Source organism: Symphodus melops (genome assembly GCF_947650265.1).
Source record: "Symphodus melops genome assembly, chromosome: 15".
Taxonomy (NCBI): Eukaryota; Metazoa; Chordata; class Actinopteri; order Labriformes; family Labridae; genus Symphodus; species Symphodus melops.
Window position 1 is genome coordinate 2,623,007 of NC_136705.1, and position 115,453 is coordinate 2,738,459.

Here is a 115,453-nt window from a genome sequence, read left to right on the forward strand (position 1 = left end):
GAAGGTGATGTGGGCGTCACAATGATGATGATGGTGGTGATGATGATGATGATGGTGGTGGTGATGATGATGATGATGATGATGATGATGGTGATGGTAGTGATGGTGAACAACACCTGAGCTGCAGGTAGAAAGTTATCAAAGTACAGCCAATGAAACACTAAGACGCTGTGTGACATTGCCCTCTAGTGGTTGAACCTAGAAGTTAACATTAATATTAAATCCATTTCCTAAAAAGTTTTTTTTCAAAATGTAAATAAAAACAGGAAGTAATGTTGTTCAAAACAGCAAACGTCATGGTCAAACATCATACAGACATCTTCAAATGTTAAAGCAAAGATTTAGAAAAAGCTCATTTTTAATTTTAATATCTGATTTGAATTTAAAAAACTCTAGTATTTACAGAGCATCATCAAACACATGATTTCCTGTTTGGACACTGAGGAAGGAGACTGATTAATAGAGTATTCATTTGTGATAATGCTGAACCGTATAACCAGGTTTAGGGGCAAAATGATGCTGAGGAGGCCTTTTTATTTTAACACTGTGACTTCAACCTCATCCTACTCGTGTTATAGCAGCACGTCTCCGACTGGCTGATAACCTGACCTCCTGCAGTCAATAAGACAAAAGAGACCTGTTGACCAGCTGAAATGCTGGTAAAAGATTTCACTTTAAAATAACAAGTGCAGGTCTCCTCAGTTAGCAAACACTCACTTTAAGTGACAAGAGAAGAAGTGACGATACACGACTCACAGCTTTCACTTTATCTGTGTCGCTGGCTTCAAATTTAAAATGTGCAACAAGCTGGACAAAAAAAAAGTCTAATAAAATGTCTAAGTTTCATTATCAGACATGTTGTCTTTGTGCGCAGTTTCATTAAATATGGCCTTTTAATAAAAAAAATTTAAATCACTTGCTGTTTTGATTCACATTTAATACAACATCACAACTTTTTAGGACATGTGTTTGAACTTTTTACAGTCTATGCTTAGGTCATGTTGATAAGGGTTTATGCAGCTCTCGCTGGGACTCAACTGTACTGCTATTTATACACCAGCAGGAGGCGTCATTATCAAGCATATATACATATGTGACTGTCGAGCGTTAGAAGATTTACAAAAATACACAGAAATAAAAATAATAAACAATGTTAGAAACATCAGAAAAAAACATTACAATAATATCCAATCAAAAAATAAAGATATGTATAATTGCAAAAAATATAAACTCTACAATAACAATGAAGCCTGATAATCCCTATATGTCACAGATTCCCTTATTGTTTGTTTGAATCCTTGAGTAAATACGTTAAGATAGTGTTTAAGTAAAAAAAAAAAAAGGAAAAAGGTCAGAGCATGTCCAAGGCAGCTCCAGGGGGGAGGTTGCTGATTGGCCAGTAGGAAGATACGGACGCGATAAGTGGGAAGGGCTTCGTGTGTCCTGAGGTTTATTCTAACAGGTAATTTAAATCCTAACAGACTGCAGCATGCTGAGCATGGAGAGATCCTATGCGGGGTTCAATACTTCTGGACCAGGTCTGCACACTCCTGGACCGAATCAGAAGACTCCTGGACGGGGTCTCAACACTTGTGGACCGAGTATAACCCGTTCTAGACCGGGTTTCGTGTCTGTTCAGATGAGTTCTGGGGCCGGGGCGGAGAGCTGCAGGGTTCGGGAGCGTCTGCGGGCGACTCTGGCTGGTCTGACAGAGCTGGAGCTGCTGAAGGACCGGCAGAGAGAGCTGGTGAACCGGGCTCTAAGGGACCGGGATGAACCGGGACCCGATGTCCGCGAGGAACCGCAGGAACCTGAAAGAACTAGAAGAACCGAGACAGAGGAGCGTCTAGAGGCGATGCTGACGGCTCTGAAGCAACAACTGGTGAGACGAAAGGAAAAGTTTCAAACTAATAGAAAAAAAGTGTTAAAATTGGAAACACGTGTATGATATGATAGAGACGCACATTAACACACATGTGGTCTGTACACTAACACAGACTTTAACACACTCAGTGGGGGGCAGGAAGCAGCTCAGAGTTATAAATCAAAGTTCAGTTTGTGTGCGTGTGAGTTCAGTTTGTGTGTGTGTGTGTTTGTGTGTTCCTACTTTGTATGTGAAGCTGCAGGAGGGAAACTGAATCATTAACAGCTAATAAGTGGAAAGTTAAAAGATGTGTGTGTCACTGAGTCTCTGTTTGTCTCTGTGTTAGGACGAGGTCTCTGTTTTTTTTAAGTTGTCACTTTAAAGTTATTGGAAAACAGAAAACGTGTTTCTATGTGGTCAATTAAATCATCATCTGAAAAAATTAATTTAAATTAGTTAAGAACGACTTTTAAAGAGAAAGGGTAATAATTTGGTGGAGAGGCGCCACAGGCCGGAATCGAACCAGTGCCATACTGCCGAGTCCATTTCATTCATCTTTAAGGTTTTTTCATGTCATGAAAGGTTACTTCAAATGAAAGACAAACTGTAAGAAACAAGCTCGACTACGCCGCTCCCCATCCCCCCGAGGAGTTTACATAATACCCCCCCACCACCACCACTACCCTCCCCCTCATCCCCCCTGCTGGGGTCAATCATGAGCTGCAGCTGAGCGTCTTTGTTTTCCGTTGATGGAACATTACAGCTGCTTTCATCTGTCTACAGACTCTGTGTCTTTGTGTGTGTGTCTTTGTGTGTGTGTGCACGTCAAGTGTATGTCTGTGTGAGGGCGCACTTAATCCTCACTGTGCCCAGTCACCCCTAAAGTCCAGTTTGTTTGAACAGTGTGAGTGCTCCGATCCGTACTCAAGCTCTGTGCACTTCCTCTGCTCTGGCATGCCGGCACAGTTCATGCACCGAGCATGCGGTACACAAAGCTGACTGCCTTCATTATGGAGAAATCCTAAAGTGTCCGGGCTGTAGAGTAGAAAATAATTAATCTTTACTGTCCACCAGAGATATCTGCTCAAAAGAATAAGTCAGTAAAGTTGCTTTCATTCTCTGTGATATTCTGCGATGTGCGGATGCATACTTTCCCCCCCCAGCGTCGTCCTGTCTTGTAAACTGAGCAGACTTCACGGTCACATAAAGACATGCATGTGTTGTATTATGACATTATGTGCAAGAGTCAACCGTGCTAGTCCTGGATCAGTGTGAGTGCAGGCCATTGGGGGAATGGGGAGGAGCAGCAATTGTACTTAAGCATGGTGGGGGACAACTTTGCTAGTGTGGATGCACTCTGGGTGTAAGGAGCTATAAAGCTCCGTCATAAACTCATTACAAACACTTCAGTCTGAACATGTTCTGAAAGTGTTTTTGTGTCGAATGTCTTCATTGGTCTGATCGTGTTTTTGCGGTCCAGAGTCGTCTTCATAAAAAAGATGTGGGTCTGAAGTCTCACCTGCAGCAACTCGGTCAGCAGATTAGCGAGCTGACGCTGGACGTCAGAAAGGCATCGATGGAGCAGCAGGAGGGCGATAGCAGGCCCAGCTCAGGTAAGATTCTTCATACTGTATGTACCACCATCACGTGACTCTACAACTATATAGGAAACACTCACCTGTGTGACCCCCCCCCCGCAGGTTTCTACGAGCTCAGCGACGGCAGCTCGCTGTCAAACTCGTGTACATCAGTCTACAGCGAGTCTCTGACGTCCTCTCAGACTAGCCTCCTCCGTCCTCTTAGTCCTCCTTGTAAGCGTGAAGACCTTCGCAGACGCTCCGCTGATGAGAACTCCGTCAGGCCCCATCCACCAAGGGGCTCAGGACTCCACCTGGGCAGCAGCCGGATCAGAGCAAGTCCTACAGACCCTGCCCAAAGCAGGCGGTTATCAACAGGTGAGTCCGCTTAAAGTTCAGATGAAGAGGGAGCGATAATGACTGCTGATTCATTGGATCAGGGGTTTAAGGGCTTTAAAGTTTTAATCTGTTTTTCTGGTCTATAGGGGATCTGGAATGGGTCCTGGTGCAGGGACTTAGCTGCTACAAACCGTCTACCGAACTAAAGGCCTGCACAGTGGACCCAAAGTTCCAGAACGACCTGGTGTCCAGCAGCGGGATGGAGGTCTACCAGTACCCGAGTCCTCTGCACGCTGTGGCTCTGCAGAGTCCAGTCTTCTTTCAGGTGGGGGGCAGTGCTTCACCAGGTCCACTGGAAGGCCAGGGACCGCAAGGGTCCAGTTCTGATACCCTACGGAAGGAACTAACTGGACCTGAGACCGGAACTCTGGGTTGCATCGACAGGGTCCTACAAAGTCGCAGACTCCAGAGTGAAGCACAGATCATCAGAGACCAGAACAGGAAGTCCTCCGAGGATCTGACTGTGGTTCTGGAAGCCTACCAGACACAGTCCACAAACTTAGTCCCACCACAGAGGGAACAGAAGAGACCCTTCATGATGAAGTCCATACCAAACCCCCTGCCCTCAGTCCAACCTCCCATGGTCACTAACCGCTACTCGAGTCCTCCAGCAGTCCAGGAGACTGTGTATGATGAGGTCTGCTCTTCATCACAGAGGAGGGTCAAAGAAAGACCACTTCGAAGGGTTCAGAGACTTGAAGAACATGAGGAGCCCATGACACAGGAGCAAGTCCAGAGACAAAGATTTGAACTGAAAGGCCAAACCAGCTCAGAGCAGACCCCTTCAGCCTCCTCCCAATTTGTCCTGGCGAAGTTCGTCCCTGCTGGATCTCAAAGAGTCCGAGTCAGACCGGCAGACCGTAAAACTAGATCCCTGAAACTGAGGAAACCTCGAGCCCCAAGGACCAAAGACACCCGGTCCAAGGTGGATCAAAGAAGACCAGGAAAAGTGACGCAGAAAACCCATGAGGAGTTCAAACCAGGATCCAGCTCAGACACCAGTCCTTGCAGTCCTGGACTCCCCTACACCAACAAGATCCAAGTTAAATCACTTCCTGTCCCTGCTGTTTTGAGGTCTAGCAAAGTCCGCAGACCTCATAGTCCAGCACATGATTGGTCCGAAGACCAGTGGAGGCTGGAGGAGCTGATCCGGACTTCGCCAGGGTCCAGAGACTCCCAGGTTCAGATGCTCAAAGGGGCCAGACTGGGTCAGTGGACCGGACCTCCTGGGTCCTCTCAGTCTTCTGTGCCTTCTGTCCTTCACAGTCTGAACCCTAGGTACCCCCCCGCCCTGGTCTACAGGTCAAGCCTGAACCCGCCTAGCTGCATATCTGAGTACTCGGCAGAGTGCGACCATACTGCTAACCACTGTGGAGATTGTGAGTCCAGCTTTGGATCCTCCTCAAAGTCTGACAGCAGCCTGTCCATGGATCAGGACCAAGAGGACCAGCCCCAGCACCACAACGGTCTGATCTGGTCCCCCCAGCAGCATCCAGAACCGTTTGCCTGTCGGATCAAAGCCTCCAGGGCCCTGAAGAAAAAGATCAGACGTTTCCAGCCCTCCTCCCTGAAGGTCATGACCCTGGTCTAGAGAAGTTTCCCCTTCAGGATGAAAACACAAAGAACTCTGTGTATCAATGTGCCTGTTTGAAACACCTCCTGTGGTTCACCTTGAGGGTCTCCGTCCAGGGTGGTCGACCTATCGCTGTCTATCACGGTTGCGGACGTTCTTTCACCATGTTTCTCTTTCCTCGTAGTGACAGTTGAGTCTTGACATCAAAAGACGCTTTACGCCAGGAAACAGGTCAGTTTCTCCTCCACCATTGTTGCAGACAAAGTTGATATCAGTAGTCCCGCCCCTCTTTGACTCCTTGACACTGATTGGTCGGTGAGGGTAAGGACGAAAGTGTTCTTTTTCATGTTTCAGTCGTGTCGCTGAATTTGCCAACAGTTTCCAAGTTTGAGTCGCACTGAATAATTTAGAATCAATCTTTATATTTTTATCTTCAAATAAAGTTTATGTTCCTGTTTGTTTGTTTCTACGTTCGTAACATTGATTATACATATTGATTATTTTATCAGAATAAACTCAAGTGAGAGAAACAAAAGTGTGCTGTTATTATTTTACAGGTCCGACTCCGAGTCATCTCAGGGCTATGTCTGTCAGGTCCAAGTCGTTTCAGTCTCAAGTCCAAGTCCCCCCGTCGCCCTGCTGGCGGCATGACCTGCGCTCACACTGCTCCAGGACAAACCAGACCTGAGCATGTTTACCTCTTGTACATAACGTTGTTATTCAACTCATGCTTAGCTTTTTGTTATTATGCAACATGCTCAGTTTACAAAAAAAAAAGGGACATACAGTGGAGTCTGCGTCTGCACATCGCAGAACAACACGGGGAACTTGACAGCTATACTTTACTGACTTTGAGACTTATTTTGAGTCAATTTAATCAGATACAGCCGTAAAATAATCTGAAAAATACAATTTTGGTAACCCCGTCAAAAACCTATAAGTAATATTCTCGGACACGAAAGTTGATGCAGGTCATTTCTGCAGTCTGTACCCATAACATTTAATAAGAGTGTTTTAGTAAATATGTTACAAAGTTCCATCTTACCTTTTGTAGCGTGGGAGGGGCTCTAATTAATTATGCTCACTTGACATTTATGTAATAAAGCTTTTCATTTGCTGCAAGCTTCGTGTTCGTGAAGCCTGCGTGCAACCTTCTGGTGCAGATCCTGGTTCCTGTCCTTCCTTAACGTGAACAAGCAGCCATCTTTAGTCTGATACACATGTTCTAAGAATAATGAGTCTGATTTAAAAAAAAAAAAAAAAAATTGTGGTGACTAAAAAACAACTGTGCCTGACAGACAGAGGAGTGTGATGATGATGAAGACTGAAAGAGAACAAGACAAAGAAGAAAATAGGAATCAATCACAATTTTCCTCATGTGAGAATTTTCACCTTCTCTTCCTCTTCTTCCTCCTCCTCCTCCTCTTCTACTTCTCCCCCCTCGTCCTCTTCCACTTCTTCTTCCTCCTCCTCCTCCTTCCTCCCCCTCTTTAAGCACATCCTGTATTTAATAGCTAATCCCTTCTTTCTCTCCTCTGTTTACTGACCATTGTCTCAGCTGCTTCAAGCTGTGTCAGAGCTGGTTCAAAAGTTCGAGTGTGTGGAGGACACACACACAGACCACTCACTGAGTGTGTGTGTGTGTGTGTGTGTGTGTGTGTGTGTGTGTTTCCCTGCAGGAGATGGAGAGGAAGGACATCAGTTAGAGTTTAATCTCTCCAACAGTTGATAACTGTTTTCGCAGAGAGAATAACTTGAAATGATAAGATTCCTTGCGTATCGATGTCCCGATGAGATGATTTTGATGTTGATCCCTCTTGTGTGTTTTCACCATGAGGGAAACAAATGGCAGCCATCTTTAAATACTGTTAACACCTTAAGCTTCCTGCAAAAACACATTAACAGAGACACACCTGAATTTCTCTTCACAGCTGTGAAGGTAAACATTCACACCTGACAGAGAACGAGCTCTAGCACAAACAAAGTGTGGAGTTTTTATCTCTTCTTCTGGCAAACTGTGTCCCAGTGTATCTCAGTGTTTAACTCTGTTTCAATGATGATAAAAAGCATTTTTTTTTTATCATCACCGCGACTGAAACTGGACTTTTTGAATCCATGATTGATTAAAGTTGTAGTAAAGATGAGAAGTTTTTCAAAGTCGGATGATTTGGTTTGTGGTCGGCTTACTCTAACACGTTTACACATCAGTCTGACTCAAACTGGACTCTTCTGAGCATGCTCCACAGCTCCTGCGCTGACCTTTGACCTGGGAGTCGAACACCATCAATAGTGTGTGCATCTCAGCTGTACCATAAAGCATTCAAACAGTTTGCTGATTTTTAACTTGTTTGTCAATTGTTTGGTTTTATTATGTAGCAAGTGCACAAGAAGTAGGTCTAATAGTAACCAGCTGAGAGAGGACATATCGCCCCCTACTGGACAGGAGTCAGATGCACTTCAGTCAATTAATGGATTCTCCCTCAGAACTTGTTTACTGAAACAAGGACAGAACAATCAAACAGACTAATGAGATATTACTGCTGCAGTGTGTGTGTGTGTGTGTGTGTGTGTGTGTGTGTGTGTGTGTGTGTGTGTGTGTGTGTGTGTGTGTGTGTGTGTGTGTGTGTGTGTGTGTGTGTGTGTGTGTGTGTGTGTGTGTGTGTGTGTGTGTGTGTGTGTGTGTGTGTGTGTGTGCTCCTTAAAACAAGATCCTTTTCACACACAAACTCAACGTCTAGATAAGTAGAAGTGTGAGATTCTTTATTTTTATCACATCACACCTCCCAACAAATGTCAACTGACCCTACACACACACACACACACACACACATACACACACACACACACACACACACACACACACACACACGGTAAGTCTTGTGACCACCCCCTATGGCCATACCTCCTGCCCCCCCGAGGGTTAACTTCAGAGAGAGAGAGAGAGAGAGAGAGAGGGACAGATTGCCCCTCTAACGTCAGTGTGTGAATGTATCAGTGTGAAAGCACTTTGAGTGTTCAGAAGATTAAAAAAGAAGTCGACAAGCTCAAGTCCATCGACTATGATCACGGTGTAACAGTTTAAAGGCCCTTATGTCAGAGCTGGGAGATGTTCAGGTGTCAGTTATCTCTGGAAAACAAAACACTGTTTGCACAGAGTTTATGAGTTAAAGGTTGTAAAAAGAGACGAGTGTCTGACTGTTTCACACCCAGCTTCTTTAACAACATTGTTTGTTTCTCTGAAGTCATATTGTTGTTTTTATGCTGTTACACTGAAACCCACAGAATGTCAAAATGTGACCTCAGAGTTTCTTTCATTATTATTTATTCACATAAACAGTGTGGTGTCATCAGCTCACCTGAAAGGGTTCATGTTTGATCAGCAGCGTTTCACTGTGTCGTGTATTTAAAGTGATCCTTAATGAAGCGTACTCAGTGTTTAAAGTGACGACAACTTTCAGCAGCGAGGAGACTCCAAGTCTGATCGAGCCTGAAGGTTAAGACTCCACTAAACCCTGAAAACACTCATTAAGCCTGAGAACGACCAAGCTGTGTGTGTTTCACTGTGTGTGTGTGTCTTTGTGTCTGTGTGTGCCTCTGTGTGTATGTGAGTGTTTCACTGTGTCTGTGTGTGTTACACTGCGTCTGTGTGTGCCTCTGTGTGTATGTGAGTGTTTCACTGTGTCTGTGTGTGTTTCACTGTGTCTGTGTGTGTCTGTGTGTGTTTCACTCTGTGTGTGTGTCTTTGTGTCTGTGTGTGCCTCTGTGTGTATGTGAGTGTTACACTGTGTCTGTGTGTGTCTGTGTGTGTTTCACTGTGTGTGTTTATGTGTCTGTGTTTCACTGTCTGTGTGTGTTTGTGTGTCTGTGTTTCACTATGTGTGTGTCTTTGTCTCTCTGTCTCTGTGTTTGATTCACTGTGTGTCTTTGTGTCTCTCTGTGTATATATGTTTCACTGTGTGTGTGTCTTTGTGTCTCTCTGTCTGTGTGTGTGTGTGTGTGTGTGTGTGTGTGTGTTTCACTGTGTGTGTAAGCCTCTGTGTGTATACTGTATGTCTTTCACTGTGTCTTTGTGTCTCTCTGTCTCTGTGTGTTTCACTGTGTGTGTCTTTGTGTCTCTCTGTGTATGTGTATCACTGTGTGTGTGTCTTTGTGTCTCTCTGTCTCTGTGTGTTTCACTGTGTGTGTCTTTGTGTCTCTCTGTCTCTGTGTGTTTCACTGTGTGTGTCTTTGTGTCTCTCTGTCTCTGTGTTTGATTCACTGTGTGTGTCTTTGTGTCTCTCTGTGTATGTGTTTCACTGTGTGTGTGTGTGTGTGTGTGTGTGTGTGTGTGTGTGCCTCTGTGTGTGTATATGTGTTTCACTGTGTGTATGTCTTTGTGTCTCTCTGTCTGTGTTTGTTTGAATAGTTAAACTTCAGTCAAATAAATAATTCTGCTGTTCTCCTATTATAATTTTTATATCAAACAGTAAATATAAATATGATTGTTTTTAGATTGGTTGCTCTAAATTTCCCAAACTTACTCTAATAATAATTAGAAAATCACTCTCAGTCAAATCCACACTGTGTTATGTTCTTTATCAGGAAGGCTTAAAATGTATCTTTAAACTATTCAGCTGACAAAGACACACACAAACGCACACGCACGAACGCACGCACGCACGCACGCACACACACACACACACACACACACACACACACACACACACACACACACACACACACACACACACACACACACACACACACACACACACACACACACACACACACACACACACACACACACACACCTTATACACTACTGCCCTCTGCTGGACTGAACAGGAACAGCAGAAGGACAGCCTTCCTGCTGTTTTTTTCTGTTTTTACTCTTTAAACACCAGAGATGTGGAACAGTCTGATACACGTGATTACAGATGATTCACTTAATAATTAAACATCCTTAGACTTAATAGTAAACACAGTCAAAGACAAAGACACATGTGTCAGTGTGTTGAATAAAACCCAATGAGTCTGTGGAAGATGAGGGTCCTAATTTTAAATATATCTGCTTAATATAAACATTTACAGAGTATTATACTGTTAAATTGTAATACCAGACACTCATTTAAAACAGAGTAATAACACTCTACTCTCAAACAGACCTTGTCCACAGTGAGATTAAAATAAGTTATATTTATTTATAAAGCAGAAGTGTGTCAGCACTGTGTTATTGTATGACATCATTATATTTATATAGTAACAAGAATAGCAGCCGGTGGCGTCATTACTCATTCATATTTTCCATGCAGTCACAGTCTGAATGCTGGAGAGTTTAATGAAAAAAAACTGTGCACTAACTCTGAGTGGAAAAATCTCAGCTGGTGCTGAAATGTCCGATTGGCACTGAAGGCAGCTTCCCACCCTTGATTCTTTTCCCTAACATCCGGGTCCTTAGGCTGGGCAGAATTCGGGAGCAGGAGGGCAGAGGAGCCGGAGAGAGGCGGACCGATGACAGCTGTCACCGCGGACTAAAACACCTCCAGCCCCCGACAACAGGCCGGATGGCTCTCCGCTGATCCTCCGGGAGAGAGAGGGCAACGTTCCGGCAGTAACCCGGATTATTTCAAGGGTAAAAGTTTATATTTATTAGAGGAATATCTGAGGGGAGGCTCGATGCCAGTTTGCCCTATGTGAGAGTCAGGCTAGCCCGGGTTAGCTCAGGTTAGCCCGGTTAGCAGCTATCACAGCAAGCTGCCCAGCTAAAGGGGTCAGCTACGCATGATTTTATTCGTGCTTCACTCACCCATCTGTGGAGAGAAGACGAGGACAGCATAGTAAGGTTCGGAGACGCGACGTGAACTTTGAAAGAATCGAAATGTTTCTTAGTTCTTCCAGCTAGCTCAGGCTAACGTTAGCTAACGTCAACGTCAGAGCCGTTAACTAGCTAAGCTAGCAGGGCGGTTCAGAGGCTAACTTTAGCTCCCAGCTAGCTGAGTGAAAGACTGTGCCTGTAAGACAACCAGCAGACATGTAACATGTCAGTGTGTGTGTAACATGTTAGTATGTGTGTAACTTTTTAGTGTCTGTAACATGTAGTGTGTGTGTAACATGTTCAAGGTATGCGGTCAACTCTAAGCTTGACTCAGGGAAGAGGGCGTCCCATGAGCTGCACTTAATCAACTGGGCAATTCTCATGATTGGACATGGGACACAGGTTTGATCACCCTGTAATTGGCCACCTTTGATGAGGGTGTCTAGTGTTAAAAGGCCGACACACTCTGTGACTGATGTGTCCTGTGGTTCATGATTCATAGGAGTCCCTGACTCTTTTCTATGATGGGTCCCTGACCCGTTCTTGTGAGTCCCTGACTCTTTCTTATGGGTCCAAGTCCATGACCTATTCTGTCTATTTATAAGAATAGTTGTTTCTTTTCCCTTTTTATGACTTGTATCTACAAGAATGGTTGTTTCTTATCCTTTCGATAATTTGAGGCCTTGACTATTTATAGTCCAGATAAGTATTGGTTTGTGTGCAGCTGTTGTAAATGTGCTATATAAACTTGATTTGACTTGACTTTGGCTTGAATTCCCAAGATTTTTCCCACATATAAGATTCAGCTCTCAAGCCACTTTCAACATCAAGACAAACCTGTGTATTACCACCCATTGGCACAATGGACAGTTTTCCATCATGTCCCGTGTTTCATGATTCTTCGTCTGTGTGTAACATGTTATTAATTATTATGCATGTGTAACATATTATAATGCGTGTGTAATGTGTTATAGTGTGTGTGTAACGTGTGTTTTCGTCATGTTTCAGGTCTCTACAGTCAGCTGTGTCTTGTGGATATTTCGAGGATTAGTCGTCGCTGGAGGAGCAGCAGCAGTAGAGATGGGGACTCAGGGCTCAGGCAGGAAACGAGCTCCTGTGAAAGATCGATTCTCCGCTGAGGATGAAGCTCTGAGCAGCATTGCCCGAGAGGTCAGGTTATACCACACAAAACACACACTAACACACACAGCGTTTATGGTGTAATGTCACCTCAGAGTTAAAGATGATGTTTTTAATTATGATCTGATTAGAAGCTGAAGGCAAACTGGAATTCGTTTTTTCAGGGCTGTTGTGCTCTAAAAAAGATCAAATGATTTGTCTTTATTTCTTCCTGCGTTTGTCTCTGCAGCGGTTACTCTTCAGTCTCCTACCTCTGGTTTCACGTCTTCATTTTCTTTCTTTTTTTCTGACATCGAACTTCCCTAACAGCTTGTAAAAAATGGCGACTGGCTGACGGCATTTTTGTTCACGATCGTGATATGAACATGCTTCTTCTAAACTCTGAAGAGTTTACTGATGAGGTTGATAAGCGGCCTCTTTGTTTTAGCATGACCCCCCCCCCACTGTGTCAGGGTTGGTGGGGCCTCAGGAGCAGAGCGGACCATGTTACTCAGACAAGAAGGGTTGTTGCAGAGTGTTTTCATTCAGCCTGAAACAGTCTAACTGAACTCCATCAAAACATCACCTGCACCTCTCGTGTTCTCCTCTATTTACATTTTTCATTTTCGATGTTTTGTTATATGTACAAACACACTAAACCTGACTCACACCTGATTCTGTGATGTTCAAGTGTGCAGGTAAAGTTTCTACAGGGTGTGTGTGTGTGTGTGTGTGTGTGTGTGTGTGTGTGTGTGTGTGTGTGTGTGTGCAGGCAGAGTCCGCCAGCTATTTGGAGCAAAGACAGTCCTGTTAACCTGTACCAACACGTCTGGATTATTCTGTGTGTTCGTCAGCAAGCGGCTGTTCCACAGAACACTCGATCGAAAAACTAGTCGAGTGTTTCCTGTTTCACAGATTGAAGCTTTTATTGTGGCAGGAAAGTGTTTCCTGTTTGATAAATTAGAGGCTTTTTTTGTGCGAGGAAAGAGAAATGAGAGTCTTCACGAGGTGAAAGCTTCGTATGTTTGTTCGTATGTTTGTTTGAAGCAGCTCCTGGATGTCTGTAGAGTCACACAGGCCGACCATAGAAACATGACTCATCACGTTCCCCCTACACACACACACACACACACACACACACACCCGCCCACACACACCCAAAGTTCATACTGCTTTATGATCCTGTTTTAGATCTCTGATCATTAATGTGTGTGCGTGTGAATAACATGAAGATAACAGTGAACAGAGCAAGGTGTTAGCTGACACACACACACACACACACACACACACACACACACACACACACACAGAGCTATAGATAGAGCACAGACAGCACACCCTCTATCTCGCTGTCAGACATTTAACAGCTGCAGACGTCACTCAGCTCTCTCTCATTCTGCCTCACTCGATCACTTTCTCTCTCTCTCTCTCTCTCTCTCTCTCTCTCTCTCTGCAGTAACTCAGCTGAACCAAACCTCACACACACTTTTTAAACTTCACACTCACACATGGCCACACGCTGTGCAACATGGAAAAAATACATCACCGGTTATTTCACTTGCAGGATCTCAAAACGTTCTGGATTCTTCTTTTTCGCTTTAAAGTAAAGACGTTTGGGAATAAAGCACACGAAATAAAGAACCTTTTGCCGCAGGTTGCCAAGTGGTTAGTGTAACCGCCACATGTACGGCCCGGGTACAAACCTGACTTGTGGGTCCTCTCTCTCTCCTCTGACTCAGAAGAAAACGCGGAGCCTGCCAGCTCAAAGCACAGAGACACTATTGTCGACAAGAAAGGACGCCCAACTTTCGGAGTTTGGAGACATTTTGGATATTTACAGTCCAACAAAAAGTAACGTGATCTCTTCCTGCTGCACAGGAAGTTGATTCCACGCCGTTCAGCTAAGATCAAGAAACACTGTAGTGAAAACACCAGAGCACTTTGTCTGTGCACTACTTTACCTCACCACACCCGTGTCCCTCCGCCTGCAGCTCTACGATCAGCTGCACAGTAATACACAATCATTATTATAATTCCCTTTTCATGTTTTTATGTGTGTTTGTCAGGCTGAGGCGAGGCTGGCGGCGAAGAGGGCGGCTCGTGCAGAGGCGAGAGATATTCGAATGAGGGAACTGGAGCGACAGCAGAAAGAGGTAAAGAACATCTGCAGATTAAAAATGTCCCCTGCTGAGAGATCAGGCTGCAGGTGTCCGACCCGAGTGTGTGTGTTCACAATAAAAACACGCACACACACAATGCTGCTGCATGTCCACAGATCAAAACACAAACGTCCAGATGTTTCACAGGGTAAAGTGTGATGGTTTAAACCCTCAGTCCAGATGTTTCACAATTTAAAGTGTGATGGTTTAAACCCTCAGTCCAGATGTTTCACAATTTAAAGTGTGATGGTTTAAACCAGTGGTGTCCAAACTTTTTTTCTTGTGGGCCAAAATTGTCGCGTTAGAATCGCTCACGGGCCACAGGGGTTTTTTTGTTTGTTTTCTTTAAATATTGGAAGGAACTTTTTGTATTTTGACCTCTTCAAAAAATTATGTAAATACACAATAACTAATTGCAGTGGGGAAACTGTTGTGTTCTAATTTTTTGGAAAGAATAGTCAGGCTTTTATAGGTCTCCCTCGCTAACATGAAAAAGAAAAAGAACGAAATATGCCATCTGATGAGGCCTGGGGCCAAAATCTTCTGATTCTTTGATTTGAAGTCAAGGGCCACAAACAATCCACTCAAGGGCCACAAATGGCCCAAGGCCGCACTTTGGACACCCCTGGTTTAAACCCTCAGTCCAGATGTTTCACAGGGCAAAGTGTGATGGTTTAAACCCTCAGTCCAGATGTTTCACAGTTTAAAGTGTGATGGTTTAAACCCTCAGTCCAGATGTTTCACAGGGTAAAGTGTGATGGTTTAAACCCTCAGTCCAGATGTTTCACAGGGTAAAGTGTGATGGTTTAAACCCTCAGTCCAGATGTTTCACAGGGTAAAGTGTGATGGTTTAAACCCTCAGTAAGTAAGTACATTTTATTTATATAGCACATTTCACAGGCAGAGGCCACAAAGTGCTTCACAAACAAAAGTCCAGATGTTTCACAGGGTAAAATGTGGTGGTTTTAACCTTCAGTCCAGATGTGTTCCTGAAGTATTTTGTGTTGCTCGCCCTCCTGCAGCTCTCTCTCCACTCTTCCAGCAGCAGGAAGTGGGGTCAGATCCACCAGTGGATGGTAACGAGTCGCACCGCTTGTCACTAACTGTGTGTCACAGCATGGAAGTTAATCACAATGATTTCCGACTGTGTTCAGTCCGATGTACACTGTTCGACATGTTTACAAAATGCGGTTGCCATGGTGATTTCAGACGCTTTCTGTCAGCATGCGCAGTAGGGGTGCAAACGAGTACTCGTTCATGAAATAGCAATCGGTTACAAAGAAGTGCGTCTTCGATTGTTTTGTGGTCCACATTTTTTAAAATATGACGTGAAAAAAAGGACGACAGAAATAAAACTTTGGGTGCAAAAGATGACAAACAAAGCGCTTATGAAGGCTCTGTGCCGAAACGGGTCCGTTGTTATGCTGCTGCTCCGGTCATGCATTCTGAGTTCTAGCTCCCACTCCGGCCGCCGCAACGGGAGACTTTCATTAAGTCATTTCATTGTTTGTGCTCAGAAGCCGATTCCAACGTGCATCTCCACTGTGTTCGATCACAGGAAAAGAAGAACTACAGAACGATTAGTCGAGTACTTGCTTTAACAACGGAACTGCACAGACACAATCAGGAATAAAAGTCCAAAGTCAGGGAGCCACGGGATTTACTGTCACTGTGCAAGTGTGTCCAGTCCTGCATAAAAATGTGCGCTGGTGGCACAGTGGTTCTTTTTCCTGCATGCCCCCCCCCCCCCCCCCCCCCCCCCCCCCCCCCCACAATTCAGAGCCACTGCTTTAAGGGGCTGATGGTCCAATAGCTTGAAGGACGATCTGATGCTTTTAATGTGTGCCGCTCAGTTTACCAATAACAGTAGTGTGTGAAAAACAAGCTGTAGTCGTGTTATGGATTAAAGGCGTGACGATGGTTTGAGGGTTGTGATTGGTTAATGGCATGATGACATGATTAGTTGGCAACGTGTCAGAAGTCAAGCATGGTTTGACTTGTATGGAGGATGACTCAATCATCCTTCTCCTGCGTGTGAAGGATCCTCTACACTCTGTTACTCTCCTCCTGCTCCTCTCCCTCCCCTTAATCCTCCTCCTCCTCCTCCTCATCTTCCTCCTGCTCCTCCTCCTCCTCCTCCTCCTCCTCATCGCAGGCCGACACAGAGAAAGCTCGATCTACTGCTCCTGCTCGTCCCAGCAGTCGCCACCGCCGGGTCTGTACTCTGCCCACATACACAAAAACACGCCGACACTCTTCCCACATTGTGTCTCCTGCACGTTGTATTCTGACTACATGTTTCCATGACAACAGGGTCTGGATGACGATGTCGCGTCAGTCTGCAGTTACAGGGTGCGTTCATTGTGATTTAAACTTCTGCTGTGTCGGGGTTTTTTAAATCATGTTTTTATGATGAGAATGAGATTAGTACCGGTGAGATGTTGAGGATGTTTTCACACCTGGAGGCATCGACCCGCTCCCCACGCCTGACTCTCTTTTCGGTGGTACCCTGACCTGATGACTCACAGCCATGGACCCTCCATAATCCAGCAGTACCCTCGACACGACCCCCCCCCTTCTGAAATCTGCTCTGCTCCTCGCTCGGGTCTCAAAACTGGAAAGTAGGACCAGCTCACATGGCGTTTGTTTACCTTCGCATAAAATAGACGATGTGATGTTTCAGTCCCGCTTGAGGCGTTTCAGTGCAAACACAAAAAAAAACCCAGCAATGAATCACCTCAGTCAGAACAAAGCAAACGAGCTCCAGGTGTGAAAACATCCAAACAGTCTGTCAGAGACGCTTCTCTGCTTCTTCTTGGTTTTATGATTGTTTCTTTTGTTTTGTGTTTTGAAGTCGACCTCGTCAGGGATACGAGACCTCGGCTCCACGAAGAGTCGCTCCACCTCCCGTAGAAAAGACACCTTGGTGTGTTTGTGTGTGTGTGTGCGCGTTAATGTGGACTCGGGTGTTTCAGGTGTGACTGACCCAGTAGAATACCTGACCTTTTTTATTTTAAACTTCTGTTTATGACGAAAATTTATATTTAAAAGAGAATTACAAAAAGGACAAATTCAGAAAGTGGGATTGTGGCCTGATATCAGGTGAGACTTCAGGTGTTTCTTTAAAAACTGAAGTTTGTATCGACGGTTGCTGTGTTAGTGGCACTCACACCTGACAGGTGTTTGATGTTCTGATTCTGCTGACCTCCTGTTCTCTCTTCAGTCTGATGGACTCTCCTCTAGCTCCGCCCTCAAGACCTCGCGCTCCACCGTACGTACCTTTTAGATCACCTGTGTGTTCACCTGTATGTACCTGTGTGATCACCTCTGCATACCCACCCTCTCTTTCTCTCTGTGGTCAGAGCTCAGTTTATGGCGATCTTCACAGACACAAAAAGTCTTCATCATCATCGTCAAAGAAAGACCTGCTGGTCAGTTGATTAATATCAGAGCAATGAGAGACGTTCAGGTGTTTGTTCAGACTGACTGGAGGATCTGTTGTTCATATGGTGATGATGATGTCACGTCCTTCAGACCGGTCTGTACCACGATCAGAGGAACTACAGCAGCCTGACAAAGACCAAACCTCCTCCTCCCTCCACCTCCTCCTACCAGCCTCGGGTCTGTCCTCCTCCACTTCCTCCTTTTTTCTGCTCTGTGTGCGTGCGACGAGGCTTTAAGGAGCGAGCGCGTCACAACAGTTACACTCCTGATTATCTAAATCATTTTTAAGCTGTAAAATCTTCTCCTGCTGTCAAATACTCACAGTTTGCTCTCAGAATCCTTAACACACACACACACACACACACACACACACACACACACACACACACACACACACACACACACACATAACCCTGTCTCCACTTTTTCCACTCTCTCCTCGTTTTCTTGATATTTCCTCTTTTCTCTCTGACAGACTTCCTCCACCTCCTCGGCTGTAACAGGCCTGACTCGCAGCTACAGCACGGTCAGCGTGTGTGTGTGTGTGTGTGTGTGTTCGTGTGTCTGATAGACGCTCACTGTCGGAGTTAATATGAAGCTACTTCACAATCAGCGCTTCAGTCAGATTATCAGACACAATTAAGGACATACATATACAGTATATGTGTGCTGTATGTACCTTTAAATGGTCATGGTGCGTTTAAGGACCTTTAAACTGACGTGTTTTTCTGAGTTATCTCCATGTGTCTTCAGGCTTCTGTGTATGATGATGCCGCTGTGTGCGGCTCGGGCTACAGTTCCAAAGCTGTAAGTGTGTGTGTGTGTGTGTTTGAGTTGGACAGTTTTCAGCAGCCCAGTGTGTCTCCTGACATTTGTATATAACACCCCCCCCCCCCCCCCCCCCCCCCCAGCCCTCTGAATACAGCTGGTACTCCTCTGCAGCTAGCTCCACCCGCAGCAGCCCCGTGGTGAGCTCCACCCTGCAGCATGTCACACACAACCGAAAGGCTTCCTTCATTTTTTTACAACTATCATCCTCCTCCCTCCCTCCCTCAGCATCACCCTCCTCCCTCCCTCAGCATCACCCTCCTCCCTCCCTCAGCATCACCCTCCTCCCTCCCTCCCTCAGCATCACCCTCCTCCCTCCCTCAGCATCACCCTCCTCCCTCCCTCAGCATCACCCTCCTCGCTCAGCATCACCCTCCTCCCTCCCTCAGCATCACCCTCCTCCCTCCCTCCCTCAGCATCACCCTCCTCCCTCCCTCAGCATCACCCTCCTCCCTCCCTCCCTCAGCATCACCCTCCTCCCTACCTCCCTCGCTCAGCATCACCCTCCTCCCTCCCTCCCTCAGCATCACCCTCCTACCTCCCTCGCTCAGCATCACCCTCCTCCCTCCCTCCCTCAGCATCACCCTCCTCCCTCCCTCACACAGCATCACCCTCCTCCCTCCCTCAGCATCACCCTCCTCCCTACCTCCCTCCCTCAGCATCACCCTCCTCCCTACCTCCCTCCCTCAGCATCACCCTCCTCCCTCCCTCACACAGCATCACCCTCCTCCCTCCCTCCCTCCCTCCCTCAGCATCACCCTCCTCCCTCCCTCGCTCAGCATCACCCTCCTCCCTCCCTCAGCATCACCCTCCTCCCTCCCTCCCTCCCTCAGCATCACCCTCCTCCCTCCCTCCCTCCCTCAGCATCACCCTCCTCCCTCAGCACCAGTCCACTATACGATGCTTTAATTACAGTTTTTGCTTTCACTTCACTAATTTTTGTAGTTTGACTCTAAATCTATCAAATCTACTGATGTTTCACATCAGCTCACTGCAGCTTCACATGGAAGTTTAGCAAGAGGCTGGCTGGAAGAATCCTGAGTAAAATGGAAAAATCCTCTGCAGCTCACGCCAAGCAGCCCGGAAGTTAGAGGAGTTTTTAGTGTGACTTCATCACAAGACAATGTCCCATAATCTCATGCAAACTGTGTGTGTGTGTCCGTGTGTGTGTGTCCCCGTGTGTGTGTCCTTCAGTCCTCCTCTGACGACGACACAGTGAGCAGTGTGTCTCTGGAGCGAGGCAGCAGAGGTCGCAGAGACAGCGTGGTGAGCTGCAAACGTCAGATAATCACGTCATTACCCGTCAAACTGTGACATCATCACATCCATTCCTCGTTAATTATAACACTCTCACCCCTTCCTCCCCTCCTCCTCCCCCCTCCTCCTCCTCCTCCTCCAGTCGTCTGACTTCTCTGACATCAGTGAGTCAGCTGCTGATTATTTCAGTCGCTCTAACAGACGGGGCAGCGTCGTGTCGGACCTCGATGACCTGATGGTCCCTGACCTCGACGCAGTGAGTCAGGGATGAAGGTTTATTAACTGTGATGGTTTATTCACTGTGATGAAGGTTTATTAACTGGGATGAAGGTTTAATAACTGTGATAATTAAACATTAATACGAGGTGCATGGTTTGAAATAAACGGATCCCACAGTCTGTGTGTTGATTGGTTCTTTATTAACGAGCGTGTCAGCCTGGTGTGCAGCAGCATGGACTGATGCAGGTTTTTGATCTGTGAACATGCAGCATTGACCCCAAACTGAAATGACCTGAACGTGTGACTCACAGGAAGCGGCTCGCAGCATGACAGCACGGTCTGATACTTTCTAACATCTAACTTTGAGTGTGTTTTGTTTCTTTCAGCTGGACGACAAATGTGATAAACAGTATTCAGACTTCAGCCGGGTGAGCGCACTGACATGTACACCGTCACGTTCTTCATCTTTTAATAACACATTCAAAACAGTGATGATTTAACCACAGAGCAAACATGCTACATGTGACATCACTTCCTGCTGGAGGTTTAGTTTTTCTCTCTCTCTCTCTCTCCTCCAGCCGTCGTCTCGCTGTGCGACGCCTGGCCTCTCAGCAGCCACTCTGGCGTCTCTTGGCGGCACGTCGTCACGTCGCGGCAGCACGGACACGGGCAGCATCTACGACCCCGACACCAGCCTGAGTGAGCTGAGGGTGAGAACGCGCATTCATCCACGTTTATTTAATCTAATCGTATTACGATCAGTATCGGTACTCTGAAGAACACACTGATCTCCACAACGGTCCTGAAGTCCTGTTTGCACCTTTCCATCTAGTCGCTCTCCTGATCCAAACAGGTCCTGATGTCCGGTTCTTACCAACTCCCAGTAGTAGTTTCCCTCGAATGCACAAAGGTCCAGGAGTCCTGTTCTTACCCAGCCAGAAACGTTTTTTTTTTTAAAAATATCAGATGCAACCAAATGGCAAAAATAAAAATCTGAACCACATTTTCTGTCTGAACAGCTCAAGGTTACGATGCTTCCCTTTACATTTGAATGTCTGTTTCCTACTGCTTAAACCTTTTATGTTTTTTTTTTTTTGGGGGGGGAGGGGGGTGTCATGTGTCTATGATGGCAGCTCGGGTGCTCTGTAACTCTCCTTGATAACCCCCCCCCCCCCCCTCCCCCCCACTGTGCTCTGCAGGACATCTATGAGCTAAAGGACCAGATTCAGGATGTAGAGGGGCGCTACATGCAGGGGCTCAAAGAGCTGAAGGTAGAGGGGCTCCCAGCATGCTCTGCTTCTTCCTGTACTGTTTAGCGTCACTAACCCTGCGTTCGTCCTCATCCCCCACACTCTCACCTCTCCCGACTGTACCTGTCTCTGTCGCTGCCTGCTCCTGGTTCATGATCCCTCACGCTTCCTGATGTGATGCAGCTCAAAAAATACTCCCACAATGCAACCTGGGTTCAAAGTTATCATGAGCACATTGAGTGGCTCCCCCTGCTGGCGGATAACAAAGTGACTATTTAAAGGATACTGGGATTGATTGTAGTTTCAGTTTACTAACCTGAGTGGTTTTTCCCCACTAAACTGGTTAGTTTGTTACTAACTGACCAGTTAGTTTGTCACTAACTGACTGGGTTAGTGACCAACTAACCGACCGGTTTAGTGACCAACTAACCGACCGGTTAGTTTTTTCACTAACCGACCGGTTAGTCTCTCACCAACCCGGTCGGTTAGTTGGTCACTAACCCGGTCGGTTAGTTGGTCACCAAACCGGTCGGTTAGTTGGTCACTAACCCGGTTGGTTAGTTGGTCACTAAACCGGTCAGTTAGTTTGTGACTAAACCGGTTGTTTAGTTTGTCTCTAACCCAGTTGGTTAGTTTTTCCACTAACCTGGTGGGTTAGTTTGTGACTAACCTGGTCGGTTAGTTCGTCACTAACCCGGTCGGTTAGTTCGTCACTAACCCGGTTCGGTTTAAATAGACTGTCACACTCTGATCACTATCCCTGTCACCATGCCAACATGTCAGATGTTTGTCACTGTTTTGACCTCACTAATCTGGATTTTGCCTTTAAGAAGGGCATGGGTTTGGCCTAAAGCGTTAAAGTGTGAATAAGCAACTGGTGAGCTGAGCTGTGACTCCGCCCCCTCAGGAGTCCCTGGTGGAGGTGGAAGAGAAATATAAGAAAGCGATGGTGTCCAACGCTCAGCTGGACAACGACAAAGGAAACCTAATCTACCAGGTGGACACGTTAAAGGATGTCATCGAGGAGATGGAGGAGACGACGGCGGAGATGAAGAGAGAGCTGGAGGAAAAAACCAAGGTGAGGAACGCACCTGTTCATACAGGACAACTCCTTATGTGCATGTCAAACATGTACAGAGTTAACACCATCAGAGATACAGACACTCTTTATATAAATATACTCATTTAAAATGTGTTTCAGGAGCTGGAGCGGCAGAAGCACACCTGTTCAGTTCTGCAGCACAAACAGGAAGAACTGAAGGAGGGGATCAGACAGAGAGACGAGCTCATAGAGGTGATCACATGACCTCATCACACGTCTGTTCACATCTGTACAGGGGTCAGTGCTGTGCGCAGGCTGCAGGGGGCGCTCTGCTCCACAAGAACCTGCAGAGGATTGAGTGACAGCTGTAGGGCCCCTCCCCCTCCCTCGTTCTGTCTCTGACCTCGTCGAGTCCTTCACCTGCTTCACCTGTTGGTTTTTGCTTCATTTTCTCTTCTTCTGTCTGTGTGCTTTTCTTCCTCCTGTGTCTTCCTCTTCATGGTGTCACCTGTCTCCTCGTCTTCATGGTGTCACCTGCCTCCTCCTCTTCATGGTGTCACTTGACTCCTCCTCCTCTTCATCATGTCACCTGTGGCACCAGGAGAACCAGAGGCTGCAGGCTCAGGTAGACGCCCTCAGCAGGGAGACGTTCGACCTGCAGGAGACCATAAACTGGAAGGACAAAAAGATCGGGGTAACTCATGCTGTTTCTGCATGATGGACACCTATAGGCTTTAACACACCTGGACCTGTCCACACCTGGACCCGTCCCCGTGCAGTGTGTGTGTCTGCATGCTGTGTAAGCAGAGCTAACACTTAGTGCTAAGCCTGTAAAATAAGATAATTATATCAAATATCATGTATGTAAAGATGTGACAACATGCATGCTCACCTGGGAAGGAAGTCGTCGACGAGTGACGAACAAGTTGAGGCTAAACAGATGAATCAGCGTTCAATTAGAGGACAGTCAGTCCTCACTCATTAACCTTTCCTCATCACACCTGCTGTGCTGTCAGCATGTTCACCTGTGTGTGTGTGTGTGTGTGTGTGTGTGTGTGTGTGTGTGTGTGTGTGTGTGTGGAACTGTTGCATGCCTTTTTTTTTTTTTACTTGTGCTCCTCTTTTATCTGTCCTGTGTCCTTCTTTCCTCTCCTCCCTGTCTCGTCTCCTCTCCCTGTCCTTTCCTCTCTCCTCTTCCCTTGGTCACATGTTCTCATCCTGTTCCCCACATTGCCTCCTTCTACCCTGCTTCCTCGTCACCTTCTCCTCTCCCTTCCCGCTTCATCTCCCCTGGTCTCCTCCTTCTGTTCTCTCCTCGCCTCTTCCCTGGTCCCTTCGTCTCCTCCGTCTCTCCTCTCCTGTCCCCTCCTCCTCTCCCCTGGTCCCCTCCTTCTCTCCTCTTCCCTGGTCCCTTCGGTCCTTCTCTCCTCTCCTCTGGTCCCTTCGTTCCTTGTCTCCTCCTTCTCTCCTCTGGTCCCCCCCCCCAGGCTTTAGAGAGACAGAAAGAGTACTTTGATTGCATTAGGAGTGAGAGAGACGAGCTCCGAGACGAGCTCTCTGACATCAAAGTGAAGCTGAAGACGGAGGTGAGTCTTCGTCACGCTGAGAGGAGCTTCATTCAGATTACATTTTTTAAAATTTTCTATCACGTTGTAAGACCTTGCATACTGTTACCATGGCAACAGTGTTATAGGTATTATTAGTGGTAACCAGTCGAGTGTCGGGGAGACGTTTCCGTGGCAACTGGTGATGGTAAACGCAGGGTAACTGTTTCTATAACGAAGTCACACAACGTCCTCGTTCACTTCATGAGCGCCACGCTGAGGAGTCATGACCTCAGAGCGCTGAGTTTTATATCTGTAAAGACGAGAGAGAACGAATCATTCATCACTTCATTATCTATTCAAACGTCGTCCACCTGTCGAACAGGTGTGATGAGCAGCCAGCATCACACTAACTCTCCCCTCTCTCTCGCCCCTGTAGAAACACGGACTCGTCATTATCCCAGATGGGACTCCGAATGGAGACGTGGATCTGGAGTGTCCGTCCTCAGGTATAACGGTGGTCTCTCAGGAGGCCGCCCAGGTGCTCGAGTCTGCAGGCGAGGGTCCTTTAGGTGAGTCCAGGTGACAAAGACGAACCCGTCTGACCGGCTCTTTGTCAAGGATCGACTGCTCCTGTCTTTAATATTTATTTCCCATATAAACAACCTACATATATATAATATAAAATGTCGCGTTGTCTCAGACGTGCGGCTTCGTAAACTGGCGGAGGAGAAAGACGAGCTGCTGTCTCAGATCAGGAAGTTGAAGAATCAGCTGGAGGATGAGAGACAGAAACAGTCGAAGACAGACGGTGCGTTCACTGACGGGGAGAGAGTGGAGAACGGTACAGACCTGCACTACATCGAGATGCAAAGTGAGTTTTACGCTCGTCCGTCAGCGCACACGCACTCTGTGAAGGTGACACAGTTTGAATCTCACTCTCCTCTCGCCTGCAGGAGACGCTAACAGACAGATCAGCGAGTACAAATTCAAACTCTCTAAAGCAGAACAGGAAATGGGTACGATGGAACAAAACGTGAGTAACTAATTTACACGTTTACTTTTTTTTTCTTTTTCCTTCCACTGCAAAAAATGTGGAGGGGTCTCCTGAGTATGATTTCAGGGGCCGACGCGTTCAGTGGTTTTTATTTTATTTATTTATTTTTTCAGATTAACAGACTTGAAGGTCAGGTGAGTCGTTACAAAGCCGCTGCAGACAATTCGGAGCGAGTCGAGGACGAACTGAAGGTCGAGAAACGGAAACTACAGAGAGAGGTAAGTGTTTACATTCATACACAAACAAATGTGAAAAACTCCAAGTGTTTAATGACGTGTGTGTGTGTGTGTGCAGCTGCGTACGGCTCTGGACAAGGTGGAGGAAATGGAGATGACCAATAACCACCTGGTGAAGCGTTTGGAGAAGATGAAGGCGAACAGGAACGCTCTTCTGTCTCAGCAGTGAGCGGCGTCTTGGTCACCATGAAGCCTTTAAAAAAATCACCTCTGACTGCCAAACTGCGTCTGCAGCACACTTCCTCTGAGCGGAAACACTCGGACATTAGTAGCTAACCTCTAAAAGTAGCACAGAAGAAGAACACGCGCGTGTGTTCAGGACGTGTAAAGATCTTTTTCTTTGGGAGAAAGTGGCGAGGACATTTCACTACGTAATCTGTCATGTTTGATTCTCTGCTCGGGGGCGGGGCTTTGTTGTTTTATTTTGATAAGTTGCATGAATGAGTAAAAGCTTTTAAAGCGTGACGGCTGCTCCGCTCTTTTCCTGCGTCCTCACAGTGAAGTGCCTTTTCACACCACGAGATCTTTCACAGGTACAGAGGATCCGAAACACAGGCTGATGATTCTCTGAAAGGTTTCAAATATTTAAAAAGATTTCTCCTAAATAAAGTGTGATTTACAGACGACTCGCTTTTTTGACTTCCAGCACGTTTTATTGACTTCCTGTGAACGAGCAGGATAATCACAAAGACAACGTGATGATCGTTCCTTTTTTTACAGAGAAGTCTTTGAACGCATCAATTCTTGTTTTTATTTCAAAGTGAAAAAAACGACCACGAGCTGACGACAGAACGTTCAGCATCTCTCGAACACTTTGTAGAGATCCGGTAAGTTTGCGATCTGCAGCACGCTGCCGTCCTCGCTGAAACTCTTCGGAGGACTGAAGAGACTCCGAAGAGCTTTGAAGATGACGTGTTCGACTTTCCAACGCCACGAGTTCCCCTCCGACTCCTGAAACACACACACGCGCGCACACGCGCGCACACGTTAGCCCCGTTAGATAATCTTGAAGACGTGACGTTTGATCGTCTTCTCACCGACTCGTCGTGAAGGAGGAACCGTTTCCTGATGGAGTAAAACGAGCTGCACTCTTTGCTGAAGTCTCTGAAACACTCCTTCTCATCGTCCCAGTTCACCTGCACACACACAAACGCACACACGGGTCAGGGTCCGTTGGCGTGTTCGGACGGTTCACACGGGCGCTGCAGGAGGATCACCTCTGTGGCGAGTCTCAGGATGAACATGGGCAGACCCTCCATCAGCGGGGAGAAGTTATCGAGCAGCAACGGCAGACCGGTCAGATTCCCTTCCTGCACGGGAACAAACAAACACCACGGACTTGTGTTACGTCTCTAAATGCAGCACGCCGCCTGGCGACGACAAGCCGGAACCTGAGTCCAGATGAGAGACTGCTCACCTGGTCGATCTCCATGGAGAAATAGTCCTCGAGCATCTCGGTCTTTTTCCTCAGGAAGTCGACGATGTACTGAGCGAGGCCTTCTTTGGGACCGTCGTCCTCGGTCCAGCCGCTCTCCTCCGAGTCCAACGCCAACAAGGCCAGCTCGTAAAGGGGGGCGGGGCTCTGCGGCAGAACAGAAATCCATTTTTACGTATGGTTCTTTGAACGGCACCGGCGTGAGTCTGATTCTTTTCTTACCGACAGTCGGAGCACGCCGAAGTTCCCAAAGTCGTAGATGAGAATCTGATAGAACAGTTCCTGACTGAGACAGAACCACCACACGGGTGAGACACAGAACCAGAACCAGTCATCACAGGCAGGTGTTGTGGAGAGCTCACCTGAGTCTGGTGGTGTTCAGCAGGTACAGTTTGGTCTGATGTTGAATCAGAGTCCACTGAGGATCAACGCAGCCCACGAACGAGTGATTCTGCAGGACGTCCTGAAGACCTGCAAACGCAAACAACTCATCTGACGTCCCCGATACTGAAGGTCAGTTCAAGACCAGGTACACCAGGGACCCAGCCACGAACCAGGACCGGGGTCCAGCACCTGTGTGTGTGTGTGTACCTGTGTGTGTGTTCTCTTTGATCTCTTCTCGAAGGTCTTTGATGCTGTTCAGTTTGATGACTCGTCTCTTCAGGGAGGCGGCTGGAAGCTCCTCCTCTTCCTCCTCGTGCCGCTCCTTCCTGGATCGCTTCCTGTCCAACGTACGTACACACACACACAAACACACACACACACACACACACACACACACAGGACGTGTGGTTACAGAAACCTGCACACACTAATAGATTATCACAAATACACAGATATTTGTATCACCTGGGACCTTCGGTTTCTTCTGTCTCCTTCAGCTCCTCGTGTTCAGTCAGAGCCTCCATCAATGTGACATCATCATCCATCTCACCATCAGAGCCAGTCTGAGCCCGTTTAGAATCCGGTTTGGGATCAGGACGGAGGAAGGCATCGAGTTTCTGGGAGCGGCAGTCGGTCCGGATCATCTGATGAGCGTAAACTTTCTCGGAAGACTCGGAGCGGGAAGAAGGATTCACCTCAACACCTGAGGGACCAGGTAACAACGTCTATACACACACACACACACACACACACACACACACACACACACACACACACACACACACACACACACACACACACACACACACACACACACACACACACACACACACACACGAGCTGTGAAATGATTAAAATATAATCGCTTGTTTGAAATTCCATTATTTCACGTTTATAAATAAAACATGTTAGGCTTTTATTTTGAGTACTTCCCTTGCTTCATGCTTTTATTTTGAAATAAAGTAAGGCCCTTCTGGTAGATGATAGTTAAGCAGAGAGACTCTGAGGACGACTCTCTACGGTGAGCCTGAAGGGACAAAACAGCATGAACGCCACACGGCGTCTCACCTGTGTGAAAAAGGTGCGGGAGGCGTTGGAGCCGAGCAGTTTGCTCTCCACGTGTTTCTGGATGCACTCGATGACGGCGTCTTCGTGCAGGAAGTGGACCTCGTGTTTGGTGGGGTGAACGTTGACGTCGACGTTCTGAGGAGCGATGTCCAAACTGAGGAATGAAACGGTCGATCAGACAAACAGACGACGAATAGAAGATCGATGCTTCCACACGCCGAAGGTCACGAGCGAGCAAAACGATAAAAGAAGAAATACAATCAGCAACTGGGAGGCGGATTGAAGCGGCGGACGTCAAAAGGTTTGACTGCCTACTATTCATCTGTCCACAAGGGGGCGTCCTTGTGTGGGAAACAGCTGGCTCTGCTCAGCCTGCGACCCCGGGAAAACGCCACGGAGGATGTGAACAGGTGACCTCACCTGAGGTAAAGGAAGGGATGCGTGTTCTTTGGGAGGTAAGCGGCGTAAACCGTCTCCATAGATTTCTTTAAGGCACTCGACTCCACCAGACGATCTGAGGACGCACAGAAGAGTAAAGTCAGCTAAGACGACCCACGGACGCCGGCGAGGATCTCTGCGGGACTCACGGTTGATGAAGAGGATCAGGATGCATTTCTTCACCGAGTAGTTTGCGTTGGAGATGAATCCTTTTAACTCCACGTTCAGTTTTTGATCCCGAAAGCCGACCTCGATCAGCTCCCTGTGAGGAGCGAACACATCAGCTCATTCATTCATCCATCGTTGTCGTCGTCGTCGGGCTGATTTACCTGCTCACAGCGTTTCCGTAGACTGCTCGGATGTTGTCGACGACCGTGGCGTTCGGCTGAGTCCTCACATCGGCTGCCGTTTCTCCGTGCTGAAAAAAAAACAAAAACACGTTTTCTCTTAAAAACATCCTGAAGAGACGAAACGACACAAACTCCAGCGAAGCCTGTCTCACCTTTTTGACAGAAAAGCTCTTCCCTGAGTTGTGAATGGCGTACCTGAAATGATCAAAGTGAACATCATCAAAAAACAACAGAGACGGTCATCAAAAACAAACCAACAAACAAAGATGGCCGACCTGCTGACCACGTCGACGATCCTCGAGTATTCATCAGCAGCACTTTTTAAAGCTTTCCTCCTCGTCGACACGTTGAAGAACAAATCCTCCACCTGAGACGCAGACGCAGACTTCAAACTGAGGTAAATAAAGTCACGAGGACCTAACGAGGCCCGTGGCGTGCAGGCGATAACGTTTAAAGTTCCAATAGGATCTAAAACTCTTTAACGTCGTCCTTCGTTTTTATTAATTTTACTCGTACTTCATCATTGACTGCTGTTCTTATGGCGTTGTAACGATGCTTTGGCGATATCGTTTATTTAACATTCAGGGCAATAAAGCTTTGTAAATTAGAAAATAGGTAAATTGGGAGAGAGACTGTGTGTCCTTGAACTCACCAGTATCTGTGTTCCCTGGTTTCCTGCACAGGGTTTTGGCGCTCCTTTCAGTTTACCATCACTGTAGCTCGCTCTGCGTGGACACAGAAGTGTTATTGTTGTTGTTGTTGTTGTTGTTTCAACTTGTCTCAGAGGAGTAAATCATTAGCTCACCTGTAGGCGCACTTAGCCTCAGCTGTTTTGGTCGTTATGGTAACATGTGCAACATGGCTGATACTAGAGAGGGCCTGAAAAATTAAACCAGTTAGTGTGATAAAAACAAACAAAAAACCATGAACTGCACTGGGATCGTGGCGCTCACCTCTCCTCGGAATCCGTACGTGGAAATCTGTGACAGGTCGTCAAACGTCTGCAGTTTGCTCGTCGTAAATCTCTCACACACGATCTCCAGATCTTCTTTCTGCCCCCCCGAAACAAACAAATAACACTGTTAAAAACCAGCTCCCCCCCTCTCTGTGACCGGCAGGGGGCAGAGTGGAGCACTCCTCTGTGATCCTACCCTGATCCCGGTCCCGTTGTCCTGAATCTGGAGAAGCTTCAGTCCACCTTCCTTCACTGTCACCTGGATGTTCGTTGACTTTGCATCCAAGCTGAAAACATTAAAAACAGAAAAATCACCTTTATGTTGTTTAAAACAGAGGTCACTAATGAACAGACCACGGTCCTCTTCGACCAGTGGTGTCCAAACTTTTTTTCTTGTGGGCCAAAATTGTCACGTTAGAATCGCTCACGGGCCACAGGGTTTTTTTGTTTGTTTTTTTTAAATATTGGAAGGAACTTTTTGTATTTTGACCTCTTCAAAAAATTATGTAAATACAGAATAACTAATTGCAGTGGGAAACTGTTGTGTTCTAATTTTTTGGAAAGAATAGTCAGGCTTTTATATGTAACTGTAACCCTGCTAACATGAAAAAGAAAAAAAGAATGAAATATGCCATCTGATGAGGCCTGGGGCCAAAATCTTCTGATTCTTCGATTTGAAGTCAAGGGCCACAAAAAATTCACTCAAGGGCCACAAATGGCCCCCGGGCCACACTTTGGACACCCCTGTCTTAGAGGCTTCCTGAGATCCCAACTTGAATGCACCCAGATCAGTGTCAACATGAGGAGATGAAGTTCTGCAGAGGTTGGACCTGTTATCATCCTGTCAAAGCTGCTGCATGAGAGAAACCAGAGACCTGAGCTCTCCGTGTCTCTGAGGTCGTCAGCTGATGGACACATTTAGAAGAGATGGTGGTTTATAGAAGCTGCAGCCTTACAGTTTATGGTGGACGTCACTTTAAAACTCTTATTAACCTCTACTTTGGTCACGTGACTCACAGCTACGATATGCATGACTTCCTATCGCGCCTCTTCTATTTAAATCACCCTAACAGCAGGTTTAACTACATAAGGTGTGATTCTGTGGTCTTTGCAGTTTATTATTATATTTATATTTTTCTGTACCAGTTCTCGATCAGTTCTTTGACTCCATTGGCCGGACGCTGGATCACTTCTCCTGCAGCGATGCGGTTCACGACAGTCTCATCGAGCCTCCGGATAACTCCCGCCATGTCTCAGGTGTCTCAGGTGAAAGGTGTGCATACAGAAGGTGTGAAAGTTCTGCTGGGTCCGGGGCATCACTGCTCACCGAACAAGCATGGCGCCATGATATCACCAAAGCTGAGAAAACAAGAGGAGGTCTCACTCTCCTCTAAATATCGGATCAGGATATTCTTCACGTCATTGGCTGAACAACCAGTGAGCGCTGATGTTAAACTGCTTCCCGTTCGTCTAACTAACGAACTAACTAACATAACAATCCTCAACCAATAACTATCGAAGTTTACTGTAATTAAATGGCTGCTGATGAAACGACCTCACAGTATGGGTTATGATCCAGACCCATACGCCTCGCTCTTCATACACGATCTTTGATGTTTCAGCGCGGGACTGTTTCCGTCGTCTAGGAGACGTCATTAAAGTCTTCTTCTCTGGTCAATATTTTGGTAGCTTGTAGGTGACACGAAGCATTGTTTTAATTCATGATAATTATTGTGTGCAAACTAAAAATTCTCATTAAAGGACGACGAAAGAGTCCAGCTGGGACCTGTACATTTATACACACACATACATGTAAATAAACACAAATATACAAACTCGTAAAAACGTACACATTCACACATATACACTGTCATATAAACACAAACACACACATTCAAACATTCACACACTCATGAACATACACACACACAATCATATAAACACGCACACACTCATAAACACATAAACACACAGATACACACTTATATAATCACACATTCATATAAACACACATTCATATAAACACAAACACACACTCATAAACACACAGATACACATTTATATAAACACACATATACACTGTCATATAAACACACATACACACTCATTCAAACATTCACACACTCATAAACACAAACTCATATAAACACGCACACACTCATAAACACAAACTCATATAAACACGCACACACTCATAAACACAAACTTATATAAACACACACATACACACTCATAAATACACATTCAAATAAACACACATACATAATTATATAAACACACTTATACACACTCGTAATCACACAAATACACACTTATTTAAACACATGTACACACTTGTGTGTACGGAGAAGAGAAGGGGACCAAGCACAGACCCTTGAGTCCGTAGAATTCATAAAATGTGTATTTTTGACTACATTTTGTCGGAACAACTAAATTTTAAAATTCTTTGTTTTAATTTCCTCTTAACCCAACCGTCTTCAGAGACAGGCTGCGAGACTTCTAAAGAAAGACGTTCCTCGTTTATTTGTATGAATGAATTTTTTTTTTAAAGTGTTGCCTTAATTTGTTTTACGCTTGGAAAATTCATTTAACAAGGAACAGATTTGGAAAAGTCATGCACATGTATTTTAAATATCTTATATATTATAAATATCTTATTATTTTTCATATCAACCCAAAAATGAATGTACATCATAGTTAATGTTGGGGCGCTGGTGGTGCAGAGTGCATTTAAATCCCCTCTCTCTTTCTCCCTTATTTCCACCTCTATCCACTTTCATATCTCTCCTATAAAGGCACAACTAAAGCCTAAAAATAAAACATTAAAATCGTTAGTGTAAGAAAGGACCGTATGAAATATGTACTTAACTTTTCTTCAAATAACTCAATAAAAAAAAAAGATGGCGAACCAAAGCCACACTGCCTTTGGTCATTGTGGGCAGAACTGTACCGATGATGTATTGGAGGAAGGAACATCCTGACAAGGGGTCTTGTGGACTGCAGACAGATATTGATTAAACTTGCAGTGATACCACAGGCCCCACCTTCACATGTTTAAGTGACATCACGATGATGTCATCAAACTTGTTGTCCAGATGTTCCTGTTTCACTTTCCATTTCAAGAAGAGCCAGACCAGCTTCCCCAAGAAGTTCAAGGACGTTCAAGGTCATTCTGGACTGCTCAGACGTCGTTTCGGTCCTCGTCCCACGAAGTTCCAGGATGTACTGCAGGACACAAAACAATAGGCCTGGAAACACATCCTGTGAGCACATCAGGACATCCGCCATTAGCCCCACCACCAAACTCTAAACTGTGTGTCCTCCTCCTGCCCCCCCCCCCCCCCCCTGCCCCCCCCTCTCCTCCTCCGTGGAGTTCATTTTCTATTTTTGTTCTCAAAAATGAGTGAAGCAACCAAAAAAGGAAAACTTCTCTGTAATCTCTCTCTCTGTCCTTCAAAATGAAAACACACTGATTCTTGTCAGGCGCCTGTGGCAGCTGTGAGAAGGAGAAGTAGGAACAAGAGGAGAGAGGAGGGGGAACAGAGAAGTAATAGGAGAAGTATAACTATATATTTATATTCAGATTTTTCCCAATAAAGATCAACAATAGGTAACAAATTATGATTAATTAATAATTACTATAATTATCAACAGGAGCAGCCTAATGAGTCATTAATCATCTGATGACAGAAGTTGACTCAGATAACAGTCAGAGTCAAACAGAGACAAACCGCCTCTAATACACCATAACACTCTGCTCCTGTGTGTGTGTGTGTGTCTCTCTCTCTCTTCCTCTCTCTCTCTCTTCCCCTCTCTCTCTCTCTCTCTCTCTCTCTCTCTCTTCCCCTCTCTCTCTCTCTCTCTCTCTCCCTCCCCCTATCTATCTCTGTCTCTCCAACATGCCTGCAGCATGATGAAACAAACTGGTTTATCTGGTGACGAAAAGGTGAAGAAACACCTCGTTTTCGTCGAGTTTCCCACCTGGACGAGGAGGAGCGCGAGACAGCGAGTGTTAGAAAGTCGATGAAGATGTGGAGTCTGAACTTTGACCACCGGAGAAGAGTTTGACGAGTTAACGGGAGCCGGGTAAGCCCAATCCAGCGTCGCTTTCCGGGGTGAAGTTTACCTGTTTATAGAAAGGCTTCAGGTGTTGTCAGGGTCGGGGGGGGGGGGGGGGGGGGGGGGGGGTGTTTGGGGGTTTGGGGTTGATTCTGGGTTTTTACTCGTGAACAGTTTGACACTTTAAAATGTTCGGTTTGACCCATTTAAACGTGAACAAGTGAACGTCACGCCCTCGGTCTCGGTTTAACGGGACGAAGTTTCCGTTTCTGACGGTAATCTCGGTGTGTGCGCGCGTGCGCCCGTGCGCGCGTGTGTGTTTGTTTTATCAGCAGCTGTTTGATTTCAGACACGCACGCGCACACAGCGGATTGTTTATTGTTTGTGTTGGGTCAGTGAGCTGTTCAAAACAGTTTATAAAGTTATGAAGTTTATATAAGTGTGTCGAGTCGGTATAAATTAAACTAAGCTTCATATGAAGTTAGAAATGTTTGTACAGCGAGCCACACCCGTAAGTGTTCCTGAGGTTAGTTTCTCTGACGTCACCCTGCAACAGACAAAGAATTTAACCCTATAATGACTGAATTTAACCCACTGATGTTAACGTCTGTTATTTGTGTTTCAAATTGCCCAAGGATGAATTTGTGTGTTTGTTGTCTGTCTGAAACTCTGTCACTTGTGTTGCTGCTTGTTTTGTCCAGGACAGTCTTAAAGAAGTTTGTTTTTTATTCCTGGTTAAATCAAACAGGTAGTTTTAAACAAATAAAAGTTTAGCTTCGTGGTAGTCGGCCGTCCCTCAGTCAAGATCCGTCTCTGCCATCAGCTCTACTGATGGACTCGTTTCGCAGCAGCCTCTACCATCAGTGTGTGAATGTGAATGAATGGATGACTTTATGCTGTCCATAAAATATTTGTAGGTCTAATTTGTCTGTTTTTCAGAATCCCACAGCAGTACCAGATTATAATTATTATCACATTTTATTATTATTATTGTTATAATCATGTTATACGTGTTTCTGTTGACCCTGCCCCCCCCTGCAGGATGGCGCGGCGCTCTCAGTGCTCCTCTGCGGGGGACAATCCTCTGGACCCAAACTACCTCCCCCCTCATTACCGGGAGGAGTATCGGCTAGCAGTGGACGCGTTGGTGGAGGAAGACCTGGAAGGGTACTACGAGTTCCTTCTCAAAGCAGATGTGGTGGACTTCCTGTCATCGGCGGAGATTGAGTACATTCAGCGGTCGGTCAGAGGGCCGCAGTATGGCGAGCACCCCGAACAGCGTTTCCTGGAGGAGGTGAGAGACGGCTCCTCAGACACGTACTGGCCCCTGCACTCTGACCTGGATGCCCCGGGTCTGGACCTTGGATGGCCTCAGATTCATCCCTTCATCGGACCCACTGAGGTCACAACACTGGTCAACCCTCCCGAGCCTGATATGCCGAGCATCAAGGAGCAAGCGAGGCGACTCATCAAGAACGCCACACAGGTGAGAAATTAAATCTGACTGTTTGTTTTCATGTTTACTTTTTTTTTTAGCATCATGATTATAATTTATAACACTACTAAAGGTTGGGGGTTCAATCCCCAGCTCCTGCAGCTACATGTCTGACGTATCCTTGAGCAAGACACATAACTCTAAGATTGGTGAATGGTAATGGACTTGAGCTTGTATTGTGCTTTTCTAGACTTTTGACTATTCAAAGCAGGTCACACCTACACATTCACTCCTCCCTCAATGATCACCGCCCGTAGCACTCGTCCCCATCATGATGAAGTCCCTAACCCTAACCCAGACTTCCCCCCACATTTGGCCCGCACCAGTTTGCTTGCTGTCCTAGTCTGCAGTGCCTTCGACTGGAAGTCCCTGTCGAGAGTAGTGAGGACGGTGGGAAAATCATCAGGACTTCACTTCCTCCCATCCAAGAGATTGTGAAAACTGGCTGTCTGACCAGCAAAGACACCAACCTACAGTGTTCTCGCTGCTGGACTCAGGAAAGACGTTCAAAGCAGAACAGCTTCTTCATACAGGCCCTTTAGACTATTGAACACAAAAAATTGATCCCTCCATCCCCCAACAAGCCCTCTACCATCAGGGTGTGAATGTGTTGGTATGGCCTGTGGGGTAAAAGCACTTTGAATAGTCAGAAGACTAGAAACGAAATATAAAAGCTCAATTGTTGTTTTTTTCTGGTTCATTCTATAAAAAGAGAACGGACAAAGTGTCATTGAAATGTTGTTTGTTTGAACGAAGGTTGGATGCCTGAATGATTGACACGCTGTTGCTTCCATGTTTTTTTTTTATGGCGTTTCCGTTTCAGGTGGTTGCTATAGCGATGGACGTGTTTACCGACGTCGACATATTTGCGGACATTCTCACCGCTGCCATGAGGAATGTTGCCGTGTACGTTCTGTTAGACAAAGAGAACGTACACCACTTTGTCAACATGGTGTCAAACTGCAGGGTCGACCTGAGCAGCATCCAGGTGAGCTCATACACAGGTACACTCAGTTATCATTCGTCCAGGTGAGTTCATACACAGGTATTGATTTTGTATACTGTTTAAAGACTGGATTAAATGTTTGATTGATTGATCACCGTGTGATGAGCTTGCTCTAAATAAAATGTAAGTTCAGGTAATTTCATTGGCTCTGATGGAGGTTTCCTTCAGTTCAAAGTGACGTGAGGAAACATTTGTCTCTCATGTCGACGTTATTAAAGAGGAATCGGACAGTTTAAAGTTTTCCATTGATAAGAATCACTTTAGAAAGCAGCCATTTTCTGTCCCACGTGTATCCGTGCTGATGCTTGTAAAATTCTGCCACCTAGCTTCCAGCACAAACATAACAGGATGCTGAACATTTATCACACAGTATTTATAATATCGAATGTGTCTTTTTCAGTCCCTGCGTGTGAGAACCGTCTCTGGCATCACGTATCACTGCCGCTCAGGGAAATCCTTCAGTGGTCAGATGATTGATCGCTTCCTGCTGACGGACTGTCGGGCTGTGCTGAGTGGGAACTATAGGTGATTCTGAGAGAGTCGTCAGAAGAGACACACGTCACATATTGATTTTTTTATCAATAATAGATTGTTTTATACACGATTGGTTCTAAAAAATCTTTATATTATTGAACAGCTATTTTTCTCTTCCTAGCTACATGTGGTCGTTTGAGAAACTCCACCGCTGTATGGCGCACCTGTTCTTCGGACAGCTCGTCTCAACCTTCGATGAAGAGTTTCGCATTCTGTTCGCACAGTCTGAGCCGCTGATGATCGACAACATGCTGCCTCCAGTGGAAGACCTAAGTCATTTACAAAAGAGGAAGTTCTCATGTGAAAGACCTTTACTGTACAGAGAGCCAAAGAAATATCAGTCACTGGATACGGCTCACCCAGACGAATGGGCAAGACATTCCCATGATGACCGAACCGATTGGAGAATGATGCCTCATAAACGACAGGAAGTCCCATATGGCCCGCCTGATGCCTACGGCAGATTCTTGCCGCAGCAGTCAGGCATTGATCCGCCTTTTGATCAATGTCCCTCCAGGATAGCAATGATGGAAAATCCTGCCTTCAAACGTCACAGTTATGCCGAAGGCGTCCACGGTCGGTACTCGTCCCCAAACTTACAGCCACAGGGGGCGCCAGAACTTGAGGACCATGGCCACCAGTTTCACAGGGGGCAGCAGCCTCATCCAGATTACAGCAGCTATGATCGCTTCTGGAACCAAGACTTTAATTCAGCAGATCAATACTCTGAACTAGGTTTACCTCAAGAGGCAGAGAGACATGAAAACTTTGACCCTGTTCTAAACTACTTATCATCGACTAGAAATGCAGACTTTGAGCGGGGCTCAGAGAAAATACCCCCTGTAGATGATTTACAGTTTAGCTCATCACGACCCAGTAGGCTGAGTTTAGGCCAGCCGTATGCCTGCCAGACATCCCCTACCCCCTCAAACCAAAGTGATCAGAAGCATTTTTTCTTGGAGCCAAGCAGCAACCGAAAGGATCCTTCGGTGAAACGAGGGCTGAGAAACTGGAGGATCAGCTCGTTCCTCAGTGCTCATGATAATCCAGGAGATGATGGACTGCCATCGGCTCCATCTAATGCATCAGATCCTTTTGAGGGTCCCTCTGACTCAAGTCAACAAACAGCATCAGGAATAGATTTAGCTGTCCCTAAAATCCCTAATGTCAGAGAGTTCAAGATTCCCGCGTTACCCAGGACCAGTCAGATGCCAAGTTACGCTAAAACCACAGCAAGAGAGCAGCCAAAGATAGCACCTGACCAAGCAACTGCAGCAGAATACAAATCGACCCCAACTCCGTCAGAATCATCATCCACCACTGAAGGGGAGAAAATGGAGGAGGTGGAGCCAAAGTCAACCAGAACTATTCAAAGGGAGGAGTCGTTCCGGAGGAAGCACAATGCAGCCGTTCAAAGGAGCTCCAGGTTAAGATCTTCTCTGATATTCAGCTCTCTGGACCAACAGAATACAGCTCAAGATAAGGAAACGACTCCAGGCCAACAGGATGAGGACAACGACAAAAATGAGGCAGACCTGAAAAAACTACCATACATGTCTCAGGTTTTTGGACAAAGGAGGTCAACTGCGAGAGAGCCTTTTGAATGGAGCCGTTTCTTAAAGTCCTCCACCTTTGATAATTCTGCCACAGACACACCCAAAGCAGACAATGGAGATGGTAAAACAGATGATAAAGACTCTGAAAGAGACGAGCATTCAAAGGATCTTCCACAGAAGCCTGATGGTGAACAGTCATCTCAGCCAGCGTCTGTGGATCCAATGAACTCCGCCGAACTCCTCAGCACGCTTTCCAAGAGTTCAGAGCCTGAGGGGCCAAAAACTGATCAACCTGTTCAACCTCAGAAACCTCTGTTCACTGCTCCTGTTTATGTAGACATGAATGATCCTGATAAGAGGCTCATGTTTTTCAAAGAGTTGGCAGCAAAACGCAAAGCGGAGAAGGCTGCAGAAGCTAAGGTTTCCATAAGTAAACCCGCAAATGATATCGCTGTGAACAAGGAGCAAGATGCACCAAAAGAACGCTCAGAGGAGAAGTCTGAAACGTCATTATCTCAGTGTTTATTAGAAAATGCTGCTGCAAAGGATGCTGGGAAAACAGAATCCTCAAAGTTCATCAGTCAGGGTTCAGATCAGTCCAACGCGGAGGAAAGACCCCAAAGCCCCAGAAGTGAAGAATACAGAAATGTTACAGATCCAGAGAAGAATGAACCAAAGAACAGCCAATCAGAGTCCTCGCTGCATATTTCTGCAGAAACAGGAACACCTGAGGGAAAAGAAGGAAAGCTGTCCAATTCTGCCGAGTGTGAGAGGGGCCCCGTTCACCCCTCCACACCCGACATTCCTGTTCCTTCTGTAGCACATGGAAGTGATGAAACACACCTGGATTCTACCTCACAGGATTGCAGTCCCCTCACATGTTCACAGAAGATCCCATCATCCTGGGAAAACCATACCAGACCTGTACATAGCTGGACCTCAGAGTCTGGTTCTGGTTCTGGATCTGCTCCTCTTTCCACTCCAGCTAAAACTGAACCTCTTTACTTCCCTCCAGAAGACTCGCACTCCACTTCCAAGTTTTCGGCCCTGAATGGAAAAGAAGATGTCAACCCCTCAGCTTCTTCTATCAGCCAATCACAGACCGAGTTGACTGAAAATCGTTTACATCCTGTTTCCACGTTAACGTCGATGACCGTCGATAACGATGTCCCTGAATCACAAACTGAAAATTCACCAGAACAAGCAGCTCCTCCCTCTGAACTCCACCTGACACCTGCAACACCTGTACCTCAAACAGTGTCAGCTTCTCCTCCTCTGACTGACACTGTTTTAACCACTGAGGACGGACAGACACAAAGACCCTCCGATTATTTCTCTCTGCTTACGTCAGACTCCGACCAAACTCCAAGCAAAGAAACTTCTAGACCAACTGAGTCTGACCTGCTTTATAAAACACCTGAATCTGAACCTTCATCTACAGCCCCTATAGAGTCACCTGTACCTCCATCTACAGCCTCTTCAGAGTCACCTGTACCTCCATCTACAGCCTCTTCACCTGAGTCACCTGTACCTTCGTTTACAGCTGCTTCAGAGTCACCTGTACCTTCGTTTACAGCCCCTGCAGAGTCACCTGTACCTTCATCTACAGCCCCTTCACCTGAGTCACCTGTACCTTTGTCTACAGCCCCTGCAGAGTCACCTGTACCTTCGTTTACAGCCCCTTCACCTGAGTCACCTGTACCTCCATCTACAGCTTCTTCACCTGAGTCACCTGTACCTCCATCTACAGCTTCTTCACCTGAGTCACCTGTACCTTCGTTTACAGCCCCTTCACCTGAGTCACCTGTACCTTCATCTACAGCCTCTTCACCTGAGTCACCTGTACCTTCGTCTACAGCCCTTGAAGAGTCACCTGTACCTTCATCTACAGCCTCTTCACCTGAGTCACCTGTACCTTCGTCTACAGCCCCTGCAGAGTCACCTGTACCTGCTGTAAAGGGGTACACAAACAGTCAGAATGAAGTCAGCATCAAGTCTGAAGTGTCTGATTGTGATGAGAAGAAAACTGAATGTTCAGATGTCACAATCGACAGTCATAAAACCACCGATCAGGTCTGCAGCGGGACAACAAGTGAGGATGGAGAAGTGACATCACAGGAAGTGGTTCCTCTATCACATCAGTCCAAGCAGCAGAAATCGCCTCAGTCTCGATACCACTCGTCCACCGCCAACGTGCTCTCAAGCAGCAATCTGAGAGACGACACCAAGCTGCTTCTGGAGCAAATTTCTGCAAACAGCCAAAGCAGGAACGAGGCGACCAAAGAGTCTGCGGTCACCGATGACGACAAAGAAGACAAGGCCGACAAAAAAGTAAAAAGAGACCAAAGCAAAGGAATCCGGACCCTCAGCCGAGGACCGCCAAAGTCCAGCCAGGAACGTGATAAACTGTTGGAGAGGATTGAGAGCATGAGGAAGGAGAGGAAAGTTTACAGTCGTTTTGAGGTAAGAACGTATTCACTTCCTACAGTCTAAATAAATGTGTAATATGAACAGCATGATATGTTAGTGTACTCGTGTTTATAAAGTTAACTTTGTGTGTGATTTTTACAGATGGCACCTTGAAAGGATCTAAAGAGAAGAGGACAAAGAGTGCAGACGCTGCATTGAGACAAGTTGTGATTGGACGCAGTTTAATGGAAAGTGCTGGTTTCACTGTGAGACGCTTTTTTTACAGACTGCAGGGGAACGCCCGATGATCAACAGCCTGACGGTCAGGAAATAAAAGTCTCACCTACAGACTTTTGTATTTTGATATACACAAACTAATCCTAACTTCATACTTTGATGTGTTAGTGAGACAAATATTCATTTAGTGTGCTTATCAAACTTTCTTTCTTAGTTTTAATCAAACTGGAGACAAAGTGAGAATCATCTTTTTATTATTTTATTTTAGTATCACCATGTTGTCACAAAGTGAACGTTTGTTTGAATGTGTATGTTAAAAAGCTTTTATTTTGAAACATCACCAAATTGTCAATAAAATCTCTGACACAGGTAATGTATCCGTTTACTCAACAAGGGAACTTTCACTCATTCATATCACCCAGAAGTTTGAACCAGGCTGTAAGCATGTTCATTCCTGCTGTAAAAAAAACCGGCTTTTTGAATGGGTGTATATGTGACTTCCTGTGCATCTGCAGCCAGCCTCTAGTGGACACTCGACGAACTGCAGGATTTTACACTGTTTTTCCAACACTGGAGGTTGCTGCTTGCCTGAGACTCACAATCATACACACATCTGTCTTCTTGCACCACCTGCAGGTGAAAAGTGTTATTACCATTCAGCAAATTCTTTAAATGCCACTCAAATGAACACCTGCTAAAAATAAACAAAATAAAATAAAAATATGACTTAAATTAGTTCAGGCAGTACAAGTGAACTCCATAGAGAGACTGTCGGTCCCTCACCCTGCGACAAACTGGCCGGCTGGGCCGTAGGTCACAACCAGTCTCCTCTTCCAGTCTCTAACACAGTGGAGATAATCATATGTTGTATGTTGTTATGTTAGCTCTGAGACTCTAAAACAGAGGTGAAGTTGTTCCAGATATAAAGAGATGTCTTAGTTTTTATCCTCTGCTGACCATCGTTAATAAGCGAAGCAACATGGCAACATTTAGCAAAGTCACAGTGACACGACAAACGTCCTTTTAAGAGGCAGAAATCCTGGAAAAAAAACAGAATAATTATGAACAGCCAACTCCCAAAACTGTGCTTTATTTTAGAAATGAGCTCAGGAGCTCCCAGGAAAAGATGTGGTTATCTCTCTCCCCTTTTCTCTCTCTCTCTCTCTGCCTTCATGTCTTATTACTGCATGTCACTATCTTCTCTCCTCTCCTTTTTCTGAGAGCTCCTGAGCTCTCTGAGGTTCCTCGGGACTGTTGGTGAGGATGGCCTGCCCAAACAAAGCAGTATCGCTGTAATGAGGAGTTGCACTTATTTATCATAATGTAGTATCATTTAATATAGTCCAATATTATACAATATTTGCTCATCGGTGCGTCTGCTGGAAACTTTGATCCTCGTGGGATAATCTGACCGAGGGTCATGTGCTGCTGCATGTCGTTATGAAAGCGTAAAAATGTCCATTTCAAACAGTTGGCCTCTTGTCTGCACGCCACTTTGCCTCCACATTAAATTCTTCATAAGCTTGTTCTGCAATTCACTAATCTCTAAAGACCCGAGAGACCCGAGAGACTGAGGAAGGACTCCGAGAGACTCTGAGAGGGTTGGAGAGTTTTGAGTGGGAAACAATCAAAGTCAACGTTGGTGTAAGTTCACAATGTCTTTAAAAGTGAGGAAGCTGTTTCACGTCTCCATATTCGCGTGGTACGTCTTCGTGGTGAAGAGTCTGGCAGCAAAGGATGGAGAACAGTTGCCTCCAGGAATCTTTGTGTACGGGGGACCCTGGAAATACCTGACCTTCCTGAACCTGGTGAGAACACTTATTAGACCTGTATATTATCATTATAGATGTTAATAACTCATCAGTATATTATTATTATAGATATATGACATAAATTAATATATTTGATGTCTCAGTTGTTGCAGATGGTTTTTTTTGGACTCGCTGCTCTGAACGATTTTCAGCACGGTAAGAATCCGGGCCGTTTTCTGACCACGTGTAAAGATCTGCTCTTCTCCATCTTCGTGTTTCCTGTCGGCATGGTGAGAAACGTTTTAATCAGAGTTTAATCCAATCACAGCAGAAAGAGAGGTGAGTTCACGTCATCTGCTTATTTGTTTGTGTTTGCTTGTTCAGTTTGTCGTCCTTCTCTTCTGGACCATCTTTGCTTTTGACAGAGAGTTAGTTTACCCAGCGACCATCGACGCCTTCTTCCCCCCGTGGATTAACCACGCCATGGTCTGCGTTTCACACCAACATATCAACCAATATATTCATAATGATGTGATAAAAGACTGAACCTGATGAGATCGCTCTGTGTCCTCAGCACACGTTTGTCTTTCCGGTGTTACTTGGAGAAGTCCTGCTGCAGTCTCATGAATACCCACAGAGGAAACTCGCACTGACGGCGTTAACAGCTGTGGGCGTGGCTTATTTATTCTGGTGAGTGTGCAGTTAAAATATAACCTCATCAGGACCAATTAGGAGAAACATGATCAACAATTGCTTGCTGACATTGTTAATTATTGGTTGGTGGTGTGTTAGCGATTAGTTCAAAGCTCTTCTCCGACACTGTTGATTGGAGAGTTGACCTCCAAGCATCTGAAACTCCGCCCACATTGCCTGTTTTCTTTCTATCTGTCTGTTACAGTGTGTAAGAAAACTAGGAAGTGGAGCCATTTTTAGTCTAACTGAAACAAAAAAAAAAGGGCAAACAAAAGCTACGCCAGCTTCAGCTTCAAATCTAACTCTGATCTCTGAGTTGATTTACCCTCAGCTGGGAAACTCTCCATTTTTGGTCCCAGATCAGTAAGTTCATTTTGTGTTCAGCGCTCGCACCATGATAAGAAAAATCCAACATTAATGGAGCCCCAATACTACGATTCACCATGGCAACAGGTGACAAAAAGAGATACTTCTTGAAATATGATCTACTGCGGCTCAGTATGTAGATTTGTTGTCTCTCAACCGGAAGGTCGAGGGTTCGATGTGTCCTTGGGCAAGACACTTAACCCCGCCTTGCTCCCGCTGCTGCGTCGGCCGAGTGTGAATGAATTTGTTACTTATACTGCATGGCAACCACTGCCATCAGTGTGTGAATGTAGGTGTGACATGCAGTGTTAAAGCGCTTTGAGCAGTCGGAAAACTAGAAAAGCGATATTTAAACTCAAGTCCATTTACAGACACACAATGACAAAACACTGACATTGACATGCATACATATAGATACTGACAGTGTCTCTCCCTCTGAACTTGCCCTGCAGGATTGTGTGGGTGTACCTGTCGGTCGGGGTTTGGGTCTACCCCCTCCTTGGGCGTTTCAGCTCAGCCGGTCTGGTCTTCTTCTTCTTCTTCAACATGTCTGTGGTGGCGTCGCTTTACGAGCTCGGAGACAAACTGAACGTCCTCGTGTGGAGACAGAGACGTGGCGTTAAATCCAGAGAAGAGGAGTGATGTTTTTTTAACCCGGGTGTCTGTGACACGATGTCAACATACCGCTGTTTATTTAGCTCAACAGCTCATAAAATATTAAATCATTCATTCATAAGAACAACACCCTAAAAACAAGATTACCAACATCTAACACCATCCACTACCTCACCTGTGTCAGTTAAGATCCACTTCCTCAGTTAGGCATCTCTACAACCTCATTTTGAGCTACCACCATGTGTTTCTGTCTGCAGGGCCCTGCTCTCATGTCCTTTTATGGCCATCAGAGGGCGGTTACCTAACTGGGAACAACATGCACACGCTTTCAACTCACGAAGACAAGGAGACAAGAACACAGCTGTGAATAAGTTATTACAGAACACGTTAGTGAATCTGACGGAGAGTCTCCTTAGATCTTCTGAAGAACCTTAAATCTTCTGAAGAACAAGCTTGTCAGTGTGTGAAGAGTTAATTTATACCAAAACAATGACAATGTTTGAAAGACTTTTTAATATTAAGAGCATTTTGTGAACACATAGACATTTAAAAACATGTAAACATTGAGAGGCATCAAATCTCAAACAGTCAGTTTTTTTCAATAAAGTGCATTTGTCTCCATCCGTTCCGTCATCTTGTTCCTGTGTTAATCTTCATCAAGCCATCATTAGTTTAATTCATCCATCTGTCAGTAGGTCTCGGTAACCCTTCAGGTGCTGGAGATAATTAGGATCAGCGTCGACCAAACCGAGCGCGAGGATCCGAGCCAACAGCTGAATGTCTTCTTCACTCAGATCCTTCAAAAGAAGACCACACAGATATGTCATTTAACATTAACTGCTTGATCTTTAAAGGAGCTGTGACACCTAGTGTTTAAAATGGGTATTGCAGTATAACTTGAAAACATCGGAAAGCGTTGTCTCCCCCTTTATTAGAAACATGCAGAGGCTTTTTAGCTCGGGTACAATCACTTCTATCTGAAGCAGTTCCACTGCCCGCTTCCATCGCTGCAACACCTGTTCACCTGATAACTGCTCTCATATCTGGCAAACCCAGGGGCGTCCAAAACGGCCTTCAAAGCCCCGCCTACCTTCTCTGGTCCAAACAAATCCAGAGCATTCAGGAGCAGAATCTAAAGTTAGAAGGAGGACATACTGGCTGCTGCTTTGTTGTCAGAGAAGCTTCAACACAGCAGGTTTCCTTCATGTCTGATCACAGAGGAAGATCACTCTCTACACATATGAAAATACCACTTTTTGCTGTTTTTATATAATAAATATAACATTGATTATATTTGTTTTACAGTTTTGTTCACTGCTGGCTGTAAACCAGATTTTCTTTACTCACCTTGTAGGCAGAGAACTCTGTGAGCGCTGATCTTTGAGTTTTATTTCCCTTTAAAGAAATCATCAGAGAAAATCACGGTTTGTTTCTGTGCCTTTAGGGAGGATTTCAATCTTTAAAACACACAGAAGAGATATGCTGTCGACTTCTCTCACCTCTTTGAGTCCTTTTGAGAAACACATGATGATGAAGAGGAGGCCGACGATAATCTGAGTTTGAAAAAAAACAACAACCCAAATTTAACAAATATATTACAGGACGTGAAAAATGTGAAGAAACGTGATACTCACTCCCATGAGGTACAACATGTGTGTCTCTGATTCTGTCCCTCCAGCTCTGACGAATTGGTGAAGGAAGCGTTGAGTCTGTTTGCACGGGGGAATAAACGGGTAAGAAACAGGACAAGTGAATCATGAGGAGAAAGAGAAAAGAAGAACCAGCAGAACAGGAAACACAACATTTCGTCATAGACCATCATCAGGACAGAAAACACGTCTGCAGAGACAAGCATCGACATATCAAAGTATTCAGTGTTTATGACTGTATGAAGTGTTTCAAATGTAATCATGGAAAGATAAAAAAAAACAGTTTATATTCAACTTTACATAATCTGTTCACAAAAAAAATTCAAGTGAATAAAGAACAACTATAGACATGATTGAAAACTAATGTCTGATGTCCTCTGGTTCAGCTCCACTGAGTTAAAAAAGAAGCCAAAGTTATTTTTATTGTCCATTGTTTTAAACTTCTATAAGGGAATAAACTTAAAAAAATAGATCTACTAAAGTAGCCTACAGGATATTGTGCAAAAAGATGCACAAAAAAACAAAACCAGATACAACAAATATATGGACATTAAATCAGCATTTAAAGGAATATAAGGCACGTTAGTGGAAGACTTGCTTTTGTATTTTAAATTTCCTTTTTGGGTAAGTAGAAATGTGACAGCAGATTTGCGCATGCGCGGTGGCACCCCATCTAGAACCTTGTCGATGCGTCTCGACGTTTCTTCACGCTTACGTAAAGTTTTAATTTAAGCCTCAAAACACGGTTACACTTCCGGTTACATTAATGACATTTCAAATTAAGGTCAACACAGTTTCGATTTAACGCAACAAATTATGCCACGCACGTTTAAATAACGTCATTACGTCATTTATACTTTTATTTGCGTGTCGGTGACAGAAGGAAGCTTCTCAATGCGTTTTTTGGAAACACAAACACAAAAGAGAACTTTATTTCGAAAGGACAGAGCGGAAGTTGAGAGTGTCGTGATGCTAACTTCCTGCTGATGACAGTATGGAGGAGCTAAGTGTTTCTAAGTAGCTGCCGGTTGAATTTGGATTTAAAATAATGAAACAACGAGCCGTTTCTTCTTTTTTAAAGTGTGAACAGATAAACTGAAGACAGTTGGTAAGATTAATCTGAACCGATTCACGTTTCACACGTTTTAAACTTGTTTAAAGACTCACGGTTTATAAAGTTCAGAGATAGCGGTGCACTACATCATATTAAACAGCATTAAACACGATTAAATAAGACGAGCAATAACATTCACAGCTGAGATCTGTTTACCTTCATATTAGCTGTTAGCTTCTTTTCAATGTGAGCCTGCTAACTGCTCAAACTGGTAGCTTTAGTGCTCGTTAACATAACTAATATATATACACACACACGCACACAAACACACATCTATATATCTATATCTATATATATATATATATATATATATACATATATAGCACGTGTCCAACATTTAATCCCTCTGATACCTGGACAGATGTTATTAACCCTTCATATTTACCTGGACAGGTGTTATTGTATCACTACCATAACTGTGATCTACAAATGTTAATCCCTCTGATTTACCTGGACAGGTGTTATTAATCCCTCTGATTTACCTGGACAGATGTCCTGAATCCTTCTGATTTACCTCGACAGGTGTTATTAATCCCTCTGATTTACCTGGACAGATGTTATTAACCCTTCATATTTACCTGGACAGGTGTTATCACTACCATGACTATAAATGTGCTCTGTCAGTCGTGAGCAGGACGCTAAGATGCTGTGTTGGGGAAACGCTTCGTATGGTCAGCTCGGTTTGGGGGGAATCGATGAGGAGATCGTCGTCGAGCCTCGAAGGTGTGAATTCTTTCATGGAAAGTGTGTGCGGGATGTTGGGTGTGGCCACAGACACACAGCCTTCCTATTGGAGGATGGGACAGTTTACACCTGCGGCTGCAACGACTTGGGACAGCTGGGACACGACAAGACCAGAAAGAAACCAGGTGAGTAATTTAATGTACTGTGACTCAGATCATCTTCAGCTTCATTGTGTAAAGGTGTACCTTTGTCTTCCTCGGAGCAGGTATACACTCAGATCTTCATCGTGTAAAGGTGTACCTTTTGTCTTCCTCAGAACAGGTGGTGGCTCTGGATGCTCAGGTCATCGTGGTGTTGGCGTGCGGACAGTCGCACACACTCGCTGTGAACGATAAAGGTCAGGTGTTCTCGTGGGGTTTGGGCTCAGACGGACAGGTGGGCCTGAATAACTTTGAGGAATGTGTTCGCGTGCCTCGGTGAGTTTGCTGAAGAGGTTTATGATTTGAATTTTTAAATGTGATGATGTCACCACCTCACCTGTCTCTGTGAATCATCAGGAACGTTAGGAGTCTGTCAGACGTCCAGGTCGCTCAGGTAGCCTGCGGGTTCTGGCACTCGCTGGCTCTGTCGAGAGGTAGGTAAACCTTTCCTTCATTTATTCACTTATTCTTTCATCGTTCACTCGTTTATATATCGTTCACTTATTCGTACTAATGATTCACTCGTTTATCCCTGAGTCTCTCGTCCATGTCTTGTGTATCTACAGGGGGTCAGGTGTTCTCGTGGGGTCAAAACCGGTTTGGTCAGCTCGGTTTGGGATCAAATGGACAAAGTATTTCCACGCCTCAGGTCATCCAGTCTCTGCACGGCGTTCCTTTCGCTCAGATAGCAGCAGGGGGCGCTCACAGCTTCGCCCTTACTCTGTCGGGCGGCGTGTTCGGGTGGGGGCGCAACAAGTTTGGTCAGCTCGGATTAAACGATACTAACGGTGAGTGCTTAACCTTTGACCTCTATATTATAAATATGTATTCATATGATCATTATTAAAAGAAACAGATATTTATGGATTATTTTTGATTTACTGGTGTTTTTCTTTCAGATCGCTGTTTTCCGACTCAGTTGAAATCGCTTCGCTCTCAGAGAGTAATCTACGTCTCGTGTGGTGAGGATCACACGGGCGTGCTCACTAAGTTAAGTTTTCACTCTTACTCTGATTGGACGAGATCCATTCATGATTTAATTAAAACTTTATTTTTCTTTACTTTCGTACATTAACGATAACAAGAATAAAAACAAATGCTAACAGACTTCCCCGTGCTGCGTCATTCACAGGAAGGAGGCGTCTTTACGTTTGGAGCGGGAGGATACGGGCAGCTCGGACATAACTCCACCAACCATGAGATCAACCCCAGGAAGGTGTTTGAGCTGATGGGAAACGTGGTCACTCAGATTTCATGTGGAAGGTAGAGATGATCGTGACCTCTGATTTCACCCGGATCAAAGGTTGTAGGTCAAAGTAATAATAATCAGAGTCACAAGTTGAGATTTCTCTGACTTTATGTCTGTGCACTTGAAGGCAGCACACCTTGTCGTTCACGCCGTCTTTGGGAAAGATGGACTCATTTGGACTCGGGGGGAACGGGCAGCTTGGCACTCGCTCTACCTGCAACAGAAAAAGCCCCGCCCCCGTCAAAGGGCCCTGGGTGTCCTCGCTTGCTTATACAGATTCAGGTGAGTTTTGCATCAAGCTACATGATGAGAGCTTGAATGCATAAAAAAATCTGTTTCGAATTCCTTTCAACTTTAAAACACACAAATGAAACGGTAAAAACAAACAGCTTCAGTTTCTCACCTGGCATATCGTATATGTCTTAGTCCGGAGAGTGATTACCTGTAACCACATCAGCATGGCGTGAAGAGGATTATAGGATCTGAGCATGTAAATTCTATCTAAATTAATTCTACATTTACCCAAACTGATTCTATATCTATCCAAACTGATTCTATATATACTGATTCTATATCTATCCAAATTGATTCTATATCTACCCAAACTGATTCTATATATACTGATTTCTATATCTATCCAAACTGATTCTATATATACTGATTTCTATATCTATCCAAACTGATTCTATATATACTGATTTCTATATCTATCCAAACTGATTCTATATATACTGATTTCTATATCTATCCAAACTGATTCTATATCGACCCAAACTGATTCTATATATACTGATTTCTATATCTATCCAAACTGATTCTATATATACTGATTCTATATCTGCCCAAACTGATTCTATATCGACCCAAACTGATTCTATATATACTGATTTCTATATCTATCCAAACTGATTCTATATATACTGATTTCTATATCTATCCAAACTGATTCTATATCGACCCAAACTGATTCTATATATACTGATTTCTATATCTATCCAAACTGATTCTATATATACTGATTCTATATCTGCCCAAACTGATTCTATATCGACCCAAACTGATTCTATATATACTGATTCTATATCTACCCAAACTGATTCTATATCTATCCAAACTGATTCTATATCTATCCAAACTGATTCTATATATACTGATTTCTATATCTATCCAAACTGATTCTATATCTATCCAAACTGATTCTATATCTATCCAAACTGATTCTATATCTATCCAAACTGATTCTATATATACTGATTTCTATATCTCTCCAAACTGATTCTATATCTATCCAAACTGATTCTATATATACTGATTTCTATATCTATCCAAACTGATTCTATATATACTGATTTCTATATCTATCCAAACTGATTCTATATATACTGATTTCTATATCTATCCAAACTGATTCTATATATACTGATTCTATATCGACCCAAACTGATTCTATATATACTGATTCTATATCGACCCAAACTGATTCTATATATACTGATTCTATATCTGCCCAAACTCATTCTATATCTATCCAAACTGATTCTATATCTATCCAAACTGATTCTATATCTATCCAAACTGATTCTATATATACTGATTTCTATATCTCTCCAAACTGATTCTATATCTATCCAAACTGATTCTATATATACTGATTTCTATATCTATCCAAACTGATTCTATATATACTGATTTCTATATCTATCCAAACTGATTCTATATATACTGATTTCTATATCTATCCAAACTGATTCTATATATACTGATTCTATATCGACCCAAACTGATTCTATATATACTGATTCTATATCGACCCAAACTGATTCTATATATACTGATTCTATATCTGCCCAAACTCATTCTATATCTATCCAAACTGATTCTATATCTATCCAAACTGATTCTATATCTACCCAAACTGATTCTATATCTATCCATTTCCATCGTTGACTGGATAATCGGAATCTTACGAAGGCTCTTGTTGTCACTGAGCTAGTCTTTTGGCGTGATGCTGCGGCGCCTGTACGGCAGCCTGTAGTGTCCCGGGTTTCAAAGGCTGCGAGTGTATTTCAAACTGTCCCAGAAGAAAGATGCCCTTACTCTCTCCCAGCGGCCCCTGTGCTTCTTGATGCTTTCTGCTAACCCTAACTGTTGAAATGATCCCTGCCCTAAGAAGGATAGGGATCATTTGAAAATGTTAAAACAGCTGATCTGTTTAAAGTCATAACTGTATTTATTTACACGCAGTCTTTATTTCTCTGTTTTGTGCAGATTCAGAGTTGGGGTGTTATGTGAAGAGGATTTACGCTGGAGGAGACCAAAGCTTTGCTCATTATCGCACCGCCAATGTAAGCTAACGACTTTAATATCAGAGCTGGATCCTCTGTTTATCTCTTTGACCACTTAAATACAGTGTTGCCAACTCGTGAGGAAGGAAAGTAGCGATTGGCTGTTCTGAAATCCTATGAAGGACGTCATCGCCTAATTTGCATAGTTGACCTTTTGTAAGGTTATTGGAGAGAAAAAGAGTGAGTAACAAAATCAAAATAAATATGTTTAGAGCTACAAATGAATTTTCCCTTGTTGATTCTTTGTTTTTGTTTTTATTTTGCCATTGAAATAGGCTGTCACTTCTTAAAAAAAAAAAAAAAGTTTCTAGATTAGCTTTTTGCTGAAAAAAGTCGCCAAGAGGATTTTGAAAGTTGCCAGATTTTGCGAGACAATCGCCAGTTTGGCAACACTGCCTGAATATCAGAGACCTTTTGATCTCTATGAACACTTTGACATCAGAGATCTGTGTCCTCTGTTTGCTGTCTTTAAATCTCTCTTTGTGTTATTTGATATTTTGAACGCAGAACTTTGAAGACGTGATGATCAAAGATCCAAACAGGAACATCTGCTGCTTGAATGAAGAAATAATTCAAAGATGGTTGAGCCATTCATCGGGCCGGCTGCCTTCAGAAGTGTCAAAGTAAGCCGATCACATCATTGATCGTTCGTATTTGACGTTGATTGACGGATGTTATTCTGATTGTTGTTGCTGTTTTCTTTTCAGTGAGATCGACCTCATGTTCTCGTCAGCTAGCTGCCTGAACGGATCTTTTTTATCATCCAGGTAAAATGTTTCTGTCCTCAGTGTGTTCGTCTGTACAGCTAACAAACTCCAAGAGACGAGCTGTATTGTCAGGTTGAATAGGAAGCTTCAGTAAGATCTGGATCACGGTTACTCCAGCACTTTAAACTGGGCTGCTTCTTTTACCGTCAAATCAGCTTGTTGTTGCATAAAAGCTCGACATGCATTCGCTGCTTAAAGTTTTGTCCTCAGTGTTTGTGTCTGTACGTGAAGGTTTAAATCAGGGGGGTCCAAAGTGCAGCCTGGGGCCCATTTGAGGCCCTTGAGGGGATTTTTTTGGGACCCTCTGACCTCTACAATTTTTTTTATTAACTACGAAAATGAACCTTTTGCATATTTTTTACAAACAAGCAGACGTTTAATAACCTGAGCCAAATACAGAAAGCTTTAAAAAAAAAAAAAAAAAACACATTACAGGCTTAAATCTGAGGAAAACAGAAAAGATAAAAAATCAACCTAAAAATCCTTACTTTAAAAAAAAAAAAAAAAAAAAAAGAACAAAATAGTTTCTCACAGTAATTAGTTATTGTGTTTTTATGTTATTTTTGTAAAGGTCAAAACACAAAGTTTCTTTCAGTATTATTAAAAAAAAAAAAAACCTGTGGCCTGCCAGAAATTCTAACATGATAAGTTTGGCCCACAAGAAAAAAAAGTTTGGACACGAGTGATTTAAATAAAGCAAAGCGCCAATTACAGGGTGCTATCAACCTGGCAAAGACAGTTACATATGAGTGTACAAAGAGACGTTCTAGCTGTTTATCTTCAGCAGCTTTTTATATGAAATGAATGTTTGTGTTTTCTTCACAGTCATCCGGATCACTTCAGTACCAGCAGGAAGTGTTCTGGTGTGGACATGAACACCGCTCGCCTCCTGTTTCACAGATTGATCACACCTGATCACCCAGAGATCAGTCAGCAGGTAGACATCACCTCACCCACCCTGTTATCAGAGAATCACACGTTTTATTTCACCACTGTAGACCTGAAAATGAAACGTCTTTATGTTTACGCGTCAGATAGCTGCCAGTCTGGAGAAGAACCTGATTCCCAGATTGAGCAGTTCTCCTCCTGACATCGAAGCTCTGAGACTTTTCCTCACGCTGCCTGAATGTCCTCTCTTCAGCGACCGTAAAAATTACATCACCATCACCATCCCCTTCGCCAAATCGCTGCTGAGCCTGAAAGACGCTCCGCTAAAGGTGCTCGGTACGAAGAACGATGAATTTTTCTGCTTTCCATCAGGGTTCTTGTTTTCCTTTTATTCAAGTTCTCTGAATTACTTTTTGTACTCTTTATCGAATCTTATTAGTAATTTCTTCATCTCTTATTTATGTTTTTCACTCTGCTTTTTTTTTTTTTTTTTTTAAAGTGCGTCGTCTGTCGTCTCCTGACCCTCTGTTTGTGTCTGAACACAGGTCACTGGTGGTCGACGTTGGAGCCCCCCGTCTTCCAGCGGCTCGTGGAGTTATATAAGGAGGTGGTAGTTTATCTGCTTCAGATGCAAAGAGTCGGGATTCCTTCAGCAGAGCAAAGAATCTTCACCTGTTTCCTCGACACGTCGCTGCGCCTGCTCGAGATTCTGCACACCGTAAAAACTCAAAACATTTAGACAACAATCTGAAACATGACATTAAAAAGAAAAAAAAGTAAACATCAGTTTTTCATGTCGCTGCAGGTGAACGAGCGAGAGGGACACATCATCCAGTATGATAAATTTTACATCCACGAGTTGGACGAGCTGATGGACATTCGTAACGACTACGTCAGGTGGATTCAGAGGCAGATGTATCCCATGGTGCGTCTGCTCTTGAACTTCTTATTTTTTGGTTTGTTGGTGTGTAACTAAATGATTGATGAATCACGCTCTCTGGATCGTTTACTTCTGTCTCAGGGTCAGGACAGCGGGGTGACTCTGTGCAGGTTTCCGTTTGTGTTTGACGCTCAGGCGAAGACGACGCTGCTGCAGACGGACGCAGTGATCCAGATGCAGGTGATTGGTTTCAGACTCTTGACCGTCGTATCAGTAAAATCATTTCAGCGTCTCTTTTCATTGTATTAAATGTGTGTGGTTTTTCAAGATGGCGGTGGATCAGGCTCAGATGCAGAACTTCAGCTCCATGTTCCTGCCAGCCGTCGAGTCGGTGAACCCGTGTCTTATCCTGATTGTCCGGAGGGAGAACATCGTGGGAGACACAATGGAGGTCCTCGGGAAGTCCAAGAACGTGGACTACAAAAAACCCCTGAAGGTACAATCCTCTTTCCATAAAGTCCAGCGTATGATGGAAATGTTCAGATTGAGAAATTCTCTTTATACCTGATCACCATCACCTGATTTATATCTGATCACCATCACCTGATTTATATCTGATCACCATCACCTGATTTATACTTCATCTGTTAATCTGATGGCGGCAGGTGATCTGTTAATCTGACCTTGACAGGTGATATTTGTGGGGGAGGAGGCGGTCGATGCAGGCGGGGTGAGAAAGGAGTTTTTTCTGCTCATCATGAAGGAGCTGCTGGATCCTAAATATGGGATGTTTCGTTACCACGACGACTCCAGACTCATCTGGTTTTCAAACAAGGTACTGACAAATTCTTCTTTCTTCAAAATGACTTATATTGAATCATGTGGAGCCTCCAACTGGATCCAGACTGGGCTCACTTTAAAGTCCAACTGGATCCAGACTGGGCTCACTTTAAAGTCCAACTGGATCCAGACTGGGCTCACTTTAAAGTCAAACTGGATTCAGACTGGGCTCACTTTAAAGTCCAACTGGATCCAGACTGGGCTCACTTTAAAGTCCAACTGGATCCAGACTGGGCTCACTTTAAAGTCCGACTGGATCCAGACTGGGCTCACTTTAAAGTCCGACTGGATCCAGACTGGGCTCATTTTAAAGTCCAACTGGATCCAGACTGGGCTCATTTTTCTGGATCCTGTGCAGCTGGTTCAAAGGTTATAACTCCTACAGATGAAGAACCTGAAGTGTCATCTTAACGTGCTGCGATCGTCTAAACGTTCAGTATTTCTGTCTCTGTCTCTGTCCTGCAGACGTTTGAGGACATCGACCTGTTCAATCTGATCGGGGTCATCTGCGGTCTGGCCATCTATAATTTCACCATCGTGGAGCTGAACTTTCCCGTGGCCCTTTACAAGAAGCTGCTGAAGAAGAAGCCCACACTGGATGACCTGAAAGAGTTGCAGCCCGACGTGGGAAGGTCAGAGGACGCGTGTTTTATTCAGAGATGCAGATGAACAAACACAAACGGCGTTAATAAAAAAAAAAAAAATCTGTCTTCTATTTAACCAGGAGTCTGCAGCAGCTGTTGGACTACCCAGAAGACGACCTGGAGGAGACGTTCTGCCTGAACTTCACTGTAAGAAAAGTCGACATGAATACTAAAGAGGCATCGCAATGTTTGTCTCATTATTCAAACGTGAACTGTTTCTGCAGATCACAGAAGACAACTACGGCGCCACGGAGGTGCTGGAACTCGTCCCAAACGGCGAAAACATCAACGTGAATAAATCCAACAGGTCAAATCTGAACTTTTTATTTCTGTCCAATCAGCAGAATCATTCTTTGTGTAGCTTTACGTGTTGAACAGCTTTAATCAAACTCATGAACGCACCTTGAACCTCATCCAGCCTGAAGACGACAAGATGAGATTATTTCAACGTTTATGTTGACGCTCGCCGTTTTCCCTCCTGCAGGCAGGACTTTGTCGAGGCGTACATCGACTACGTGTTCAACACTTCAGTGGCTCCGCTGTTTGAATGTTTCTACGCCGGTTTCCATAAAGTCTGCGGCGGGAAAGTTCTTGAACTCTTCCAGCCAAACGAACTGCAGGCCATGGTGATCGGAAACACCAACTACGACTGGAAGGAGCTCCAAAAGGTCTCGTCTTAAAAAAACACACCCGTTTCTTCTTCATGGTGGACGGTGATTCGTCTGCGTTTCTGAATTCAAACGATCTCTCTCCTCAGAGCACCGAATACAAAGGCGAGTACTGGGCGGACCACCCCACCATCAGACTCTTCTGGGACGTCTTCCATGACCTTCCTTTAGAGAAGAAGAAACAGTTTCTGTGTAAGTGACGCCTCCCACTCTCACTTCCTTACTCAGACACCTTTTATGAAGATCTGTGTGTGTGTGTGTGTGTGTGCTCTCAGTGTTTCTCACAGGAAGTGACCGCATTCCCATCCTGGGCATGAAGAGCCTGAAGCTCGTGATCCAGCCCACAGGTGGAGGAGAGCAGTACCTACCTGTCGCTCACACCTGCTTCAACCTGCTCGACCTGCCAAAGTACACGAGCACACGAACTCTGAGGGAGAAACTTTTACACGCCATCGATCACAATCAGGGCTTCAATCTGGCCTGAGAATTTTTAAAACACACCACGAATGTTCAAGTTTAGGATGAAAGAGGAGGACGAGGAGACGCCACACTGAGGACGAGGGGACGCCACACAAGTTAAATACAGACTGAGGACGAGGGGAGACGACACAAAAGACAAGGAGCGGACATGACAGACAAATGACGTTGTTTTAAGAGTCGGAGGACAGACTGCCGTGTTTGCTTCTCTTCATGCGAGGAGATAAAATATGATGTATCAGGACCACAGCTGCACAGATCATGTCATAGCGAGACGTTTCTGTTGGATCTGTCCGTCAATAAGAATCTGAAACTTAAAAAAAAAAAAAAAAAAAGATTCTGACAGAAACATCCCGTTCATGACTTGTCTGATCAGAGTTTGTGCTTCATGATGACTCGACTGTTTGAGTGTGCGTGAGACGCGTGTGCTGGCTGTAAGCCTTAAAAAAAAAAAAGCGAAGTCAGAGTGCAGCCGCTGACATTAAATCTGGTTGAAACGGAGACTGATGTGTTTATTTTGAAATGATCAAACATGAAAAAGTACAGAGAGGAAGGTCAGGGAAAACTTTAATGAGAAGCTGTCAGACAGTACTCTGAGTGACCATCAGGGGGCGATATACACGTCTGTGAGTTTGTCTTTAATGAGGGAGCTCGTGATGGACGAGTTGATAATAAGACCCGCAGGAGGGACATCGCTCAGCGCCCCCTTCGTGCAGCCAGAACCAGACGATGGCCGTGTTGTCCTCCTCACCTGGACACAAAAATCAAAAAAAAAAGATTACTGAGTGGAATGGTCGTCCCCGCCTCGTCCATCCTGACACATCCGTTTGACACGCTCGCCACTCACACAGACAACCGACCAGCCGCTTGTTTCCGATGGACGGGACGATGTGCGGCTCGTCTCGGGTTCCTGCGTACTCTTTGGGCTTCAGCATGCTGTACGGGTCCTTTCACCAAGACAGAAATAGAACAAATCTTTAATACATGTTAAAGATCACATGATGTCCAATAATTAAAAATTGTAATAAATAGAAAAGCATATTTTATAAATTAATAAATTCTTTCACATGATTCAGTGAAAGATACCTTTCCGTGTTTGAGCGCCTGCAGAGCGCGGCGCTCCAGCCCGGTCGCCTGCTCCTCATCTGTAGGTACTCCTGAAACCAAAGAGCACAGGTGTCTTGTCTTCATCAGCTTTACAAATAAAGTTTCAATTTTGATTCATCAGGAGTGACGCAGATTGGAGTCATTAAGCCCCTCCCACAAACCACGACAGGACGCGTCCGTTAAAACCCAGGTGACCTTTCCATATTAAAGTCACATTTTTAATACAAACTAAGTTTTAATGAACATGAGTAAAAAAAATAAATCAAAAAACTGAATCATCTTCAGAGGCAAGCAGTGCGCTGACGTCACAGAGCTAAAAATAACCATCATAAAAAGTGCAGATTAAAAACTAAAAACACCGATTATAATGTTAAAAACAAGATCTGCTCTTTTTAATCAACATTTATATAAGTTCAATTTATTAATATACCTTGTTAAGTTGAATTTAATGTCAATATAAAGTTGATGTCCGACATAAACACACTGACCTTTCAGCGTCGACAGGAAACGCGGCAGCGCTCGCGCGGACACGTTGTTGCTCCTCAGCTGGAAGGTTGCACGAGCTGCTCTGACTGCTGCATAAGGTCGGAGAAGAAGCAGGGCGCGTGCAGCCATGGTGTCTAACTTTCAGGTGAAGTTTACCGAGAATGACCCCGAAATGATCAGCTGGCCTCGTGTGACCCGGACAGTGTCTGACTGACAGGCTGACGGACCAATCAGAGCGGACCTGAGGCTGAGTTCACCAATCACAGCGGGAGGGTCAGGTGATTAACTCAGTTTAAGAAAACGGACATAAAATTATTACAAACTGTAAATATGAAACAGATGTGATGTGTTATTAAATTCAAAGAGGGAACACAAAAAAGGCGAATTAAAATAAAATAACAGGATTCAAATGTTATTTCAATGTACATAAATAAAATATGACATATCTATAAATATAAGTAAATATTTTGAACGTTTCTTTATTAACCCTCTTCTGCCCACCCGACTGCTTCACGTTTTGTCCTCTGGGCTCAAAACTGTCCCCGTCTGGTTTGACTATAATATAAAGTAACTCATTGATGATAAGGTCAGCTGACTTCAGGTGGACCTTAAAATCAAAATAAATTTTTGAGAACATAATTAATAAACTAATTAACTTTTAATTTATTTACAAAATAAACAGTCAAAGAAAATAGTTTGAATATATCAAAAAGGTGTGAGGGTAGAGTAGTTTCTAAAGAAGCACTCCTATTTATTTATATCTGGGGGGGAAAAGTACACAAAAATAAAAATAGACGCCTTCAGCGTGTGGAGCTCTGTCAACATCTGGTGGACAATAAAAGGCAACTACATTTCAAATTTAACTACAGCCTGGTGAGACTCACTCGGCCTGCAGGAAACCAAACAAACTATTTAACAGACCCAGCTTGCACAGATTATTTCTAAACAAGAGGTCCTATAGGGTCCTAACAACTTCTTAGTTGTGTCTTTATTTGACATTTGGTGGCTTGTTGCAGTTCTTAAAAGAGAGAGAATCCAGACATTTTTGTTACAGATTGCATACAAGCTGTAAACTAACCACCCAATCCCAACTTCAAAACAGTATTAGCATTCTCCCAGCCTATTTCTAAATTGGCTGCATTTATTTCAACTGTTATATTCACTTTTTACCCCCTTACATTTCATTTGGGTGGGCAGGACTCACAATCTTGCCCCTGCTGCTGGCGACCTCGGCTGAAGTCACGATTACGTCAGCACTACTTCATGATCTTCACTTGAAGTGTTCATTGTTTAGTCAGAGACCATGTACAACAGATAAAGCTCATTTTATGAAAGAAGAGGCGTTAACTAGAATCCGTCTGTATATACATACACACAGAAACTTTAATTTAACAAACTCTTAAAGTCACTTTTTACAAACTCGAATGTCGACGCTTCCTTTAGATGTAAAGTGCTCGTTTGACCTTTCTGAGGACGTGTTGAGAGGCCAACAGCTGGTGTACATGCTGGTGAGAACATGTTGGTGTTCAGGGTGTAGCTGGGAGTGCTGGTTCATAAATAAATGTTCAACAAATGTTGACCAGAGATCTTAATGATGATCACTAAGCGTTTCTCTGTGTATTATCTACGTAGCATTGTTAGCCTGAGGATTTAAACTAATCCCACCAAACAGACACCTAGCAGCCACCTGTAATTTAGAACAGCCCCACCCTAAATTATGTTACTAATCCCATTTGGTGCACAGTGAAACTAGAATTAAAGCTAAAATTAACAATTAGAAAGTCATGGTTTACAATTACAAGTGTCGGCCAGCTCATAGTTCTGCTGCTATAGGATTAGACGACCGGGGGAACTGGCCCCTTGAGCTCTTATCTCTCCCTCTCTCTTTCTCAATCTATGTGAAACAATGTTATTGCATGTCACTATCTGTAAATCTCAGTTATTAACCATGTTTTCCTGGGAGCTCCTGAACTCTCTAAGGTTCCTCGGGATCGTTGGTGGACGGCCTGCCTGAACCGTCAAGTTACAGAAAGCTGTTTGAATAAACAATTCAAACACATCTCTTCTAAATATACTTGTATAGGATGCACTTTTCTTGTTGGTAAGAGTGAAACAAGTTGACATGTAATACCTATTTTAATCACAGAACTTCTATCAACCTTTCAAGTGACAGTAGGTGTGTCACGCTTCACTGGAAGAAGATTCACCCTTCAGAGTAAACATCCGTTTGAGAGGCGATGCCCCTGACCTGCTGTCAATCTGATAAGTCTTTATTAAGGGGCTATTATTGAACCATCTGCTGGACTAACGTGGTGAGATTGATGGGTAGATAATTCAGTGCATATAAGAGCAGATCTTCTTCAGCAGTTACATTCACCACAGGAAGACGAGAACTCGCTCCTCCAACAGGTTGGGTTTGCTTTCTGTCCTCCACCTCTTGTCTTTTTTAATCTCATTCTAACATCGATTACTCTGTTTTTTTCCCCAGGTTGGTTACCTACATCTGCATCAGTTCACGATGAAGACACTGACTGTGTCTGCACTTCTTTGTGCCTTGTTGGCTATGACCACAGCTGCGGGTAAGCAGTGTCAGCCGTAAAGTCACTATATAGGCACCTCAGTAGTTGACCTTTCAGTAGCTTTGTGGTGGCATTGCTGTTTTCTCAATCAAATAGTTGTTCAGCAGCTTAGTTGTTTAATTCATTGAGGAGTAGGGTAGCGTCTAAACAAGTTCGATTTTCCCCACAACGAAGTTGAAGCTCAGCAGAGTCCAAAATTAAGGATGAGTATGATGGTGACATCACCGTCTAATCCTTGAAGCCCACGTCCTGCTGCTGGTCATATGGCAGACAGGGGCGCATGAGTTCACCTTCTGAGGACTCACATTCAGGTGATTCCATAACAAGCTAACATAACAAACAGCTTTGCAGACAACCAGAAGGACAGTCTGCAAACACCAGCAAGCAATTTATCTGCAGCTGACCAGAACTTCAGCCACTTCCTGTTTGTTCTTTTAATGCATTCTTATTGGTATGATAATTATACCAGCTTGTCAGTTAGCTCTATAGTGGCCAGTGAGGTTTATTTCCAGTAGATGACCTATTTAATGAAACTGAAACGAAGTTAATAAGAGAACAAAGTTTAACTTTACAGCACCTGTGAGGACGATGTCACAATCAAAGTTTGAAACCAAGAATAAAGCAACAGAAAATAAAAAGAGGATTAAATCAATGCAATGCTTGTACTAGTTACTTGTTTATATTTTTACCTAGTTTTTATTATTTAATGTTTTCATTATACACAGAGAGCACAGTCTGCCAAGGTTGAATCCTTGTGTGTTAAACATACCTGTCCAGGGGCAGTGCGCGCGCGCGCTCCCATGTATCGAGGCTACAGTCCTCACGTCGGCGGCCCGGGTTCACGTCCCCACTCTCTATCCCTGATTTCCGCTCCTGTCCTTCCTCTCTAATAAAGCGAAAAATAAACATTCCCACTGAACTAAACTTCGACTGTGACAGACCACAGATTCAATAATGATGAACATGTAGTGTAGCTTTAAAGAAGTGAATATTTGAAGCGTCGCTCGCCACATGTTACAAGTAGCTTGTCTCACACTGCCCGGTAGCCTATGTAACAGAGATTGTACCTCCTGTGTTTCTCATGTTTATACTGATTGATTCAGTGATGATGAAGTGGACTAACTGCTGTGTCTAACTGTTCAGCTCTTTCAGACGCTGTGGCACCCATTCATGACGGTAAACACATTTTACACATTTAACATTTTTAAGACTTTGTCAAACAATTCAAACATTTCTGAGATTGACTGAACAAAGGACTCCATGTTGAGAGCGAGTAAATGGCTCTTCTCTCCCTTGTGGTTATTTCAGTAAAACCTGAAAGTGAAAGCATGATACCAGAGGTGTATAGAGACAAACATACAGATCGATATGTTCCTGTTTTAATGATCTGAGCTTTTGCAGAAAAAAACCCCCCAAAGGACTCATCTCAGACAGGATATGTGGATTTGTATTCATGCCCTCACAAAGTGCAATGAAAGTCCTGGTCATTGCACTTTGCACTTTTACTTTTCTTCTGGATCTCTGCTGGGCTTTCAGATTGATTTGTGAATGATTTAAGTACCTACAGTAGTGTTAATGTTAGTTGGATTGATTTTTTTAGTGTTGTCTACGTGTTTGTAAGTTTCCTGCTGCAAACTAATTTCCCTGTGGCGACTATAAAGATACCTTTTGACCTTTGACCTCTTCCAGCACAGTAGTTTTAGGGTTAAATGTCTGGCCGTCCCAAAAAGATCACCAAACAACTTGAGCTCAATCACGAACAAATTTCTAACAAGAATCCAGAAATCCGGGCTCATCCCTCTTGCTCTTAGTTACTGTGGCTTCAGTTAGTTTTTAAAGTGCTGATGCTTGTAAATAAATCAGTTATCGAATGAAACAAAAAGACTTCTGATCTCTCTGAAGAACACACACCCACAGGGCTCGAGGATCTTTAGGTCGAGTCCCCCCCCCCCCCAAAAAAAACAACACACCCTTTGTTGTTTTGGAGACTCAACCTTTGCCGTGTATATAACGTGTGTTTTCAGATGGACAAACACATTGCCCCGGTGGTTGGAATTTGATCAGTGATCGCTGTTTTCTCTACGTTCCTCGAACCATGAATTGGGCCAGTGCTGAGGTAACTCTGAGCTGCAGTTTGTGCTTTTATGTTTAGTTGATTGGACTTGGCTTCTGTTTTTATTAATATTGTGATCATGTTTTTTCCCCCCATTTGTAGAAGAACTGTCAGTCCTTGGGGGCAAACCTTGCATCTGTACACAAAGCAGAGGAGTACCACGCCATTAAGAAGATGATCAGTGACAGAACTCATGGGCATCCAGAGGCATGGCTCGGAGGCTCCGACAGTGAAGAGGTATTTCATTCTGATCCCTGACACAACTCTGAGCTGAGGCTGAATCCAACAGGAACATTCAAGCTGTCACAACTTGACATTGAAATAAAGAGAAAGCAGATGAGGTTTTCATTTTTAGAAGAAGAAGAAGAAGAAGAAGATTTACTTTAATGATCCCTGAAGAGAAATTAGGTGTTTATACTCAGAGTGTGGGAGCATCACATTTGTAATATTACATTTTTCCCTTTTGGGGACATTTACCCCAAAATGACAACAACCTCTCAACATTGACTTGTGTGTTTGGAAAGTAAAATGTGAATGTGTCAATGAGGACTGTACCTCTGCACATGGAGCGCCTGCTTTTCTTGAATTGCCCCCCGAGGACAAATATAAGTCTTTTGAATTGAATTGAATTGAAGTTAACAAACTTTCTTGGAGACTCTTGTTTGCGCAGCAATAAAAGAACTTCCTTTATATGCTTCCCGCTCTCTATCATCAGTGTTTTTTCTAATATTACATGTTCTGTGTTTCAGGAGGGAATGTGGTTCTGGAGTGATGGTTCCCCTTTCGGCTTTTCATACTGGTGCAGAGGAGAGCCAAACAATCGACTCAAGCAGCACTGTTTGCAAATGAACCATGGAGGTAAATGCCAGAACACTTTGCTTGAAGATAAAGAGAATATAGACAGGCGCACCCTAAAACCAGGCCCTACCAAAACCACCAGCTGGTCAGAACGTGCAGTGATTTAGGCAGAAATGGGAAAACAGGGGGTGCAAAAAAAAAATACAGGGGGTGCAAATTTTTTTCTGTGTCACTCACGGCGGCGCGGCGGTTATGTGCTCCTAACACACTAGTTTTGAAGAAAACTGAATAAGTCTCTAAATGGTGCATTCTGTTCAATAAGATGCATTGTTACACATTTTAGTTTTCCCAAGCTTGATAATGTTGATTTACTGTACAGCCCCGGCCCTGACACACCCCTTCATCATTTGACTGCAACTCACTTGGTTCATGTTGTCTAAGCCCTTTGTTAGCCCACTGCTTCTCTCTACACTTTCTTTAAAAAACAAACAAACACATAAATTCATAATATTACATGTGTCATCCAGTAATAATAGATCCCTAGACCTTGATAAGTCAATCATCTGGAGCTAAACCCTGCAGTCCGTTGATTGGTTGAAAGAGTCGTCACTTCCTGTGTTACGTTGGTAAACAAAACTCTGCCGTGTTTAAAGCATTGACTGTAACACAGCTGATTGTTTACGTGTGTATTTCTCCTCGCCGCTCACAGCCTTCTCTGAAACAAAGCTGGATTGAGTTCTTGTAATAAAGAGTCACATGACAGTGACAGAGGAGATGACCTGCTGGATGTCTCCAGCGTTGGTTTGGTTTGTGGAGCGTTTTTCTCCTTTGTTGAATTTATTAGTTAGCTGTTAGCTGTTAGCAGTTAGCTGCTATCATATGACGCTATTTACATAGCGGCTATAGTCATCCGGCTGACACGCCGTCTACCAAATAGGACACGGGTGGCTGTAGAAACGTTAACGGGATCGGGTTTAAGTTTTTCAGTACCGGTATTCGGCAAACATATTCTTAGCCAGAATTAGAATGTAGCCTAATCAGATATTTAGCGCTCCGTATAGAAACCCGTGTAGTAAACACGTCTATTAAATGTAGATATTTGCACGGCCTAGGTCAAGCCGTGCAATCATTTCAAGGCCGTGTTTTTTTAAAATAGGCCGTGCAAAAAGCGGTTTCGCGGTAGGCTACCTAAATCTATGAGAACGTGTGACCTGATGTTTCCCCCCCTTTTATGGGATGTGTAAATGTATACAGCATTATGTGTGACGGCATTTTGGTTTGTTTCCTTTTAAGAGTTCATCACTTGTTTGTCACACCTCAGAGTCACAGCAGGTCGGAGCTTCTCTTCCTCTTGCTCACCTTGAGGGGTTTCTGAGAGGTGTAATCGTCCTCTAAGAGACGTCAGATCATCCTGTCAGGGTGTATGATGGCTAGATGTACCATGTTTGAGTTTGTTTTTCTTGTAATAAGTTCAGTGAAAACTTCAGATGGCCAGAGACTCTCCGTCCAGCTCCTCTGCTCTCTTGTTGTCTCGACTGAAGGCGTCTTTCAAAGATGAACTGATCTCCGCGAGGTGCATTTACTAAACAGTACCAGCCTTTCCTTTAAATGTATTTTTTCACATAGTGAGGGAGATAAGTCTTTAAAAAGTGGTGCTGCCACATCCAGCATACAGGGATGATGAAGTGGGTCCACATCATCATGAGAGGGAGAGAGAGGTCGTACGAACACGTGAACTTCAGCTGTGAAGTTTGTTGCTTATTGAAGCTGAAGTTAGCTGGCATACATACTGTTAACAATACTGTTTGTGTTTTGATTCTTACAGATGATAAATGCTGGGATGATACCAAGTGTCACTATGACATCCCTTCTGTCTGTGCCAAGTTCCCTGCATGAGTCCTGTGCTGACTCAGTCATGTCTTATCTACAGCTACATTAAAACCATTAAGCATTGAAACAAGCTGGTCTGTGTTTTAAGATTTGTTAACAACTGTCCATATGTCAACTTAAATAACCAATGAAGACAAAGTAATCCCAGTGAAACTCCTGCTTGGAATATCATTTATCGAAGCTGCATGTATTTGGATTCAGTATCTAATGATAAATTAATAAAATGCAAATTTTAAAAATGTGATGAGACCATTACGTAAAATTACATTAAAATCTAAAAGAATGTTTAATTACCTTTAAAAAACATTAATAATGTAATAGCATATTATGATTAAGTACTTGTAATTCTAAAGGTAAATCTTTAAATTACTGCTAATCACTGTTAATTTACATTTATTTCATTGTCTAATGGAAAATGGTAATAAACCTGTAAAAAAAAAATGCTGGTAAAATTACAGTTAAAGACGTACAAATACAATAAAGTGCCATTAAAAAAACACACAATATTATGTAATCTTAGATAATGGTTATGTAACTGTAATTTTAAAAATCCTATAATTTATAAAACCCCAAATTGCTAAAAATGTCTGTAAATCCACTCGCATGTCATTGTTTTAAATTTGTTGAAAATGACAGTACATTTCTTGTAAAATTACATTTTATTTTTTATTTTTGAATGCATTCTTATCGGTCCTTTTGGGGTAGCGTGTGATGGTTTTCATCAGCTTCACGTGTCTTTCCCAGTCCTTCAGAAAGCTCTTTATATTAATCGTTGGCCTCGCGTTCTCCAGACGGTTCAGCAGCTTTAGATTGTTCTCCACCCTTCTATCTAAAGGCTGCACGTGAAATAAATATGAACATCTTAGTTTTACGAATACACAATAAATAAGTTTGTACTTTGTAAAAACAACTGGCACTTTTTACTTATTATATAAATGTCACTTGCAATAACCGTTGTATAAAAGCACACGGGAGAGTCCATTGTATGGTTTAAGCACAGAGACATCTGCTGCCAGCCTGAACATAATGTGACTTGAGTTGAACCTGTTTATTCTTCTTCTGTAAAACGCCACAGGTGTTTGGTGGGGTGTTGTCTATCTGCGGTTTTGCTGTTTTCACCTGAAAAAAAGACAGCTTTGAGAAATGGTGACACATTTGTTTCTAAAACACAGTCACTGTTTCTTTAAGACGTGCTATTTTATTTGAAGTTTGTGATTGGATATCAAGTGAGATAAAGAACAGCATGGTCCTAAACTATTAATTAATTATGTAAAATTAACATTTTATATAATTATTATACTTTATAATTTATTAATTTATATATTATTATAATTGTCAATGAAGACTGTTTCCAATCTATAAAGCATTTTACAAACTGACCTTTTCCCTGTGAGCCTCATAGTTAGCCTTGTCCCATTTGTGCTGCAGATATCTGTTTGCACATGGACGTGAAGACTGATACGTCAAATGGTCCATCACGGTCTTTTCAAAATCAAAAAAAACAAAAACAAAATGTAAAACAAGCCCTGACACTTAGCAAAAGGGAAATGAACATTCAAATAAAGCATCATTTGTTTCATATTTAATCATAACACACCAGTGAAGAGTAATTCAGCTAACCCAGTGTCTGGCTCACCTTAAATGCAGCTTTCTTCATGTTTCTTGATGTCATGTCTCAGCACTCGTCAAAACAATTATATAAATGCTCCAGCTGTTTTTGCAGCCATATGCACTCACACACGGTCGGCAGAGAGCGTGCAAGATGAACGGAAGGTTTTAAACGATTCGCTTTAGTAACAACTCAAAACATCACAACCAACTAAAAGACATCACAACCAATTCAACACTGAACCAGAGTTAGTTTGCTGCTGGTTTCTCGTAATCAAATCCTACACACATCTCAGCATACTCAAACAATACACAAATACATAAAGTATAAATCCATCAAATAATTGCTACAGGTTAACGTGTGTGTTTTAACGTGTTTTACCTGCGTTGAGAACTGTTATATGTTTTTAAATGTAAGTATGCTTCCCTTTTATTGGTATATTGTACTTGCTGTTAATTTGTGCATTGACCTCCTGTATATTCAGAGATTAGTCGCACTATGTTGATTTGGACACTAGATGGCACAGCAGACTAAATCTCCAACTGTATCTTCTTACTGAAATACAGAACATGAAATCGCAGGGTAGTTCCCTCTGGGATAATTTACTCCTTCAGATTTTTTAAAAACTTTCTGAAGTTTGAGAAAATCCCACTTAAAAGTCTTGATCTGCTGCGGCGACAGAGGACCCTCCAAACAGTCACACTGTGTTTGACAGGCAGCGAAGGAACGAGGGCGCTAACCTTAACCCCACATGCACTACACACCACATTATATCAGGACCTGTCATCTGATGAATGGAATCACTGGTTTAACTACTGTAATGTTAACTTCAGTCATCCCCCCTCTGATTATGTGAGCAGATGTTGGTTGTGTCTTATGTCTGATGTGATCTTTGACAGAACAGGAACCTGTTGCATTAACAGAGTTGGGCCCATTTAACTAAACCTCTTGTAATGTTACTTTTAATCTTCTGTATAATCAAATGAATGGAAATGTCTAGAGGATATTTTTGAGGTTTCATGTCAACATGAGCGTATTGTCTCTTTTCCATTTCATTTAGTCACTTTTGACCGCATGCATTTTCATGTGAACGTTGCAGAATCAGCACATAAACACACAAAAATATATGTATAATTGTTTCTCGGTGCCTCACACAAACTGATCTGTGACCATTTAATACCAAACAAAAACTTTCCACATGGCTTGCTAAATCAACAAAATTGGTTTGAGATTTGAGCTTGAAAACAAAAGCTGCGTTTCATGTGAGATTATAGAGGAGATTTAAAAAACAACAACACACGCATCATTTCGCAGCGTTCACTGCAGAGATTTGAGTCATATGGCGGCCGTATAGTGACCGCTCCACTTTCTGAGTAGTTAAACTTGTCTAATGAGGTTTATGTAATTTAGAAAAGCTGCCAGATCAGATCATTTTGGGGCTTTAATGGATCAGTTCGCATGCAAGGACTAAGCTGGTGGAATATTACCTCATAAGAGTGCCAGGGACCCGTCTTAACACAAACACAGCCTGCAGATGCTGCAAACGCTACTCTTAATAAGTCTCAATATAAAGTGAATATAAAGTCTCAGACATGTATGAAGCTGAAACGCATAACTGCACCCTGGTGGAAAGTTTGTGCACTTCATCGTGTAAACGGTTGTTATATCTCTGAGGGACAAGCTCATGTTGATGTTTTGTCTCTTCCTCAGGGTGGGAATCATTTCCCCTGAGACAAAACAAAGAGATAGTTAAGACTTTACTTTCCCTTTTTCCCTGTGACATTTGTACACAGATTTCTGTTTGGTGCAGAACAGCTCATAAATACATTGAGAGCTGTTGTCCTGCAGTGCAAGTTCACAGGTGGTTTTTCCACACAGAACTTATTTTTTTAGCACAAGCAACAGCGCTCATCTTCGAGCACACTCTAACGAGATGCCCAGACCAGAAATGAAACACACGGTCGATTTTGTATGAGGTTATGTGATTTAAGTTTTACGTACATGGCACGGATCAAATGTGCAAAATGCTTCTGCACATAGTGACTGTTTGAGAGTTTCTTCCTCTCAGAAACAGGTTTCATCAAATGTCTTTGGAGAGACTCCTCGATGGAGTCATCTTCACAGAGCATCACTGAATCATGACGTCTTTAAACATCCGCCCTCCTCCCACTTATTCTGTCTCCGACATAAAGCGGGATACAGCAGCCTGAAACTTCTGCACCTTGTTTGCTACCAATTTCATCTTTCCTTTACAGGCGCTAACGGTGCTACGTCGAGATTGACGACATCACACAAAGTTTACGCTGTGAGTAATGAAACGAAAGGGCATGAAAAGTCATCGACCTTCAGGTAGGTTCTCTTATAAGAGGGACGCTTGTATGAAGGTTTGTATATCTGCTTCTGGTTGATGATCACATTTATTCGTAATTTACACAAAATAATATTTTAATTGAATTGTTTTTTGAGTTTCTTTCTCAAACTAAGTTACTCAGTATAACTGGTTACTAAAAGTGCTTCTTATCATTGATTGCGGACCAATTGGTAGGTAATTGCACAGCAAGTCAACTTTGATTATTTAGCTTAACATTTTAATGTGGCTTGTCATCAGTTTTATATTAATAATGATAATAATGTGAAAGAGCAGTAGGACAACAATGGGCCCCTTTTCTTTCATATCACTAGCACTTAAAGTCTTTGCAAAACAAATAGCCTGCAGTTGTCCACAAAACCAAATATTTTCCTTCACGGCAGGTGATCACCTTGTGCTTAGATTTGGATATTTGCTCCTGTTAATTAATTTGTTTTGTTTTCCCAGCATATTAGCTCCGTGTGTGTGTGTGTGTGTGTGTGTGTGTGTGTGTGTGTCAGGGCTACCCCCAGTACTGAGTAGAGTGACCAGTCGACATGTGACATGTTTGGTGACCGTTTCTGACGGGCGCTAATGACCGGTTGGCACGCAAGCCGCTCGTTAGCCAGCAGAATGAATTAGCAGGTTGCATGCAAAGGACTTGGGATCAGGCCAGACCACAAAGCAGTTGAGTCGTTTTCATTCTTCCCCCCAACCCTGGGCCCTGAGAGGGAAGTGCAAATGCGGATAATCTCATTAGTAAAACATAACTTTTGTAAAAGAGCTTTAGAGAAACCCCTCTGTGAACATTTTCAGTGGCTGGAAACTGATTCACCTGCACAAAACTGCTTAATGCATGAAGAGAAAATGGACAATGTAATTGTTTTTTCTCACCCTTTTGTTGACCCTTTAAACGGACCTGAGGTTAGCTGATCCTGAGGAGCTGATTTAAGGGACGAAAGCTCAAAAATGTTGATCTGTGTTGTCATTCAAAGGCTTTGATCGCTGCAACACTTACACATAATTATCTGACTAAACTAAGGAGATCTTTGTCCCGGGACACTGATTGTGTTTGACATTCATAAGTGAGGAATGTTCCCGTTCAGACAGATGTGGGTGGTCTGCAGATCAGCTTCATGCAAACAAAGGAGAAATCCTCTTATAAAGGTTAAAGCTGTGATTATTCAAACTCAGCGTCTCTGCTGAAGCTCTCTGGACGATGACTTTGCTGATGTAACAGCAGAGGGCGCTGCTCACCACCTTCATATTCTCACAAGGCGACCACTTTGTGAAGTGAACTTTAAAGATTAGTCAATGCCTCCTCTGTGTCTCCTTGTAGCCTCTGTGATGTTAAAGAAGGACTCTGCTGCAGCTTTGAAACTCTCAGACACGAGGTCACATCGGGATCCCTAACCACTTCCTGTTTCTGTGCTTAAGTTCATGTTGTAACCTTTGAGGACTAGAAGGTCCTTACTTTATTTCAAAATAAAAGCACACAGCAAGTAAAGTACGCTAAGCTTAGGAAAATTCGAAAATAAAACCCTAAAAATGTTTTTTTAATTGGGAAATAATTCGAGAACTACCGTCAGACTTGGTGTGTCTGGTATGAACAGCATTAATTTTTGCCGTTGTGCAATTATTTGTCATTTTGACACATTTCCAAAAGAGGACATGAGCATGGGGGTCTTCAGAGGACATGAGCTCTGATCTCTGAGATGTGGTCTTTGGTCCGGTCCTGCAAACTCGCTGACAGAACTGAACCATTTTATCGCTGACAGAGAGGCCCTCTGACCTCTGACCCTGGGAAAGGTCAGCTATGGAACTGTTGTTTTGTTGGGATTAATGAGGCCGTGATGCCACTTCTTATTTCTAAACTTGTAAATCTTTAATTCCTTTTCCCCACCTCCTCACCGAGCATCTTGGTCGGAATATTCGAGAGCCTCTACAACATCATATAAAATGCCTAAAGATCCAACCATTGCATCCTTGATTGTAATTCCTCGAGGGAGACCGTGGATGTGTTACTGAACATGCTAAAACGCTCAAGCTGCACGGGCCAAAGAGGTCAGGAAGGCCCTTCGATGAATGCCTCAGATTAAAGAAACGAGTGGTATTTTCGATGGAACGTCAAATAAATAGAAAAAAAAAAAAGCACCACAAAGTTAGTGAGTGTTTCTTGTGTTTCTTGATCCATGGCGGTAAATGCGTACATTTCAAACAGGCATTTTGAATGGAGTGTGTATGTATGTGACTTCTGCAGCCAGCCTCAACCTGACCCCTCGAGGAACTGCAGGTTTTTTTCCGCTTCCACAATGGCTTCATTTTTCACCACCAGAGGTTGACGCTTGGTCAGGAGGATTTCGGGAGCAGTCATCCTGTGCATTAAGGGAAAAGGGCTTGTGTTGCGTTATACTGTCTGTTGCCTCCTTTTGTATTTTTCAACTCAAAACTCTTGGCAGCTGTTTATTATTGATCCTGATGCTTACCGGGACTGTGTCCAACATGTTCTTAATATCGACAGGGTTTGTGAAGACAGCCAAGGCTTCTCAGTCCTCACGGATGACTGACAGCCCAGTGAAAGTGGATGAGGTATAAGCTGTTATATTGCTTTACTCCCCATGGTGTCAAATGGAAATGAGATGAATTTCACAGACAGAGCTTGGTGTGTTTCAGGTGGAAGCACAATGCAGCTCTGTAGTGAAGGACAGAGGTCACCGCACTGTGAGATCATTCAGAGCTCTTCCTTCAGGTTATTTCCTAAACGACACATTTGGCGATCTTTCTCTCTCTCTCTCTCTCTCTCTGTCTGTCTGTGGTTCTCCGTGAGATGTGTGTTGTTCTGCTTTACAGGCCTGGCCGTAACTCAACTGTGCAAACGTGAAGTGTGAAAGCTCCTCCAAACAGAACGTAAAAAGGAGCGGCTGCCAGCTGCTGTTTTCTTTTTACGGCTGTAGAGAAAAGAGGGACCTCGCTTGGAAATGTCCTGCAGATGTGAGACGTGATCGCATGACTGGCTGGTGACAACTTATAAAAAGAGGCTGTGGGGCATTCGGTGAGCCCGGAGGGATCAAGCTAGCAGGAGGGGGGAGGGGGGGGGGGATCAGGAGAAACAGAGTGGGGTCTTACCTTAAAAGGCAGAATCCTTCAAGCTGCAGGAAGGTGGTCCTTTGACCTGAATGTCCCGTGGTTAACACTCTTCCTACACTGACGGATCTCACATAATATGCTTCAGAAACACAGTTGTTGATATAAAATATGAGTACTGGACTGACGATGTTGGATTGTCTTGTGCGGTTCAGTCCTGAGTCATCCCTCTTGTAGATGTAAGGCAGTGAGGAATTCAGCGTGTTATCAAGAGACCAGAAGCAACGCCATCGAAAACAAACAGGAGGCTCACGTTCTCCAGCCAAGGTGATTTTCTGACGGTGTGGGAACGTTTGCTTTCTGAGACTTGTAATCTTCACAAAGTCCTTATGAGAGTTGAAAGCACTAAATAACGCTCGTCAGAAGGTAACAACCCGTGAGTCAACGCCGTCAGCTGCATGTTCACAGAGGATGAAACGTTCGACATCCTGGAAAGGTCTCCTGCTTTCTGGGAGGTAGATGGAAAGATTGATATCACTCTCGTGTCAGAACGCCAACGATGAAGCTTGAGCTATATCATGAAGAGTGGAAAGAGAGAGGGAGAGCTGGCTCGGCTCTGTTCAAGGTTATTACATTCTGCCTACCATTGTTTAGACAGTTGTGTGCAGACAAAAGAGGAACCACGGGAGCATTTTTAAACATAAACCTGTGAATAATCGCTCCGCCAGATTTTTCAGAAAATCAAAGCGCTTCCTGTCCAGGTTAATAAAATCATTGTTGAGTGCCCAAAATGTGGCTAACTCGACCGACCTCTCCAGGAGTTGTGGAATAGTTTGGAATTGTTTTTGAAGCGGGATATCATGAGGAACCTGTCACTCACTCACAAGTGGACGAACCGCCGCTGTGGACAGAGCCTTTGTATTTATTTATCATTTTAATGTGCAACCTGTTGGATCCAGTGTGCTGCCTTTGAGCGCCAGAATGAAACTCCTGTGTGGCGACACCTTTGCTCTCCTACAGCGACACACCTCCAACCCCTTTCCCCTCGCCTTTGCACAAAAGAGTTATCAAATCAAAACACGCTTTAATTGAGCACCAAGCCATAAGAGTGAGCGACGGACAAAATTGCCCTTTCCTCGAGCTGCACTGTTGCGTTAGCAGGCAAGTTAAATGAACTTAAGTGCAGTCCTCGAGTAGATTTACTTTAACTGTCCACCACTGACGACTATCTCAGTTATCTTTAGAGGAGGAATGCATCCACCAATAATAAACAGCTCTCCCAGGTCGACTCGGTGACCTGACCCCATTATAAGATTCGGGAGGCGACAGAGTACAGTCATCTCATGTGGGTGAGAGAGATGTTGTTGACCTGCAAGACGACAAGATGGCAGTGATGTCACCCCTCGTCTATAAGTGGAAAGAGCCCCTTCCCTTCCCTCACACCCCCCTCTGCATGGCATTGAAGGAATCCTCCTGCAGGAAATGCAGCAAAGAGCAAATATATAAATACCTCCTATGGGTGAATATAGGTTGCTTGGAGCACCCGGATGGGTAGTTGCTACCCTGGTTTGGGGGGCATGCCATTTAGAAAGAGACAAAATATAGACGAGGTCGATCTTAGAAGCACTCACATGATCTCTGCTTTTGGTTTCATTCCCTTGTGCTTCCTTAGAAGGAGATCTCAGACACAGGGAGCGCACATTTCTGTCCCATCCTACAGGACTGCATCAGTCACACTGCCGTTCTGGCCCAGCTGGGATCAATATGAATAAACATGAATAATTCATGCATTGTTTTCTGTGTGGGGTGTCGTTGCAAATTAAGCCGGTTTACAGTGGAAAGCACCGAGCGATGTCTCAGAGCACATGTGCAGTATTCATCGTAAAAGCTGAGAGGAGGACAGTGAATGTGTTGACCTACAGATCACATGTTTAACTGGTGTTCAACACAAAACACTGATTTACATGACCAGTAACACACAGCCTTACAAGTCACCCGTGTGTCTTCCTTTGCGTGTCTGCAGTTTATCTTTGATGCACCTTATTGCCTTTGAGGCCTCAGTCATCAAGCTCTGTGTTCCAGGTGGAAGGTTGAATAAATTAATTTTGCTTGGTCAGCAATGTTAAAGGCAAAGCGGCGAAATCTGGTGGGACTATATCTCAAGGTAAAATAACACAAGCTGATGAGCTGACATGTTGCCAGACGAGAGGTTTGTTAGCATTAATGACCAAACTTTAATGAAGTGTCGGGTAAGCTGTTTGAAGGCCAATCAGCTCGTCTGTTCAGGCGATGCACAGGATGCAATCCCACAGTCCACCAACTGTCTGTGACCACTGGACTTTTATTTACACTTCAACAGAGAAGATCAAAATCAATCCGTCTGTTTCCTGTCTCGCGAGCTGTAAAAACATGGAGGAGGAAATCTTTGATCAGAACAGCAAACAAACACAGAAGGTATAAAACATGGACGTCGTCTCCGTGATGTCACCTACTATAGCTACTAAAGGTGAAGTTTAAGTCGAACGACAACAGTTGCCGTATAAAAAAGGGGTTAGTCTGCTTTTATATCAATGCTTTGTGTAGTTTAAGGAAATTCTAATATAAAAAAAAGTGGAGAAGGACATGCTGGCAAACAGGAAAGAAGAAGGCAGCAGTTTAATTATGTGCACAGAGATCTCAGGCAAACAGGCTCGGCACCGTGCAGCGGTGAATATAAACGTCACCAAACCCTCCGACTGGCTCGAGGTGAATTCTCCGGGGAATATCCTGTTAGGTTTTTTTTTTAGTTTTTTTTTTTTTACATCATTTCACTCAGACTTGCTGCGGAAAAAAATACCAGGTGACAGGCAGGAGAATCTCTGTGTGAAGTCAGAGTGAAAAATGTGGTTGTGAGCGTTCACACCTGCAGCTCGCTCTGCAAACATCCGGAGACTCAAGTGGAAACTTGAGAAACTGCTTCATTTTTTTCAACACTGTGGATGCTGCGAGATAAAGTTAATATTTAAAACGCTAAATTTACTCATCTGAACAAGGTTTGAAAAGCAAGATTTTAGCATGACACGATGATGTGGGGATTTCTGCCCCAGTGAATCATGATGCTAATTCTGGATAAATGAAGTGCTAGATTAAGAAGGCTGCAGACCTTGAATTGCTCGACATATCTTGGCACCATGGTTATAAACTGAGTCTGGGATTTATCTGGGAGTTATTTCTGAGGTGACACTGGACTGTTTACCTCCCTTCCTCTCTGCCCTCCTTTCTGCTCAGCCGTCACGTGCTGCAGATACAAACTCGCCTCACTATGGCAACTGTCAGCCAAACAACGGTCAACAGAGCCTCCGCTCTCCGTCGCCTGCCAGACCAATCTGCATGAGAGCCCTTTGTATCTGCACTGCATCAACCCCTGCACAGGCTCATTTTATTCCCCCCTGAGAACCAGCCTTCTCCCCTGTTGTTGTCTTTTGAAAAGGAGCTGCAGAAATCCCCTTTCTACATCAGCACATCTGCAGAGCACTTGATTCCTGACTCCACGCTCAGCATCCCAAAGAAAACTTTCCCCGAATACAAACTGAGGCCTGATAACCAGAAACATGCAGATATGAAATATGTGCATTGTGTAAGGACATTTACAGCAGGTGAAAACAAGAGCAGCTTTATCCTTCTCTGCTCATGTTTCCACTGTCTCTGTCCTGAGCCAGCATGCAGGGAAACGTCTTATTAAAGTTTCCCCTCTCCGCCGCCTGACTCAGCTCAGCTCAGGCTGTGAGGGGCTCCTTCACCAGCACCTCCATGTGAGAGACAGAGCGCACATTATCCTGCTCTGTTGTGGATGTTGGGTGGAAAATTTTGCTGGGTCTGAGCTGTGCTTTCTTTGGCACCGACGGTCCCCTCGGCCAAAGCTTATTCATCTGTGAACTGACAGCTTCACCTTAGCCTACAGGAAACACAGGAGTTTGATCCCGGGCTCGCTAATCTGCTGCAGGAGCGCGCAAGAAACGTCCGTGAATAATTGACTCTGTAATGTTAAAAGGAAACATCCTTTGTGTGAACATTTTTATTCTATGCAATAAATCCAGCCTCACGATATGTGTATTCAAATAAAACAGAAATAGTTTTGAAGATCAAACTCAAGGACAGAAATTCAGAAATGAGTTGTTTTTTAGTTTTGGTAAAGAATGCAGCTCGTTTGCAAATTACAGGGCAGCAGGTAGCGCCGACACCCGCCGCCTCCCTTCCTCAACTAACGCCACCAATTTAGCAAACAAATATTTAAAGCTACCCGTGTCCCTTCACAGTTAATGACATGGTTCATTTACTCCTCTACGTTGTCAATGGTTTGAGGTCCGCCCTGAACAACAACCTACAAAACTATCGCTAAATTTAGTAACACCATCACTTACAGCAGGTGATTTATACCCAATAAAAAGTAATTATCATGAAAATACATGACAAACTAGACGAGTGTTCTTTTATTTTCAACTGTGCCATGTCGAACAAAATGAAAAAAAGTGAAAAATTGCTTCAAAATTACAGAAAAATTAGGAATAAAAATAAATAACAAGGAAACATGACACTTTGTCTTTGGTTCGTCCAATCCTGGGACATTTGAGGCTTCCCTGCAGCTCTTCAGAAACCAATGGGTGACATCCCTGAGACGATAGGTCCTTGTTTACTACATATTGTCACCAAATAATTATCTGCATCTCGTCTTCAAAATAATGATTGCTTTGCAGTATTAAAGATTTTTTTTTTTGGGCATGAAAGTACAACTGATGTCAGGTAAACGTTTGGGAACAGGTTTAGTTTGAGGCGTCAGATCTGATTGGTTGTAAAGATGATACAGTATGAGTCTGTTTCTGTAATGAAAGACATTTGAACACTTCAAACATGAAGTTAGAGGACGACCTCCTGATATTATTTTACACTTCATTCCTTGTTGACTCTTATCTTGTTTTATCGCTGCACTGTCATTCATTTACTCCTCTGTGTGCCCTTGAATCGCCCCCCCCGGGGACTAATAAAGTTTTTTGAATTGAATCGTACGAACAGCATCATGTTGTTGAAAGCTGCAACCTAATGAGACTTTGACTCGAAGTTGTTTTTCAGTTTCTCTTCTGAAGAAGTCACTTGTGTTCACGTCTTTGTTGGAAACGAGAACTGTCCGGCTCAGCTGTGACGGTAAAACAAAAGCGCCTTGTTCTGTTTGTGAGTCTGTGGGTGTCACAATGAGTTGCCTGCATGTGTCACTCTAAGACATCTTTGTGGCGTTAACGCAGACTGTCACAGGCAGTCCAGTTCTCTTCAGGTCAGACTCGCACCTCTGCCCTGTTTTAATGAAAACACACCACAGCGACTCTCTGGTTGGTTCGTGTTCCCTCAGGCTGCTGGGAGAAACAAAGCACACGCTTCAAGTTGTGCAATATGATCGCACTGATTAGTTTCCCCTGCTTTAAATGAATATTAATATCTAATCTTCAACAAGACGCCCGTAAACTGAAGGCACACATCCAAGTGTTCGCTCAAACAAACAAAACGTCCGTCTGTCTTTCATGAAGAACATGCAGAGAGAGAACATGAAGGCGATGTTTCATCTTACATATGTCAAGTGTTTGTATTGGAGCTCATGAAATGCTGGTATTTCCTGGTATTATTTGAACAGAGAGCTTTGGAGTCTCTGCATTAACATGTTGCACAACATGCTGCAAAGAGTTTTCTTGGGGTCCGTGCCTGTCAAAACGAAGGCTGTCATCAAGTCAACGATGTGCTGTAGCAGGTAGAAGCCCAGTAATTATCTTAACGCAAAGGTTTTCATTACTCGTACTCGCAGGTTGTATGCGTCTGCTCAGCACAGGACAACTCCTCGGCGCTAACGTTGGGATTTTCCAGTCTTGGCTGGAGCGTCTGCCATGACACGGGTGTTCTCGTGTGGGGAAATGTTCATGTCTCCTCTGACATCTGGTTTCACGGCGGCTTCAGATGCCTCGGCTGAGCTGCTCGCGGTTGTTTACAGACATTCTGAGGCTTTTGAGGGATTCGGATCGGTTCACCACATCGGCCCGCTCAATGACAGGAGAGAAATCGAACTCAGAAGCAGATAATTATTTGCACGTGAAGCGATGTTGCTTACAGAGGTACAAATGTTTATGTGCCTCACTGTGCACGTCTGGATTATTATTGAGCATGCATGAGTGATAACACATTTACTTTATTACCAGGGTTCATCTCAAAAGTCTATTTTTAAAAACTCAAATAAGTGAAGCTAAGCTATGCTAAGCCAGCCCCATTAATCAAACACATCAGCTCGGTCAGTCGGCCTGGGCTTCAAATTTACGATGATCCACGTTCTTATCTTTGTAACATTCAAGACTCGTGTGCTTCAACAACAAGCCGAGTTCGAGGACCAGTGAAATGTAAAGTGTAGCGTCCTGGAGGCTTCAGAAGAACTGATGAGCTAGCTAAGGGGAAGACTTCTAAGCAGGGGTTTAAACATCTATGGTTTGGGCTTAAATTTCACTGTCTTATTTTGTTGAGTAATGTTTAAATGCAGATTTTTTTACTCTGCATTTTGTTTGAACGATGCTTTAGAACCAGTTTTTGCAGGTTGAGGTCGTTGCCGTCAAGCTTGCATTAAAAAAAATCTGCAACAAACTTAAACTTTAAGTTGAACTTTAGAAACGAGGCTGCAAAATCCGAAATATAAAACAAGCAAACAGCGAGACTTTTAAAGTACTCTTGCAGACAAACCAGTTTTGAACCAGGTTTATTTCTGCATGTGGGACTTAAATCGGATGCCTTCATTTTTCAACACTAGGAGGGGTTTATCCTAGAAATCAAGCTTTTGTCTCTTAGAAAGAAAATATTCATACTCTTCATACTGTGTCGGCTGACTTCACATCACTGAAGTGTTCCTACAGGAGCGTGCGTTTTATCTGATCTAGTGACCAGGCTGCAGTCGTCCGGAGTGAGGATGTGCTGTCGGGTCAAGAGCGTCGCTTGTTTATGACAAAGTGGCACGTGGATGCTTTGGGGGGAGCCTGCTCTAAGCCTCGAGTCTTGTTATGACTTTCCTTCATGTGTCTGCACTTAAGGGCCTCATGGGGGGGACGGGGGATCAGGGCCAGGAGCCACAGCCGAGGGGTGGTTGAGTTCAGGAGGCTGCATGTGTTGGTGTTCATTGCTCTTTTTCTCTTTCAGGTTTTAACACTGCTGGGTCAACATATCTTTCCTGTTCCTCGACAGATGGAGAGGACCCGGCCATCGTTCACAGGTTACCTGCGCTGCGTTTTATAACCTCTTGTCGCTGTACGATGGCGAGGCTCTAAGAGTAAAGGCCTCCCTGCGCGTTTCAAACAGCTGATTTATGTCTGGTCCTGGACACTTGTGGCTGGAATTCAGGGAATTCCAAAGACCCCTCCTCTGCCTGTCCAGTCCACACGCAAACAAATGGAGCAGGCGCCTGGTCGGGCAGATGAAGGCCCACCGGTGCTCCCACTGCCGGGCAGGGAGGCAGAATGTGAAGAATGTCAGAGGCGAGAAAATAAATCTGCTCTGTCCTTCTTTCTGTCTGTCAATCTGCAGCTCTCCTTCCTGCTCTGTTGTTTGTTTTGTTCCTGTTTTCCTGCCCCTTACTTTCTGGGAAGGAAAGCTGCCCTTTAACCGAACGACATTTCAAGTGAGTTCAAAGTCTTGCAAGAGTGATGTGCATTCCTCGGATGTCTTCGTTTGGTTAGGTCGTCCTGAAACTCGATCTGAGCGGCTTTAAGGCAGCCTTTCTGTCGTCTTGGTGTTTTGTGTAAAATAAAATGTGTCATTTTATCGCAGGTCTTTAGTCTTGTCTTGTGCAAATTATGATGTTCAACGATGTGACCGTTGTCAGCGACGAATAGAAGCGGTCTCGCCAACACCAAACAAAAAGCTGCAAACTAAATATTGGACTGGAGGTGAACAAACATGCAGTTTTGGAGAGAGCAATAATTCCTCCCCGACATGTATTTACTCTTTTTTTTTTTTACCACGATAGAGAGGTAAGAAAAACATGTGGACAGATAAAGCTGCAGACCTCACGATCCCCTGTGAGTCTGGTTCGGGTAGTTATTAGCTAGCTGTGGCGTGCTCACCGTTTTGATAGTCAGGTTTGTTCGTCTTCTCGTGGTGCAGAGGGGCGAGCACGTCATAAAGGCGTTCTTGCTCTCTCCACAACTCCACCAGCTTCTCTTTTCTATTTCAGTCAAAGTCGTAAACTTCCTCCGTGTGCATGATGTCAAATGTTAGCGAAAGGAATCGAGTTGCTCCTTGTGACCCTGCACGATCCCCGGTCTTTGCAAAATCCAAATCTAAAAACATAGAATCTTTTAAGTCTTTTGTAAAGATGTTTTGCTGGACGCTCCTCCGTCTGGTACATACACAAACGCTCTGCGAGACTTTTTCCAGAATAGGACAAAAATGAATTTATTTGTGTTGCAATTCTTAAAGACACAAATATGCATAGTGTTCTCTCGTTGGCAAGTGAATCATGTGACGAACAAAATAAGGGATTCTTGTTAAACACACTTATAGTCACAAAATGTTCAAGACTGTGTAAAAAATAAAAGAAAGAAGCAAAGGACCTCAAACATGGTGAATATAGCGTGGAAGTCAACGTTAGAACACCAAACTATCATTTCTACAGTCAAAGGCACGATGGCTGTGTTTAAGCTGTAACTCAAGAAGTCATGCATCTTAAACATGCGGCGAAAAGAGAAGAACACGCCATAGAGGCTTGTATAGTTACATGTTTGGACAGTAAAAAACAGAATAAGCAGCTCTGTCTATTGCAGCTCATTTTCATCTCAATGATATATCCAGACACCATTTTGATTGCTTTTTGAGTCTCTCTCCACTCATGGCTTTAGTTTAATAATTCCCTTTCTTCTCCCCTGGCTCTCGCTGCAGCTCAAGGCCTGCTCTTTGCTGCGGGTTTATCCATTATGTTGAGCACCTCGTCCAGGATGGACGGGCCCAGATCGAGTTCAAGGGAAAGGAACGACCCCGTGACCTGGGCGAGGGAATCCTGTGACGCGCTCTTCTCTTTGGAAAACTCAAACTCGTAATCACAGGTGCGGCCCTCCTCCACCCCACTGTCCCTGTCCACCCACTCTCCGTTGTACTTCGAGAGGCCCTGCTTGAATCCATCAGTAATGTCATTGTTAAAGCGTTCGTAGCCGTTGCAGTTTCCGTTGTCGTTGTAGATTTTGTTGGGGAAATCTTTGCCGTTGAGGCTGTCGAAGCTGTCGCTGCTCGTGTCGCTGGTCAGGCTCCCGTTCGCTTTGAAGGAGCCGTTGCTGTGATTGTTGATGTAGTAGGATGCCGGGTTGTCGAACCTCTTCTCGCTCTTGTTTATTTTGTTTGCTTTGGCGACTGCTTTAGAGGTGGACTCCCTGCTCTCCAGCAGGTCCAGGAGGACGTCGGGCTTGGACTGGATATCCGGGGCTGGAGAGGAAGGCTCGCTGCCAAAGACGTCCATGGAGCGCAGAAGAGCTTCCATCTGCAGGATCTCCACCTCCTCTGTGCTGCCGGGTTTCATGGGTGCTGCAGGCCTGATGATGTCCTCCAGGGGCTCAGAGGGCATCGAGAACACGGTGGAGGAGAGCATGGGAAGAGTGAGCGCCTGGCATCCTCCGATAGTCGGAAGGGAGATGGCGTTTTTCAGAACTGGAGAAGGTGTCTCAGCAAAAGACGCATCTCCAGTGCTGTTCGCTCTCATAAAGTCACTTTGGACGCCGTACTGAGGTTGGACGTCTCCCTTTCCTGGTAAGAGTTCATACTTCCCCTGCAGAAAGGACATATCTCCAAAGGCATCTTTCCCCCCGCCCTTCCCAATGTGGATGGTGTGGCGAAAGTCCCCTAGCGGCGGGCTGATCATGTCCGGGGACAACATATCTCTCAGGCGACATTTCTTCCCCTTCTTGTTATTGCTTGGTTTCAGGTAAATGGGCGCTTTTGCTGGCATGACTGCAGCTGGAGAAGAAGAGCTCAGACGTGGCGGGGGGGGGGGACGAAAAAGTCGGAAATGCTGTAAAAGCTCTGGATGTTACAGTTCCCCTGAGGAGGAGCTCCAGTTACATTCTCAGCCGGTCTGTCAGCGCTGCGAAAATAATCTCGGCATCGATCAGGAAATTAGAATCCAAGACCACAAATGGCGCCTGTCCTGAAATCAAACACAAACAAAGAATGTGTCAGCATATTTTAAAAACATGAACCCTGCGCCAGCAAATTTCCCCAAGTAGGAATGTAACGACACACTCGACTCACGGCAAGATATGTCAGGATACTGGGTTCAAGTTTAATCATGACGTTTTTCTAATTTATAAAATTACATGAGATTTACAAATAACTTTGGTTATTAGATTTCAATTGTCAATAAAATGCAACAGGTCACTTCTTCTTTGTAAATAAAAGTACATGTTTGGGTTAGGGCTAGGTTAGTTACAGTAGTGATAAACAAATTCACTTTTTTCTTCTTTCTGTTCACAGTGAAAACATTTTAGACCCAGAAACATTTTGAATAAAACAAAAATCTCAAGTCAAATTCATCAAGAGCACAGATGGGGAAATTATTGAAAACTATTGCAATACATTTCTGTCAAATTGATTTAACCTGTCCATATTGGTATCGGTTTTTGATCATAATGCGAGATATCATTGCCTCCCGATCCTCAAGGTAACTTTGTGCCACCAGCACTGAGCCGAAACTCCAAAAAGAGATCCGGTCACTCAAACAAGTCCTACCAATAAACTCTGGATCCTCCAAAAAAAAAAAAAAAAAAAAAGTCTATCCGGTTCTTACATCTGGCGAGCGTATAGAAGCCAGAGCAGGACACAGCCCGGCTCGAAAGCTTTTTTTTTTTTTTTTTTTTGCAGCTCTATTCACAATTCCACACATGAGCCTCCTTTGGCCTCCAAGACTGTGGATGTGCTAATGTGGAACAGCTGGAGCGCAGATTGGGAGCAGAGATGCAAAGCAGGACTTTGGTTGGATCAGAGCAGGGCGGCCTGTTTTAGGAGCGAGCAACTGCTCAGACACGCACGAGAGATAGAGAGAGGAGAATGAGGGGGGGGGGGGGATTATGCCGGGGGATCACCGAGCGAGAGGGTTTTAAGAAAGAAGGTGCTGCAGATTGAGGATTGATTTGGCTTCAATGGGAAGAGACTCAAACTCCGAGTTTTTTAAGTGCTGAAATTCCAGCTCGGTTGGTGGCACGTAATGAAGGCGAGATTGGATAAAAGGCGCCTGATTGGATGAAGCGTTCTCATTGAATGTCATCAAGTCGGCGGCCAGCTACACGTAGGATGAGCTCAGAATAGAAAGAAGAGGACGGTTAGAAATCAAGGAAGGAGGAAGGGAGTGACAGTGCCTTTTTCTGTGTGCGCCTGTGTGTGTGTGTGTGTGTGTGTGTGTGTGTGTGTGTGTGAGGGGTGGGTGGGAGAGCACCAGTGAGGAGAGAGCTTGCCCATTTATAGACATATTTACTTATGAGAGGTCTGTCAGCGGTGACCGTCTGACAGAGAGCGCCGCTGCGGTCAAGTCCAGGAGAGAAGGTTTCACTGAGAAAACATCCACATTCCTGCTGCGAGCGACCCCACAGAGACGCACGGCATCGGCCTTATCGCAGGCACTTAAAGTAGGCTCTGTTTATTCAGCAGGCACATTAGTGAGCAGACACAGAGACACGCTGCAGATTTCAATCCTTACAGCGCACTGGAAAGCATTCACTGACATCCATTTTCAACATGAACTCTTGTGCTGCCAACGTGTTTGAGCACTTTCTCAAAGCTCCTGGGAGACGTTATAAAACAGACTCGAGTTAACAGTGAGGCCTCTGCAGGAGCTACCGGAGCAAAGCAGACCATCAGAGGCAAGATTGGTTATTTCTATTGAATTCATTTTAATGGATGAAGTCAATGCTGCTGGAACAGCCTTCTGTATTTCCACAGCGGCGAGCGATTTGTTTGAAACACTTTCACTTACGATCAGGACAAAATCAGTCCAGAGATTAAAGCTCCGGCGTTGTCCACAGAGGTCGCCGAACCCGACCCAGACCCAGACTACAACTTCCTGTCAGGAGCTTTGATAAGATATCAGAACACGTACGTGAGCTTTTAGGAAGAAGACGCACATCAATAATTGAACGTCTTATCTCCTTCTCCGACAGCACAGACGTCCACTTGTGCACCGTATGAAAAGTGGAGAATACTTTATGGTAATTAAAGGAAGATATCGACATGAACACATTTCTTTGGGTATTAAATTTTCGACTCAATACAAAAATTTCAAACATTATTTTGGCTCTCGAAATAATCTTGAAAAAAAGTTTATCTGGACTTGTCTGATGAATTTGTCCAATATTCATTGTAATGAGATATTTTATAAAACCAGACAAATTTACTCGCTTATATTTGATTTTTTGCAGTTTTGAATCGTTTTTAACAAAGACTGTACTTTTTTTTAATCCCCCCCCCCCTGTTTTTAAATTAAAGCAGTAAAGTAACTTCAAGTTGAAATTTAGGCGCTGCCATTACAACACAAATAAACCTGTCACCCTTCGAGCGCTATGCAGCTATGAATAGAGATGCCAAACACAGAGGGATGCAGAACATGTGTGAGTGTGCTGAATGGCATCGCCGCTCTCGCTGCGCTGGTCCTCGTGTGTTCGAGTGTTGACGTGAGTGTCAGTGTAAGCACGAGGTGAGAGATAGCAGTTTTGAATGCAGGCCATGTGTGCAGAGGAGAGCGTGACTGTTTGCTAATAGAGAGGGAGAGAAAGGGAAGTGAGGAGGAGGAGGAGGAGGAGGGGGGGGAGAAGTGCTGCAGTGTTTGATGAAGGGGGGGAGGGAGGGGGGTTAGCATCAAATCCTTCACTTGTTTAGCTCAACCTTTTTTTTCCTCCCTCCTACTTCTGTCTCCTCAGTCCGCTCTGACCTTGACAGCTGATGCTGGCTGCAGAGGGAGATAGACTTTTGGATAGAGAGAGAGAGAGAGAGAGGGAGAGAGAGAGAGAGAGAGAGAGAGAGAGAGAGAGAGAGAGAGGGAGAGAGAGGGAGAGAGAGGGAGAGAAATGCACCAACAAGCCAGAAGCTGCTTCCTGTGGGCTCACTGTGCGTGTTTTTTAGGTCCGTATGAACATTTGTGATATTTCTCAAGAATCGACGCTCGCCCCTGCACTTCTGGCTCAGACACTTCCGATCAAACATTCCTCGTGATGAAGGGTTTCCCCTGATGAAATAAAAACATCTGCTTGGTCCTTGAGGAGCCTTTACTCTTCTTTGACATAAGAACACCTTCTCTCTCTCTCTCTCTCTCTCTCTCTCTCTCTCTGTCTTTTTAAACACTGGCTTTGATTTCAATGTTTTTATTTGCAGGCTCTACCCAATGTATGTTTACATGATGTCAGGAAAGTCGATAAAATGAGTTCATCTGACTAAAACTGGACTTTTAAAATATGTGTAAAAATGTAAGACTGAAGGAAATCGTACGAAGAATCGAATTTCTTTAAGTAGGAATAAAACATCCCAAGCTGGCCGAGGCGTTGTGCGAATGCTCCACAGTCCCCGCTCGTAACTTTGACAACAGCAAACATGTCAAGAAGAAGAAGAAGAAAGACAGGAAGAAAACGAGACGAAGGTATCAACACGGAGCGCGCTGCAGCGAGAACCGAGCAATTTCAGGAGTGACAGGGAGACACTGTTCATGTTTTCACGACTGAGGATTATAATCCTATAATCCCCTTATAAGGGGACGAATCAGGTCAACCAGAAGAAGGTCCAGTGGTCATGTCTCGGCCTCGGTCATATCGGACACACACCCATCAATAAGTAGATTTTACCCCAGAACAGGGGAACCAACTTCACTTACTGTATGTGCATGTAAACATGCTGACCGTCAACATCCTGTCGGCCATTAACTGACAGGAAGTAGATCAGTAGCCTCAGATATACAAACAGTATAAAACAAGTAATTTGAGTTGCAGTATGTAAGTTTGAACGAGGATGATGCTCTGTGATTCTGGTGCCAAAAAAACCCAACAAATAACTGAGCTGTCTTGATCGATCACCTGGATATCACACGTCACTTACTACAGCTGCCTCGACTACAAATACAAACAAGATTATAGACTCTTTTGTACAAACCTTAATGACTCAAATAATCGAAGGTTACTGCTGCAATTCTGGCGGGAAATCTCCCAAGCCAAGGTCGTTATTGGTTATCGGTCTGCCCTGATGAAACGATCATGTCTGCCTGTCAGCGTGGACCCTCTGCTCTCCTGTGGCATGAACACAACGCGAAGGTCGTGCATTATAAAAGACGGCTGAGCTCATTAGTATAGACAGAACTACGGGCAGGAGAGGAGCCTGAGTCTTGCAGCTCACGCGGTGGGACAACTGCTGTGCATCCCAGCCAAGGTCAACACTCGTGGCCCGTGAGAAGTCGGATGGTTGCTGAAAGCCTTGAGGTCTGACCTTCACGTCAGCCGTCCTGCTGGTGGCTCAGTTAAGCTTAAACGGCAAAAATGAGAGGAATCCAGAGCGCGACAACAAAGTAAGAGAAACACAATATCATCACAGGGATCTGCTGCTTCGTTTAATGAGAGCTCTGGGGACTCGCTGCTGGACCTTGTCAGGAATTTTTCAAGAGTCATTACAATGTGAGTTCAGCTTTCGTTGGCACAAGAGGAAATTAATCAATTACAAAAGCCTCCTGGCCTGCTGACCTGATCCGTCCATCCTGAGGCTCAGCAAGCTGTGAATATCTGAGCAGGTGTATTCTGGGACATATCAAAGCCAAGGCTGGATTTGCACCTTTTCTTTGGATCCGGTCCAAAAACACCCAGTGAGGCATGTGTTGAGACCTCAGGCCTTGTTGGCGTCAACTCCTCAGAACATGCTTCCAGGTTTGTTTTTTTTTACACCACGGGGTAAGAGGGTATCTGATGGCAGCACGCTCTCCAGATCTCCTCCCCGAGCAGCCTTGATGAGAGCTGCTGGATAAAGCCATTGTGTCATTGGGTCAGCAGCAGATATCTGTCTGGGCATGAAGGGACCTGGAGTGTCTCCAACCTCTTTAAAAATTGAGCTTCGCCTCGTCCGCTGGTGCTCGGAGAGTGGGAGCGAGGTGATGAAAGTTAAATTGGGGCGGCTGCAAAAGTCGCAATTAACGCAGCACCGAAACATCATTACACCAAATACATGTTATTTCCTTTTGGATTCCATGTGTGTGTAATTTATTATGATTACTTCAGATGTTTAAAGAGAGAGCTCTTTTTTCAAGAGGAGATGAATGACATACTTTTCAGTAGTGAGCGTATTAGACTAAAGGAGAAGCCGGTCAGCTCGTCGTCTTTACTGAGTAACAGCAATGAAGTCAGGCTGAACATGACGTCAGACAGTGAAGGGTTACATTTAATTTTAATTAATAATTAATTTAATTTCACTCAGTTTGACGAAAACACGCAGAAACCGATTGAGACATTTACTTTACTTTAGTTTTCTTGACTCTTAGGAGCTTTAATATATTGACCCAAAGCTGCTTTTTTTGTTGCCATAGTAACAGAGTTACCGTTTAAAAAAAGGGACCATGTCAACAACATCAATCATACTGTATCCTACATGTCTTTAACTACAACATCCAGAGAAGCGTTGTCACTTTTACAAACCGGTCGAGGTTTAACAGTAATGTCAACTTCAGTTCATTATTTACAGAATTCACTATTTAATTGAATGTTTCTGATTTTAGCGTTAACACTAGACTCCGCCCACCTCTGGTAAAGTAAACAAACCCAGATTCAAAAAGTCTAACAACACATTTTTATCACTTTTTCTGCCTCTGTTTTTTTCTGATGCTACTTTAGTTTAAACGCTTTTCACAGGAAGTCCTCGTGGTTATTTGCATCCCGGATCGACCCACATCAAGAACAAACACACAATCAGAGCAGCAAGAAATGAACCATCTGACTGGTGAACCCGAGGCCGTAAAGGTTATTTGATATGATCTCGGGATATTAGGTTGTTCAAGTTAACAATAATAATAATAATTTAAGCTAAATGTTCTATGAACGATGGCGTGATGATTACTTAGATTTGCTTAGAAACACATTTTGTTCAGTGGTATAATCAACTTTTCCACTGTTGGTAAAACAATATTTTCTTTTTTAACTAAACCATATAATTCGAGTCATCACTTCTACCTTTACCAGTGTCTTTATTTTTACCCCATGAGCTGCCTTTCTACTTTAGTGAAGAGCATGTGTGTGTGTGTGTGTGTGTGGGGGGGGGGGGGGGGGGGGGGGGGGCATAAATGTGGGTTTGGTATCTGCTAATTAAACTAACAGCTCGAGATTAGTCTGGGTATTTCTGGACTCCTAAAAGTCACGTGTGCTATAACTGGGTCAGAATTCTCTGAGACGCTGAGTGACTCTACTGTAGCCTAAATATACGCTACAGTGTGACCACGCTTTAGCACGCCGACCCGCGCCAAAGAGCAGCTGTCCAAGATACGACCCGCATCTGACTCCTTTTGAAACAGAAGCCGTGCATCACCTAAATATTCCTCGAGTGACGGGATTACTGCGATGACACTTCACATCAGTGCTGTTGAAGTCGAGCACGCTTTCACTCCTGCTGGTCGATGTGGTCAGTTGCACCTCGTATTCCTCCGTCTGAACCTTCAAAGGAACTTTTCCAAACGTCTAACCGTGGCCTTGACTTCTGACACGCCTTTGCATAGCAGGAAGACCCTCTCTTTTGGGGCTGTTATAAAAAGCACATACCACAGAGGGGTAATGGTAGCCTTTTGCAGAATAGACTGAGCTGTTTTGTTACATAAAAAACCCTCTAAATTATAGGCAAAGGCTTCTCTTTCGGGGGCCTGGTGGTGGATGGCAGGGTGGAGTATTTAGTTCTGTCTTCCTCTCTCGCTCCCCTCGTGCCACCCACAAGCATGGCGGGCACTTGCCAGAGTTATCCTTGGCACAGATGAGCAGGAAGCCGAGTCGAGGCATATGAAAGATGAAGGGAATGTCAACATATATCGGGTGTAAAAAAAAAAAGAAAAAAGAAAGACAAACTCCTTCCCTCTCAGTTTACCGGTGTAAACATCCCCTCAGGAGATAAAAGCGAAGCCAGCTCGGCATTTTAGAGAGACACGCTGAAAATGTCTGTTTTGGAAAGCAGAGAGGATATCATGTTGCCTTCGAACAGTTCAGCTCTTGTGTTTCACATCTGCTGGTTTCAACACCAAGCACGTTTAACTGTTACTAAGCAATTCTGTTATGCTGCAGGTTTTCAAAAAAGAACAACAAAAAAAAACCCTCCAGTGAAGCAAACTGTAGAATGAAAGCGTGAAATACAGAATAATCCTGCCACCACTCACCTCAGATATTCCAAATGAGAAGAGCCTGATCCTGTGCAGGTATACGGCTGCTGCTCTCCTGACCACTGCAGCTTCAGGTCGACCAGCGTGTGTGTGTGTGTCTCTGTGTGTGCGTTCAGTAGCTGCTGAGCTGCTCCTGTGGCATGTTGACACTGCCCTGCCTCCTCTCTGTGCCTCGGGGCTTCACTCCTGTCGACTGGGATGTCTGCCGGACAGCTGTTTTGGAATTGCACTCCGGCTCCTTTTCCCTCTGAAGCAAGTCTCCTCCTACACCTCCCCTATGTGCCCTCCCTCCTCCTTCCTCTCTCTCTCTCTCTCTCTCTCTGCGCTGTTTCTGCTGCCTCTCCAGCAGCACCTGTTAGTGTCTGTCCTCCCTCCTACCCAGACTTAGCTTGGATTTTTTTTTTTGGGGTGTTTTAGGATCCTCCTCGCTTCCTGTGCCGTGGTGGAGCTGCGGTGATGAGTGATCATCACAAGCTCAAAAAAAGCATGGCGCTGTGTGGAGAGCAGCACATTCCTCATGTGATATGTGGCTGTCTCTTCTCTCTATAACTGTCCTCTATGACATGTACACTGAGCAATAAATATATGTGTGTGTGTGTGTGTGCTTGTCTGTCTCAGCCTGTCTGACTCTGCGTCTGCCTCTATCTGATAAGAGCTGCTGTGTGAATGCAGCCAGCAGCCGGCAGCCACTTGACTGGACTCTTCCTGTCTCTCTATGTGATCCTCTCCTCTCTCTCCTTATCCGTCTGTCATGTTTGCACATATCCTCCTGTTTTGTTATTCTTTGCAAAATCCATTTCCATCCTCTTTAAATTCTGTTCATTTTTTTGTTGTTGTTCACAGCCTCTAAGCAGCAGTTGAGGTATCACAGTGTGGATGGACTGATTGCTGCAGAATACTGCAGCGCTGCAGCACGTGTAGGGGACGATCACAAAGACGGATAGCACATGGGCATGCAGCAAAAATAGACCTTTACTTCACTGTATTGACTCAGAATGCAAATAAAGGTACATACAGGGGCATGTAGAGGTTCTGACCTGATGCCCTTAAAGTCAAGGACACGTTGCCTCGTCTGTAAACCCCCATCCCCCTCCTTTTGGGTTCTATTCATTTATAGAAAGAAAATCCATCACCTTGGTAACCGGCCGGCTCAGAGGTGATGCTGCATTAAGCTGTTTTCCCCCCAAAGAAGCTTCAGGAGCTGTGTGTGTGTGTGTGTGTGTGTGTGCATGCACAGTATATCAAACAGGCAAAGAAGACACTGCATGAAGTGAAAAGAAGGTATGATCACGTCTTTCTCAGGAAGGCTTTTTCTTCTAACCAGGTTGTTTGTTCGTTTCAGAACTTCACTTTTCTAGGCTTTTGATGTGATATTCAAGGTTCAAGGTTTTCTTTATTATCCCTGTATGTAGTCAGCTAAAATAAATGCACACATACATACAGCCTGCAGTCCAGATATTAAAACTCTTTCTGACCAAAAACCTCTCTGTAACTCAGTGTCAGTTTAACCAGAAGTTACTGTAACGTTGTGCACACTGAGTAAATGCACCTCGATGAGACAAAGAGGCAGAGAGGGATGCGTGACAGCGGTGTGAACGTTGTCTTCTCGTATCGTAACAACGAGCTGACGCTGCCTGCTGGCATGGAGAGCTGTTTCCTCTCACGCATGCGCAGAAAAGCCGTGTTGGATGGCGGTCGGCCGTAGTCTTTGCGATGTGTTCAACAACTTTTTCGCCAATATGTGAGGCCACTAGTTCTTTGCTGTCTGCTTGGTTTTGCCTTTAAACTCCCCTAATGGTGTAAGTTCTCATCCTTTTTACCACTAGAGAAGAGGCTGTTAACACCACAACAGGTTTTTGTATATTTGGCCATTTATAAGCTTTTGCAGCCAGCCTCAAGTGGTCACTCCAGGACCTGCAGTGTTTCGCACTTTTTAACACAAGAGGCTGCCGCTGGTTTGACCTCTTTTTGGATCGTGTGCTCTATCCTTTCTTTTTTTTTTTTTTGGGTCAAATCTCTTATAATAGTTGTATAAAAGAATTTAGGAAACATATTGGTTTCTTGACTACATTTAACATCTTAATAAATATGGCTTCAACTCCAGGATCTACGACATCTGTGTTTACATCATTGTGCTTACCGTCATAAAGTTTGACTTCTAACAGAACTTCTATCTCTAGTCTGAATAAAATGAGCTTCGGGGGAGTAAATGTAATTGGTCACTTCTTCTCTGCAGTCTTGTTTACTCGACCTGAGCTTGTGTTTCGGTTGGAGGAAAGTCGCCTCAGTGGAACAGTTTAGACAGGACGCCTCCGACTCTGAAAGGTCTCCTTGTGTAAAGGGTAGAGACCTGAGCCAGAGCAGACCAGTCCTGATTGGACTGACTAATTCCTCCCAAAACACAACTCCTGATGGAAAAACACAAACAAGATGAGGAAAATGTTCTAGGGGAAAAAAACATCAGAACCAACCGTACAGCGATGTTCATCCTGCAGTTTGGGAGTTTGGTGAAAGAATACCAAAGAGAAGTTACGTTTCAGGAAAATGCTCAAAATCACAGAGCTGAGACTGAAAAAAAAAAAACGACAGCAAACTAATCGTTTGCAGGAACACATATTAGGTGGCAGAGCTGGTGAATGGAAACAAATGTGAAAAGTAATGGGAACTTGTCTTCTCTCACTTCGGCACGCGCCACCTCTGCAGGGAAACGCCAACAACAACCCCGGCTTGCACACATCGGAAGAGAAACAGCCAACGGACAAGCCAGCTGGTTAGTGCTCACAGAGATATCTACTGACTGGTCTCCATTGTCAAAAGATAAACAGACACATTTGACAACACCCTGTTCATTGCATTATGAATTATTATAATGCTTATTATAATTATTTTCACTGGGTAATACTCAGATGGGTGTGCGTACGCTTTTGAGCGTTTTTCTAAGAACGATCCATGATAAGAAAACATTGGTGAATGTCCAAATAAAAATTGTCTTAGCTGGTTTAAACATAAATATATGTACCAGGGAAAAGGTTAATAATTCAAATCCCAGTCGGACCCGTCTGTGTGGAGTTTGCATGTTCTTCCTGTGCATGCATGTGTGCTGTCCAGACACTCCAGCATCCTTCCCCCAGTCCAAAGACATGCTCGTAAGGTGATTACACATTGTCTGTAAGATAGTGCCTCCAACTATTCTACCTGTGCTGTGTACCGTACGGACGTACTGTTCAGTAGGCGTGTGCATAGCAGGCAGAGATTTGTTCCCACTTCTTACCTTACATTTAATTTTGCACAGCATTGTGGGTGTTAGAATACTGCAAGGATTCATCCACACCACACCGCACAAACCAGGAAGTTAGCATCCATGCTAATATGTTCAGTCTACTGAGGTGGAGCCAACAAATAGCTTTTCAGAAAAGGACCGGTGTGGCTGGTTGTCTGTCTCTTTATGTCAACAAAAAACGGTATTGATAATGGATGCATGATTCATTTGGGTAATTTTACCTGCATATTATAAAAAGATCGATACAGTTCAGAGGTGAACTTTTTCACACTGTCAACAATCTTTGTAGCTCTTTTCATACATCAAAAATATTCATTTTACATTTTTATTATAGTCATTTTGTCGTTCTTCTGTTTTCTTCGGTTCCTATTATTTGAATTGTTTCTTTTTTATCATAATGCACCAATATCACAGATACAAACATGTAAACCTAATTCAGATGCTCATTATAAGACAGATCAAACCCTATGAAATCAACTTTAACTGATTATGTGTCTCATAGTTTATTCATCTCAGCGAGGTGCGTTCAGGGTCACCTGAAGTCCAAGACATTTAGATAGATAGATACTTTATTGATCCCGAGGGAAATTTGATTGAATTAATTCTCCAAAGCGTTTTTGATCATCCTCACATGGAGAAAAAAGTTTATTTTAAGTTAATTAAAATAAGTGAATGGATCATTTCCTTATAAGGAAGTGCTGCTCTGCGGTCTGCGTCACGGTCTTAATTGCTCATCTAATTTATCTCTCAGTGAGATTACATCAAGTTCCCTTTTTCTGCTCTGGAGTTTCCAAGGTTTCACTTCCTGAATGAGACTTCTGTGTTGTGTGTTCTACTTACAGATCATGTGCCGGCCACATGGACGCCGCGATGACATCACCCTCAGACGACAGAACAAACAGCGTGCTAAAAAGAGCTTCATTCACAAGTGCTGTTTAACCGGTGCTAAATAACGCCTGTGTGAGTTAAATAGAGGCTGTCTCAGCATCGTCAGCTGTCCACAAACACACACAACACATTCATTTCAGTGTCAGGCTTTGCAGAGTGTCATACATCATACACAGTCAGTTATTATAGTATTGCATCCATCACATGAAAAAAAAGTCAGCAGGGATAAAGGCGGCTCGACGGCGAAGTAGAGGCGAGAGTGTTTGCAGAGGGATGTGTTGCTTTATGAGTCAGACAAGAGCAGGATTATTGTTCAATTACTACCAGGGCTTGTGAGGACATGCAGTCATCCCCTTTTCTTCACCGCACACACACACACACACACACACACACACACACACACACACACACACACACACACACACACTGATTGAGATTCAAGGACCCCTCCCCCCCAAGTGTACCGTAAGAATAATCCGTCATGAAGAAGAAAAGTGACACAAATAAAAACTACTTTACAAAATGTGACATTTCAGAATGAAAAACAGAAGAAATTCAAATGTTGAGACTTTAAAAGCACATTACAATATCTGAGAGCTTAAATATCTTTAACTTAAAGGGATACTTCACCCATTTACACAAAGCTGTGTATCATTAGAAACATGGTAGTAGTGTTGAATGGTCGTGAATCCAGCCCTCATTTTGCCCTGAGGCGAGAAAAATGTGTTTTTCTTTGCTTGAAAGTTTTCTTCATGTGATGCAAAAAGCGTCAAATTGCATCACATGAAGAAAATTTCCAGGCAAAGAAAAACATATTGAATTCACGACCATTCAACACTACTACCATGTTTCTAATGATACACAGCTTTATGTAAATGGGTGAAGTATCTCTTTAAGTGGAAGGACTTCACACAAGTCGGCTACGTTTGTCTGATATAAAGAAGCTGTTTGTCCCTTCTTCCCTCTCTGTTGTCTCCAGCGCAGGTGAAGCGATAATGACTCGACGAGGTGCTTCAGGCCTCGGAGCTTCAGGAAGGAGGATTTTTGAGGTGAGACTGCTGCGACTCTCAGTCAGGGAGCGTCTGCTGTGTTTTGTTACACCAGTTTATAAGTTAATCTTTGTTATCATTAAGTTTGAGTGATGATAATAAATCCCCATCGTGTTGACTTTGTAAGGTGTTTTAGTTGGATTATGGTTAGCCCCATACTGCCGCCTTTTAATGGGGCGTGACATGTTATTAATCATCATGCGATTACTCTTCATACTAAAGGTGTAAAGACTCACTTGTTCAGATCGGTTTCAGATTTGAATGTTTAATTTCTTCTTTAAGTCTTCGTCCAGGTTGTGGGAGGGGGCGCAGTGGGTGCACTGTATCTGTATTATACCTCAACACTCGTCCAAACGTGTGAAATAAATCATCGTGTTTACGTCTCTCTTGATTGGACTATCTGTCTGGGAAGCTTAAGGCTGATAAGAAGTGTCTGTATTTGATGAATTAGGGACGATAACAGGCTGGGAGGGGAAGTCTTACTCTCCAACATTAATGTAAGAACAAAACCAACACTGGGTCAGAATGCCCTGGTTCTGGTTCTGGGTCAAGTCAACCCAGTGATGGATTCATGCTGGATTTACCCCCACTGGTGAAAACTTTAATTATTTTTTTTTTACAATTGTGAACATTTAGCAAGTTTGTGCCTGTCGAGGTGAAAACAAGAATCTGCAGTTTGTCCTGCGTCACAGATTTAGATTAGTTCAGCTCACACACACACACACACACACACACACACACACACACACACACACACACACACACACACACTACTCTTCCTCCTCCAGCTGCTGCGACGCTTGTGTTCACACCCGTCACAGAGTTACCTCCGTCATTATCACCTGCAGACGGAGGAGGAAAAGGTGAGAGGGGGGAGGAATATAAATCACTACTGTAAATCTGCTACTGTAAATTGTCTCGTCTTGTTGCCTCTTCAAATGCTGGGAATCGATAAGATTCAGCGACGAGACACGACTTTGACCGACGAACATGGCAGATGAAGACGTAGAAACAAACACAGGCAGATGCCAAACAACTCGAATTAGCTTGTGCTAGCTTGCTCAATTATCTGCTTTTCCACAACGACAAATATAATATTCTCAGGTAGAGTTGCAGTGTAGTAAACATACATGCTAATTCCTGCAAGCGACGGGTGCTACAGGTGGTTACTGGGTTTGAATGGGTTCAGGGGGAGGGGCTTAATTTGAATGTTGCATTTACAAACGATGCTACTGACTGTAGTTAAGCAACTGAAGATGACAAATGCTTTTCTGTCCATATCTCACTTTGCAGTTAGTATGCACCGGTACGATGGATTTAGTGTTAGCTAGATAAGTGTAACAATCAAAACTCCCTCGACCTACATCAACACCTGCTTACCTGACTAAGCTGTCAATAACCAGCTGTCTACTACACTGATGCTGGATGGAAACAGCCAAACAGCTACCATGTGACTTTCACCTCAAACTCAATACCATGAAAGTATGTTTTTTTTTAGTAGCTGGAGACTCGATGTGAAACAACATAATTATGCTTATCACAGTTTTCTCTCTGGTTCTCTTTTTCCCTCCTGCAGCAGGTCGTTGTGTTCACAAGTATTTTTCATCTTGACAGTGAAAAACATTTCACCATGTTCTGGGTCTTGCAGGCAGCACACAGGGAGGGAGTGATCCTGAGGGTCAGTGTAGGAGTTCTCCGTGTAGGAGATGTGCAGGCTAGCAGAGGAGAGGAGGGGATTGTGGGAAGTCTAAACACTGTCTTTCTCTGTGGCCGAATCCAAGATGTTTTCTTCTGTGAATGAGTGGGCGCAGCGCCATCTTGAATAGCAGCAGACCACACACACCAGAGGCAGCACCTCAGCCTTTGTGCTTATTTTAGCATCAGAACAAACATGATGTGAGGTGAGAGAACGAGGACAGCCAGGGGTCAAGATTGAAAAAAAGTGCTTTAATTTAGGAATTCAACACTTAAGTCATCCCTGAGAGAGCGAGCCGACCAAGGCTTCTAGTCTCTGTAAATCACTGAGCTACACCATTAAATATACAGTTATTTAGCAACAATAATGAATCATTATTTTTTAGACTATCTGCCTTGTTTATGAGTTACATAACTCCTTTTGTTCTGCGTTACGTTCTTGACAGGCTTCATGCAAATCAGGCCGTAAGCTGTTACAATCCTCCTCCAGCTTGTGCTTGAGCCAATGCCGAAGGGGAAACACAATTGCAGTTCCTCATGTGTCCACCTGGGGCTGGCTGCAGCAGGAGAAGAAATTCCCATTAGGTCTTGTATAAAAATGTCATTTTATGACAGCAGAAATACCATTACTTGGGGCGCTGATGTATGGAGCCTGTGGCCCGGGTTCAAATCTGACCTGTGGCTCATTTCCCAAATGACATTCCCCACTCTCTCTCTCGCTCTCTGATTCATGACCTGGATGTAAGCTGATCTATCTACTATCCTATCTCTAAAGGCAAAAACAAGCCAAACCAAAAACCCCCCCCCAAAAAACAACCTTAAACTTGAGGTGAAGATGTTCTGAAAAAAGAAAAGTGAAAAGACAAATATGGATGGATATAGTCTTAATGGTCAAGAATGAACCTCCGCAGCACATTGGCCATCAATGTTCCCGATTTCCGACTGTATTCTCCATAATAATGCTGCTGAATTAACATTTTTTTTTTTTTGCATTTTAATTTATCGGCAGCTTTCGGATGACGACCTTCAGTTTACAGTTTCCATCCTATAAAAGCCGATGAGCGCCTGAGTTGAAAGGAGACACCTGCTCCACTTCTGACGTATCTAAACCCGGCCAAATGGCATCAGGTGGATATTCTGCTTCAATCAATGACCTGCATCCAGAAAGCAGTAAGAGCGTTTATTACTGGATACAAGAGAAAAGGTCAAACGTGTTGAACTTCAAGTTTATATTTTATAAACATCATTTACATCTTTCATTCTATCAGTGAACAGGAAACACACGCCCATGCTCTTTATTTATGTTATTTCTCGCCTTCGTTACTGTCGTAGCTCTCCGCACCAACCTGACGTCCGAGTGTAAACCACATAAAACTGAGGCTTTGTCTTCCTTGAACATGGAGAGAGAACAAACGTTGGGTGGAACGTACAGTACAAGTGAATGTAAGACTTTATTATAAAGTCCCTCCTGGAAAGCTTTCAGAGTAAAAAGTATCTGATGGGGATTTTTCCTCAACCTCGAAAGTTACAAACTTTTCCCTCCGCAGTCGACTTTTAGACCACATCCACGCTGGTGTGTCGACGTCTGGCTCACGTCCTGACAAAGAGATCCACCACTCAGTAAGGTCTTCACTCTGGAGCTGAACCACAGGCCTCCCTTTTGCAATCAGTCTGTGGTCATCCATTTCCACCCGCCTTCTTCCTGCTCCTTCTGTAACCATGGAGTTATTATGTCCATGAGAGCTGGCAGGACGCCCTCGCCCGTATCGTCCGGGGGTGAGCGGAGTGGGATGCCAGCTCGGGTCGTGCTGAGGGCAGCAGGAGGTCGGACCTGAGCTGTGTTCACATCATCCTTTTGGATGATATAAGCGTCAGCTCGGGTCATTAAAGCATCGCTTTGTGCTGTGGGATTCATTCACAGCTCACCGATGCATCTTAACCTCCAATCAGCTTATCAACTTTGCGATCTGCGCACACAGCAGTTTGGGGTCCAGAGAGGGAGGTAACTTCACCTCTGAGTCTGTTACTATGGTAACTAAATGTGTGGACCTAACCTGTCCGCGAGCAGGTTTTCTTCGATGAACCCCGAGTCTCTCCGTGTCTCCTCTTTCACTCGGTCCATATCACGCTCATATCAGTGCAGGTTGACTGTTTGTCTGAATAAAATCCAGGTTGAGTTTAATATGATAAAACATGGCATGTCTTTGCTTTTTTGTTTTTTTGAATACATTTCAGGACTTCTGATCTCTTAACATGAAGCAGCCAAGTTACCAAAATTAGAAATTAAAAGGAACAGCTGCTCTTTAATACCATTAATTTAAACTTTGATAGAAGTTAAATGCAAAGAAAAACAAAACAATAGATAAGAAGATCATTTTTTTGTAATAGCAACACAAATAAGTCCTAGGCAACCAATAATTGATCACTTTTTGTTATTTCAGGTAACTCCTGCAAGAATACGTTTTCAGTGCTGAAACTTTGACCTCTTACTTTTAAATCGTTAGAGACCTCAAATGACCGACCCATGCTTTCTTTCTTTCTTTCTCGCTAAAATAACGAATGAAGATCTGTGCAGCAGTTCATTTTAAAAATGTATGTGATTTACTTTACTGTCACTCACTTCTCAAAAATATGTGAGAAATGCCTGAAGTTAAGTTTAGTTTAGCAATCCAAACCTAAATATTAAACTGACTCTTCCAACAGAGGCACACGATTACTGTTCAGCTTTTATTCATGTGCAGATCTTTGCTTGTTTCATAACTGCAGCAGGTTACATTACAAAGGAGCCCTTATTAAAATACAATGACGACGTCAACACTGACTTTTTACCTTTTTTTTTTTACTCTGACTTCAGGCTGAAAGTCTTGTGTCTGTTTGACCTGTTCTTTGCCCCTAACATCCAACCCCAGCAGACATCCAGGCGCTCGGTTATAAGTCAGCTGACTGTATCGATATCAGAACAAGCTCGACGACAGATGCTTTTTTTCCCTGTAGTAACACCTGCAGGGTCAGATTCTCTCAACATGATGCTGTTGTTGTTTTTTGATGACGGCGGAGTGAAGGCGGGCTGACGGAGTCCACTGATTTATTCTTCGGCCGCCTGTCAGAGTTTGTTTCTTGTTACCAAACGTGTCTCGGGCTCTATGAACATGTTCCACCGTGCTGGTATTTGGAGAATGTACAGAGCAGCGCTTATATAATTGTTTTTCATGCAAGGACAGAGTGTGAGAAAAAAAAATTATGTTTGGACACAAACAACCCAGAGAGTTGAGAGCTGCGAACTTTACGGTGTCACATGGAGAAGAGAAGAAGAACATTCGGCATTCCTCGAGCGATAGGAGTGTGATACTGAGTGAATAGCTGCTCAGTGCTATTTTTGAACCTGGAGGATATTACATGGTCCTCGCATGACAGCGCTACGAGGGTAATGACCTTCACTAGAAACTGTTGTCGGGTTGCCTCCAATCTGATCGAATGATTGCTTCCTGTTTGCCTTCTTGGAAGTCCTCTGGGATCCGTGTGCTGCTCCACTTTGTCTTGTGACAGAAGTCCAATCTTGTTCGGTCAGTAAATAACATTCCAGGCTCGGAGAAAAATCAGTCTCTGTTTGGAGCAACACTTTCAATTTAGTTTTGTGAATCTAGAAAAAGACAGAAATGTGTTGCGTCTGGGAAGATCAGCAGAAGATAAGCGTCCCAGTAGTGGTCATGTGAGGCCTCTCGCAGTGTGGATACAAAACTAATACACTGGGATTCAAAAAAATGTCGTCAACATTTGGGAAATGTGTTTCAGACTCGAATGCTGCCTCTGCAGTAGCATCAATAAACAAAGACAAGAAGTTAATTTGAACGCCTCCAGCTACTGTCGCCCTCGTGATGCTGGGTCACACAGTACCATACTAAACCTGACTGTAAGACCAACATGACCGGATAAAGTTCCTTGTCCCCTCGTGTTCACTGGTCTGAGACTCGACTGCTGCACACACTGTACAGCGTCGATGAATAAAAAGAATAAAAACAGAAAACAATGCACATGTTACCAGAGCAGCATAAAAACAAAAATACACCAATAATACATACAGCCCTGTGCCTTTAGTACAGAAGCTCTGCATTATGTTGAGCTGCTCTGTTGAGTTATCAAAGTGAGTGTTTGTTTGGACAGAAATGTGTGTGGTTTCATTTCCAGCAAACTCAATGTGCCTTAAAACATCTGGTGAGATTATCTCCCGGAGCTCGGTTCATTAGAGGCGTTGGAGGTTTCCAGCTGTCGGCTTACAAAGACTCTTGATTAAGTCGAATGCATGCGTGCTTCTTATTGAGTTGTTTAATTGCGTTACTTGTAATAAGAGGCGCATTCTTCAGGACCTCTGTTGTTCACTTTACTGGCAACTCCATGTTTGGCTCTCACCCCACAGTAAAGTGCATGATTGGTTTCCAAACAAAGCCGAGCGTGGCACGGCACAGAGGCCCGGGAAGACTTGACCCACAATTTATAAAGATACCCAGACACCATCTGTGCTGAAATCCAGCTGCATTCCTCCGCCTTGCTACGCACAAATCGCCGCTCTCCACCCGGACACCACGCGCCCTCTGACTTAGTTTCTTGGGAATCCTTTACATGTTAAAAAAAAAACACTTGTATTTGTCCTGTTTTAAATCATCTTGCAGAGGAATCACTGGAGCGTTAATAGCGATGAGAAAAGAGATGATGATGTGCAACATTTCCATGCATCAGCAACATTTAAAGCACTGCACCATTAAGCTGTTATCATAAAAACACCAATAAAAGTACGATTAATTGTGTACGGCACAGCTCAACGCTTCATGACCTGGATATAAGCTGAGTGATAACCCTTTTTTAGTTCACAATTGTGGCTTTTTCATAATCTTAGGCGGGAAGTAATTTTAAAGATATATTGTAAAAAGAACAACATGCAAGTGGATGATGAAACAGCGTGTTTTACGATGCTATAATAAGAATAAATTGTATCGATGCTGTCTGGAGTTCGGCTGATTCACAAAATCAGCAAAACCGTGTCGAAGAACAAATTGAACTCTATGTCGGACTTTCTGAAGTCTGCTGACCCTGACTCTGCTCAGCTTCTCTTTATGTAACATCAGTACCTGCCACACACGGCCTACATTTCTCAAGTGGAACATAGAAGTGAAGTCAGAGGGGTTTGATGTGGCTGTAGTGACGCCGTGTTCCTCAGAAACTCTGGCATGTGTCGAAGGCAGAGGGAGCTGCTGCTGCAGCGGGGGCTCGACAAATACCACAGATACCTCAGGCTTTATTGTATTCAGAGCCAGTGAGCGTGCACGCAAGCAGTGAGACGCCGGGCGTGTGCGGTGAAACTGAGCGTGTGCAGAAAGACGTAGGCGCAGAGAGGCCTCGGAGGGAGCTGATCATGTGGAAGGGGGCGTTTGATAGCTTGGAAACAAAAGTGTGGCGTCAACACAGAGAGCGTCAAAGAGGATCAGATGCTTGTTTATTTAACAAATGAGTTAATGAGCGTCATTCAACTGAGGTTATGATCCAGTGTTGCCTGCGAGCGCTCAATAATCTGGATTAAAGGTTAAGATTATAGTCCTGGAGGTTCAGAGACTCCACGAGAAGATGTTAATGTTAGATCAAGGCAAAATAAAAGTATGTTGAACTCTGCAGGACGCCACGCTCCCAACATGTACGGGTCATGATGGAAAGTACTGAAGCAATATTACTACATGGCCAAACATCATAAAATAAACTCAGTAAAAAACAAGTATCACAAAACTGCAAACAAGCTTCACAACTCTGTCTCTCTTTTTTTTTCTTTTTCACACTTTTGTGAGCTCAATTTTTAAAGGTGCGACTTTTTGACCCATTAGATGAAACCAAAACAAACTGCTGGTCTCCCGCAGCGACGCACCTCCGACCCCTCCGTGTTTACACAAGGCAGTTATCAAATTGCATGGAGTAAGCATGATCTAAAAAAAAAGCTTACATGACATTTAAATAAACAGTCAGTTCAGCATGTTAATCTTCATTCCTGTTGTCCTTGACTAAAACTGCTAAACTCGACCTGACTGTCTTGATTTGGACTCGAAGGTATTTCATTCTCCTTCACTGAAATGAGCTTCAGCACTTCCAGGCTTAAATAACACATAAATCAGCGTGACCGAATATGAAATATAACACTCTTCACAAACTCCTTCGCTAGCTGAACGGTGCTGAAGGATTTCTTGTTTTTCATCTATTTTAAAGTAAGATTGGAGTGAAATAACAGACGTCTGCAGTCGGGCTTAATAATGTGTCTTATCTGTAATGTTTTAACTGAATGTGTGTGCTAGCCATGCAGGAGGCACACACTCTGTACAGTATGAAGACATAACTCTTTAACAACATGGTCTGTGGGTCCGAGAGGGGCGATAAGATCCGCCTCAGCTCCAGGCATGTTCTCCGTCTCCCAGTCCGCTCTGACACTGACATGTAATAATAAAAGAAGATATGAGCCGTCTGGGTCAGGCTGAAACACTTCTTTTTGTTGATAACATCTTCTTCCATCGCTCTTCTTTAAAATGATTTGCGGCTGTTTTCTGACCGTTTTTTTTTTAAACTTCAGCTCAAAGTGATGTAACGACTCAAGGCTCTCGAGCCGCGGTCTCCAACCGGGAGCTCGCTTACACGTTGAGCAACTGTGTATTTTTGTATTTTTTTAAATCAACAGTAATGCACCTCTTCCCATTATTCAATTTTTAGTAGAATAGTCGACGATGTGACACAATAAGAAGTGTCAAATATTCAGGGTTTTTTTCTTGGCCCTCGATGTGAACTGAAGATAATTGATCAACATTGACTGATGCTGAGTGAATAAATGCAAGAAGTGTCGTACCAGTAGCTCCACTTTAATGTTTTTCTGTCTCTCAGTTGAAGAAAGGTTGGAGACCCCTGCTCGAGAGCTACATGTAGTCATCGGGTCAGTTGATTTGCTCCTCACCATTTTTTTTTTGATCAGCAAGAAGTGAAGTTAAAATCCTCCTCATACACTTCTATACAATCACACTGCTTTTATACACTGTAACTCGTGGGGTAGCCCCAAGGAATGCAAGTTTAAGGCATTTCCACATTGACTTCACTCTTCCGACCTGATACTGCTCCCTCTTTTTATTCAGTCTACGGTGACAGAAACAGTTTACGACTGTAAAACTTGAGACCGAACTCCAAGATCAAACCATCCCGTTTTCATTCTGTGGCAAATAAACAGCCACATATTTCTTCCATTAGAGTTTACGGCCTGCTAACCTGCCCCGCCCTCCCCGTCCATGGTAGCTGGGTCACACAGAGGCTGTGGACACAGAAACACACACACGCCCCCGCCTAGATTTTCTGATTCCCCCACAGGGCAGATCAAATGCTGATCTACACCTCTCCCATGTGGTTTCTATTTGACATGTGGTCGGGGTGGGGGTGGTGGTGGTGGGGAGGGGGACACGCTCCACACTGGTCCCCGCCTCCACTGTCCCAGACTCATGCTTAAATCATGTGTGCAGACACATCCGACCTGCCCCATCTGGGGCTGCTTATCTGTCTCTGTCTGGAGCCGAGAGCGGCTGTCAATCACAGCCTTCAGCCTGTGATACTCTGATACTGCCTGAGAGAGATGTGAAGACAAGACGGGCGACAGATTTCTTTACATCTCTGAGTTCAAATGTGCTTCGTCTGACAGTGTTGCCAATTTAGGTCATATAACCAGAAACAGCGAACCCCATAATATGTCATGTAATGTATACAGTAGGAATAAAGCTGGCACGTTTCCAGACCACTAGAGGAGAGTGAAAGTGTAAGAGAGGAAGGGGGAGAAAGAGGGGAGGGAAAGTGTTTAAGTCGAAGGTACAGAAGCAGTTTACAGTAGTTTTTATTACACCCTTAAGTCAGCTCTCTTAAAAATACCACAAAAAAAACTTAAAATAGGAAAATGATCATTGTTGTTTGAAAAAAAGACAGTTAAGAGTGCGCTGATAGCTTAGTGATTAAGTCACACGTAACATGCACGGCGGGTTTGTCGGTTCAAATCCATCCGAAGCCGTTTGCTGCACGTCTTCTCTTGCTCCAGCTCTCAACATTTTCTGTCCCTCTTCAGCTGTTCTATCCAATAAGAGCAAAAAATGAGGAGGTGGGATTATAAGCTGTCAGGTTAACGTGGCTTCCATTGAGTGTAATGAGATATTAGAAACTACACACAAATACACCTGCTAAGATTCTGTTTTTTTGCAGTTCAGATGTCTGCCAGAGTTCAAAGCTCAGATTTACTTAAAAAGTGAAGTTATTTGAGGGAAGTGGCCCATGGCTCTGGATGAAGAGGCAGGGCCCCTGTTGGCCCCTAAAGGAGCAGTCCAGGTTGACACAGAGGGGCGTGATTCTGGGACACACTGTTGAAGCCTCCAGATGTTTTGGACTCGTGAAGGAAATGTTGAGGAAGGTGGCTGCCTGCTCGTTCTGTGTTACTGAAATCACAAAAAAACACCTGCTAAGATTTCAGTTTTGGCTTGTTGGAGTTTAAAGCTCAGAGGGACGCAGAAGTGGAAGTAGAAAAGGTTATTCTGTCCAAACAAAAAGTAAAGCTACAGAAACAATAAAATATATTGCCTTCATAGAGGATGTATTTCATTAAACCGAGAGTTGCCTTTGTGTGTTGGTTCTGCAGATGTCTGGAATGCACGCAGACAAACAGGCAGTATTTCACTCATATGGTCCTTTGTGTTGTTGGATTCTGCACGTCAGCCTGAACAGAGCGAATGTTAGTGTGCAGCAGTCTCTGAAACAAAGCCCCTCTCCGTGCGGCTGCAGAATCCCCAGCAGCCCGTCATTACATTGTTCTGAGCTGATCGTTCCCAGCGGTGCCGTTAGCACACACATTCACATCCCCAAACAAAACACACACAAAAAAAGGAACGCTTCACATTTCTCTCACTTTAAACTGCCAGGCCTCGAATTAGCCAAGCGTCCATTAGACACTGACCGATCAAATCAGCTCCGCATAATTGTGTGATCAGCTACAGTAACATGCAGGAATGTCAGTGTTATTGTTAAGAGTGCGTTTCTCTCTGATGACTGACGCTGTGATTAACAGCTCCACAGGGTGTGTTTATCCCTTTTTGAATCCAGAAATAGCCTCATGTATTTGACTCATTGTATTTCTCTTTCATTTCAGCAACGACTCATTTCACGGAGAAGTTTACGACACCGGAAGAAAATACCATGAATACTTTAGTGTCATCTGTATCGCATTACAGAAAGCCAGCTAAAAATGTGAATGTGGAGTAAATAAGTGCAATGCATTCAGCTAAATGTTCTCAAACACAAAATAAATAACACAATATGAAGGGATCGGGGAGGGAGGGAGGGCAGTATCTGTCATGTATTGTCGTCACTGTTACGCCACAGCACAGCGGTCATGTATATATGAAGACAGAACGTGTCGAATCCAAGAAGCGCACTGAGTCATTAAAATATTTGCACAACTCCTCCGCAGCTCTGAAATGTTTTCATATCACGTACAAGTTTTCAAAAGATGACTTACTTGTTTTATTGGGGGAAAAAAACCCAACAAACTTTAGTCACGCTAATTTCAAACGGAAAACTCGGACGAGCCCTCTCTCGTCACCTCTCAGGGTCACAGATCCAGTCTGTTCTGAGCTGCTGATATCTTTGATTTAGATTCACTCCTCACACTCAGCTTGGTCCTGAAGTCCTGCCGTTCTTCAGATTCCTATTATATTTACTACAGTGATGATTTTAACGTGCATGCTCATCTCTCACCTGTCACCTGTCTGCTCCACAGTATAAACGTGCATGTCAGATGCGTCTTCTTTGTCCACATGCAGTCTTTGTAACGTGCCGTAGCTTAGCTTCATGTGTGCTTTTCGTTGTCTTCCTCTCTTTTGTTCCAGCTGTTGCCTCGCTGCATTCGGCTGTGCTTCGCTGCAGACTCTGTTTGTACTGTGGAAGCTTGAAAAGAAGCGTGTCCTTGGTTGTTCGTTTTTTGTGCTTTTTGTAAAATAAAATCGGAGTAAATTCTCTTTTCCTTCCGGATCCAGTCTTATTATGAGTTACAAGTCTATTCTAAGTCTACTTCCTTCATACCTTCTGAAATACATCAGATAGATAAGGGCAGGAACTCATCGTCTACCAAAAGGTCAGATCTGAGCTGAGGACAAAAACAGACGTTTGTTTGGAAACTGTGTGAGCTGCTCCCATTGGACACTTTAAAGGATCTTTTAAAAGGCTTAGACACATCTGGCTGTGGACGCTGCTCTGTAGAGAATACACCTGCAGCAGTGAACAGATACGATCTGCTGCTCTGGACGAGTCGGATGAATGTGTGGCAGAGCCGGTTTGTGTCTGTGCAAACTGTCCGACAGCGTCTGACAGCGCCATGGCAACAGCAGGCATGCTAGTCTGATGAATCTCCCCAAAAGATCAAAAACAAGAGAAACAGAGGCAGGGAGTATGTGTCGACCTCCAGCTGATAGGGAATATCTACTTTAATTTAGCAACCAGCTAGCTTGTGTTTGCTGCTTGGTGACGCTGCGTGCGTGTGTGTGTCAGTGTGTGTGTGTGTGTCAGTGTGTGTGTGTGTGCAGGAGAGACAGAATGTTTCTCAGGGTGTTTGTTTTTGAGGTGTGCATACGAGACAACTGAAATACACTTAGATCTGACCTCAGCTCCCGTCTGACCGACAGGACGGTGAGCACATAAATCACCGGCTCTGGTTGTAAACGGTTGACTCGTACAGTATTTCTTCCTGATCATTATACATCCTGACAGCGTGTCATTGTAGTCCACCTTGACAAATATTTGTTCTTCTATTCGTGTCCTTCATGTGCTCATGAAGTGTTGACATGTATGGCTTCTCGTCCCTGTCAGGAAACAAGACAACACCGAGGACCTGAACTATGAAATGAATCAGGAAACACTGAAGACAAACAGAACTCACGAGAACCGAGAAACAAGGATAACAAATTACAAAATAAAACAGGAACACGAAAGACTGAAGTGGGAAGCATTTAAAGAAAGAAGAAACGCTGGGAAAGAATGAGAACTAGAAACAAGAAATGACAAACTAAAACAGATCAAATCAGGACAGTCTCCCACTTTTTAGCATGTTTTTTTTTTCCAGAGATTATTTTCGCTGTTTTAAACAATCATCAGAAGATTACGATAAGGTCAAGATTATGGGAGAGGGAAAAGTTTTTTTTACTTCCTGTTTGCTTCAGCTGCATTTCAAAATATTGAAGAGTGTAAAAGGCAGCTGCATGTGAATCACAGAGAGAGAGAGAGAGAGAGGGAGAGAGAGAGAGAGGGAGAGAGAGAGAGAGGAGAAAATGGAGGAGTAAGAGTAGAGGACAGAAATAGTGGAGGGTGTGTAGCCGCCTCTGACCACTGGCATGCATGAGGAAGCAGCCTCCATTCCTCAGGCCGCTCGATGGTTTAGAGACACTTCAGCTCAGCAGCCCACATGCAAGTCCCGCCCGGCCTTCCCCACCCACGGCTATTCTGGGCCTCGCTGCCACTGTGGTGGCTTTCACTCAGCAACCGCACGAATACGGCCCACGAGGGAGCGAGCGAGCGAGAGTGCAGCTTCAGGCGAGGAGCAGAGGAGAAGCATTGTTTACCGTTTCTCTTGATTTTGATCTTCTCTCACCATCAGATGTTTGTCCAGCTGATTTATGTGACTGTGGCGTCGCCCATAACAAACACATCCTGCCGAGATTTACTGTACGCTGGCCACAGAACTCATGTTTAGAGGCTAAATCTGTCTCATCGTAACCTGGGTCATAGTCTTGTTTTCCAGCCGTGTGTGAGATCAGGGAAAGGTGAAAGTCTGAAAACATACAGAGCCTCTTTGGTGGCATTAGTAAATTATTATTTAGAGATGACCAATCAAGTCAGACTCCACTGACCATCATTCTGGCTCGGCCCCGCTGCACACCAAGTGTAGGTGCAGGAGGTCAAACTTGAAGCAGATGCTCAGTTAAACGGTGACTGGCGTTAACAATGGCATCTCGGATGATAAACTTTCCATCTGTTTGTTTTTCTCTGCACCTGATGGTTTGTTTTAAACTGTGTCTGATCTTCTCAGTAACCCCCCCCGTGTGTTTCCACTGTGGGAGGCTTTTCACTTAATGTCCCCCACCATTCCCACATTTCAACATCCAGCCCCGTGATGAATGTTAAAGGAATGACGGTCACACCTCTGCAAAGATAAGAAACATGGCGTGGTCATCCAGAACGATCCAACAGATGAAGCTCCTCCCTCTTTAAATCCACATTAGGTACCGAAACCACGGCGAAAACCTTTGAGCTGATAACGTGACGGAAATTAGCACGAATTAGCGCGTGTGCTAAAACACTCAAACAATACATCTGTTTTTTCCAATTTAATTGCTATGTCCAAATAAAATAAACATAAAATAAATAAATAAAATTAAGTTATCTGCAAAGAAAGCCCTTCTCAACTTCCCCACAAACACAATGGGTGTGGCAATGATTCAGCTCTCCTTCGGTTTGAAAGTAGCTCGAGCAGAAGTCCAGTCAGGAAGTCTAGTCTTTGCAGTTTGTTGGCCTCTTCGTCCCCCCACAGTCTCAGACGACATCTTCAGGGCATTTTGATCGATCTGATTTTTGCACTTCGCTCAGCTTTTTAGGCGACGTTGTCACTTAACACCTCCACCACCGGAGTCTGGACTCATCGATGGGGGATAGATCCGGCTGCAGGCTCAGCGCAGACACCTTCGATCACCCCTGCAGAGTTCAAGCTCCAAAGCTTCTCTGAAGATAATTCAACATCACACAATATAAAATAAATGTATTTACTTGTCTCTCCTGATTGAATTAGACATCAGTGCTGGAAATAACAAAAAAATCATAACTATATGTTCATTTTTAAGTTGTCCCTTTGGTGTCATTTGTTGGAGAAAATCAAACAATAGCTGACTGAAACCGTCGCTGCCAGTGTACCGAGATGAGTTTCATAAAACATCGAAACCATGAGATTAACTTTCTGTAAATCAATGCCTGATAACTCCACGGCCGTATTAATGTAACTATCATCTGCTCCTGTTTTAGAAATAACACAAATGTTTCCTTTCCGTCTGCGTAAGCTTCACTGGCCTCAGACAATACAAGCCCTGTTGGGTTGGAGCGGCTCTTTGTGCCATGGACAATAAACCATTTTTCAACCTCCTCCTGAACTTTCCTCCTGAGCTGCACCTGAGTCTCCCATCAGGATGGAAAACACACGACTGCTCGTAGACCGCATCAATAATGATCTGACGTCTGAGTCGTATTCGCTCTAAGTGGTATCTTCTCCCTCAGAGTTCACTTCTTCATTCTGCGCACTCACTCTGCGTCTGTTGAGAAATCATGAAACATTGATCAAAAGAAAAGAGAGAGAGAGAACCAAATATCTCATTTCTCTTTGAAGCCGGTCTCCTGGGGATCCTGCAGGGTTTCTGTCTGTCGTTTATTTTATCTTTTTTTTTTTTTGTTACGAGGTGAGACAGCAACCGTTTCTGACAAGACAAAGACTTCAACGGCTCAGCACGGCTCTGCTGATCCGTCTGCCGAGAAATACAAGTTAAATGACCTCTGAACTTTGTGCAGAACATCTAAAATGTACATTTAACAAATCCTATAGAACGTAACAGCCGGCCTTACATGATGAAATAAGACTTGAACGTCGACCGTCCTTCGCTGTAGTCTGTATAAAACCTCCCTGACTTTATGCAGACGGTGACAAACAGACTGTCACTGTCACGTGCAAACAATAAAGATTAGAGGAAAATAAAATAATGACAAATATGCAGCGTCACTCCCATGATCCTCTGCTCTACTTCGTGTTCAGGACTAATGTGCAAATGTTAGCATGCTTACACACTTATCTATTTATTTTATTTTTTTACCTTGTTAGAGTCTGAAGAGATAAAAGCTGGAAGAGCAAAAAAAAAACACAGAAAAGTTCAGTATTGATCCTTTATTGGACAGCTGAACAGAGACAGACCGGGCACGTGGATGTTAACACATCACGTGGTTTTTAATAATGAAACGCTCAGTGATCACATTAAATCGAACACTTGAATCTGCAGTAAGCTATACTGTGATTGGCTGAATAGGAGGGAGAGATCACACGACTGATTGAACGCTTTATATTTAAAAGGTCCAAAGGTGTTTTTGATGAAAACTGCGAATACTTTTAAATATATATGTATTAATATATGTTTGTGACTCGTTCAGTCTCTCTCTACAGAACAGATGAAGTCACCTGCTCCTCTTCAGAGGATCTCAATACTAGTTCTCTTAGTGCCACCTGCTGGCCATGATCTCACCGACTCCCTCCTCCTCTCCTTTAAGTGCTCTGATCTCACTCCTCATGCTGAGTGTCACATAACACAGATGGATAATACTGCTTTCTTTTTTTATCATCTAATCTGTCCGTGTATTTGTTTTATTTAGTTTTCTCCCCTCTCTCATTTTCATCGACCAAAATGATATCTTCATTCCCCAGATTGGTCTTTCATCTCATCCAAACATTAGTGTAACCTTTCTGTTTGTATGTCTGATCATTGTCTTAATAATGTCTGAATTTAATTTCTTTATTTTTTTTATGCATCTACGTTTTAACCTTCACACCCCCAAACGAACATGTTCTCCCTCTAAAGACCTCCTGCCTCCTACTGTATCACCGTCTCTCCACACCTGCATGATACACATGGCACAGCATAAACACAGTAAATACAAGTATATAAACTGATACTGAGCACAGAGCCACCTCGTCTCATCTGTCAGCTGTCCTTTCAGAATATATTGCATATTCCTTCTTCCTCATAATCAAGAAACAGACTCCATACATGATAGGAGATTCACATTTTCCCTCTGGTGCAATATGTCTAATAACAGGTGGAATATGACCTTGTCCCTGTCTGAGACATAAAGATGAGCTTTCCCGTCACACGGTCAGCAGTTTCTTGATTGTGGCAGCTCTGGATTTGGATTCATGGCTTTCCTAACCAAAGGCATACTGGGTCCATCTTCAGATCCTCATTAAAAACCACATTCAACTTTGAAATTATCACGAAAAAATCCTGAATGCCGTCACATGTAGTATGTATAAAGCTTACCAACCTCCTTCTTCATATGGTAACCAGAGGCCATCTTGTTTCTAAGTTGAGGCGAGGGCTGAGCGGCAATGCAGCAGCATGGATTGTAAATCTTTTGCTCCTTTAAATCTTTGCCCCCCTGAGATGCTGCTCCATGTTTGCAAGAGTGCATCATTTACTTTACTGGACTTGTAAACAGCCTCTTAGTCAATAGGCGACTTTTGTAAATCAAATTTGTACCGAATTTGATCCTGGAAAAAGCTGCTTACTTTCTGGGACCTTAAAGAAAATCTGTTTGAAGCAGTTTATATCTTAGTGACTATGATGACCTCCGACGCTGTCATTTCATTATAACTCTGAGATTTTCTAATATTCATGCACATTTTTCAAATGTATATGTGTGTTGTGCTTTAAAGGTATTTGTCAGGTTATTCTTATGCCATTTTTTTTTCAATCACCAATTATTTGACCTACATCTCCATCTGCATGTGTTACGTAAAGAGTGAAATGACGTGTATCTGCTGTCAGAGGAATCCTGATGGTTTGACAGATTGCGTCTCTGCAGAGGGGGACAAACAGGAAGCAAGACGTCCACAGAAACCATTAGAGCAGTCCGTCACGGACAGTCCTCCGATGTGATCTCCGTGCCTCATTTCCAGAATGCATCAGTTGTCACGTCCGTGTTTATCTTTCATCTGATAGATTGATTTGATTTTATCACTTGTGTCATGACATTTGCCAAGATGAATAACAAGCTCAGAAGAAAACAGAAACCAAAGTCAAACATTTATAGTATTCATCTAATACTGAACAGATAAATCAGCCTGACACCGAGTGCTGTCAGATAGGGAGCAGTTTCCTGCCTTGCCTGTTGACAAGCAGCACTTCTCTATGTTTGAAGGTCTATATGTGGATCATCAGCATGCTGTAATGTGATCAAGTGTTTACAGTATTTTTATGACTTTCAGACTGAAAACAGGTGATTTTAGCTGAATACATTTTAAGGCAGGTGAATTGGGTGTTTGAGCTGTTTATCTCTTTTTGTTTTGTTTTTTCAGACGAGTAAAAGTAAACAGTGGAAACTTGTCTTGTCTCCAGTTTAACTGGAATCAGTGATGAATTAATGATGTTAACTCAAGACCTCTGTGATATCTGAGCTGCTGCAGAGAGAGAGGGAGGGAGAGAGAGAGAGAGAGAGGGAAAGAGAGAGAGAGAGAGAGAGAGAGAGAGAGAGAGAGGGAGGGAAAGAGAGAGAGAGAGAGAATCAGAGAGAGGGAGAGAGAGAGAGGGAGAGAGAGGGAGAGAGAGAGAGAGAGAGAGAGAGAGAGAGAGAGAGAGAGAGAGAGAGAGAGAGAGAGGATTGGTGCAGTGACAAATTCCACAAGAGGGCCATTGTTATGACTCTCAGTTGAGACACACTGTTGGCAGATATTTGTTCTCATTACAAGCCAGACAGGCGAAATTAGAAAAATACACTTTCTCATATTGTGGTTTTTGACAATGAACTGGATTTGATTAACTATTACTTAGACAATAGAAATATACGAGATACAGAAATGTCTTTATTATTTGTTTGATAAGTTCAGATCACTGTCTTCCATCTTTCTGAATAAATAGTGAATACTTCAGAAGCCCTGAGTTGACATATACTGTACATGCATACTTGTTTATTTTACTCTGTCTTACCTTAATAAGTATTTGCCACATGTTTTCTCAAAATCAATCTTTATTTGTACAGAAAGCAGGAAAACAACTTCCCTCTTTATTATTTTATCTACAAAGATCCGACATTAATCCATCAAGATCTCGACACATTTATTTGTGTGATCTCAAGAAAACACGTTAATTTCTTGAGATCTCCAAATGAAGTTGTTATGACAGGAAATCCAGTGTCCAGATAATGACATTCATAAAAGGTCATACCATCAACATCAATATACATTTTGTGAGCGGATGACTCGGGTTTGAGTCCGACCTGTGGCGTCTTACAGCCTGATTAATCCACATCGCTTTCTCTCAAAAATCTTGAAGCAAACATTTAACAAATGACTTTCAGCTGTTGGAGTAAAAAATTAAACATGTAATGGTTAAACTTTTTTCGGGTGTAGGTCAATGAGTTGGACTTTGCAGTCTCTCACCAAACGTTGGAGCTGAACGATATTGTTCCGTCCTGCTGAATCTTTCAGGCTGAATGACTCTTTAAAGTCTGTGTAAACACGCTCAGCTGATTCAGAAGTTTCCCCCTCCACACACGGGTAGAAAACACTCCATCAAACAGACAGGGAACAGCTCTGTGGTCTGCAGCCGAGTCCTGATAGTGATGCCTTGTTTCACCCTGATTCTTCTCCCATGAAATGTTTGACAGCTGTATCGGTCGTATTTATGTGTATAAGGCAAATCTGAGTCTGCTGTTCTTTCTCCTCCTGTGGCATAAAAGTTAGAGTTGATGTGAGGCCGCTGCATGAAACGACCGTGTTGACAATATCTGCTTATCTGTTGGCTTTGACCCGACAGGAGCAAGGCCATGGCTGGATGCGCCTCCCTTATCTCCATATCTGAGTCTACAGGGCCAACCGAGGACTGCTGCAGCCAAGCTTTTTTTTTCTTTTTTCATTTTTGCACCGCCATGCTTGTGGGATTCAGGTGGGCTTTTTGTTCCTTGTGCAGGCAGAATGCAGGCTGTGGGCTGAGGAACAATACTGCGTGCAGAGAGCAGGGAAGAAACTGCACGTAGCAATCTTCACACAAGGGAACTCTCTGAAACCTGTTTCCACGCAAGTACGGCTCTATACCTCTCTAAAGACTGAAAGGAAAAACTTAAAGAGAACTCATGTAGTTCTGCCAAGTCAAATAAACACGATCAATG

General features: G+C 43.9%; 10 protein-coding genes and 3 long non-coding RNA genes across 20 annotated transcripts; 8 read left to right on the top strand and 5 right to left on the bottom strand.

The window, feature by feature from the left end:
- The first annotated feature begins 1,424 nt into the window (after positions 1 to 1,424).
- Positions 1,425 to 5,962, top strand: dact2 (dishevelled-binding antagonist of beta-catenin 2). Its single transcript, XM_079362414.1, has 4 exons — positions 1,425 to 1,882; positions 3,345 to 3,477; positions 3,565 to 3,819; positions 3,927 to 5,962. Exons 1-4 carry the CDS (start codon positions 1,490 to 1,492, stop codon positions 5,429 to 5,431), a joined length of 2,286 nt encoding a protein of 761 aa, XP_079218540.1. The 5' UTR covers positions 1,425 to 1,489; the 3' UTR covers positions 5,432 to 5,962.
- Positions 5,963 to 10,828: 4,866 nt separating this feature from the next.
- lrrfip2 (leucine rich repeat (in FLII) interacting protein 2) lies at positions 10,829 to 25,827 on the top strand. 4 transcript variants are annotated; one of them, XM_079362415.1, is made up of 27 exons: positions 10,853 to 11,024; positions 12,216 to 12,377; positions 14,393 to 14,479; positions 15,508 to 15,561; positions 16,641 to 16,700; positions 16,799 to 16,837; positions 17,340 to 17,411; positions 17,709 to 17,756; positions 17,848 to 17,916; positions 18,020 to 18,106; positions 18,405 to 18,455; positions 18,683 to 18,736; positions 18,841 to 18,897; positions 19,952 to 20,023; positions 20,157 to 20,270; positions 20,620 to 20,661; positions 20,812 to 20,943; positions 21,433 to 21,504; positions 22,391 to 22,561; positions 22,685 to 22,777; positions 23,127 to 23,219; positions 24,013 to 24,111; positions 24,509 to 24,641; positions 24,773 to 24,943; positions 25,026 to 25,105; positions 25,240 to 25,344; positions 25,421 to 25,827. In XM_079362415.1, the coding sequence occupies exons 2-27, from the start codon at positions 12,288 to 12,290 to the stop codon at positions 25,529 to 25,531; spliced, it is 2,256 nt and encodes a 751-aa protein (XP_079218541.1). In that variant the 5' UTR covers positions 10,853 to 11,024; positions 12,216 to 12,287; the 3' UTR covers positions 25,532 to 25,827. The 4 variants fall into 4 exon arrangements, with proteins under 4 accessions (XP_079218542.1, XP_079218543.1, XP_079218544.1 ...); XM_079362416.1 differs by lacking the exons at positions 15,508 to 15,561; positions 16,641 to 16,700; positions 16,799 to 16,837; ... (7 more) ...; positions 19,952 to 20,023; positions 20,157 to 20,270 and having other exon boundaries at positions 10,829 to 11,024; XM_079362417.1 differs by lacking the exons at positions 15,508 to 15,561; positions 16,641 to 16,700; positions 16,799 to 16,837; ... (9 more) ...; positions 23,127 to 23,219; positions 24,013 to 24,111 and having other exon boundaries at positions 10,830 to 11,024.
- A 166-nt stretch (positions 25,828 to 25,993) lies between these two features.
- mlh1 (mutL homolog 1, colon cancer, nonpolyposis type 2 (E. coli)) lies at positions 25,994 to 31,351 on the bottom strand. Its single transcript, XM_079362419.1, has 19 exons — positions 31,136 to 31,351; positions 30,189 to 30,279; positions 29,991 to 30,089; positions 29,843 to 29,916; positions 29,690 to 29,762; positions 29,313 to 29,404; positions 29,190 to 29,232; positions 29,017 to 29,105; positions 28,837 to 28,949; positions 28,670 to 28,763; positions 28,250 to 28,403; positions 27,647 to 27,906; positions 27,389 to 27,519; positions 27,160 to 27,268; positions 27,020 to 27,083; positions 26,780 to 26,944; positions 26,580 to 26,672; positions 26,400 to 26,498; positions 25,994 to 26,313 (listed from the first exon to the last, which is right to left on the bottom strand). The coding sequence occupies exons 1-19, from the start codon at positions 31,240 to 31,242 to the stop codon at positions 26,158 to 26,160; spliced, it is 2,106 nt and encodes a 701-aa protein (XP_079218545.1). The 5' UTR covers positions 31,243 to 31,351; the 3' UTR covers positions 25,994 to 26,157.
- A 2,003-nt stretch (positions 31,352 to 33,354) lies between these two features.
- fam83ha (family with sequence similarity 83 member Ha) lies at positions 33,355 to 41,657 on the top strand. 3 transcript variants are annotated; one of them, XM_079362394.1, is made up of 7 exons: positions 33,355 to 33,539; positions 33,902 to 34,078; positions 35,093 to 35,537; positions 36,370 to 36,534; positions 36,953 to 37,077; positions 37,208 to 41,105; positions 41,214 to 41,657. In XM_079362394.1, exons 3-7 carry the CDS (start codon positions 35,094 to 35,096, stop codon positions 41,223 to 41,225), a joined length of 4,644 nt encoding a protein of 1,547 aa, XP_079218520.1. In that variant the 5' UTR covers positions 33,355 to 33,539; positions 33,902 to 34,078; position 35,093; the 3' UTR covers positions 41,226 to 41,657. The 3 variants fall into 3 exon arrangements, with proteins under 3 accessions (XP_079218520.1, XP_079218521.1, XP_079218522.1); XM_079362395.1 differs by lacking the exons at positions 33,355 to 33,539; positions 33,902 to 34,078 and adding an exon at positions 34,213 to 34,335; XM_079362396.1 differs by lacking the exons at positions 33,355 to 33,539; positions 33,902 to 34,078 and adding an exon at positions 34,363 to 34,577.
- A 1,071-nt stretch (positions 41,658 to 42,728) lies between these two features.
- On the top strand, positions 42,729 to 45,111 carry LOC306835731 (androgen-dependent TFPI-regulating protein). Its single transcript, XM_079362444.1, has 5 exons — positions 42,729 to 43,096; positions 43,204 to 43,329; positions 43,424 to 43,525; positions 43,614 to 43,729; positions 44,551 to 45,111. The coding sequence occupies exons 1-5, from the start codon at positions 42,944 to 42,946 to the stop codon at positions 44,738 to 44,740; spliced, it is 687 nt and encodes a 228-aa protein (XP_079218570.1). The 5' UTR covers positions 42,729 to 42,943; the 3' UTR covers positions 44,741 to 45,111.
- Positions 45,112 to 45,208: 97 nt separating this feature from the next.
- Positions 45,209 to 47,950, bottom strand: LOC306835737 (uncharacterized protein). 2 transcript variants are annotated; one of them, XR_013780681.1, is made up of 6 exons: positions 47,862 to 47,950; positions 46,348 to 46,422; positions 46,213 to 46,266; positions 46,061 to 46,108; positions 45,738 to 45,945; positions 45,209 to 45,510 (listed from the first exon to the last, which is right to left on the bottom strand). XR_013780681.1 is itself a non-coding variant. In XM_079362450.1 (5 exons), the coding sequence occupies exons 1-5, from the start codon at positions 47,636 to 47,638 to the stop codon at positions 45,391 to 45,393; spliced, it is 303 nt and encodes a 100-aa protein (XP_079218576.1). In that variant the 5' UTR covers positions 47,639 to 47,699; the 3' UTR covers positions 45,209 to 45,390. The 2 variants fall into 2 exon arrangements, 1 of the variants encoding a protein (XP_079218576.1); XM_079362450.1 differs by lacking the exons at positions 45,738 to 45,945; positions 47,862 to 47,950 and adding an exon at positions 47,633 to 47,699.
- Positions 47,245 to 57,617, top strand: herc4 (HECT and RLD domain containing E3 ubiquitin protein ligase 4). Of its 2 annotated transcripts, none has more exons than XM_079362412.1 (24): positions 47,245 to 47,470; positions 48,063 to 48,345; positions 48,477 to 48,636; positions 48,718 to 48,794; positions 48,927 to 49,148; positions 49,260 to 49,355; positions 49,497 to 49,623; positions 49,737 to 49,891; positions 51,878 to 51,954; positions 52,462 to 52,577; positions 52,662 to 52,721; positions 53,547 to 53,658; positions 53,756 to 53,945; positions 54,155 to 54,327; positions 54,415 to 54,534; positions 54,631 to 54,729; positions 54,818 to 54,985; positions 55,181 to 55,324; positions 55,795 to 55,961; positions 56,054 to 56,120; positions 56,198 to 56,280; positions 56,458 to 56,641; positions 56,731 to 56,833; positions 56,917 to 57,617. In XM_079362412.1, exons 2-24 carry the CDS (start codon positions 48,087 to 48,089, stop codon positions 57,123 to 57,125), a joined length of 3,168 nt encoding a protein of 1,055 aa, XP_079218538.1. In that variant the 5' UTR covers positions 47,245 to 47,470; positions 48,063 to 48,086; the 3' UTR covers positions 57,126 to 57,617. The 2 variants fall into 2 exon arrangements, with proteins under 2 accessions (XP_079218538.1, XP_079218539.1); XM_079362413.1 differs by having other exon boundaries at positions 48,101 to 48,345.
- A 51-nt stretch (positions 57,618 to 57,668) lies between these two features.
- Positions 57,669 to 58,963, bottom strand: LOC306835736 (cytochrome c oxidase subunit 5B, mitochondrial-like). The gene is made up of 4 exons (XM_079362449.1): positions 58,714 to 58,963; positions 58,205 to 58,275; positions 57,966 to 58,065; positions 57,669 to 57,869 (listed from the first exon to the last, which is right to left on the bottom strand). Exons 1-4 carry the CDS (start codon positions 58,838 to 58,840, stop codon positions 57,757 to 57,759), a joined length of 411 nt encoding a protein of 136 aa, XP_079218575.1. The 5' UTR covers positions 58,841 to 58,963; the 3' UTR covers positions 57,669 to 57,756.
- A 2,077-nt stretch (positions 58,964 to 61,040) lies between these two features.
- On the top strand, positions 61,041 to 66,161 carry LOC306835732 (type-2 ice-structuring protein-like). The gene is made up of 7 exons (XM_079362445.1): positions 61,041 to 61,120; positions 61,200 to 61,290; positions 62,434 to 62,466; positions 63,315 to 63,406; positions 63,506 to 63,640; positions 64,153 to 64,261; positions 66,027 to 66,161. Exons 2-7 carry the CDS (start codon positions 61,230 to 61,232, stop codon positions 66,095 to 66,097), a joined length of 501 nt encoding a protein of 166 aa, XP_079218571.1. The 5' UTR covers positions 61,041 to 61,120; positions 61,200 to 61,229; the 3' UTR covers positions 66,098 to 66,161.
- A 570-nt stretch (positions 66,162 to 66,731) lies between these two features.
- On the bottom strand, positions 66,732 to 67,851 carry LOC306835739. Its single transcript, XR_013780682.1, has 4 exons — positions 67,728 to 67,851; positions 67,472 to 67,573; positions 67,136 to 67,210; positions 66,732 to 66,927 (listed from the first exon to the last, which is right to left on the bottom strand). It is a non-coding gene; the product is annotated as an uncharacterized lncRNA (long non-coding RNA).
- Positions 67,852 to 67,954: 103 nt separating this feature from the next.
- LOC306835741 lies at positions 67,955 to 72,797 on the top strand. The gene is made up of 4 exons (XR_013780684.1): positions 67,955 to 68,112; positions 69,956 to 70,049; positions 72,569 to 72,636; positions 72,721 to 72,797. It is a non-coding gene; the product is annotated as an uncharacterized lncRNA (long non-coding RNA).
- Positions 72,798 to 81,742: 8,945 nt separating this feature from the next.
- On the bottom strand, positions 81,743 to 90,913 carry cdc42ep3 (CDC42 effector protein (Rho GTPase binding) 3). Its single transcript, XM_079362437.1, has 2 exons — positions 90,536 to 90,913; positions 81,743 to 83,317 (listed from the first exon to the last, which is right to left on the bottom strand). Exon 2 carries the CDS (start codon positions 83,117 to 83,119, stop codon positions 82,064 to 82,066), a length of 1,056 nt encoding a protein of 351 aa, XP_079218563.1. The 5' UTR covers positions 83,120 to 83,317; positions 90,536 to 90,913; the 3' UTR covers positions 81,743 to 82,063.
- Positions 90,914 to 93,235: 2,322 nt separating this feature from the next.
- On the top strand, positions 93,236 to 95,755 carry LOC306835743. The gene is made up of 3 exons (XR_013780686.1): positions 93,236 to 93,308; positions 94,661 to 94,778; positions 95,686 to 95,755. It is a non-coding gene; the product is annotated as an uncharacterized lncRNA (long non-coding RNA).
- Positions 95,756 to 115,453: the final 19,698 nt, after the last annotated feature.

Excerpts from the sequence above, each read along its gene's own strand:
- dact2 (XM_079362414.1), top strand. The coding sequence starts at position 1,490 with ATGCTGAGCATGGAGAGATCCTATGCGGGGTTCAATACTTCTGGACCA. Across the intron at positions 3,478-3,564 it reads CGATAGCAGGCCCAGCTCAG|GTTTCTACGAGCTCAGCGAC; the intron begins GTAAGATTCTTC and ends CCCCCCCCGCAG. Across the intron at positions 3,820-3,926 it reads AAGCAGGCGGTTATCAACAG|GGGATCTGGAATGGGTCCTG; the intron begins GTGAGTCCGCTT and ends TCTGGTCTATAG.
- cdc42ep3 (XM_079362437.1), bottom strand. The coding sequence starts at position 83,119 with ATGCCAGCAAAAGCGCCCATTTACCTGAAACCAAGCAATAACAAGAAG.
- mlh1 (XM_079362419.1), bottom strand. The coding sequence starts at position 31,242 with ATGGCGGGAGTTATCCGGAGGCTCGATGAGACTGTCGTGAACCGCATC. Across the intron at positions 29,405-29,689 it reads ACCAGGGAACACAGATACTG|GTGGAGGATTTGTTCTTCAA; the intron begins GTGAGTTCAAGG and ends TCTGCGTCTCAG. Across the intron at positions 29,233-29,312 it reads ATCGTCGACGTGGTCAGCAG|GTACGCCATTCACAACTCAG; the intron begins GTCGGCCATCTT and ends TGATCATTTCAG.
- LOC306835736 (XM_079362449.1), bottom strand. The coding sequence starts at position 58,840 with ATGGCTGCACGCGCCCTGCTTCTTCTCCGACCTTATGCAGCAGTCAGA. Across the intron at positions 58,276-58,713 it reads TTTCCTGTCGACGCTGAAAG|GAGTACCTACAGATGAGGAG; the intron begins GTCAGTGTGTTT and ends CTTTGGTTTCAG. Across the intron at positions 57,870-57,965 it reads GCGGCTGGTCGGTTGTCTGT|GTGAGGAGGACAACACGGCC; the intron begins GTGAGTGGCGAG and ends TTTTGTGTCCAG.
- herc4 (XM_079362412.1), top strand. The coding sequence starts at position 48,087 with ATGTGCTCTGTCAGTCGTGAGCAGGACGCTAAGATGCTGTGTTGGGGA. Across the intron at positions 49,892-51,877 it reads GCTTGCTTATACAGATTCAG|ATTCAGAGTTGGGGTGTTAT; the intron begins GTGAGTTTTGCA and ends TGTTTTGTGCAG. Across the intron at positions 54,328-54,414 it reads TGCTCGAGATTCTGCACACC|GTGAACGAGCGAGAGGGACA; the intron begins GTAAAAACTCAA and ends ATGTCGCTGCAG.
- LOC306835732 (XM_079362445.1), top strand. The coding sequence starts at position 61,230 with ATGAAGACACTGACTGTGTCTGCACTTCTTTGTGCCTTGTTGGCTATG. Across the intron at positions 63,407-63,505 it reads TGAATTGGGCCAGTGCTGAG|AAGAACTGTCAGTCCTTGGG; the intron begins GTAACTCTGAGC and ends CCCCATTTGTAG. Across the intron at positions 64,262-66,026 it reads TTTGCAAATGAACCATGGAG|ATGATAAATGCTGGGATGAT; the intron begins GTAAATGCCAGA and ends TGATTCTTACAG.
- fam83ha (XM_079362394.1), top strand. The coding sequence starts at position 35,094 with ATGGCGCGGCGCTCTCAGTGCTCCTCTGCGGGGGACAATCCTCTGGAC. Across the intron at positions 35,538-36,369 it reads TCATCAAGAACGCCACACAG|GTGGTTGCTATAGCGATGGA; the intron begins GTGAGAAATTAA and ends TTTCCGTTTCAG. Across the intron at positions 36,535-36,952 it reads TCGACCTGAGCAGCATCCAG|TCCCTGCGTGTGAGAACCGT; the intron begins GTGAGCTCATAC and ends TGTCTTTTTCAG.
- LOC306835731 (XM_079362444.1), top strand. The coding sequence starts at position 42,944 with ATGTCTTTAAAAGTGAGGAAGCTGTTTCACGTCTCCATATTCGCGTGG. Across the intron at positions 43,097-43,203 it reads ACCTGACCTTCCTGAACCTG|TTGTTGCAGATGGTTTTTTT; the intron begins GTGAGAACACTT and ends TTGATGTCTCAG. Across the intron at positions 43,330-43,423 it reads TCGTGTTTCCTGTCGGCATG|TTTGTCGTCCTTCTCTTCTG; the intron begins GTGAGAAACGTT and ends TTGCTTGTTCAG.
- LOC306835737 (XM_079362450.1), bottom strand. Across the intron at positions 46,267-46,347 it reads ACATGTTGTACCTCATGGGA|ATTATCGTCGGCCTCCTCTT; the intron begins GTGAGTATCACG and ends TTTCAAACTCAG. Across the intron at positions 46,109-46,212 it reads TCTCAAAAGGACTCAAAGAG|GGAAATAAAACTCAAAGATC; the intron begins GTGAGAGAAGTC and ends ATTTCTTTAAAG.
- lrrfip2 (XM_079362415.1), top strand. The coding sequence starts at position 12,288 with ATGGGGACTCAGGGCTCAGGCAGGAAACGAGCTCCTGTGAAAGATCGA. Across the intron at positions 18,737-18,840 it reads CGGGCTACAGTTCCAAAGCT|CCCTCTGAATACAGCTGGTA; the intron begins GTAAGTGTGTGT and ends CCCCCCCCCCAG. Across the intron at positions 20,271-20,619 it reads TGGTCCCTGACCTCGACGCA|CTGGACGACAAATGTGATAA; the intron begins GTGAGTCAGGGA and ends TGTTTCTTTCAG.